Here is a 144,179-nt window from a genome sequence, read left to right as displayed (position 1 = left end):
GTGCTCCCGCTCATTAGGCTCATGTAATATTCACTGCACCCGGTGTCCATCACCTCGGTGCTGAAGCCAAGCCGAGTTGGTGGACAGGGGAGCAGCGCATATTGCATGTGCCTGCACTCTCCGCCCACTGCCCTGTCACTATAGTCACCTTCTGATGATGGCTGCATGCTCCCAGCTCCCCCCTGGTTCTTCCTGTGTCTGTGCCAATAGGACCTGCAGTCACGTGACACCCAGTGTGCAGCACTGCGGTCATGTGATGGAAGGTCCTGAAGCTACAATGAAATGCCTGTATGAGCAGCTCCTGGATGTCAGCACAGACACAGGAAGAGCCGTGGGGGATCTGGGAGCACGGAGCCATCATCGGAAGAGGAGTTAACTGTTTGTTATTTTATCATGTGCTTGCCAGCATGGGGGAATATAGGGGCCGTGTCCATGCCAGCAGGGGGGGGAATATAGAGGTGGGGGGTCGTGTCCATGCCAGCAGGGGGGAATATAGGGACAGGGGGGCCATGTGCATGCCAGCAGGGGGGAATATAGGGACAGCGGGGCCGTGTGAATGCCAGCAGGGGAAAATATAGGGATGGGGGGCTGTGTGTGGGTTGCCCTCCCAGGGCCGTGGGGTACTCGGTACCGGGCTGGTATCAGCGGGATGTGTCACAGCAGTGGTGACCCGGAAAGTGGCCCTCGGCGGCCAAGTAATGGCAAGAAGATGTGAATGGTGGAATGTAGTTAGATGAATAGTTCGTGGCGCCACCTGTGGTGCTCGGCAAGGGAGGTGTTAAGCCAACGCTGCAGACAGATCCTCCGGGACAGATGGTGTGGTGCATCAATGATGTTATAGCCCTCCACAGGCAGGGCTGTTGTCCCAGGGCAGTGTAGATGTGGAGACACTTAGATGGTGTAGTGTCTGGCGCAGGGGATGTAGCAGTGCCAGGCGGGCAGACGCAGGAAGGAATGAAGGACACAAGGGCATGTAGTTCCAAAGCTTTACTCACAGTCTGTAGTGCCCGCTTCTGTGCTGTGTCCTCCGGGTCAGGGACTCAGTCAACCTCCAGGCAAAATGGAATGCTCCCTTCCAACACTCCGCCAACTTATGTGCCTTTTCTGAACGTCTCCTCTATAGTGCCTTTAAGTGTGAAGATTTTCTAGTACTGAGTTACACTGGAGTTCCTCCTGTCAGATGTTCCCAAGAACTCTACTTGTACGGCAGACAGCTGTAGCCTGCTTCGGGGACTCTCTACTCCTGAGTCCCGGCTCTCTATCCGTGTTGCTGTTGTGCCCCAAGTCTTAGATGGGAGTAGTGCATTTACAGCCCACTACTCCACCGGTGTCTGCTGCAGAACCATTAGTGTCCATACAACCTCGGGGACTGGGCCCCGGCCTTGGGCTTAGAACTTCTAGGCAGGGTTCTTCCTCTAACCCACGTTCTCTGTGTTCCCTTTTACTCCTACGTTCCATACTTGTCTTTCCCTTCTATAGAAGCTCAGGCTTCGGTTCAATGTCCTTCTTCTCTCCTTTCCCGTGCCAGCTGGCTCAGATCACTGAGGCAGCTGCAGCACTCCTTCCTCCATTCCTCTTCCAGGGATCCCCACTCCTCTCCGAGTGGCCTCCTCTCTATCAGACTCCCCGTCTGCCTGAACCTAACTAACCTCAATCCTGGAACCGTCCCGCTCTTTTATATGTATTCTCAACTCCACCCACCTCCCAGCACGTTTAGTGTTCCAAGTAGGGAACCACCAAAGGTGATCTGCTTCTCTCTAAGCAAGGAGCCGCAATGTGGTTTTGCTGAACTACTCTATTGTGTGGGGTGCGAGTGTTGGAGCGTGGTCAGGAGCCTCCAACTTACCTGGATGGTGGGGCACCACATCTTAGGAGAAGGTGCAGTACCTCTGTGGGGACTGAGCCTCAGGGGCGCCACATGTGCATGCCAGCAGGGGGGAATATAGGGACGGGGGGCCATGTGCATGCTAGCAGGGGGGAATATAGGGACGTGGAACCGTGGCCATGCCAGCAGGGGAAAATATAGGGACGGGGGGCCATGTGCATGCCAGCAGGGGAAAATATAGAGACGGGGGGTCGAGTGCATGCCAGCAGGGGGGAATATAGGGACGGGGGGCCATGTGCATGTCAGCATCAGCAGGGGGGCATATAGTGACCGGGGGGGACATATCCAGGACTTGATGGGGGGGCTATGTGCCAGCACAAGGGGGCCATGTACCAGGATGGGGGTTATATAGATACCAGGATGAGGGACATATATATGATTTGAAATACGGACACTGGCATTATAAGACACACCTCCATTTAACAAAAAAAATTTTTTCTCATTTTCTTCACCAGATTTGGGGGTGCGTCTTACAATCAGGTGCGTCTTATAAAGCGAAAAATACGGTAAGTCAACAAATTTTTGAAAAGTTGCAGTTGAAAACATTTATAAACTCCAAATGTCTCACATAGATGTGAACTATAAAAACAAACAAACAACAAAACAAAATAGATTTAAAAAATTGCTGTAAATGAAAAGAAGAAAATGGTGCAGACAAAAAAAAGTGCAAAACGCTGAAAACACGAAAAAAAAAAAACAGGTGCAAATACAGTACTGAACCAGACTCCAAGTCCCTGAAAACCATACTATTTTACTGGTCCTTCTTACATCACACTATAATTTAAGGTAAATTTTATGAGTCAATTCTTTCTACATCAGACAGTTTTCTGGAGCCAAGTAGCAATAAATATTTTATTCAGAATATTTAATGTTTTAGAGCATTGGAACAAAATAGTGTATTGACAATACTGCTTATTTCATTAATGGACTAGACCTTAATATGTTCCCCACAGCAGTTAATATCTACTAAGACACTTGGCCAGCGGTGCAAGTATCTTTTGCCAGTGCTAAATGCCAGTGAGAAATGATGACCATCTGACTGATGTATTTTGCCAGTTGACAAGCTGTGGATATTATCACCTACATTATAAATATTCTATGATCTGTGTGAAAGGTTATAAATGGAGCTGCAACATGCCAAAATAAGAGACATTTTTCTTTTACTAAGCAATTAATAGCCTGAACGAAAGAAGAAATGATTGAATGATTATGATGAAATATGACAGGGAAGTTATGTCTAAAGATAGCTTGGAAACACGGTAGACACGGCCGTCATGGTTCAAATAACAAAAATGTGTACTGGAAGTTGAATTTAAGTGTGACACTGGTGCCATTCTGACAGTTATGACACCAAGAAAACACACCAACACATCTTTAGTAAATTATCAGTGTCCATCATATACTTCTAAAGGAGACCGATGATCTATACCAGTCCCTCTCTGAGACTGATAGGGGGCGCTGCAGCCTCTTTACTAGCACAACTAGTACCAGTACAATCTAGTATAAAATTTGATATAAACAAGGGTTTGAGGCTAAATATGAGCGGTTCGTCCGAAAATCAAATTAGCTGAATCTTCCCCAAAAAAGATTTGCAGTGAAATTTTTTTCACAAATTGCATTACTGAAAAACAATTTCCAGTTGCTTGGAAAAATACGTATATAACACTCTGAGGCTCCTAGGTTTATACTGAACCTCTTTTGAGCTCTGTAATGCAAACGCAGCTTTATTAATGTCCAAGTGATCTCAAGCAATCAGGCTAGGTGAAAATGTAAAAGGTAGTAACCAGCAGCCTATTTAACTGTACACTGCAGTTTAAAACTTAAAGGGAACCTGTGACATCCACAATCGCTATTAACCTGTAGATGTGGGGTTAGTCTGCAGGTTATTAGAATTCTAAGGCTAAGTTCACAATTGCGTATGGCTGGTTTGCATATGTCTGGTTTGCATATGGCTGCGTACGTTCTGACTTAAGCTCCACTTACTTCCGCATGTGTCCTGCGTACCTAAACTGTCATGATCCCAGTGCAGGTTTTGACCTGCACGTCAGGGGTTAATGTCTTGAGCTCAGTGCAGGCTTTGACCTGCACACCTGGGGTTAATTATTGTGGCCTCTCTTTGGTTCAGGCAGAGCTTTTTATTGCCCTAAGATAATCCAATCCCTCTCAGTTATAATGTCAGGATCCTGTCAGCGCCGGAGTGCAGCCTCTGCTGAGCAGGGACTCATCCGCTCTGGAGGGGGGCCCGGGGTCAGGTACAGCCGGAAAGTACAGATACACAGGACCTACGGTCATGTGACTGCAAGGGGCCGGGCTTAGCGTCCTGCTTTCAGAGATGGCAGGACACTATACAGAAATACTCAGAGTCAGGCAAAACGGAGGTCATACACAGAGATATCAGTAAAGTACCAGGGATGAGACAGAACGGATAGTTAGGGCCAAGCAGAAGTCAAAACCAAACAGACATAGAAGGTACCAAGCAGAATCCAAAGCAATATCCAGAGAACAGACCGAATCATACACAGAGTGTCAAGCAACCAGAACACAGCACAAACACACTCAGGGGTCACCACACAATGCCAAGGGCGAAAGTATAACTGACAGGGATTGGAGTATCTCAGGGCAATAAAAAGCTCTTCCTGAACCAAAGAGAGGCCACAATAATTAACCCTAGGTGTGCAGGTCAAAGCCTGCACTGAGCTCAAGACATTAACCCCTGATGTGCAGGTCAAAACCTGCACTGGGATCATGACATAAACCTGTGCCAATCTGACCAGTGACGCCTATGTGGCATCATGACTTTAAAGCCCCCCTGTGGGTCGGGTGACCGGGGTCACTATAAGGTCACCCGACCCGCAGATACAGGGGGCTTTGTTCTTCACCACAGGGGGCGTGGCTTTGCACCCACGTGGCTACGATCGCTCTGATTGGCTGTTAAAAGTGAAACAGCCAATCAGAGCGATAGTAATATTTCATCAATGAAAATTGATGAAATATTACAATCCAGCTATGACCGATGCTGCAGTAGCACCGGACATGGCTGGAGACAGTAATGTGACCCCCCACACACCGGCTGGCGGGGCGATTGGCCCCCGCCACTGTCATCATCAGCTCCTCCCGCCTCCCTCCGCTCCCCCCCGCAATCCAATCACCCCCCTCCCACCCCCTGGTGCCTACCGAGTGCCGCTGTCGCTCCCGGTGTCCCGCAGTCCCGGATCATGGGTGCCGCCATATTGGAAAATGGTGGGCGCATGCGCTATGCGCCCGCCCGAATCTGCCGCCTGCAGATTCAATTCATTCATTTTGATCACTCTCACAGTGATCAAAATGAAATGAAAAGTAAATAAAACCCCCCTCTATCACCCCCATAGGTTCGCACATATAATAAAATAAAGAAAATACTTTTATTTTTATTTTTCCATTAGGGTTAGGGCTAGGGTTAGGGCTAGGGTTAAGGTTAGGGTTAGGGCTAGGGTTAGAGCTAGGGTTGGAATTAGGGTTAGGGTTGGAATTGGGATTAGGGTGGAATTAGGGTTAGGGTTGGAATAAGGGTTAGGGTTAGGGTTGGAGTTAGGGTGTAATTAGGGTTAGGGTTACAATTAGGTTTAGGGTTGGAATTAGGGTTAAGATTAGGGTTAGGCTTGTGGTTAGGGTTATAGTTAGGGTTGGGATTAGGGTTAGGGGTGTGTTGGAGTTAGGGTTGTGGTTAGGGGTGTGTTGGGGTTAGAATTGAGGGGTTTCCACTGTTTAGGCACATCAGGGGGTCTCCAAACGCGACATGGTGCCACCATTGATTCCAGCCAATTTTGCGTTCAAAAAGTCAAACGGTGCTCCCTCCCTTCCAAGCCCTGATGTGTGCCCAAACAGTGGTTTACCCCAACATATGGGGTATCAGCGTACTCAGGACAAATTGCACAACAACTGTGGGGTCTAATTTCTCCTGTTACCCTTGGGAAAATAAAAAATTGGCTAAAAAATTATTTTTGCGAAAAAAATGTTTTTTTTTATTTTCACATCTTTGCGTTATAAACTTCTGTGAAGCACTTGGGGGTTCAAAGTGCTCACCAGACATCTAGGTAAGTTCCTTGGAAGGTCTAGTTTCCAAAATGGGGAAATGGGGTCACTTGTGGTGGGTTTCTACTGTTTAGGCACATCAGGGGCTCTGAAAACGTAACGATGACCGCAGCATTCCATCAAAGTCTGCATTTCAAAATGTCACTACTTCCATTCCGAGCCCTGACGTGTGCCCAAACAAGGGTTCCCCCTACATATGGGGTATCAGCGTACTCAGGACAAATTGGACAACAACTTTTGGGGTCCAATTTCTCCTCTTAACCTTGTGAAAATAAAAAATTGCGAGCTAAAAAATCATTTTTTGAAGAAAAAAATGATTTTTTATTATCACAGCTTTGCGTTATAAACTTCTGTGAAGCATTTAGGGGGGTCAAAGTGCTCACCATACATCTAGATAAGTTCCTTGGGGGGTCTAGTTTCCAAAATGGGGTCACTTGTGGGGGGTTTCCACAGTTGAGTCACATCAGGGGCTCTGCAAAAGCAACATGACGCCCACAGACCATTCCATCAAGTCGGCATTTCAAAATCTCACTACTTCCCTTCCAAGCCCTGACGTTTGCCCAAACAGTGGTTCCCCCCCACATATGGGGTACCAGCGTACTCAGGACAAACTGGACAACAACTTTAGGGGTCCAATTTATCCTGTTACCCTTGTGAAAATAAAAAATTGTGGACTAAAAAATAATTTTTTGAGGAAAAAAATATTTTTTATTTTCACGGATCTGCTTTATAAACTTCTGTGAAGCACCTGGGGGTTCAAAGTGCTCACTATGCATCTAGATAAGTTCCTTAGGGGGTCTAGTTTCCAAAATGGTGTCATTTGTGGGGGAGATCCAAAGTTTAGGCACACAGGGGCTCTCCAAACACGACATGGTGTCCACTAACGATGGGAGCTAATTTTCCTTTCAAAAAGTCAAATGGCGCTCCTTCCCTTCTGAGCCCTGCCGTGCGCCCAAACAGTGGTTCCCCCCACATATGGGGTTCCAGCATACTCAGGACAAACTGGACAACAACTTTTTTGGTCCAATTTCTCCTGTTAGCCATGTGAAAATAAAAAATAGCATGCTAAAAATAATTTTTGAGGAGAAAAAATGATTTTTTTATTTTCACTGCTCTGCGTTATAAACTTTTGTGAAGAACTTGGAGGTTCAAAGTGCTCACTACACATCTAGATATGTTCCTTAAGGGGTCTATTTTCCAAAATGGTGTCACTTGTGGGGTTTTTCCACTGTTTAGGCACACAGGGGCTCTCCAAACGCGACATGGTGTCCGAGAACGATTGGAGCTAATTTTCCATTCAAAAAGTCAAACGGTGCTCCTTCCCTTCCGGACCCTGCGGTGCGCCCAAACAGTGGTTTATGATGACATACGAAGTATCGGTGTACTCAGGAGAAATTGCCCCACAAATTTTAGGATCCATTTTATCCTGATGCCCATGTTAAAATGAAAAAATGAGGCTAAAAGAAAATTTTTGTGAAAAAAAAGTACTTTTTTTTACGGATCAATTTGTGAAGTACCTGGGGGTTCAAAGTGATCACTATGAATCTAGATAAGTTCCTTGGGGGGGTCTAGTTTCCAAAATGGGGTCACTTGTGGGGTAGCTCCAATGTTTAGGCACACAGGGACTCTCCAAATGCGACATGGCAACCTCTAAATATTCCAGCATATTTTCCATTCAAAAAGTCAAATGGTGCGCCTTCCGTTCCGAGCCCTGCCGGGCGCCCAAACAGTGGTTTATGACAACATATGAGGTATCGGTGTACTCAGGAGAAATTGCCCAACAAATTTTAGGATCCATTTTATCCTGTTGCCCATGTGAAAATGAAAAAAATTAATGATAAAAGAAAATTTTTGTTGGAAAAATTAAAATGTCCATTTTTTCCTTCCACGTTGCTTTAGCCCCTGTGAAGCACCTGAAGGGTTAATAATCTTCTTGAATGTAGTTTTGTGCACCTTGAGGGGTGAAGTTTCTAGAATGGTGTCACTTTTGGATATTTTCTGCCATGTAGACCCCTCAAAGTGACTTCAAATGTGATGTGGTCCCTAAAAAAATGGTTTTGTAAATTTTGTTGTAAAAATGAGAAATCACTGGTCAAATTTTAACCCTTACAACTTTCTAACAAAAAAAAAATTTTGCTTCCAAAATTGTGTTGATTTAAAGTAGACATGTGGGAAACGTTATTTAGTAACTATTTTATGTCACATAACTCTCTGGTTTAACAGAATAAAAATTCAAAATTTGAAAATTGCGAAATTTTCAAAATTTTTGCCAAATTTCTGATTTTTTCACAAATAAATGCAAAAAATATTGACCTAAATTTACCACTAACATGAATCCCAATATGTCGTGAAAAAACAGTCTCAGAATCGCTAGGATCCGTTGAAGCGTTCCTGAGTTATTACCTCATAAAGGAACACTGGTCAGAATTGCAAAAAATGGCCTGGTCATTAAGGTCAAAATAGGCTTGGTTATGAAGGGGTTAAAATTGGGTATGCAATGACATGCGTTGTATGCGGATGCGTCCGCATGTGGCATTTTGCCTTGCCCACCGACCGCACAGTAATGCAACATGTTGCATTTTGTGCATTCGGCGGGCACGTCAAAACGCCGCATGCGGACGCATCCGCATACAACGCTTGTCCCTGTGTAAACAATGTTAAAGTTAGGTACGCAGGACAACGCAGGGCGTATGCGGAAGTAAGCAGAGAGTAGGCAGAGCATAGGCAGAACATAAGGGAGGACGTACGCAGCCATATGTAGACCAGCCATACGCAAGTGTGGACTTAGCCTAAAGATGTGCGACCACTGCACAGAAAGCGCAGCTGTCTGGACGATATTAACTTTATTCCTCCTGGCAGACTCCAGCTTTCAGTCACAGAGGTGTTGCTGGCTTGACTTCAGTCACTGCTCAGCACATAGTAATTGGAGGCTATAACAACGCCCTGGCACTGATGGACTGGCTCTGCAGTGCATCAGTACAAATCCAGCGGGACACAGTTGGTTGACATGGCCAGCATCGACAGCATCAATTTCACTGTCAGCCTCTTCCCTTCTTTTTTTCCTCCATCCCCTATTATATTCAGCTGTTTTTCCAGGATAAAAATAAGGAGGCTGACATTGGTGATTCCACACATGCCCCTACTTACAAATTTTGTTTCCTCTTCAGAGGACTTAGTAGACCTCACACATCCCTCATCAGCTTCCAATGTTGGATCTCAGTAAGGCTGGTTTCACATTAGCGCTTTTTAAGCGCACGCACGGCCGGGGGTAGCTCCGCCCCCGAGCCGGCTCTCTGCCCGGCATGCCCGCCCCTTGCTTGTAGCGCCGCCTCCTAGCGGACAGCGGCGCCTGCGATCGGCGCACCCTATCTTTAGCATAGGGTGCGCAGATCGTGCGCAGGCCGTGCGCTAGTTGCGCTTTGACCTGCGCTGCGCACTTTTGTCGGTGTGCCGTGAGTGCCAAAATCCGAAAAGTTCGATTTTGACGCGCACGGCGCACCGTCAAAAGTGCGCAGCGCAGGTCAAAGCGCAACTAGCGCACGGCCTGCGCACGATCTGCGCACCCTATGCTAAAGATAGGGTGCGCCGATCGCAGGCGCCGCTGTCCGCTAGGAGGCGGCGCTACAAGCAAGGGGCGGGCACGCCGGGCAGAGAGTCGGCTCGGGGGCGGAGCTACCCCCGGCCGTGCGTGCGCTTAAAAAGCGCTAATGTGAAACCACCCTAAGCTACCCTCCAGTTTGACTGCTGCAGGACGTTGTCCATCACTGCTTTAGGTTGGTCGTACAGATGATACAACATATACTGCCTTGAATTCCAGTGAATTGTAAAGTTACAAACCAATTCCACAAGCTTATATATTTGTGAGAGAAATATTGCACAATTAAATTCAAGGTGTGGAGCATGAGTTATTAAGCCAGAAAGTTGCATTTATTGTCACTTATCACAATTTCAAGTCCCAGTTCACGAGTAGCCATCCAATAGGCAAATTGCCACTTGGTGCTAAGCAGCAACTTGTCTGCTGTATGGCTTTTTTACCCCAAGCTTTCTAGCTGTAAAACCACTTGGCAGTGTTTTACCTGGCATGAGCAAAAAGAATGACGGTGTGTGGAATTAATCATGTGTCCTGTGTTTGCTGAAGATGCAATCATGGCAGTGGAGCAGGATTTGGATGATGTGTAGGAGGTGTGACAAAGTCGCTCATAGCGTACTGGATGGGAGATATGTGTCACTACACTTAATGGCGTCAGTGATGCAAAACCCAAAGTAATTTACAACAACACACTACATGCCGTGAGGTTTAAGTAAAGTTGCATAATGGGCTGGTTTTATGTGGACATTCATAGAGCGGATAAGAGAATGTCCAGCTCATCTCCACCTGCAGAGCCGACAGGACCTGTGTGATGTCACAGTCATATGTTCAGTCACATGAGGGAAGAGTCACATGGTCTGGTGCTTAAATGACTTTGCTTCAGAGGAATGTTTTTTGGTCAGCAAAACTGGAGAGACCATTCTCCAGTGGTTTTTGGGTCGTGTGGAGGAAAGACTGAACCTGTGTTTGCTCCAGAGCGGGATGTACCTATAATGTATGGACTGTGTTGCAGCATTTTGTTTTCTTTGTTGTTGTTCAGTTTTTGCCCGGAGGGCTGTGTTTACTTTCCACTTCTAGTAAGTTTATGCTGCTTTATAATAAACCAACTGAAGACTTAAACAGACAGTGTTCCTGTTTTCTACCTCCGTGTATCGCCAAGTGAGTTGAACAACCACAGAAGATAAAGATATTCGCCACCTGGTGGTGAAAGCAAATGTAGTCTCTAGTTGTGGAAGCTTCACTATCTGTCCCATTTGCTGTGGTGCTTCGCTAACTCTAAAAACATTCACCCAGTAAACCTGAAACACATGTATTGTCCATACCCATAGTTTCTGCTCCAGGTATCTCCAGTGCAATACATTTTGGCTCTCAAAGACAATTTGAGAATGTGACCTGCGTTCTCCTGCATGTCAGAAAGGAGAGTGGGTACTTTGAGAAATAATGGTGTCTGAGTATCTTCTAGTGAGTTCATGCCCTCATTTTTCAAAAGTTAGCAGACTCCACAAAGTGGTACAGCAGCAACTGTTCCATCATCAACTTGATTGGGTTAGAGTTTAGCTGGCAAACCAGCAGATAACTTGGAGCATATGCTTGTTATGTTGACACACTAGCAGGGATATATATTTGACGTTGTGAAGGAAGAGGTGTTATTGGAGTAGGACAAGCAGTAGTGTTGGATGACATTGGCGATGGCGGTGATGATTTCACCAACCAGGCAGGCCCGGATTGGTAATATACCCAACCGGGCATTTTCCCGCTGGGCCGCTGTCATGTGGGCCGCTGGCGGCAGCGCCCGATCACCTGGCCGCTGGCCGCTTGCCAGCTGATGCGGCCACTGGCACTCCATTCTTGTTCTAGCATGAGACCTCACCCCCCACGCACTCCATCCTCACCCCCCCATGCACTCCATCCACGCCCTAGCATGAGACCTCCCCCCCCCGCAGCCACTCACAGCGTCGCTTGCCTGCTTTCTTCTCTGTACACAGGACCTTTGATGAGGTCACAGGAGGGGAGGAATCAGGGGGTGACATGATCAGGAGCCTTTGTCCAGACCCCTGATCATGTGGCCCCTGACTCCGCCCCCTCCTGTGACCTCATCACAGGTCCTGTGTGCACAGCCCTGCCTCTTGGTGTCTGCAGGACTCGGCTGTGCTGGCTGTCATGGTGCTGGATGAGGGAAGTATGTGTGGGGTCAGGAGGGGTTTACAGGATAGATGTAGCAGAGCTGTGTGTGTACAAGGTGTACGGAGAGGAGCCGTGTGTGTACGAGGTGTACGGAGCGGAGCCGTGTGTGTACGAGGTGTACGGAGCACAACCGGATGTGTACGAGGTGTACGGAGTGGAGCCGCATGTGTATACGAGGTGTATGGAGCAGAGCCGCATGGGTACGAGGTGTACATAGCGGAGATGTGTACGGGGTGTACAGAGCGGAGCCGCATGTGTTCAAGGTGTACGGAGAGGAGCTGCGTGTGTACGGGGTGTGCGGAGCCGTGTGTGTATGGGGTGTATGGAGAGGAGCCGTGTGTGTACGAGGTGTACGGAGCACAACCAGATGTGTACGAGGTGTACGGAGTGGAGCCGCATGTGTGTACGAGGTGTATGGAGCGGAGACACGTGTGTATGAGGTGTACGGAGCAGAGCCGTGTGTGTACGAGGTGTACATAGCGGAGATGTGTACGGGGTGTATGGAGCGGAGCTGTGTGTGTATGAGGTGTGCGGAGCCGTGTGTGTACGGGGTGTACGGAGAGGAGCCATGTGTGTATGAGGTGTATGGAGCAGAGCTGCGTGTATGAGGTGTACGGAGCGGAGCCAGATGTGTACGAGGTGTACGGAGAGGAGCCGCGTGTGTATGAGGTGTTCGGAACGGAGCTGCGTGTACGAGGTGTACGGAGAGGAGCCGCGCGTGTATGAGGTGTACGGACCGGAGCCGTGTGTGTACGGAGTGGAGCCATATGTGTACGTGATGAACGGAGCGGAGCCAAGTGTGTACGATGTGTACGGAGCGGAGCCAAGTGTGTACGAAGCATACAAAGTGGGCTTTTCCCATGGACACAGGAGTACATGGCAGAGCCCCGAGGAGCATTTTAAAACTCGCACATGACGTTCCACCGGAAGTGATGTGCTGGAAGCTGACCGGAAATGAGATAATTTCATGAGGAGATTGTGACGGAACTAGGAATGCTTCAGATCCATCACCGTGTCCTCCTCTGACAGCGCAGACAGCGGGATCGCCTTGAAATCGGGGATGCCGGCCATGTGAGCGGATCATGATATGTCCTGCATCGGGAGGCTCAGGTGGGCACTACAATGGGAGCCGGGCTGCTATAGTATCTTTATAGAATATTTCTTTATTTCTTTCTCTCTGTTTCTTTCTTTCTCTGTTCTTTCTTTCTCATTCTCTGTGCTGTCTTGCCCTCATTTTCTTTCTCTCTCTGTTCTTTCTTTCTCTCTCTAATCTTTCTTTTTTCTTTCTCTCTCTCTCTGTTCTTTCTTTCCCCTCTTTCTTTTTCTTTCCTCTCTTTCTTTCTCTCTGTTCTTTCTTTTCTTTACTTCTTTCTTTCTCTCTCTCTGTCTCTCTCTGTTCTTTTTCCCCTCTTTCTTTCTCTCTCTGTTCTTTCTTCTTTCTCTTTCTGTTCTTTCTTTCTCTCTCTCTGTTTTCTTTTTTTTCTCTCTCTGTTTTCTCTCTTCCTTAGTGCCAGTCAGTGTGCCGATAATGCCAGCCACTGTGCCCTCAGTACCGGTCAGTGTGATCAGCAGTGCTAAATGGGTGCGGTTGGGAATGGACATGGGTCTGACTAGTTGTGAAATGGGTGTGGCCGGGGTGTGGCCTAAAATTTGCAGCGGCTCACTGCACGCGCCGCAGTCTTTGTCCCTCTTTCCCTTCTTCAAAAGTTGTGAGGTATGATAGGGGCGGCTATGACCAGGGGGTCTGGTTGCCTATGGATAGCAGTTCTGACAGGAATTCTGTCACTGTGCGTACAAAAGGGGACAGAGCTTTGGGAGGAGTACTGTACCTAAAAAGCAATAAATAGGACTGAGCTGAAATACTAGGCACAGCTCTGACTACATGTTATATAGTTGTGTTAATCTCCTCTCATTTCTTGTAACCTACAAGTGTACAAAGATATTATATAGTAACCATGTGACTAGTGGGCCTGTGTAACTTCAAATGCCAGGGCTGAATTTTAGCCCCAGTCAGGCCCTGCAACCAGTTACTACTTCAGGGTGCGGCCTGACTAACAGAAAGATGAGGAGGACCACTCAAGGTTTTCTCTATTTGTTGGCTAAGTTAAATTTGTTAAATTAGCAAGTGATATCACTTCAGGTGCTGATGGAGAGTCATAGTTCGTGGCTAATTTTCCCCTTGCACAGTCTGCATACTGCCAAAGAATCATTTGGCAGCAATGTGCAAAAGAACACCCACGCAAATGATGTCTGCACATACGACTCGCCATCACCACAAACTAATCTTTCAGGTTCTTTTGAGCCTCCTACACGAACATGTGAGGCATCACCTTCTCCATTGTTGGCTACAGAAAAAGCTTATTTTGCCCCAAAGGATCTGTTATCCACACATCACCTACACTGTGTATAGCTGAGACCAACTCCCTTTTCCTCAGATGACCTCACCTCCTCAGCACAAATATCTGGTTCCCAGGTCTTGTCCTTCACGGAATCTTCATCCCTGATTTGGCTGCCAGTTGCTTCAATGTGGGAAATGGCTTGAGATTCTTGCCCCTCTACCTAATTCCCAACTCAAGATTTGCCTTGGCTCAGAGGGCTACTGCCACTTCCAGTGCTCCTACCACCACAGCTCACAGAGCCAGCAACCCAGCATGGCATTTAATTTGTGTTTTCTATATTCTCTGGTCTCATGTCAAGCAAGAACAAAGGCTAAGTCTTCATCTCTTTAAATAAATCCACTGGAAGTAGTTCTAGAGTAATTTGTTTCTTAGCATTCAGGGTGCTGTGGGTTAGGTGACTATGGGATAGAACCGAAGCAGATGTCATTGATGGAATGGAAATTCTGCTGTGTATAACATTAAAGCCCTAATACAGCATGTGTTTTTGTATTGCTGTGCTGGAGTGTTGCTTCTAAAGTAGTAAGGTTTCTCCTTGTGGAGAGTTACATACCAGCTCTGGCTTGTCAAGGAGGCTTGTTAGGAGGCTTCTTCGTCGTGCAATGCTCCTCTGGGAAATTTAATATGCAAATTGCCTCTTCAGAGGACTTGAACTCCATAGCACCACCTGTTGGTAGTAGCGATCCTAAAAGTCACAATCGACTCTTTAACGAGTCTGCTACAGTAAGGTCCCTGCACGTAGTCTTATACTTACCAGTCGCCATCTTATTCTTTTATCGCTGATGCTCCGGTCGTCTCCAGTAGTTTGTGACCTACCAGATCAAGCCAATGTTTGCTGGAGCGAGCCTGAGTCACTTCCCAATGTACAGTGGCTTTTGAAAGTATTCACACCCTTGGCTTTTTACCGAATTTTGCTAAATTACAACCTGAGTTAAATATTTCTGTAATTCGATTTGTGTGTGATGCAACAGCACTAAATAGTGTAAATTGCTGAACTGAGAAATATATAGGCATATATTAAATTTATGGGATTAAAAAACTTCAAAATTGGTATGTGCATATATGTTCACACCTTTTATATATTTTCACCCCTTTTGCTATGAAGCCCCTAAAAATTTATGGTGCAAGCAATTACCTTCATAAGTCATATGCTTAGTGAAAGAAACTTCACCTGTTTGCAATCTAAGTGTCACATGGTCTGTCAATATATACACACCTTTTCTGAAAGGCGACAACACAATTACACAGGAGGCACCACTAACCAAGCAACACTATGAAGACTAAGGAGTAGTGATGAGCGAGTATGCTCGTTGCTTGGGTTTTCCCGAGAATGCTCTGGAGCAGGGGTCCCCAACCACCGGTCCGCAGCCCAGCACCGGGCCATTGCAGTGCTCTTGTCGGTCTGCGGACACAAGGGGAGCCGGCGGCTGTGTAGCAGCTGATACTCACCCTGCATAGCGTTCCCTGTCGGCGCGGCGGCTTCATCCAGCGCTGAGCGGTCAAGTGTACCGCTCATTTAAGGTCATGAATATGGACGCCACTCCTCTCCCATAGGCGTGGCGTCCATATTCATGGACCTTAATGAGCGGTAGCACTTGACCGCTCCGCACAGGAAGAAGCTGAAGCGCCGTGAGATGCAGGGAGGGAAGTTCAGCGACTGGAGGGAAGTTCAGCGACGTGAGGGTAAGTATGATGGGGGAGGATGGCGGAGCCGAGCGGAGCTATATATATAAGGGAGGGAGAGTGGAAGCGGAGCCATATATACAAGGGAGGGAGAGTGGGAGCCGAGCCATATATACAAGGGAGGGAGAGGGGAAGCAAAGCCATATATACAAGGGAGGGAGAGTGGGAGCGGAGCCATATATACAAGGGAGGGAGATTGAAAGCGAAGCCATATATACAATGAAGGGAGAGTGGGAGCGGAGCCATATATACAAGGGACGGAGAGTGGGAGCAGAGCCATATATACAAGGGAGGGAGAGTGAGAGCGGAGCCATATATACAAGGGAGGGAGAGTGGAAGCGGAGCCATATATACAAGGAAGGGAGAGTGGGAGCGGAGCCATATATACAAGGGAGGAAGACTGGGAGCAGAGCCATATATACAAGGGAGGGAGAGTGAGAGCGGAGCCATATATACAAGGAAGGGAGAGTGGGAGCGGAGCCATATATACAAGGGATGGAGAGTGCAAGCGGAGCCATATATACAAGGGACGGAGAGTGGGAGCAGAGCCATATATACAAGGGAGGGAGAGTGGGAGCGGAGCCATATATGCAAGGGAGGGAGAGTGGAAGCAGAGCCATATATACAAGGGAGGGAGAGTGGAATCGGAGCCATATATACAAGGGAGGGAGAGTGGGAGCGGAGCCATCCATACAGGATGGGAGGGTGGGAGCGGAGCCATGTATACAAAGATGGGACAGGGGAGCCATGCATACAACAGGGGGAGCCACACAGAGCTGGACAGGACGGGGGGAACCACACATACATTTTCTGATGATTTGAAAATAATCAGCATGTACAGTACTCCAGTACAATTTTTCTTAAGTGCTCAATGCTCCATTTCCTTGTAGGTTCCAATCATCATTAGCAGTGATGGTCATCAGTAAAAGTAGCCCAGTGCTCCCACTGAAACAGAGAAACAAGCCAGGTGCTCCCACTCATTCAAAACCTATGGTGAGTTGAGCCACATTATAAATGTTATAATTAAATGATAGGTATGCACCTGTGGCGCCCCCAGGAGTATGGTCGCCACAGTGGCTTTGCCTTCCTCCAGGGGAGGGTAATGCCAGGCTTGGAGGCAATGAAGGGTCTCTCTCACAGTCAATCCATACATGCAACACAGTTCCACTCCAGGCCAGCAGGGGGAACTCTGAACCAGGATTAAGGGGAGGAGTGCTCTCTGAGGGCCAAGAGGAAGGGGTGGTCAGTTAGTCTGCGGAGGGTGAAGTGTGCAGACGTGGAGAGAGAAGCTGGAGGTTGAGCTAGGAAAGGAGAGCTCCCTCACAGTGAGCGCAATAACTGGAGACTGGTCTCCACGGTTGTACGGATACTAACGGTCCTACAGCAGATACCAGAGGAGTAGGAGGCTGTAAATGCCCTACTCCGGTCTAAGACTTGAGGCACAACAGCAGCTTGGATAGAGAGCCAGGACTCAATAGAGGAGTCCCCGAGAGAGGCTACAGCTGTCTACCGTGCAAGTAAGGTTCTTGGGAACATCTGACAGGAGGAACTTCAGAGTAACATAGTACTTGGAGTACTTCATTCAAACGAGCGCTAGGAAGGAGACTACACAGCCCGTCTGCTGAGAGAGAATCCCTAAATTGCTTCCAGGCTAGCCTGCTCCGTTACCATCTGTAATCAGGAACCTGGACTGCAGTTATCAAGTAAAGGTACAGAAATTGCACCCGCTGTGTCTTGTCTGCTTCCTACCTTTCCGGCACTGCTACATCCCTGTACCAACCACATCTACACTGCCCTGGGACTATAGCTTCACTTGTGGGGAGCTTTTACATCTTTGCTGCACCATACCATCAGTCCCAGCGGATCTGTCTGCAGCGTCTGCTTAACACCTCCCTTGCCGAGCACCACTGGTGGCGTCACGAACTATTCCATTCCATTAAGTACATTCCCCCATTACTTGGGCGCCCAGGGCCACGGACTGGGTCACCGCTGCTGTGACACATTCCCCTGACACCGGCCCGGTACCGAGTACCCCACAGCCCTAGAAGGGCGACCCACACTGCTAAACTACAACTGCGTCCATAGCCCCGCCCCCTTATGACCAAAGCCCCGCCCCTTTCACACCTCCATCCCCGCCCTGCCTGGCCATGGAAGAATGGTCTTGCTTGAAGCCGGTCCCTGGTGCAAAAAAGTTTGGGGACCACTGCTCTGGAGATTTCAGAGTGTTTGGAAGTGCTGGGAGATTTAGTTTCTGTCGCCACAGCTGCATGATTTGCGGCTATTTGACAGGCTGAATACATGTGGGGGTTCCCACTGTAAGGTAGCACTTGACATTCAGGTAGGGGATACTCGCTAGACAGCCAAATAACCAGGTCTGGCACGGGTTTCTCATATAACTCCAACAGTCCATGCGGTTTATTAAGCATCATAAACCATGAACAGCAACAGAAAGTTTATATCAACAGCATAGCGTCCATGACAGAGCTCCACTCTGTTAACCCTGTAGTCACACAGGATATGCAATGTCCAATACGCAGGCTCTCTAGCCTCACAGTTATCTCACCCCGTGGCCGGGTTACTTCATGGTTGCTTCACCACACTGCAGACGTCCATTCCCTCCCCTGGGAACTCTCAGGTACTTGCAGCCATTAAACACAGCATCCACACATGCTGCGAGGAAGGCAGCCACATCTTCCTGCACGAGACCTTCCATATGGACCAATCGGGTCCAAGCATTCACTCTCGTGACCTACCCTGGCCACCTTATATGGTCCGTAGCCACGCCCACCGGATCACATGGCTATGACCTCATCACAGGTCCTACAAGCATTCATACACTTTACTATGGCGTTCTAGACACCACCCCAAGGTGGGTTTGTAGGTAGCTGGTTCCACCCGTCTCACCAGCTACCTGGAAAGCTCTCCCTGACACAATGTAATGAAAGCTCAGCAGTACCTCTGCTGATCAACACACATATTCAAGCTTCCATTCCAAGGCCTCCTACCTTGGGATACATAACAATCATTCAGAATCCTGCCACTGATCCTCTCTCCTGGGACACCCACACAGCGCCCCCTAGCGGACACAGTGGTCACTACACCACACCACATATATTCAGGCTGTCATTTAGCCGCAAATCATGCAGCTGCAGAGACGTAAACTAAATCTCCGAGCACTTCCAAATACTCGGAAATCACCAGAGCATTCTCAGGAAAACCCGAGCAACGAGCATACTCGCTCATCACTACTAAGGAGCTCTCCAAACAATTCAGGTACAAAGTTGTTGAGAAGTACAAGTCAGGGTTGGGTTCTAAAAAAATACTCAATCTCTGATGATCCCCTGAAGCACAATCAAATCCATTATCATCAAATGGAAAGAATATGGTACTACAACAAAGCTGCCAAGATAGGGCCGCCCACCAAAACTCTCAGCACAGACAAGGAGGGCATTAATCAGAGAGGCAGCACAGAAATGAAAGGTAACCCTGAAGGAGCTGCAAAGTTTCAAAGCAGAGACCGAAATATCTGTCTATACGGCCACAATAAGCCGTACACATCATAGAGGTGGCCTACATGGAAGAATGGGCAGAAAAAAGCCTATAATAATACAAAAGAAATTGTAAGACTTGTTTTGAGTTTGCCAAAAGACATGTGGGAGACTCCTCAAATGTATGGAAAAAGGTGCTGTGGGTCAGATAAGGCCAAATTTGAACTTTTTGGCCACCAAGGTAAACACCATGCCTGACTCCTAACCAATAAATCTGATCTCTCCAAGGACACCACCCCCACAGCATGATGCTGCCACCACCATGTTTTACTGTGGGGATGTTTTTTGGCAGCAGGGGTAGGGAAAATGATCCGAGTCGAGGTGAAGATGGATAGTGCAAATTACAGGGATATTCTTGAGCAAAACTTGTTTCAGAGTGTCAATGATTTGAAACTTTGATGGAGGTTCACCTTCCAACAAGACAATGACCCAAAGTATACTGCTAAAGCAACACTCAAGTGGTTTAAGGGGGAACGTGTAAATGTTTTAGTGTGGCCTAGCTAAAGCCCAGACCTTAATCTAATGCAGAATCTGTGGTCAGACTTGAAGATTGCTGTACACGATAGGAAACCATCCAACTTGAAGTAGCTGGAGTTTTGCCTTGAGGAATGGGCAAAAATGTCAGTGTGAAGATGTTGAAAACTCATAGACTTATCCAAAGTAACTTGCAGCTGTATTTTCCACAAAAGGAGGCTCTAAAAGTACTGATATTAGGGGGTGAAAAGTTATGCACACTGTACTTTTCAGTAATTTTGTCCTATTTGATGTTTGCTTCACAATAAAAAGAAAACCTAATGTTCACAGTCACAGTTGTAGACATGTTCTTTGCATGAATTGATGCAAACCCCCCCAAAAAACAGTGAAATTCCAGGTTGAGAGGTAGCAAAACATAAAAAGGCTAAGGGGGGTGAATACTTTCGCTTTTTTTTTTACATTATTTGAGTTTGTTTTTCTATCATGCTACCATGTCCATCACCCATGACACATTTTAGTTCAACTTACATTTTTTGACACAAATATAACATTTAGTTTGTATTCAAAATTTTGTTTCCACACTTAGCCAAACCTGGAAAATATGAATTTATGCATTATGCAAATTAAGAATATACTAGTTTGTGTGACAACTATGAATACACATAAAAACAGCTGCTGCAGATCCACGGGTCTTCCGACCAGGAAAGAGGAAAAAAATTGAGCCAAATGAGGTTTATCTGCACTGCTGGTAGGCAATGAAGATCCAAATGGAAATATAATGAAGGATTTTTTATTTCAGGCTTTTTACTAAAACTATATGACTAGGTGCAGGGATCTTATGTTAGTATCACTACTCCAGTGCTACCATGTCCATTTCCCTCCACATGTTTTATTTAATCTTACATTTTTCTAAAGCTTGAAATCAACCAGAAATTCTAGGCATGAAGAACGAAAAGGGTAATTCAATAGCAGTGTGATCCCCATTCCTGTATGCATGGTTCCTTATCCCCGTCCTTGCATGCATAGCTCCCCATCCCTGTCCTTGTATGCATTGTTCCTATAAAAAAAAAATCCTACTTACCTACCCTGCATGCCCTTGCAGCATCTTTTCCGGTGCCAGCAGCTCTTCCGGCCGAACGATCACGTGTCACGCTTATTAATGTTACCTCCACGCCTATGGGAGTGGAGAGAGGTGAATATTCATTACCTTAATGAGTGGGCACCCGTGCTAGCCTGGCCGCTGCCGGAAGCCGGCAGCTGCGGCTGTAACTGTGCATGCTATAAGAGAAATGAATATTCACTGCCAGCGCAGTGAATATTCATTTCTCTTTAGCAGCGGGCACAGGCTTTAGCCACAGCCGCCGGCTCCTGCCTCTGTGACCCGCTGCTCTGCCGCTCCCCCTCCCCCGCCGTCATTCTGGGACAATAAATGTGTATAAGCCAAGGGGGGTGTTTTCAGCACAAAAAAATGCACTGAAAAACTCGGCTTAAACATGAGTAAATACGGTATTTCACCTTTTAATTAAAACTTCTGTGTAAGTTACATAACCCTAAAATTCTACGTTGCGAAGTAGCTTTACAGTATGTAGGTACAGAACCATAATTGACATTGTGGCAGCAGCATGAATAATGATCATGAGGGGTGTACATTGTATGTTTGATAGGTTTGACAATTAAAATAGATATGCAGGTACTCAAAAACTAAAATGTGACCTTTTTTAAAAGATTAAAAAAAAGAAAATAAAATCATGGATGGGAGAAGAAAAGCTAGGAATATTCACGGCTCAAAAGCAAGCACATGCAACAGGTGGTCCCTGTATTCAGGATGTATGTATAAGTCTAATATTGGGCTACTACAACAGCAAAGTGTGCAAAAAAAGTGTTTTTTCTATGGGCACACTTTGTGAAATAGACGGTTGGGTTTACACTTTTGGATTATGAAGATTTTTCTTTAGGATGTAATAAAAAACAAACAAACAAGAAAAACCAGCTTGCTCATTTTACAATCCAGGAAGCATACTTTCTGTGACAGCCTTGGATTCTGGATTTGCTTTCAGTTGCAAAAATAACAGTGAGGGGTTTAATACTGCCCTCCTTTTTGCATTGTGCAAATAATTTAAAAAGAGGATGTTTTTGAGGTGTTGTAACGACGGTATATCTCTGATCAAAAAATTCAATCACACTGAGTGACTTTATAGATGCAGAACCTACCTGTATATCACTTCAATTGAAGGGTTGGTATTCACATACATTACTCCCATTTTCAATGTGCTTGAGCACTGAAAGTAATGCACCACAATCAGGTTAGGTCTTTTTTTGATCCTAAGTGGGATGAGCTGTGCACTCTTACATCCTAACCGAGATTGTGCAAGCATAAAATGGCGCCCTTTGACTGGTCCTCATTTTTGATACTGACTGTAATAGCCCCCCTGTTTAGTTGCACTAGACTATGTGAAGTAATAACTTCAGGGCAATATGGTGACCCACTTCTGTCTGTGTCTTATACCATTAGCCCACTCTCTGAGTCTTCAGCAGTGTAGAAAATGGTGTCAGGATTTTTTTGGGTCCGTGGATTTCAGGAAATTCATCTCAAAATCAATCCCCCTCAATTCGATCTGCTCAGCTCTAATTGCAGCACAATTGACCAACACTAAGGCCACTTCAAACAGTTAAGGCCTTTTTCACACTTCCTTTTTTTGTTTCAGTTGCAGTCCGTGAAAGATGGTGAAAATGGATCCGTTTCTGTGTGACACCAAAGGATGCCACCGGACCGTTGTTTTGGCGGATCCGGTGATGTTGAAAAATTAAAGGAACCGCGTCCTGGAAAAGGAGAGAGAGAGAGAGATTTGTACAGCTTTTCCGGAACGCTATTCGGGGGTTAAAATCCCTGCCACAGTGACTCTGCTGGACATGCGCAATACAAAATAGAGGACCGTCGCTCTGAAAAAACGTTACAGAGTCCGTCTCATCCGCCCAGGAGCCGCTAACATTTTGACAGATCCATCAAAAACGGGTGAGACGGACGACCATCAGTCAAGATCCGCCGCTAATGTAAGTCTATGGGGGAAAAAAACGGATCCGCCAAATTGGTGGATTTTGACTGACGTCAAAAAATGGAAATGTGAAACAGGTCTAACCAATGCCGTCCGAAAGTCAGATCCCCACCAGTCTGATATAGATAGTACATCAATTTTAAAATACATTAATATCCCTACTTAAGAGACGCTCCCTAGGTTTCTATAGAAAAATCAATAACTTACTGATTGATTGACCAATTTACTGAAAGAAAGGAAATGAATCCATATGAGTGCTCTTCCTACCACCTTTATAAAGTTACCAGCCTAGGCTGCTCTCCATGTAAGAAGGCTGTGATTTACCATTTAATATTGCTTTCAAGCATCATTCATTGCAATTTCCAATACACACTAAATACACACTAAATAGCCTCTTTGATAGACGCTGACCAGGCATTGACTTCTCACAGAGAAAGCAGTGGTGAGTTTGCAAAATTACATTTAGAAACATACATTGAAACATTTCAAAAATACTTGATGAGATCCTAGAGGAGGGCCCTAGGCATAACAACTGCAGAAGCGTACCGTCACAGAACACTAGGGTTCTTGTTTTCTGCACAGAGCACTACAGTACTGTTTCACAACTGGCAATCGATTTAGCAGTAATATGTGTTCTGAAGAGATCTGACAGCTCCTATGTGCTATTCTATCTCAATGTAAAAAGAGGTTTAACCTCTTATGTGTATCTATCACCTGTCGGTTGGTGGCTGCCCAAAACAATAGGCAGCCACAATCTAAACCTATGAATAAATAAAAATGAACAAACTGGGACTAAACAGCTTTTTAAAGGCCCTACTCTCAAGTAGAAATCAAGTCCAAACCTCTGTATCAGAGGCGTAGATAGGGTTTTGGTTCAATGGGGACGAAACTTCTGAGTGGGTCCCTAACCAGGTAACCTTGATTACAACTATGGTGGCGCACCCTAATTGTAGGTATAGCGGAACTTCAGCAGATGATAGAGCTGTTTCTAAAAAAAATCTCTATACAATGACCAACACTGATAATACTTCCATATGGTGATCATATAGTGGTAGATACCAGTCCTGTAGAACGTACAAGAGATTACAGTACAGTTGTTAGGTTCTTTAGAAGGACGTAGATCTGGGGATTTATTCTGACAGAATATAGGCTGAACTGGATGGACTAATGTCTTTTTTCGGCCTTGCTAACTATGTTACTATGTATAGATGGTGACTTACTGCTGACGTTCTTTCTGATGGAATCGTTCACTTTTCTCGTTTTTTCCATCTGGTCCAGACCGACACAACAAATTCTCCAGCCAGGATTCGGCTGCAGAGAATGCAACAAAGGCAAATTTGTTCACATTTCCTGCAACGTCCCCATCTATTCCTAATCTGCACAAGCTCCTTATGCTGCTGATACCCCAATACTGAGCCGCTGCTGTATGTGTCCCTATTACTGCACCTGCTGTGTGGTTCTAAGTGTCCTCTAGGTGGTAAAACAAACCTCTAGAACATAGTAATGCCTTGTGCAAGAGCCCTTAGAGAATAATGCCTACATTTTGCCCTCCTAGAAAGTAATAATGCCCGTTGTGCCCCTTTGACAGGCACAATAACCAGAGTTCCCCTATAATAATAAGTGCCCACTTTACATTCAATAATGTTCCGAGTCCCCCCCTGTACTGCTCTCCTCTACACAGTATAATGCTCTCTTATACATAGTAAAATGCCCCCTCACTGTATAGTATCCCTCACACAGTCTACTGACCCCTTATTTGCCCCCAAACTTTGATGACTCTAACACTCTATGATGGTCCACAGACTGTACAAAGGCTCCACATTATAGCCCCCTAAATAGCCTCCATATAGTATAATGACCAGTCTTTGATCACCCTGGAGCTGATCATTGGGTGAGCCTTTTACCACTCTTGCTATTCGTCCATCCATTCGAATGGTAGTCTTCCGTTTTCTTCCACAACTCTGGTTTGGCTTTCCATTTTAAAGGATTGGAGATCATTTTAGCTGAACAGCCTACATTGTCTGCACTCCTGTATAAGGCTATGTGCACACGTAGCAGAAAATTTCTGCTTAAAAACCGGACTCCCTTCCCAGAAACCGCGCGTTTTTTTCTGCGCGTTTTCTGTGCGTTTTTTTTGCGCAAAAAACACGCGGTTTTTATACGTTTTTTTTTTCCACGCGGTTCCAGACTCATAGAAATAGCCAGAAATGCGGAAAAATGCACAAAATTAATGAGCATGCTGCGTTTTTTTACCGCAAAGTGTTTTTTTCGCGGTAAAAAATGCATCAATATGCACAAAAATTGCAAAATGCATAGAAATGAATGGGAAGCTTGTTTTTAGCGTTTTTTATAGCAGATATATTGGCAAATCCGCTAAAAAAACGCTGTGTGTGCACACAGTGTTACCCTTTCCAATCAACCTTTTAATCAAAGTACGCTATTCTTCTGAACAATGACTCGAACGACCCATATTTCTCAGGCTTTCAAGGAGAAATGCATGTACAACGTGTCCTGGCTTCACCCTTAAGGGCCACCTGATTCAGACTTGTCTCATCACCGAATGATTGACCTCACTAATTGAACTCCACACTGCGATTATTTTGAACACACCTCCTTGCAATTAATTATTCTAATACACAGACTGAAAGATATGCAGATCATGAATGCAGAGTCTGGTAGTCTGTTGGTTAGTCATATTTGACAACTATTATTTTGAACACTACTGTAAATCTGGTGCAATTTAATAAGGTCTAAAGTCAGCTGAACACTCTGATTGGCCAACAGTATAATGTCTATGAAAGCCTCCCAACCAATGATGTCAGAAGAGATAAGGATAAGGCAATTCACACACCGGAAGTTTGGCCATTTGTGCACAGTGGAATCAGGAGAGAAAGCTGAAGGCCGAATGAGTGCTTGGCTATCAGTCATCATATGAATACAGCTAGGTCCATTTACATTGCGTAAAGCAGTGTTTAATGGCTGCCTACATCTTTGCCAGTCGGCGGATGCTTAATAGCCTGTTTCGATAAGCTGACCCCACTTCAGATATACACTGAATGATCAACAATATGTCATTCTGTGCACATAAGCTGTCACTGTTCTTGGCAGCTTAGGTCTTGTTTACACTGATCAATATGCTACAGAGAACGATTATCTTTTGTGCAAACCAAAAGATCATTTCACCAGGCAAATGAACACTTTTTTGTTTGTCAAAAGTTTATTAGCATGCTCCTAGGAAGACTTCTTAACTACAGTCGTCACTATGTTAATGCACCTTTACTTTACAGTAATAAAGCAGCATTGATTTAAAAACACCCCTTAGCATTTTTCGTGTATTGCTACCTCACATCCTGGAATTTCACAGCTTTCATTTGAGGGTTTGCATCATTTCATGCCTACAACTGTGAAATTTTTTTTTTTATTGTGAAGCAAACAAACAAGAATTAGGACAAAATAACGGAAAATTTCAGTGTGCATAAACTAATCACCCCCTAAAATCAGTACTTTGTAGAGCCTCCTTTTTCAGCAATTACAGCTGCAAGTCACTTTGGATAAGTCTCTATGAGTTTTCCACATCTTGCGACTAGGATTTTTGCCTATTCCTCAAGGCAAAACTGCTTCCGCTCCTTCAAGTTAGATGGTTTCCTCTGGTGAACAGCAATCCTCAAGTCTTACCACAGATTGTAAATTGGATTAAGGTCTGGGCTTTGACTAGGCCACTCCAAAACATTTACATGTTTCCCCGTAAACCATTCGAGTGCTGCTTTAGCAGTATGCTTTTGATCATTGTCTTAATGGAAGGTGAACCTCTGTCCCAGTCTCAAATCACTGACAGACTGAAACAGTTTTGCTCAAGAATATCCCTATTGAACCATCCATGGACCCTTTGACTTGGACCATTTTCGATCTATCTGCTGCCAAAAACATGCCTACAGCCTGATGCTGCCACCACCATGTTTTACTGTGTGGAAAGGTGTTTTTGGGGTGATGAGCTTTATTGGTTTGGTGCCAGACATAGTGTTTACCTTGGTTGCCAAAAAGGTGGCCAAAACCTGACCACTGCACCTTCCTTCATACATTTGGGGAGTTTATAATATGTCTTTTGGCAATCTCAAAACAAGCCTTAAAATTTTTGTGTGTAAAAGCTTTTTTATGCCCACTCTTCCATAAAGGCCACTTCTATGAAGTGTTCGACTTATTGTGGTCATATGAACAAATACACCAGTCTCTGCTTGGAAACTCTGCAGCCCCTTCATGGTTACCTTTTGTCTCTGTGCTGCCTCTCTGATTTATGACCTCCTTGCTCGGGCTGAGAGTTTTGGTGGGCGACCCTCTCGGCAGGTTTATTGTGGTAGCATGTTCTTTCCGTTTGATGATAATGGACTTGATGTTGCTGGGGGGCAGATCATCAGAGAATGGAATATTTATTATAACCCAACTCTCACATGTACTTCTCAATAACTTTGTCCGTGACTTGTTTGGAGTTCTCCTTGGTATTCATGGTGTTTGGTTAGTGGTGCCTATCGCTTAATGGTGATGTCACCAGCGCCCTTAAGTTATGCTATCACGCCACAGGGGCGTGATAGCATGCTTAGTGGGCCGACTAGTCTAGGGACACCAACACCCCATGGACTAGTCAATTACATATCATAAACAGACTTTAGAACTACATAAACAGATGAAAAAGTGTGTGTGGTATTACACAGACTGTTAAGTAAAGATCTTTGAACAAATTATTAAACAACATGTATGTCAATACCTGGATAAGAATGAAGTGATTAAACAGAGTCAGCATGGGTTTCTAACTAATAAGTCATGTCAGACTAACTTAATTTCCTTCTATGACGGTATCACTGATTGGGTGGATCAAGGAAATGCTGTAGATATAGTATATCTTGACTTCAGCAAAGCATTTGACAAAGTCTCTCATACAATCCTTATTGAAAAAATGACTAAGTATGGAATGGACAAGGCAACTGTTAGGTGGATTCATAACTGGCTTAGTGATCGGACCCAAAGAGTGGTCGTAAATGGCTGCACATCCAGTTGGAAGAATGTCTCAAGTGGGGTACCACAGGGCTCTGTCCTGGGCCCTGTATTGTTCAACATCTTTATCAACGATTTAGATGAAGGAATTGAGGGTAAACTGATTAAATTTGCTGATGACACAAAGCTAGGAGGGATAGCTAATACTAGAGAAGAGAGAGAGAGGATTCAAAAAGATTTAAATAAACTGGAGAAGTGGGCAGCAACTAACAGAATGGTTTTTAACAGGGAGAAATGCAAAGTACTACATCTGGGCAATAAAAATGAAAAAAGCATATATAGAATGGGAGGAATAGGGCTAAGTGACAGCACATGTGAAAAAGACTTGGGTATACTAATAGATCACAGACTGAATATGAGTCAACAGTGTGATGCAGCAGCAAAAAAGGCAAATGCAATTCTAGGATGTATTAACAGAAGCATACAGTCTAGATCACGTGAAGTCATTATTTCCCTCTACTCCTCTTTGGTCAGACCTCATCTGGAATATTGTGTCCAGTTTTGGGCACCACATTTTAAAAAAGACATCAACAAACTGGAGCAAGTTCAGAAAAGAGCGACCAGAATGGTGACCGGTCTGCAAACCCTGTCTTATGAGGAAAGGTTGCAGGATTTGGGAATGTTTAGTTTGCAAAAGAGAAGACTGAGAGGAGACTTAATAGCTGTCTACAAATATCTAAAGGGCTGTCACATTGTAGAAGGATCAACTTTATTCTCATTTGCACAAGGAAAGACTAGAAGCAATGGGATGAAACTGAATGGGAAGAGACACAGATTAGATATTAGAAAAAACTTTTTGACAGTTAGAGTGATCAATGAGTGGAACAGGCTGCCACGAGAAGTGGTGAGTTCTCCTTCAATGGAAGTCTTCAAACAGAGGCTGGACAGACATCTGACTGGGATGATTTAGCGAATCCTGCTTTGAGCAGGGGGTTGGACCAGATGGCCCAGGAGGTCCCTTCCAACTCTACGATTCTATGATTCTATGATTCTATGATACATAGGCAGGCACAACTACTGGTGGTTTTGGGGGCACGGGTGACCTGATAGTTTCCCTTTAAAGAGTAACCATCATTTTGATTTATGAAATAAAACACAGTACACATGAAAATAAGCAACTTTGTAATATATCTTATTAGAGAAATTTGCTTCTTTTTTTCTACTGGACCTTTCACTTTCAATTCAGGGATAAAATCTATATTCAATGCATACACACTTTCCTATTACTGAGAAAAGAGATGACATCTGGTGCTTTTAAAATTCTATGGAGGGAGCATTATAGGCAGACACAAAGAGAGAGAATTTTTCAGTCCTTCAGAAAAATGCTCAAGGTTTGCCATTTAATTCCATTATACTCACTATTCGAGTTGGGAATGTCCAAGCATCCGACGTGCTCGATTCGAGTACTCGAGCATCTCACTGAGGGACGTAGAGGGAGCAGATTTGGAAATAGACCTTCAGAAACTCAAACCTATCCCACGCCATTTTAGACTAACACATAATTATGATCCCACAGGGTTAATGGTTAAAGGCATTGATAGAGTCTTTATTGGGGGGGGATTGGAAATGCCTACAGGCACAAAAAGAGGCAAAATGAATATACAAGCTAAATACTATAGAACCTTTTGGACTGAATGACCATAATAGTTATGTGCCCTTTTTTACCCATATAAGCTACTCCAATAATAAAATCTCCCTTCTTTTTGGGTTAGCATTTTTGAAATATTGTTCCCGAGAAGGTAATTTTTGCTGTTGCCTTCTCGTCCGACTGTTTTTATGCTGCCTGTATGTCTTTTATATTTTTGTGGTTTTACTTTTACTTTTTAATTATTCTGTTTGTTGCTTTTTGTATAGGATTTCCCTCTGCCTCTTGTTCCTCTTACCTGATATTGCTGGAACTTCATACCATTATAGAACTGTTTGCTATTTGATGAACTCCTCACACAACCTGGATATAACACTAATATATAACTGTGGATATAACACTAATGTACATATAACAGTACTTTGTAATCTATGTTTCTGATTTGTCACAACAGGTGCACTAAGCCACTTTATTTATGCTGGACTTTGTTATTTTTAGGTTTTTTTATATTAATTTTTAGGCTGTTGCTGTTAATCATTTAACTAGAGTTGAGCGACTTTTGCTTTTTTAGGGTCGCGTTTCGTTTCGTGAAACCCGACTTTTCCAAAAGTCGGGTCGAGCAAGATCGTCCGATTATAGGGAAAAGTCGGGGTCGTCCCGAAACACGAAACCCAATGTAAGTCAATGGGGAATAAAAGTCGGCAGTGAGAGGAGGACAGGAAACACACCTACAGTGCCCATTTGAATGCCAAAAGCATCAATTCTTCTTACTTAAGCTTGTCAACCTTAATTAACTTCATAATACAAGTTACGCACTGAAAAATGGGGGTTATTTGGCTAAATTTGTGGGGGGGGAGGGCTGGCTGCAGGTTTTCATGTGCCCTGGGCGAAAGAGCGCCCCTTTAACACATACCACAACTCATCATTCTCCGATACGGCAGAGAAATAGCGGTATAGTACAATGAAAAATACCTCACTTTTTACATCTCATGACGAGGCCCATCTATTTCTCCATACAAAATCATTGGTCCCATATAATGTTTGAAACAGTATATGATGAGCTCCACATAATGCTACAGTATATGTTGGTCCCCATGGATGAAGCTCCACTGTCTTATGGGCCCAAATAATGCTCCAAACATAATGGGCCCCATTTCTAATGCTCTAGTGTATAATGGGCCCTGTAAATGCTGCTTCAGTGTCTGATGTCCACCTTTGGAATGTTCCAGTGTATGGTGGGCCCCATCTATCATTCTCCAGAGTATAGTGCTCCCCAAAAATTGCTGTCCCAACATAGAAAACAATCAAATAAGTCTCCTCGCTAGGGAATCCCTGTACTTGTCTGGACAGGTGCTGTAGCTTGCTTAACAGCTCGCCAGCCGTTCTCATGCCCAGTATGGATTGCACGTGATTGCACAAAGGTTAGAAAGGGTACCGTATCCCTGGATAACATGTATGGATAGCGTACACATTCAAAATATATGTCTATACAGCATGAGGCAGGCTCAGACGGTGTTAGGCCCAGTATGGATTGCACGTCATTGCACAAAGGTTAGAAGGGGTACCGTATCCCCGGATAACATGTATGGATAGCGTACACATTCAAAATATATGTCTATACAGCATGAGGCAGGCTCAGACGGTGTTAGGCCCAGTATGGATTGCACGTCATTGCACAAAGGTTAGAAAGGGTACCGTATCCCTGGATAACATGTATGGATAGCGTACACATTCAAAATATATGTCTATACAGCATGTGGCAGGCTCAGACGGTGTTAGGCCCAGTATGGATTGCACGTCATTGCACAAAGGTTAGAAGGGGTACCGTATCCCCGGATAACATGTATGGATAGCGTACACATTCAAAATATATGTCTATACAGCATGAGGCAGGCTCAGACGGTGTTAGGCCCAGTATGGATTGCACGTCATTGCACAAAGGTTAGAAGGGGTACCGTATCCCCGGATAACATGTATGGATAGCGTACACATTCAAAATATATGTCTATACAGCATGAGGGAGGCTCAGACGGTGTTAGGCCCAGTATGGATTGCACGTCATTGCACAAAGGTTAGAAGGGGTACCGTATCCCCGGATAACATGTATGGATAGCGTACACATTCAAAATATATGTCTATACAGCATGAGGCAGGCTCAGACGGTGTTAGGCCCAGTATGGATTGCACGTCATTGCACAAAGGTTAGAAGGGGTACCGTATCCCCGGATAACATGTATGGATAGCGTACACATTCAAAATATATGTCTATACAGCATGAGGCAGGCTCAGACGGTGTTAGGCCCAGTATGGATTGCACGTCATTGCACAAAGGTTAGAAAGGGTACCGTATCCCTGGATAACATGTATGGATAGCGTACACATTCAAAATATATGTCTATACAGCATGAGGCAGGCTCAGACGGTGTTAGGCCCAGTATGGATTGAACGTCATTGCACAAAGGTTAGAAGGGGTACCGTATCCCCGGATAACATGTATGGATAGCGTACACATTCAAAATATATGTCTATACAGCATGAGGCAGGCTCAGATGGTGTTAGGCCCAGTATGGATTGCACGTCATTGCACAAAGGTTAGAAGGGGTACCGTATCCCCGGATAACATGTATGGATAGCGTACACATTCAAAATATATGTCTATACAGCATGAGGCAGGCTCAGACGGTGTTAGGCCCAGTATGGATTGCACGTCATTGCACAAAGGTTAGAAGGGGTACCGTATCCCCGGATAACATGTATGGATAGCGTACACATTCAAAATATATGTCTATACAGCATGAGGCAGGCTCAGACGGTGTTAAGCCCAGTATGGATTGCACGTCATTGCACAAAGGTTAGAAAGGGTACCGTATCCCCGGATAACATGTATGGATAGCGTACACATTCAAAATATATGTCTATACAGCATGAGGCAGGCTCAGACGGTGTTAGGCCCAGTATGGATTGCACGTCATTGCACAAAGGTTAGAAAGGGTACCGTATCCCTGGATAACATGTATGGATAGCGTACACATTCAAAATATATGTCTATACAGCATGAGGCAGGCTCAGACGGTGTTAGGCCCAGTATGGATTGCACGTCATTGCACAAAGGTTAGAAAGGGTACCGTATCCCTGGATAACATGTATGGATAGCGTACACATTCAAAATATATGTCTATACAGCATGAGGCAGGCTCAGACGGTGTTATGCCCAGTATGGATTGCACGTCATTGCACAAAGGTTAGAAGGGGTACCGTATCCCTGGATAACATGTATGGATAGCGTTCACATTCAAAATATATGTCTATACAGCATGAGGCAGGCTCAGACGGTGTTAGGCCCAGTATGGATTGCACGTCATTGCACAAAGGTTAGAAAGGGTACCGTATCCCCGGATAACATGTATGGATAGCGTACACATTCAAAATATATGTCTATACAGCATGAGGCAGGCTCAGACGGTGTTAGGCCCAGTATGGATTGCACGTCATTGCACAAAGGTTAGAAAGGGTACCGTATCCCTGGATAACATGTATGGATAGCGTACACATTCAAAATATATGTCTATACAGCATGAGGCAGGCTCAGACGGTGTTAGGCCCAGTATGGATTGCACGTCATTGCACAAAGGTTAGAAAGGGTACCGTATCCCTGGATAACATGTATGGATAGCGTACACATTCAAAATATATGTCTATACAGCATGAGGCAGGCTCAGACGGTGTTATGCCCAGTATGGATTGCACGTCATTGCACAAAGGTTAGAAGGGGTACCGTATCCCCGGATAACATGTATGGATAGCGTACACATTCAAAATATATGTCTATACATCAGGAGGCAGGCTCAGACCGTGTCAGGCACAGTATGGATTTGACGGCCCAGATTACACAGCGGAGGAGCAGGGAGAGGTAAAGATTGCAAATGCTGGGGCCCTGCCCAAGCAAGGGGGGCCCACTCGTGGGCGTCGGTACTGGCACTGGGCCCCTCATAGTACAGCGGTGTGTCTGACGGCGGGTGTGCACCACCACCGTCAGAGACACTTGATTGCACTATGAGGGACCCTGTGCCAGTGCCCGCGCCCAAGAGTCGGCCTACCCACCTGTCCAGGGCAACGGCACTCGCACGGTGTCGTGCGCTAGGTGGTGACCCCGGCCATGGGGGGGGAGGCAGCACAGTTAGGGAGTTTTAGAAAGTGGCATATGTTGATGTTGGACATTCAACTGATGCAAAAGGCGAAATAGGTGAAGTACCAGGAAGAGGTGGACCAAAGCAAGCCATTTTTCTGTCACCCTATGTGTCATCAGGGGAAGGTGGGACAAAATCCTTGGAAACCCATGCGTGGTTCATTTTAATGAAGGTTAGATCATCCACATTTTGGGTTGACAGACGGGTCCTTTTTTCTGTCAGGATTGATCCAGCTGCACTGAAGACTCTTTCCGATAGCACACTTGCAGCTGGGCAAGCGAGCTCCTGTAAGGCATATTGGGCCAATTCAGGCCAGGTGTCCAGTTTAGCGGCCCAATAGTCAAAGGGGAATGACCTGTGTGGGAGAACATCGATATGGGAGGAAAAGTAGTTTGTAACCATAGTTGACAACTGCTGTCTCCTGTCACTTTCCATCGATGCAGTATTACCAGTTGTGTGAGCGGTATTTGAAAAATCAGTCCACAACATTGTCATGAAACCCCTGTCTCCAACGCCACTTCTGCTGTGTGCACCACGAACACCTCTGCCAAGCTGCCCCCGGCCCGTACGGCTCGTGTGAGAACCATCACCGCTGCTGTGTGCTGGGAATGCCTCAAGCAACCGATTTACCAGAGTTGCTTGTTTATTAGCCAATATTAGGTCAAGGTTCTCCTGTGGCATGATGTTTTGTAATTTACCTTTATAGCGTGGATCCAGGATGCTGGCCAACCAGTAGTCGTCATCGTTCATCATTTTGGCAATGCGGGGGTCCCTTTTTAGGATCCGCAAGGCATAATCTGACATGTGGGCCAATGTTCCCGGTGTCAATGATGCACTGCGAGTGCTGGGTGGAGGAGCACTTTCTGGCAAATCCACATCCCTCCAGTCACGCACAAACCCTGTACCAGACCTTGCCACGCCAACATTTTCACTTGCCCCACGAGATGCATCCTCCTCCCCTAAGTAATCATCCCCATCATCCTCCTCCTCCTCTTCTTCCTCCACCTCGTCCAGGAGAGGTCCCTGAGCAGACAATGGCTGAACGTCATCAAGGATTCCCTCCTCCTCTTCCTCCTCATCAACATTGGCTGCAGACGCCTGCTCCTTAAGGTGCGTCAAAGTTTGCATGAGCAGACGCATAAGTGGGATGCTCATGCTTAGGATGGCGTCGTCTGCGCTTACCAGCCGTGTGCATTCCTCAAAACACTGAAGGACTTTACAAAGGTCTTTCAGCTTCGACCACTGCACGCCTGTCAACTCCATGTCTGCTCTCAAAGTGCCTGGCCGTGTATCCTCCCACAAATGCATTATGGCCTGCCTCTGCTCGCACAGCCGCTCCACCATGTGCAGGGTGGAGTTCCACCTTGTTGCAATGTCGATAATGAGGCGGTGGTTGGGAAGGTGGAGCAATCGCTGCAGCTTCTGCATACGAACGGAGTGTACAGGCGACCGGCGGATGTGCGCGCACAGTCTTCGCACCTTCTGGAGCAGGGCTGTTAACTCCGGATAATTTTTGAGGAAGCACTGCACCACCAGGTTCAAGGTGTGAGCCAAGCAAGGTATGTGGCTGAGTTTTGAAAGGGCTATGGCTGCCACAAAATTACGGCCGTTATCACTAACTACCTTGCCTGCCTCAAGATGTACACTGCCCAGCCATGACTCAGTTTGTCGCTTCAAGTACTCGGCCAGCACCTCGGCGGTGTGTCTGTCGCCCAAACACATCATCTGCAACACAGCCTGCTGACGCTTTCCACTAGCTGCTCGATAAGGGGACACATCGTGTGCAACAGTGCCAGCTGCAGATGGAGTGCTCGTACGACTGCGCTCTGTGGACGAGCTGTCGCTTCTGGAGGAGGAGGAGGAGGAGGAGGGTCGAACGCCTACTGCCAACTGTTTCCTAGACCGTGGGCTAGGCAGCACTGTCCCACCACCGCTGTCCCCTGTGGACCCTGCATCCACCACATTAACCCAGTGCGCAGTGATGGACACGTAACGGCCCTGGCCATGCCGACTGGACCATGCATCAGTTGTGAGGTGCACCTTTCCGCTCACTGACTGCTTGAGTGCATGGACAATGCGGTCTTTCACATGATGGTGGAGGGCTGGGATGGCTTTGCGAGAGAAGAAGTGGCGACTGGGTAGGTCATAGCGTGGTACTGCATAGGCCATGAGTTCGCGGAAAGCTGTGCTTTCCACCAACCGAAAGGGCATCATCTCAAATGATGAGATTAGTTTGGCAATGTGGGCGTTCAAACCCAGTGTACGCGGATGAGAGACTGAGTACTTTCTTGACCTACTCATAGTGTCTGGGAGGGTGAGCTGGACTTGAGAGCTGCATATGGTGGAAGTAGCGGTGGACAGGGCGGACTGAGAGAGGGTTGATGATGGTGATGGAGTTGGTGTTCTTTCTGATGGCCTAGAATCAGTCTTTCGTTGATATAACAGTGGGATTCCCTGACTGCTGTGGCCTTGCAACGACACCTCAACATTTGCTGCTGTGCTAACCGGTGTGCTTACAGTGGGGGAAACAATGTAGCGTTGCTGACTACCTTCGTTGTGATCAGTTGCACATGTGGCACTTGAGGTTTGGTGTTGTGTCCACGCTTGCAAGTGCATGCTGGTTAAATGTCTAAGCATGCAACTGGTATTCAAATTTTTCAGATTTTTCCCTCGGCTAAAGGTCTTTGCGCACTTCTTACAGATAACCTTGGCCTGATCATGAGGATTTTGTTCAAAAAAGTGCCACACTGCACTCTTCCTACTTTGGCAGACATTTTGCGGCCTAGCACGCTGTGATCTTTTGACCCTCTGGACAAGCTGTCCAGCAACTCTTTTGATGTTTGGAACCTGTCTTTGGAGTGCTCCGGGCCTGCCAGATAACAGCTGTTGCGATGTCGATGTCTGCTGTGGATGCTCCTCATCTGAGCTATTGGAAGCAGCACCCTCTTCCCCCAATGGATGCCAATCTGGGTCAACAACTGGGTCATCCATCACCTCCTCTTCTATGTCATGTGCACCTTTCTCTGTGTCACCGTGTATGGTGGTATAGTGTGCGGGAAGGGGCACCTGAGTCTCATCAGTGTCAAAATCTGGCTCTGTACACTGCGAGGACAATGTAGTGCTCTGAGTGAATGTACCAGCAGAATCATCCATCAGCGGCTGTGCATCAGTGCACTCCATGTCAGATTCATCTTGGCCTGGGTAATTCACCATTTGACTTGATAATCCAGGCATGGTATGTGAAAACAGCTCCATGGAGTAATCAGTAGTATGGCCTGCGTCATCCTTCAATCTTGGTTGGGGTGAAGGACACAAGGAAAGGTGTGGTTCATGAACATGAGCCTCCAATGACGACTCAGTGCTTTTACTTTTTACAACTGAAGAAGAGGAGGCGATAGAGCTGGAGGCTGAGTCAGCAATGTAAGACAAAACTTTTTCCTGATGCTCTGCCTTTAAAAGCGGTTTGCCAACTCCTAGAAAACTAAGCGGTCGAGGCCTTATATAGACAGACGATGACGCAGGGTCAGCACCTCCTGCATTCGGTCCTATTTTGCTCTTGCCACTACCATCAGATCCACCACCAACACCATCATTACCAGCTGCCAACCCCCGCCCAATTCCACGGCCTCTTCCACCAGCCTTCCTCATTTTTTGTAGAAATGTAGACAAAATCCAACAAACTATATAGTAATGTAAAACAAGGTACAAGGTGTCTATAGGACAGGGGAGTTTTAGAATTTCTGCACACACTTGTGGACAGTGGACACTTGTGGATTGTGTGCGGCCCACTGATATCTGAGCGCTATGTGACACGCTCGATGGCACAGATACCTGTGACCAAAGTGACGAGAGGATAATGGAGATTTTGAATCTCTGCGTACACTTTTGGACACTGGACACTTGTGGATTGTGTGCGGCCCACTGATATCTGAGCGCTATGTGACACGCTCGATGGCACAGCTGCCTGTGACCAAAGTGACGAGAGGATAATTGAGATTTTGAATCTCTGCGTACACTTTTGGACACTGGACACTTGTGGATTGTGTGCGGCCCACTGATATCTGAGCGCTATGTGACACGCTCGATGGCACAGCTGCCTGTGACCAAAGTGACGAGAGGATAATGGAGATTTTGAATCTCTGCGTACACTTGTGGATAGTGGACACTTGTGGATTGTGTGCGGCCCACTGATATCTGAGCGCTATGTGACACGCTCGATGGCACAGCTGCCTGTGACCAAAGTGACGAGAGGATAATGGAGATTTTGAATCTCTGCGTACACTTTTGGACACTGGACACTTGTGGATTGTGTGCGGCCCACTGATATCTGAGCGCTATGTGACACGCTCGATGGCACAGCTGCCTGTGACCAAAGTGACGAGAGGATAATGGAGATTTTGAATCTCTGCGTACACTTTTGGACACTGGACACTTGTGGATTGTGTGCGGCCCACTGATATCTGAGCGCTATGTGACACGCTCGATGGCACAGCTGCCTGTGACCAAAGTGACGAGAGGATAATGGAGATTTTGAATCTCTGCGTACACTTTTGGACACTGGACACTTGTGGATTGTGTGCGGCCCACTGATATCTGAGCGCTATGTGACACGCTCGATGGCACAGCTGCCTGTGACCAAAGTGACGAGAGGATAATGGAGATTTTGAATCTCTGCGTACACTTTTGGACACTGGACACTTGTGGATTGTGTGCGGCCCACTGATATCTGAGCGCTATGTGACACTCTCGATGGCACAGCTGCCTGTGACCAAAGTGACGAGAGGATAATGGAGATTTTGAATCTCTGCGTACACTTTTGGACACTGGACACTTGTGGATTGTGTGCGGCCCACTGATATCTGAGCGCTATGTGACACGCTCGATGGCACAGCTGCCTGTGACCAAAGTGACGAGAGGATAATGGAGATTTTGAATCTCTGCGTACACTTTTGGACACTGGACACTTGTGGATTGTGTGCGGCCCACTGATATCTGAGCGCTATGTGACACGCTCGATGGCACAGCTGCCTGTGACCAAAGTGACGAGAGGATAATGGAGATTTTGAATCTCTGCGTACACTTTTGGACACTGGACACTTGTGGATTGTGTGCGGCCCACTGATATCTGAGCGCTATGTGACACGCTCGATGGCACAGCTGCCTGTGACCAAAGTGATGAGAGGATAATGGAGATTTTGAATCTCTGCGTACACTTGTGGACAGTGGACACTTGTGGATTGTGTGCGGCCCACTGATATCTGAGCGCTATGTGACACGCTCGATGGCACAGCTGCCTGTGACCAAAGTGACGAGAGGATAATGGAGATTTTGAATCTCTGCGTACACTTTTGGACACTGGACACTTGTGGATTGTGTGCGGCCCACTGATATCTGAGCGCTATGTGACACGCTCGATGGCACAGCTGCCTGTGACCAAAGTGACGAGAGGATAATGGAGATTTTGAATCTCTGCGTACACTTGTGGACACTTGTGGATTGTGTGCGGCCCACTGATATCTGAGCGCTATGTGACACGCTCGATGGCACAGCTGCCTGTGACCAAAGTGACGAGAGGATAATGGAGATTTTGAATCTCTGCGTACACTTGTGGACAGTGGACACTTGTGGATTGTGTGCGGCCCACTGATATCTGAGCGCTATGTGACACGCTCGATGGCACAGCTGCCTGTGACCAAAGTGACGAGAGGATAATGGAGATTTTGAATCTCTGCGTACACTTTTGGACACTGGACACTTGTGGATTGTGTGCGGCCCACTGATATCTGAGCGCTATGTGACACGCTCGATGGCACAGCTGCCTGTGACCAAAGTGACGAGAGGATAATGGAGATTTTGAATCTCTGCGTACACTTTTGGACACTGGACACTTGTGGATTGTGTGCGGCCCACTGATATCTGAGCGCTATGTGACACGCTCGATGGCACAGCTGCCTGTGACCAAAGTGACGAGAGGATAATGGAGATTTTGAATCTCTGCGTACACTTGTGGACAGTGGACACTTGTGGATTGTGTGCGGCCCACTGATATCTGAGCGCTATGTGACATGCTCGATGGCACAGCTGCCTGTGACCAAAGTGACGAGAGGATAATGGAGATTTTGAATCTCTGCGTACACTTTTGGACACTGGACACTTGTGGATTGTGTGCGGCCCACTGATATCTGAGCGCTATGTGACACGCTCGATGGCACAGCTGCCTGTGACCAAAGTGACGAGAGGATAATGGAGATTTTGAATCTCTGCGTACACTTTTGGACACTGGACACTTGTGGATTGTGTGCGGCCCACTGATATCTGAGCGCTATGTGACACGCTCGATGGCACAGCTGCCTGTGACCAAAGTGACGAGAGGATAATGGAGATTTTGAATCTCTGCGTACACTTTTGGACACTGGACACTTGTGGATTGTGTGCGGCCCACTGATATCTGAGCGCTATGTGACACGCTCGATGGCACAGCTGCCTGTGACCAAAGTGACGAGAGGATAATGGAGATTTTGAATCTCTGCGTACACTTTTGGACACTGGACACTTGTGGATTGTGTGCGGCCCACTGATATCTGAGCGCTATGTGACACGCTCGATGGCACAGCTGCCTGTGACCAAAGTGACGAGAGGATAATGGAGATTTTGAATCTCTGCGTACACTTTTGGACACTGGACACTTGTGGATTGTGTGTGGCCCACTGATATCTGAGCGCTATGTGACACGCTCGATGGCACAGCTGCCTGTGACCAAAGTGACGAGAGGATAATGGAGATTTTGAATCTCTGCGTACACTTTTGCACACTGGACACTTGTGGATTGTGTGCGGCCCACTGATATCTGAGCGCTATGTGACACGCTCGATGGCACAGCTGCCTGTGACCAAAGTGACGAGAGGATAATGGAGATTTTGAATCTCTGCGTACACTTTTGGACACTGGACACTTGTGGATTGTGTGCGGCCCACTGATATCTGAACGCTATGTGACACGCTCGATGGCACAGCTGCCTGTGACCAAAGTGACGAGAGGATAATGGAGATTTTGAATCTCTGCGTACACTTTTGGACACTGGACACTTGTGGATTGTGTGCGGCCCACTGATATCTGAGCGCTATGTGACACGCTCGATGGCACAGCTGCCTGTGACCAAAGTGACGAGAGGATAATGGAGATTTTGAATCTCTGCGTACACTTTTGGACACTGGACACTTGTGGATTGTGTGCGGCCCACTGATATCTGAGCGCTATGTGACACGCTCAATGGCACAGCTGCCTGTGACCAAAGTGACGAGAGGATAATGGAGATTTTGAATCTCTGCGTACACTTGTGGACAGTGGACACTTGTGGATTGTGTGCGGCCCACTGATATCTGAGCGCTATGTGACATGCTCGATGGCACAGCTGCCTGTGACCAAAGTGACGAGAGGATAATGGAGATTTTGAATCTCTGCGTACACTTTTGGACACTGGACACTTGTGGATTGTGTGCGGCCCACTGATATCTGAGCGCTATGTGACACGCTCGATGGCACAGCTGCCTGTGACCAAAGTGACGAGAGGATAATGGAGATTTTGAATCTCTGCGTACACTTTTGGACACTGGACACTTGTGGATTGTGTGCGGCCCACTGATATCTGAGCGCTATGTGACACGCTCGATGGCACAGCTGCCTGTGACCAAAGTGACGAGAGGATAATGGAGATTTTGAATCTCTGCGTACACTTTTGGACACTGGACACTTGTGGATTGTGTGCGGCCCACTGATATCTGAGCGCTATGTGACACGCTCGATGGCACAGCTGCCTGTGACCAAAGTGACGAGAGGATAATGGAGATTTTGAATCTCTGCGTACACTTTTGGACACTGGACACTTGTGGATTGTGTGCGGCCCACTGATATCTGAACGCTATGTGACACGCTCGATGGCACAGCTGCCTGTGACCAAAGTGACGAGAGGATAATGGAGATTTTGAATCTCTGCGTACACTTTTGGACACTGGACACTTGTGGATTGTGTGCGGCCCACTGATATCTGAGCGCTATGTGACACGCTCGATGGCACAGCTGCCTGTGACCAAAGTGACGAGAGGATAATGGAGATTTTGAATCTCTGCGTACACTTTTGGACACTGGACACTTGTGGATTGTGTGCGGCCCACTGATATCTGAGCGCTATGTGACACGCTCAATGGCACAGCTGCCTGTGACCAAAGTGACGAGAGGATAATGGAGATTTTGAATCTCTGCGTACACTTGTGGACAGTGGACACTTGTGGATTGTGTGCGGCCCACTGATATCTGAGCGCTATGTGACATGCTCGATGGCACAGCTGCCTGTGACCAAAGTGACGAGAGGATAATGGAGATTTTGAATCTCTGCGTACACTTTTGGACACTGGACACTTGTGGATTGTGTGCGGCCCACTGATATCTGAGCGCTATGTGACACGCTCGATGGCACAGCTGCCTGTGACCAAAGTGACGAGAGGATAATGGAGATTTTGAATCTCTGCGTACACTTGTGGATAGTGGACACTTGTGGATTGTGTGCGGCCCACTGATATCTGAGCGCTATGTGACACGCTCGATGGCACAGCTGCCTGTGACCAAAGTGACGAGAGGATAATGGAGATTTTGAATCTCTGCGTACACTTTTGGACACTGGACACTTGTGGATTGTGTGCGGCCCACTGATATCTGAGCGCTATGTGACACGCTCGATGGCACAGCTGCCTGTGACCAAAGTGACGAGAGGATAATGGAGATTTTGAATCTCTGCGTACACTTTTGGACACTGGACACTTGTGGATTGTGTGCGGCCCACTGATATCTGAGCGCTATGTGACACGCTCGATGGCACAGCTGCCTGTGACCAAAGTGACGAGAGGATAAGGGAGATTGGATTGCTTTTAAAAAAGCAGTTTGCGGAGCAGTGGGTAAACAGCAATGCCAGCGTGTCAGGAAGCCTTAGAAGGCAGCCCAACAACCAACACCACTGATACACCACAATATAGCCTCCCCTTGCACTGCACACACAGTGACTTGTGTGTTGTGCAGGCCAAATCGCTAGCAGCAGAAGCAGTTTTTTTGTCTTCTTCCCTGCCTAACGCTCTCCCTACAGAATCAGCAGCAACCTCTCCCTATACTAAGATCGGCAGAAGTAAGATGGCGGTCGGCGTGCACGCCCTTTTATACCCCCTGTGACGCCCACCAAAGCAAGCCAATCACTTGCATGCCCTTCTGAAAGATGGTGGTGACCCGTGCCTATGTCATCACGTTGCCCACAGTGTCCGTGGATCCTGATTGGCTGAAAAAGAGCGCAAAACAAACTTTTGAAACGCGACTTTGGCGTGTAAGTCGCCGACCTCGTGGCCGACCTCATCCTAGGGTCGGGTTTCGTTTCATGAAACCCGACTTTGCCAAAAGTCGGCGACTTTTGAATTTTTTCGACCCGTTTCGCTCAACTCTACATTTAACTGTTAGATTTTTTATTTAGGGCACTATCTGTGGTACCATGATCACCATAGAGAAGCTCAGTTTTTTAGATTTTAGTTTACACTTATCTATTGGTGGAGAACTTCTTATAAACAAAGACCTTGCCTTGTGAGTTAATTGCACACCTTTATCAATTTTTAATTGTCTGATAGACACTGTTCATTGCACCCACATATTGATTTTTTACTATCTACATCACATGCACATCACTTGATTTACCCATTCACTCTTATTCTGTGACTCAAGAGTATCCTGGATTAAATGAAGCTGGTTGGTTTACGTAAAGTATTTAATGTATATATTAATTTTTGGTTCTACTATGTTGCAGGTATAAGATTCCAATCTGGTCCTTATAGCAGGATAAGGTGATCCTGTTCAGGATCCCTAAATTATGTTTGTACTATATGGGTAATTAGTAGGATCTCCTTCCGTCGGATGCTATGACAGCTGTGATGAAAATTAACTCCGGCGCTTGGACGAGATTCTTGTCTATGGATAGTATGGGCGACGCTACCCTGTATCCAGGAAATGACCTCATGGAATTGTTTGTTTCCCGATCACATGATAGCGTACCATCACAACGGCATCGCATCGGCACCAGGAAGTGTCGTATCTTCCCTTCACTCGGTCACCTGACGTGATTACCTCGTAGCAATGGCAACGCGAAAACCATAAGTGACGTTACACCACTTCCTCTACATTGGCTCATTGCCAGAGCAATGGCGTAAACATTTCTCACAGTATTAGCGGCCATGGTAATAAACAGCAATCAGGTATACAAGGGATATCTGATGAATCTATAAGCCCATTGGCTATCGGTAACTTAAATACCCTATCTGGCCAGTACCCAACCACCTCTGGACGAAGCATTTCAGTGCGAAACGCGACTCGGGTGTGGTGGGTCCCCGGTTACTGTCTCCAGGTAATTATACCTTCCTTTATCCTTGGCTCACGTGGTAGGCACTTGGCTGTGCCACACACTTGAACACCTATCTATATACAGATACTATCTTACTGTTGCAACTTTGCTTTTACATTACATGGTGTCTTGGCGGTAGCTCCCCTAGTGGCCTGTTTGCATTTTTACATACTGAGGAAATCTCCCTTTCCCCTTGAGATGGCATCTCAATTGCGATATTTGCACAATGGAATGTATGCATATTTGACAAGTATTGTACTATTGTACTAACATAACGAATATATGCATACAGCATTCTGGTGATTAATTGTCATTTACTGCTTGTGTTTGCTGAATTTATCTATGCCAAGGAGACCCCTGTTTGCAAGGGTAACTACTTTTCCGGGTGTACCCACCTGTTTTTTTTTTACCAGTGGTTTTCGTTCTCATGTTTTACCTTGTTTTTATTCTATGTTGTTAATAAAATTATCTAGATTTTAATTGGTTATTTGGCTGTGTGTAAAGCTTTTTTTTTCTTGGAGTTCTTCTAATCATTTGCTTTAAGGACACGTATGCATAGATGATAATTTTGGCGTTTCTTTTTAGACGTGTTCATAACTCCGACCATCACACATTCAACATGGAAGGCACTGTTGTGTTGTGCATGTATACATATGTTTGTATGGACATATATATGTCTGACTTACAGTGCCAGCTTGTGGTGCCTTGTCAGAATGTCGTCTTTCTACCAGAAGTACAGTAGATCACAAAAGACATTTTTATACATATTTTATTACACCTTTTCATGGGACAAGGAAGATATGACACTTTGATACAGTGTAAACTTGGTGTTCCCTTTAAAAAAAAGTAGCACACAGCCATAAATGTCTAAACTACTTGCAACAAAAGTGAGCATACCTCTAAGTGAAAATGGCCAAATTGTGCCCAAAATGTCAATATTTTGTGTGACCACCATTATTGTCAAGCACTACCTTATCTCTCTTGGGTATGGAGTTCACTAAAGCTTCACAGGTTGCCACAGGAATCCTCTCCCACTCCTCTATGACAACATTACAGAGCTGGTGGATGTCACAGCCCTTGCGCTCTTCCACCTTCCATTTGAGGATGCCCCATAGATGCTCATTAGGGTTCAGATCTGGAGACGTGCTTGGCCAGTCCTGCACCTTTAACCTCAGTTTCTTTAGCAAGAGGGTGGTCTTGGAGGTGTGTTGGGGTCGTTATATTGTAATACTGCTCTGTGGACGAGTTTACAAGGGGATCATGCTCTACTTCACTGTGTCACAGGACATGTTGGCGTTCATGGTTCCCTCAATGAACTGTAGCACCCCATAGCTGGCAGCACTCCTGCAACCCCAAACCATGACACTCCCAATATCATGAGTGACTGTGTAACTTGTCTTTGTACTCCTCACCATCTGAACCAAATAAGTTTATCTTGGTCTCATCAGACCACAGGACATGGTTTCAGTAAGCCATGTCCTTAATCTGCTTGTCTTCAGCAAACTGTTTGCAGGCATTCTTGTATGGTCTTGCCCTATGTGAAAATGTCCAAATTGTGCCCAATTAGCCATTTTCCTTTCTTGGTGCCATGTGACTCATTAGTGTAACAAGATCTCAGGTGTGAATGGTGAGCAGGTGTGTTACATTTGGTGTCATCGATCTCACACTCTCTTCATACTGGTCACTGTAAATTCAACATCGCACCTCATGGCAAAGATCTCTTTGAGGATCTGAAAACACCAAGGTTATATACCGGTAGCAGTTTTTTCCAGAACTCATAACAGCACACCTGACAGACGGATCCGGCTAGCAAGGACAGGAAACCTATTGAAATAAAAGGCGTTACATCTCCCCGCATTAGTTGGGTTACAGAGCATGAGAGAACCTCTGGGTAATTTATATACACAACCAACACATCATTAAAACACCCAAACTATTGTGCACACACACCCATATGGTGAGAAAAAGGGGGGAAATATATGGGTGCTGTCATGGATTCTGGAAAAAACAGCTAACGATAAGTAACCTTGGTGTTTTCTCTTCATCCATGACAGCACACCCAAGGTTAAGTCAGCAGAGGACAGATTCAGTCTGTAGTGCCTAAAGAAGGTAGATGGTGAGGACCAGGTTGCGGCCTTACAAATCTGATCAATTGATACCTCCGCTTTCTCTGCCCAGGTTGCCAAGGCTCTGGTGGTGTGAGCCTTGATGCCTTCAGGAACCGGAGTATTACTCACAGTGCAAGACAAACTAAAGACCTCCCTGATCCATCTCTGCTACCCTGAAAGGCTACGAACAAGGACTGGTCTTTCCTCCACTGACTGGTCATAGTTATATATTGTAAGTGTCCTTCTGACATCTAACCTATGGAATATTTCCTCCCCTGGATTCCTAGGGTCATTACAAAAGGAGGCCAGAAAAATTTCTTGGCTCCTATGGAATTTAAGGGCTACCTTAATAAGGTAAGCAGGGTCATGTCTTTGTATAACCTTATCCTCATATATCTGTGTACAGGGAGGGCATACAGACAGGGCCTGTATATTTTTCACTCTGCAGGCCTATGATAGAGCCACTAATATAATGGTTTTAAACTTAAGGAACTTGGTTGACAATTCCTGTAGGGGTTCGAATTGGTCTTTAGTTAATGCCCCTAGTACCAGATTTAGGACATATGATGGAATTCTAGGGATTGTGACCAGACCTACCACAGGATTATATGAATCGTGACACCCATTTATTACAATTATATAATGCTCCTAAGGCTGAGACCTGCACCTTAAGGAAACTAGTTGCTAAACTTAGCACCAACCCAACTGCAGGAATTCTAGAATGGATCCTACTGGAACCTTATCCCCTAGAGGCAGTCATGAAAATTCTAGAAATGTTTTCCATGTCCTGCCGTAAATCCTTGTTATTGGTTTTCTACTTTTTAACAGGATGGAGTCTAACTGACTCAGTACTGCCCTTACGAATTCCACATCCCCTCACTCCTCATGGGCACATCTCTCGTGGCAGCCTTACTCTGAGGTAGCTATTACTGTCCTTATTTATACCTTCCATATCTGATGTCTGGCTAATTGGACTGTGTTAGCGGCCATTACATTTACCTAGAACTTTGTCAGCATACTCAGGACATCCATCATTTGGCTTATAGTTTTATCTTTATGGAAAGGAGTCACTAATTACCATATTTTTCAGACTATAAGACGCACTTTTCCCAAAAAAAAATTTGGGAGGAAAATGGGGGGTGCGTCTTATAGTCCAAATGCAGGCTTACTGGGGGGTTACGGCCGTGGTGTAGCAGCGTCACTTCCTCAGGGAACCGGCGGCGGCAGAAGTGTGGCGATGCTGAAACTTGGTGTCGGAGGTGAACAGTGCGGACGGCATCATTGGTTTCCCTGCTGCCATATTCCTGAAGCCGTGGGCTGCCAGAGGACGCGAGATTGAGATCTCAGCTGATCTCTCGCGCTCCATTTTCCTGAGCCTGTGGGCTTCAGGAAAATGGCCGCCGGAGGCCGCACGTGCGCAGATTGAGAGCTCGGCCACCCTCAGCTTCAGGAAAATGGCCATCAGAGGCCGCACATGCGCAGATTGAGTTCTTGGCAGAAAATGGCTGCCGAAAAACCAATTATTCACTCGGCTCTGCTCACCGTGGACACGGGGCTGCAGCATTGCCACATTTCTGCCGCCAGCATTCTGAGGAAGGGACCCTGCTCCATGCAACGCACTATGCTCTGCCTCACTGCCGACACCGGACTCGCAGCATCGCACTGTTGGATTCCCTGGGACTTCACCATTGCCCCACTTCTGCCACCGCCAGCTTCCTGCGGAAGGGACCATGCCTCCTGTGACCCCGCTCTACCACCGCCGGCCCTCAGATAAGATACCTTATATTCAGACAATAAGATGGACCCCCCCATGTTATAAAATTTTTTTTTGCCATTTTCCACCACAAAATTTTGGGTGTGTCTTATGGTCTGATGCACCTTATAGTCCGAATAATACGGTACTGTTTATTCTCTCCTATTGTTTGTCCCTGCACCAATCTTCCTATTTTCTTATTTATGTAATTATTGCCCTGTTTTTGCAAATCATCCCCTACGGTATTTCAGCTTTTTATAACTCTCTTATTATCTTTAAATAAAAATTACTTTAATTTTACCTGTGGCTCTCTTATTATTCCCCATATTTATTTATATATGGGTTGTTGTTATATTACTTAAAGGGAACCTGTCAGCAGGATTGTGCTGAGTAACCTACAGTGACAGGTTGGCACCGTTATACTGTTTAAAACGAAACATTGTTGATCAAAGTCTGTCTTGTGGTTGTTTAATCTTTATTTTCAGTTTTCAATTAATAAGATTCTCACGATTTGGGGCAGCCTGTGGAGGGGGCTTCACATGATGCTCTGCTTACATTGTTCAATGGTACGGCTATTGACAGGTCACAGATCCCTCAGTGAACTCCCCCCCATTTTACATATTGAATACAATATGTATTGGGGGAGGGGAAAAAAAACAAAAAAAAAACACACACATTCAGCAGGCACTGCAGCATAATCGCATCTAAACAGGAAAGGTTTATTCTGGATTTCATGTCAGATAGTGAGAAAAACATGCATATGTGTCTTTACATAGTGCATATAAACATCTAGTTCAACTGTATCTCCAATTAGAAATGTAATAGTTCTTCTGATTAGCTATGTCGCTTACGCCGTACACAAGAAATTGCAGTAGCTTAGGTATCCATAGTTAAAACCACTAACAACTAACTGTCACTATAGGAGTGGTCATAACAATGGATATCTGAGCTACTGCAATGCTCTGCACATGGGGTAAGCGATAGAACAATTGAGAAGAACTACACTACATTTCTAATTGGAGGTATTTGCTATTATTACACCAGCTACATAATGAATAGGCTCTTGGAAATCGAATACTTCTTTTAGCAATTTGAGGTTAAAAGTGTATTCCATCTATTTCAGACAAATTACAATTTCTATGATCCATCTTGGAAGATGAATAAAATAAAAAATCATGTACAGATTGCAGGATCTATTTATATAATTGCCTTGTAATGTTTTCATTTCCTGTTCTGTCCAGATGTCACCGTATCCCAGAATTCCAAGCGGAGGAAGTTCACCGACCGCCATATTGGGACACCCAAGTGATGGGTGTCTCAATATGGAAACTGCTGCTGGTATCAACCTATTACATGGTACCACCAGAGGAACACCGTCGCACACTCGCACTCACGCAGCCCTCTTGTGCCGTACCACCAGCAGAATACAGCCGCACTGCGCCTGCGCGAATTCCACGCAGGTGCAGTGAATAATTCGGCTGATTCCAATGGCAGATGCGTGATGTGTCTAGAGGCAGAGGCTGGTCACATTAAAAGGGTTTTCCCCACGAACAAAAGTTAATTTTAAATATTGTCTGTGTCTGACCGTGTAGGGAGCATACCACATTCTCCTGGGCAGGGGAGGAAGCAAAAGACAATACCCACATTACAGCAGGGGATCACAGAGGATTCATTTTGTGAGGTAAAATATTTCACTGACTGTTTTTAAACAAAATGTACCAGTATCCTCTGCGATCTCCTGCTGTAATGTCAGTATGGTCTTTTGCTTCCTCCCCTGCCCAGGAGCTGTGGTATGCTCTGTACATGGTCAGACACAGGGGTGAGAGACACAGAGCACAGGGGGGAGACAGCTCAAACGGGACAGCACATGAGGGGAGAACACAGCACAGGAAGGAGAGAGACAGCAGACAAGGGAGATAGCACATGGGGTAGAGAGGTCAAAGAAGAGAGCACAGACAGGAGAAGTCAGCACATGGGGAAAGAGAGAGTGGATAGGTGTGTGAGCACATGGGGGGAGAGATTCTCAACGCTGCAAAGCCTGCCCCCATCATGACATTACCGCCCTCCCGATGCGATAGCATCGGGCCTCCATCTAGTATTTATATGATTTCCTTTACGCCTCAATATTGTACCTGCCTTGCAATAACTTGATGATATCTCATATTTAACAGTCATTCTCTCTATACCATTGTTATGCAAGAGTTCGCTGAAAACACAAGGACAATTGTAATGACGGGTTTAGGTGTGACGGTGATAATGTAATGCTGTATGAAAAACACTAACAGTTTACCCAATAATCATGCAGTGTAAACAGGCTGCCGATTACCTGATGAACAAGCAAAACGCTGGTTCTTTGGGGGAAATGATCACTTGACTTGCTTAACCACTTCCTGATATGGCAATTTTCTTTCCTCCCTTTCTTCCAAGAGCCATAAATTTTAATTTCCTGTCCACATAGAGTTGTACTTTTTGAATGACTCCATTCATTTTACAACATAATGTACTGCATAACAAAAAAAAAAAAAAATCCAAGTGCAACAAAAAAAATAAATAAATGCAATTCTCAGTTTTTTTAGCAATTGTTTTTTACAGTGTCGATGTACATTGGGTGGTAAAAACAAACTGGCATCATGATTCTCATCGTCAATACGATTATGACAATAAAATAATTTAAAAAACTTGGAAACTAAATTTAAAAATAAAAAAAAGCTTTGTCACCATTTTTTGAGACTTGTAACATTTTCATTTTTTTGGTTGATGATGCTGTATGAGGACTTCATTTTTGTAGGGTAAGTAAAATAAATTTGATACCATTTTGCATAGATATGACATTTTGATTTAAATTTTTTGAAAACTTTTTCTGTAACTTTTTCCTGTATTTGTTAGTTTCCTCTGGAGACTTGAACATGCAATCATCTGATCACTTGTGTTATATGCTGCAACACCACAGTATTGGCTGGATTTCAATGGAGCATTGTGATGGTAAGCATGGGGGGGGGGGGGGTCTTCAACAGATCCCCAGATGTCATAACAGCCCATTGGCACCCCTTCTTCACGTTGCCGTTGGCCAATGAGCACATATGATGACATGTCCCCATACCGGTGCATGGTTAATGCCAGTCAGATTGACAGTGGCATTTACCACATTAATAGGCGCAGCTCAGCTCCACCAACTGCTGTTGCCGGGAGTTCCTGGCTGTGATACGCAGCCATTATTTGTGAGCCAGCTCCATAAACTGCTCCCAACCTGCGTACATGTTTGGCGGATGTTGTCAAGAGGTTAAAAAAATATAAATCATTGTTCTTTTCAGCACATAGCCTGTCTAAAAAGGCTATTAAATGACCATCAATTGATTCTGTAACTGAACGGCAGTCATTTATGGCCACGAGTCGGTCAGTGTGAACAAGCCCTATGAGTCTTCCAAAGTCTAGCGTAGAAATTGCAATGGTATATAAATAGGGGGGGGAAAAAAAAAAAAAAAAAAAAAAAAAAAAAAAAAAGGATTTCCCAAAACTACATTGAATTCAATGGCAAGCAGGCAGCAGATTCCCTTTATTTCTGAAATTCATTACAGATCTTCAGGTAGTACAGTATTTTTTAATGATGCTTCATAAGGCACTTCTTCTACAAATAGAGTAACTAACCTACGGAATGCTGTGCTGAAAAGCCTCCTAAGACACTACAATAATAAACAGAAATCTAAACCAAACGTGAGGTATGAGGCTTCTTGTGCTGCGCAGTATCAGATTCCCTTTTCCACATTCGTATGTAGCACCGTTTCAGGACAAGCACAGACACTTACAAGTCTTTTACATTTTGTTTATAGCTCTATAAGCTTTTGTCGGGGACAATGGAAAAAAAAAAACATACAGAAAGAAAGGCTTTTTGAGGCGACCAGCATTGACGCAGCCCATCATTAGCTTCTTTGTGCTTTATTAGTCCTTATTGCCCAGTCTTGAACTGTACCACTGGCAAATGCTGCAAAGAAGATGGCTCCAAAAATATTAATGGCAGCTGCGATGGAAAAGACGATTTGCCATTGTTCCACTGTGTTCTGTAAAAATACAACAAGTCAACTAATATATACACATTATAACACTGGCTTAATAACTGGGTTGAGATGACACATTAGAAAAACATGTGAACTATTGGTATTCATATTCCTATCTAACTATACGCTAAAGGTCAAGGATTTCTTTCCACCAAGGTGCACATAATACAAAACCTTTGCTCTCCATGATGCATTACAGCAAATAAATGCCTCTCTGATTACCTTATGTGGGATGCCAGAAGATTACCTTAGATTAAGTCAGCTTTGAGCCATAAATAAAACTTCAGGCCGAAGCCTTTCCTGATATCTAACCCTTTTCTTTGTGTATGTATGCGGTTTAGGTGCACATTTACATTGGCTAATCTTCAAATGTGAGCGTTCCTAGGAATGCTTGTTTCTCTCTCACCCATGACAGCACCACGGAGGGGATCCGCCCTTCAGGGACAGGAACCTACAGATAAAAAGGGCGGTACCTCTCCTCCGCCTTCAGTTGGGTTCCTGTCCCTGACGGAGGGACCCACAGGACGGTACCTTTCGTGTGTCCAGGATCCGGGGCCGGCCTGACCGGTGGTGGCAGCGGGGAGGCCCCTGCCTCGGGAAGGTACGGTGCCCGAAGCCGCCACTGCTGGGGCCGATGCGGGCTGCCGGGTGAGCGGGCGGGAGTGACGCAGGAGCCGCCGCTCCGGAGAGGAAGTCGGGGCTCGTGGGGACCCGGTAAACATGCGGGCGGCGCCGGGTTACAGAGGTGTACCAAGATGGCGGCCGCCCCGGAAGTAGAAGCCGGCTTCCGGGTCCCTAGAACCGGCGCATGCGCAGGAGCGCTCTCCCGGGGACCGCGGTGCAGGATGGGAGCGGTGACGCCAGCCGGGAAATTTTAAGATGGTGGCTGCACAAGCGCTCCAGGCTGGAGGCAATCCTGAAGGGGATAGTGACCAGCAACAGGAGCAGCAAGCCAGGCAGCAGCTGCAGCACCACAATCATCGTCAAAAGGAACACAGTACGGATGGTCGTTCCAGTAGTCACTCCACGCGGCATAGCACGTCAGCTGCAAGGAGCAAATCGCCATCAGGAGAGCAGCCTATTCAGGACCTGACTCCATCTCCCGAATCGATACCTGCAGCCGCATACCTTTGGGTGAGTGATCTTCGTGAATGTTCACCATTGTATTAAAAGTTCCATTTCCCTTACTAGGGAAGGAAGGGGAAAAGAAAAGGGAGTGCCCCACTTGTGCTAGTCCCCTACCTATTTCTTGAGAGAGTGGCTCTACACCTCAGAGCCAGCTGCCACCTTCACCATCTCACTCTGGTGTTGAACTCTGGCTGCCTGGTGTCCGCAGCAGTTTCAGCAGTGGCTTCAAGCCAGCTGGTAACTCCACCAGGTTTCTGCAGTGGCTTCACAAGACGCTATCACCAACACCTGCCTAGACCATGTGACCCCATAGGAAAAGGGAATGGTCAAATGATCAGGGGCCAAAAACTGCTATAACCCCAGTGACCACCGGGGGCAAAAGCCAAAGCAAAGAAAACATCGAGTGCAGGAAAAAAAAAACAAAAAAAAACACGGAGCCATGTACAAAAGAAATCCTCTGTTAGGAAACTCCGGATTTGGCCTCTGACCTAAAAGCTGCGATTAAATTGGAGGTCAGAGTGCCCTTATATCCCTTAAGCATAGGGACAAATCAAAAAAAAAAAAAAAAGAAGAAAGACACAATGGTGATTTCCCAGTCGGATTCCTCGACATCGGGAGAAATCACGTCAAAACCCTCAGATTCCAGTTCCTCATCCTCAGACGAGGAAACAGAGGGGCGTCACTGCTTCCCCCTAGACGAGGTGGACAAACTAGTGAAAGCGGTAACGTCTACCATGGGGGTGCTGGACCCTAGGCCTGATAAAACAGTCCAGGACATAATGTTCGGGGGACTGGGCCAGAAAAGGCACGGAGAGTGTTCCCGCTAAATGAAAATGTGCGGGGTCTAATCAAAAAGAATGGGATAAACCGGACAGGAAAAACACCACGGTCCCTTCCCTTAAAAGGAAATATCCCTGTGAGGAAAGGGGCCCGAAGCTCGATGTAGCTGTCGCAAAGGCCTCAAAAAAAATAAAAAATAAAAATTCGCCCTCCCCTTTGAGGACATGGGCACCCTCAGGGGTCCCCTAGATAAAAAGGCAGATACCTTTCTTAAAGGTGCATGGCAGTTAGCTGGAGGTAACCTCAGGCCAGCCATAGCGGGACGCCAAGGGATAAAATCCTAGACTCTATCCCAGTAATAAGGGGAGCGGCTGCCTTCCTAGCGGACTCATCCGCAGACTCAGTCTGGTTATCGTCCAAAGCAGCAGCACTCTCAAATGCAGCTAAGAGGCCCTTTCGGAATAGAAAGTTTCTTTTGCGGAGACTGCCGAGAGAGCAAAGTGGGCTGACAAGAGAAGAGATAGAGGGTTCCTCCTCGGCAACTTGTCCTGAGACAAAAAGCCCTCTAGGTGACAGTTTGCTCAGGGTGGGGGGAAGGTTAACCCTTTTTTCTCCCAGCCTGGAAAAGAATCTCAAACAACCCATGGATAGTAAACCCCTAATCCAGGAGGGCCTAAGGATAAACTTCTCTCCCTCCCACCTCAAAAGTATGTAATGACTCCGCTAAGATCCAGTATGCAAGAGCAGAAAGCCCTAGGAAACGAAGTCCTAAGTCTGGTAGAAAAAGGAGCCCTCCAGGAGGTTCCCCTGCAGGGAAGGGGCAAGGGGTTTTACTCCCCTCTTTTTCCTGGTGACCAAGCCAGGCGGCAGGTTTCAGACAATTATAAATTTAAAAAAAAAAGAAAAATTTTTAAACTTCAAAATGGAGTCAATCAGGTCCACCACCAATCTCGGTGTTGGATCTCAGCGACGCCTATTATCACGTCCCCATTCACAAAAACTCCAGGAAATATCTCAGGTTAGCTGTCTCGATAAAGGGCGAGATAAGAGAACTCCAGTATAGAGCCTTGCCATTCGGAATATCTGTAGCTCCACGGGCAGAGATGATGGCCCATATAAGGGAGCAAGACATAATAATAATCCCGTATCTGGACTATTTTTTAATAGCAACCGGCTCGGTTCAAAAACGCTGGGAACAGAGGGACAGAGTGATGGGCACTCTGCAAGGCCTGGGCTGGCTCCTGAATCTAAAAAATCAAGATCGGAGCCCAGCAGAGTACAGGAATTCTTGGGTCTAATATTGGACTCAAACATTCAAGAGTGCCGCCACCCAGACCGCAAGAAGGAGAAAATCGCTCAAATTGTAACAAGAGCCATCCAAAATCCCTCCATGACATTAAGAAAAGCGATGTCACGACTAGGTTCTCTCTCCGCCTGCCTGCCAGCAGTCCAATGGGCTCAGTTACACACGAGAGATCTACAGTGGGATGTACTAGCCAACTAGTCTGCAGTAGGGGGACACCTAGAGGGTCGTATTACCCTAAATTCAAAAACTACTCATTCCCTAACCTGGTGGAAAAGCCAAGACAACCCTTCCAAAGGGATCCCCTGGGTAACAAAAATAACACACACAGCTACCACATATGCCAGTCCCACGGGGTGGGGAGCACACATGAACAACGAAGTGGCCCAGGGTACGTGGGGAGTTCAAGAATTAGAAGCCTCCTTGAACCAGTGAGAGCTCTTAGCAGTGGGCTACGCATTAGTACACTTCTTACCCCTGCTCCGGGGTCATCATGTCCGCATATTTCGGACAATCGAGTCACAATAGCATATATAAATCATCAGGGGGGAACCAGGTCCCGAGCCCTAATGGAAACATTCTCCAGAGTCCTCAAATTAGCAGAGGCAAACCTGCTATCTCTGTCACCACTACACATCCGGGGCACGGAGAATCAAAGGGCAGACTTTCTGAGTCGCACCCAATTACGACAAGGGGAATGGGTCCTAAAGCGGTCCGTTTTTCGGCAGATTGTAAAAATGTGGGGGGACCCGGGCATAGATCTGTTTGCCGACATCAGAAACAAAAAGTGGAAACTTTCTGCTCCATAGACCCCAGGGGGAATCCTCTAGCTCTGGACGCCTTCATACTCCCATGGACATGGGGCCTAACATATGCCTTTCCCCCGATCATGCTGATCCCAGCAGTGCTAAGAAAAGTCAGGGAGGATGGGGCAGGAATGATTTTAATAGCCCCCTTCTGGCCCAAAAGAACCTGGTTCTCCTGGCTAAGAATATTCTCTCTAACCGACCCATGGATCCTCCCAGATCTCCTGGACCTGCTATCGCAGGGGCCAGTGTTACACCCTCAGGCAGGGAGATTCCATTTATCAGCATGGAATTTGAGAGGGCACTGATGAGAGACAGAGGAATTTCAGAGAACCTGATAACTACACTAAAAAAAAAAAAAAAAAAAAAAAAAAAAAGAAAAAATTCTTATCCACTTCGGGGGTAAAGGTTCAGGATGAGGTTCACATTGACAAAATCCTAGAATTTCTGCAAAAGGGCCTAGAACAGGGTCTAGCGGTCAACACATTAAAGGTACAAGTAGCGGCCTTGGGCACCTTTATAACCATAATGTGGTAGGTAATCCCTGGGTGACAGATTACTAAGGCCGTATCCAGATCCAGGCCGATAGCTAATCAAAGATTACCATCATGGGATCTAAATCTTGTACTATCCACGCTAACAGGCCCTCCATTCGAACCTATTCACTCAGCATCCCTAAGAATCCTGTCGTTAAAAACAGTGCTTCTTTTGGCGCTAACATCAGCTCGCAGAGTGAGCGATATGCAAGCTTTATCAGTAGGGCCACCTTTCACAAAGATTCTAGATGATAGGGTCATTTTAAAGCCTGACCTGGCATATCTACCCAAAGTGTCATCACACTTCTATAAGTCCCAAGAGGTAGTCCTTCCTTCATTCTGCCCAAATCCTAAAAAGAAGGGAGAAGACAAATTCCACACCTTAGACGTGATGAGGTGCCTAGTGCAGTATCTAGAGGCAACCAAGAAATGTAGGAAGGAAGGCTCTCTCCTTGTGTGTTTTCAGGGACCTCGGAAGGGACTCAAAGCATCTAAGAGTACCCTGGCAAGGTGCATAAGGGATGCGATTGCCCTGGCATATTCATCCAGTGAAAATACCATTCCGGAAGGGTTGAGAGCCCATTCCACAGGAGTGATGGTGACCTCATGGGCTGAAAGATCTGAGGTATCAATAGAACAAATCTGTAAGGCGGCCACCTGGTCATCACCTTCGACCTTTTTTAGGCACTATAGATTAGATCTAGCCTCTACGTCTGACCTGACCTTCGGGAGTAGGGTCCTTCAGGCGGTGGTCCCTCCCTAAGCTACCAATCTCTGTAATTCTCTCCGTGGTGCTGTCATGGGTGAGAGAGAATAGCTTAGTTATTCACCGATAACGGTGTTTCTCGGAACCCATGACAGCACCCGCTTATTCCCCTCCCCTTCACGAGTGTGGTGGGCACGTTTTACTGTTAGTAGAGTGTTTCCGTTTAGACACGGTGCTTCTGATAATAAGCAATATTATAATGTTATGCATATATTTCTGTTGTCTAACTAACCTGGAGACCCTCTGATGCTCTGTAACCAAATGAAGGCGGAGGAGAGGTACCGCCCTTTTTATCTGTAGGTTCCTGTCCCTGAAGGGCGGATCCCCTCCGTGGTGCTGTCATGGGTTCCGAGAAACACCGTTATCGGTGAGTAACTAAGCTATTTTCCATAATTGGCCAGTCTAAACAGCCTACCAAACACCTGATTAATGATCATTCCTTGGGTGAAATGATTTTTAAGTTTGCTTACAAACGATTGTTCCTCGACAGCACATTGTCCCGAGCTTTGCTGCCAAAAACATGGGGTTCTATGTTCAGAGAACGATCTCATTAATGATCATTCTGTGTGAGTGGTAGTGCAGTTGGCCTATTCAAACAGGCTCTTAAAATCAAACGCTTAGCTTCTTCACAGCCAATCGGTGGTCGTTTAATGGCTGCAGGTTGATCAGTGTAAATGCCCCCTTAGAGTTTTTGTTGCGAAAAGGGAATCTGTCACCCTTTTTTTGGACTATGAGATGCCGGGATCGACATCAGGGGCTTATCTACAGCATTCTGTAATGCTGTAGATAAGCGTCCGATGTAACCTGAAAGATAAGAAAAATTGGTTATATTATAACTCATCCTGGCGTCCGGTCCCATCCGATGGGTGTCGCCATCGGTCCGGCGCATCCCATCTTCATACGATGTCGTCCTCTTCTTCCCTTCCTGACGTGGCGCCGGCGCAGGTGCACGGCTCTGCCCTGTTGAGGGCAGAGCAGAGTCCTGCAGTGCGCAGGCGCTGGGAGAGGTCCGGCGCCTGCGCACTGCAGTATTCTGCTCTGCCCTCAACAGGGCAGAGCAGTGCACCTGCGCCAGAGCCACGACAGGAAGGGAAGAAGAGGACGGTATCGTATGAAGATGGGAGGCGCCGGACCGCAACACCCATCAGACCATGACCGGACCGCCCCCCGGTGAGTATAATCCAACTCCTTTTTCTTCTCTTTCAGGTTACATCGGACGCTTATCTACAGCATTACAGAATGCTGTAGATAAGCCCCTGATGTCGATCCCGGCAGCTCATAGTCCAAAAAAAGGGTGACAGATTCCCTTTAAAAGTAATCAACATCACTTCAAAATAGTCCCCTTTAAGGGTATGTGTACACAATTTTCTGATGTGGATTTTCAAGCAGATCCCCCTTCACACCAGGTTTTGTCCATGGATTTTGAACATACCTGAAGGTGTAAGAGGGGGGATAGAAACAAAACTAGAAAAGACAACAACTCTTAACAGACGGAACTGTCCATATGGAAACTAATAAGTGGATTCCACAAGTAGCTCATTTTAAATAAATATTTTCTAATATACTTACTTCATGAGTTAATGATTTGGCAATGACTGGCCCAACCATTCCAGGAATTGTAGCAAATGTGTTTGTGATTCCAAGTAAAAGACCAGCAAAACTGTAAATCAAGAAAAAGGACACAATGTCAAGGTGACAGCCGATATCAGAAATCAGCATCCAACTAAAAAGACATTAAGGCTACCTCTCCACGCTGCGTTCTGGTAGCGCTTTGGACGCAGCGGAAACCCCGCTCTGCACAAAGCGTTGCCCCCTATTGTAGGCGCGGTGATGGATGTGTTCATTGAACACATGCGGAATCACCGCATCCTATCCATACACGGTTATTTATCTTGCAGAGACAAAGCGTCTCCACAAGATAGACATGCTGCGGTCTATAAAGACGCGCCGCATGTCCGTAATTTTGGGTGCGTCACCTTCTTCCCTGCATGCATAGTGGAGAAGGGATTTCATAAGATCCCCTCCACTATGCTGTAACATCTAGACTGCGTTCAATCCGCAGCAAATCCTGATGTAATTCTTAACATGGAAACATACCCTAAAGATTGGGCTTGATTTTTGAAGACTTTATAACAAAAAAGTTAAAGGGAACCTGTTACCTGTTTTGGCCGCAATAAGATGCGGCCACTGCTTTTCAGGGCTTATCTACAGCATTCTATAATGGGATATAAATTTTGATTTACACTGATCCATTTTATGTTTTATTGTTCTCAACGCATTCCACTATGTAATGAATAAAGATTTGCAACTGGAATATTTCATTCAGTGATATCTAGGATGTGGTATTTTAGAGTTCCCTTTATTTTTTGGAGCAGTGTATATACTTATAATACTTATTATTGACATTGAGCCCCTATTTTACACTTTTGTAATACACTTACCAATTGATGCCCGCTTTTGTGTTTTGTATTTTCTGAATTATACTTAGATATAAAATGTATTTTAAACGTCTTTAATAAAGATTATACATTTTATATTCCTGAAGTGTGACATCACTTGTAGGATTATACTTTGGGCACACTCAATTTCTATTGCTTTGTGAATTGCTTATTTTGATCTGCAAGATTCCTAGTTAGAAAACCACATCTAATTTACAGTACTTACGACGGTGCAATGTCTAAGTGATTAATATTGTATCCAGACATGCTGAATCCTCCAAGTGTGGTCGATAGTGTAAGAAATACAACAGCTAAAATGTAATCACAACCCGTGTAACCGGTCGCCAATAGGAAGACCGCAGGACCAATCATTCCTACAAATGAGAAGGCATTGTTGTTAGTCAGGCTTGGGTCATGACAATGCTAGGAAAAAAAAAAACAGTTGCTAATATTTGTGTGCCACATGGTAACTCTTAGTAACAAAGACATGTGAAATCCCATTCTAGACCACAAGTCCAGCATTTTAAAATGCATGAAAAAGCCCCAGCCGTTATTTATATGCAAGAAACGTTTTTGGAGCATGCTAGGAGGAAGGATCATAGTGTATGTGAAACGCATAAGCTATGTGATAGGCGCATTGATGCGACCCTTCTGTCTACAATTCTAACCTTATGTTCTATTAAAAGTTGAGCTTTATGGTGCTGGAGACCACTTTTCAAAGAATACCAATTTGATACTAGGACCAGAGACCCAGCCTGGTGCTTTCTCTCCATGCAGCACAACTCGGACAGTAACAGTTATCACGAGTCTGGGCTGTTTACCCTGTAACTAATATGGCAGCCCCTGTTCCAGGGAAAATAACTAATAGAATATATAATAAGGGGTAAAAATCACAGCTGATTTGAAATACTCAAGCTAAGAAATAATTTGATAGATGCACATCTTTTCCATTTTGGGAAAATATCCCAATTTGTGCTGTGTCTACAGTAGTTAAACCAAGTCAAATGGTTCTCTTTCCTATCTGACCTGTTACCCAATAATATTAAAAAGCGCAGCCTCCAATGCATTTATAGCCCTGATATCAGCAATCTGAAAGGCACAATTGGTAATACGCTGTGGGTGTTAGGCTCCTACCCACTCAGGACCTCTTGTGCAGCCATTATTTTAGAATGGCCCATTAAAGGGTTGTCCCATCTAAAACTACAAGTCTGCAGTCACTCTGTGTGATTGCAGTCTTGTGAATCCTCACATCCCACGCACTATGCGCTGGGAGGATTCTCCAGTGTCAGTGCCGGGAACGGCGGTCACGTTACCGCAAGTATGCAATATGCATACTCCTGGCCACAGTCCGACTAGATGGGCGAGGCCTCGCTCAATGGGCCGGAAACAGTACTAGTCAGAATGTGGCTGGGATTGTACACATCGCATACTTGCAGTATGCGTGATGTGAGGATTCACATGTCTGCCGTGACACAGAGCAACGGCAGACTTGTAGCTTTTGACCAGACAACTCTTAATGACGTCCATGAAAAAAGCGTACTGGCGGAAATTTGGGGTTAAAGGTAGTCAAATGTTACTTATGTTGCTGATATATTAGGGCGGTACAAATAGTTTAAATCAATGAATTCATTTCAGTCCCTGGCTCAGTGGTACTAACAAACTTACTACCCAATGCATACACGTCCATTTCATAAAAAGCTAATAAAATAGTAAAGGCCAAAAGGAAACCCCTCCAAGAATAGGGATAAACTCCACATGCAGTGATTTCCTGAGAGGATGCTCGCCTAGTGCTGCATAGTCACACTGCTAAACAATCACTACATAATCCTAACGTAATCCTCACTTTACTTGAAAAATTGCACAGAACTTACCCAAAGTGTTAAATATCTTGCGGACGACAACTGTTGAGAAATTCCTCCTCTCCCTCAAGAGATCTGCAACATAACCAGTAAGGATCATACAAAGCCAACATCCAAAGTAAGGAAGGGCGGAGAGAAAGCCATTCTGGGAGTAAACAAATAAATACAATTAATTAAACAATTTGCTGTAGACAATTTATCTTAACAACCCAAATCAAAGCAATAATCAGAGCATTACTAAGTATTGCTACAGAACGGTTATGTTGCCCGAGAACAGTAATATGTATCAGATGGTTTAGGAAAACATGATAGACCGCAGACCAAGCATACCAAACATTGTAGAAGCCTCAACGTATGTAATTGTTAAAGCCAAATAAATATTTGTTAGGCCTTGTGGAGACACGGGGTCACCGTGTGCCCTAGTCCGCCAGCTGAAACTGCATGGACCAAAGATCATCCTACTGAATGCCCACACTCCATTTACCGTGGGCTTAATACTACTCAGACAACACAGGGTGAGGGTAAAACAGTGTGGCAATACTTTATTGAACCACAAAACAAGCAAATAACACATGGAACAGTCCCAGCAAAATACCCAAGATGGTGCAAATTACAGAGTCTCACCCTTCCGCTGACTCACAGGGATAAGAGCAGCTGTGATTTCAGAGCTTCCAGGATCGACTACCCCCACCTGTGGTACACATAGAGCGGAGATAACGACAAGCTGAAAAAGATGACAGTCCATTGAAGTAAGAGGCCAAGTGACCAGAGGGTCACAACCTGGCTTCTCCGAACATTTCCCTGGATCCTGGTGACCGGTGGGTCCAAATCCTGACAACTCCAAAAGTATCCATGGTTGAGCCATGGTCAATGGAGCAGATCAGTATTCTTTCATCCTAGGTTGTGGTCCCCCCTAAGCTGGCATTCTACAGAATGTCAAATCTGTGTCCCTCGTGATGGAGGCATGATCTGGCAGCTATCCTGTGTTCCAGGCTATGGTTCTGAAAAGCGTCTCTGGTTCTTTGGATCTCTGGATTTCTTAGCTGTCTGGATGTTTCTTCTTACAAGGGCAAATATCCCCTTTTTATAGTTCACAACGATTGTTCTTCAAACCAGCATCCAAAGGTCAGTGTTTGACCATCTAATCAATTTGTATAGTCTTTACTCCTCTGCTTTGCAAGTCAACAAGCCACAGGACCCACACAATGGTCATTCAACATATTAAGCAAACATTGTTCAATGACCCTGCATCACTGTCTTGCAAAAATAGCAGACAATAAGTTGTAGGAGCTGATAGAAGAGGGAAACATTAGCCATTCAAAATATCAAAAATCAACGTTTAAGTCTCATGACAACAGTGTATGGTTCTTGACCAACTGAACAACAAAATGCATACATTCAAAAGTCAGAATATAGATAACAGTCTATTCTTTCTGGCTTACTGAAAATAAATGCCTGATTAATTAAGATAAAATGCTGTGTTGTCCCAGGTAGAGGATGAGAGAACATTGTTGGCTCCCTCCTTGTTCGGCAAGCTAAAGCGTTTACCGAAGAAGCTGCGTCGGGAACCCGGATACCTGGAGCGCTTCCAACGATCAATTGTTCAGCACCGCAGCTGCATGTGTCGTGGCTGTGTAACAGCCACAGCACATGCATGGACAGCCCAATCAACAGGCTCTCCATGAATGTGTTGTGACTGTCACACAGCCGCGACACATGCAGCTGTAGCGCCAAACAGCTGATCATCTGGAGCACTCCAGGTATCCTGGTATCCAATGCAGCTTCTTCGGTAAGCGTTATAGCTTGCCCAATAAGGAAGGAGCCGACGATGTTCGTTCATCTCTAGTCACAGGCCCCCTTCACACAACCATATAAAACCGGTACCGGAAAAAAACTGTTCCACTGTTAGCATGTTCGATCAGTGTGCCATCAGTGGTTTTCCAGTATGGATAAAAAATAATTAAATTACAAAGCTTACAAATTAAATTCCCACATTACCATTTCAACTTCCTTCATTATAACAGACTCAAAAATTCGATCAGATTGTATTTGCAACCTGGACTCAGGGAGTTGACCGCTTTTGAAAAACTGCTGACTCAGAGGATTAAACCAAGGGGCGTGCTGGGCAAGCTCTACCAGATGCTCCTAGCTCACTCAACCTCCGTTAAACGAGCATTTATACTGAAATGGGAGAGGGACCTCGAGGTTAAATTGCAAGATTGGGAAGTTGAAAGGATATATAAAAATTCACATGGTCCATCTGGCTGTGCAAGGGTGCAAGAAAATTCCTATAAGGCCCTTACGAGGTGGTATGCCACCCCTGACACAAGAAAACTTTGGCAGCCCAACGCTTCCTCTGATTGCTGGAGATGTTTCGTCAAGAGAGAATCATTCTTACACATGTGGTGGCATTCTGATAAAATTCAACCATTCTGGAAGAGGGTGCTTAAAATTTCAACAAGACTTTGTCAGCTTCCAAACCCCCCATCCTTGAAACTGATATTTCTAAACTGGTGAAGTGACATGGTACAATTCAAACATAAAAAGCTCCTCATGTATTTGATATCAGCAGCTAAAATGCTTATCCCCTTACATTGGCTATCACAGAATTGTCCTACCCTGTCAGAGAGGGTACACAAAGTAAACCAACTATATCACATAGAAGAAATAGCTAGCTAGCACGACCTTCAAGCTAGATAAATTTGGTTTGACCTGGGCGCCATGGACACTCTTTAGAGAAAAAGATGAATACCTAGAACTGTTAAACTCTCAGTAAAATTTATTAGTTTGCCCTAAGATCTTCTATACCCGAAGCAACATCAGCCATACTAGCCAGACAAATAGGGCAGAATCACTGTCGAATGGACATTCCCCCTGACTAGAATACCGACCCCATCCCTTGACATCCCCCCTCTCTATACTCTTCCTCTATTTTTCACCCCTACCCGTTCTCTCCAGTTAGTAGTTTATATGCATTTCTACCAGCGAATTGTGTCAGAGATCTCTTCTTTGATTCATGGTTTTAAGTATTAAAACTTGATTAGATACTGTCCGACATGCTATGTAGTAAAGTATTACAAGAAATATTATATAAGATAGTGATACACGTGTAGTGAAGTATGATCAGATTTTCATGAAACTATTAATGTTTGATCTACTCAGCCGCATGTAATGTAATGCTATATCTTTTTTGTTAAAACAATAAAAAGATGTTTAAAACAAACAAAACAAAGCTTCTCCCATACTTTGCAATGTTAAACACATACAGCACACAGACAGATGCCATGGACCCAAAGACTTGTATTTGCTCTTGTTATTCATGCTGCCAGATAAAAACACGGACATGTGAAGATCACCATAGGTTATAATTAGAGATGGGTGAACACGAACAGAAATGTTCGGAGTTCAAATTGGACAGTCATTGTTTGGGCTTGAATGCCAAACACGGACTTTCTGCTGAAGTCTGCTGCAGTGTTCTGTTTCAGTCCGTGTGTAAGCGAGTGTGAGAACCCAGCTCAAGTATCAATTATTTTCAATGGGGTTTGGATTCTGATGGAAGTTCAGGTAGTGTTTTGGTAACCAAACCAAACTTTATAAAAAGATTGTGTCAGGTACCAGAACTCGAATTTCCACCGGTCCACCCATCCCTAGTTATAATAGGTATGTGTGGTATCTGAGAAAAACAGAGCCACACGTACTAGAAACATGTACATGTAAAGGGGACCTTAGGAAGAGTTTCTTTAACTCCTTAAGAAAGTGGTTTTGGACAAACTTATTATACTAGGACATCCTTATATAAATAAACAATCCGATCAAAGAGATTCTAAGTGAGAGTAAAGCCAAAAAAAAGGGCAAAGAAATGGTAACCAGAATAATTGCCTTATGAGCTAGTGATTACAGCATAAATTGCTTAGTTAGAATGACATGTATGGTGGTCAGCCTAGAACAACCCTGACACGCGTTTCATGTGCAGCTTCTTCCAAGGGGTCAGAAAGTAATAAATTTGTATTATACTTTGATTCTATTCTCATCTGGGATCCTATTTTCCTTTTATTTCTCATTGACCACTTGGTTTTATTACGAATATATAGATCTAGTGTAATAAACTTACAGGAACTCATTCCATTATCTAGTTTTGCATGTCTCGGAGCCCAAAATAAAATCAGACCTAAAAAAGATAACTTTCAATTAAATTCCACTAAAAAAAGCTCAAAAGTCTAAAAAATGTGAATAACAATTAGATGAGAGGCTTAGACCGTGCATAGGAGTGCATGATAGTCATAAGCCAGGTCCAATATTGTCTCAATTACAAAAAGGATATATACTATGGAGATAAAACTAATACTACATTTTTCCCTACCTGGCAGCGGAGGTTGGCACCCTATGGAGAGATGAATTGGCGCCCCCACTCCATGTCAAATAAACCTGTCTGACCCTAAAGGAAATCCCTCATCAAGCCATCACCAACATCCATGAAGTGCTTATAGTTTGGAGAACCTAACAATTGACCTGTTTATTCTGCGAGTGTTGGATAAACCAGTTTGTACTCAGACTGCATGCCATCAGGTATTGGATACGTCTGATGGCATGCAGTCTGAGTGACAGGAGATGAACACAGCCCCTCACTTCTAATCCCCTGATGAATCCCTTACGTCATCGGTGAGGGGGGGAAATGCGTCGGTGTGCGGTGTTTTTCACCAAAAAGATAAGTTGCACAGACTAATTTTGGTTGGGAGGTGATTATTTACCACCAGATTTAGGAAAATTCTTTTCAGTGGGTTCTTTACTAGAATGCCTACCATGACCATGTCAGCTCTAAATTGAATATTGAACCTGAATATATTTTTCTGTGCTTTGAAGTGTTTTGATTTATTATGGTGACATACTCTCTTGCCATATTTTGGTTGGTAATACTGTAAAATTCCTTGACTTTTTATGGTGACAGTGGCATGTTACTGTGGTTCTTTATCTGCATTATCTTTAAAGAGAATCTGTCACCCCATTTTTCGAGTATCACCTGCCGGCACAGCCATCAGGGGCTTATCTACAGCATTCTGTAATGCTGTAGATAAGCCCCCGATGTAACCTTAAAGATAAGAAAAAATGAGTTATATTATACTCACTGGGGGGAGGCCCGGGTCCGGTTTTGGTCCGATGGGTGTTGCGGTCCGGTGCCTCCCATCTTCTAACGGTGACGTCCTCTTCTTTGCAGCCTGTGGTGTCTCCAGTGCAGGCACACTGCTCTGCCCTGTTGAAGGCAGAGCAGAAAACCGCAGTGCGCAGGTGCCGGACCTCTCCCAGCGCCTCCGCACTGCAGGACTCTGCTCTGCCTTGAGCGCCGGAGCCGTGACGGGAAGCAAAGAAGAGGACGTCATCGTTAGAAGATGGGAGGCGCCAGACTGCGACACCCATTGGACCAAAACCGGACCCGGACTGCCCCCCGGTGAGTATAATACAACTCATTTTTCTTCTCTTTCAAGTTACATTGGGGTCTTATCTACAGCATTACAGAATGCTGTAGATAAGCTCCTGATGGCTGTGCTGGCAGCTGATACTCGAAAAATGGGGTGACAGATTCCCTTTAACAGTACATGAGGACATGTGATCTGTACACATTGATGGTAAATATGAACTCCACTACTCTATGTCTAGACTTATTTTGATCTAGAAACATGTGTTCACCTTTAACCATTCAGCAGAATTTATACCTGTCCTGGAGGTACACTCTCCTGAAAACCAAAATCAAATTTACAAGCGAGCTCTTTATTACAAACTGTTTTATCCAACACTCACTGAATAAACAGGACAATTGTTAGGCTCTCTATAACCTGTAAGCACTTAAGCACTTTATGGGTGTTGGTGATGGCTTGGTGAGGGAATTTTTTTTAGGGTCAGACGACATGGAGTGGGGGCGCCAACCTCCGCTGCCAGATAGGGAAAAATGTAGTATTATTTCTATCTCCCAAGTATATATCCTTTTTGTAATAGAGGCAATATTGGACCTGGCTTATGACTATTATGCACGACTATACACTCTCTCTGACCCTCATATCAAATTGTTATTAATACATATTTTTTTTTAGACTTTTGAGCTTTTTTAGAGGAATTTAATGAAAAGTTTTCTTTTAGGTCTGATTTATTTTGGTTTTCATATTCATATCAGACCTGCTATACTGTTTTGACTTTTCGAGTCTCTGGACCCCGCTACTAATCAACAGCATTTGTTTTCTTTTCTGGAGTTCCTTTCGGAATGTGCCATTTGACAAGTTCCTTTGCAGCTCCACTGCTATATTGATTGCATTATATTTATTTCTTTGTCCATACTATTTGTCTCCTTGTTTTTGCCTGACTAGCTGGGGTCACTTTGGCATTGGGTCCCCCTGTGTGGCTTTAGCCATCTGACGTTCTCTTTTTGTGTTTCTAACTCATTTGTATTTTTTAATAAAGCTTTCTATTTTATTTTGGCTGCTTACCCCCTGTATCTGTAGGTTTGTTTGCAATTGACTTGTTACTAAAAATCGAAAGGCTTTCAAGTTTTAATAATTACTGCTTGCTTCTGAAGTTACCGACAGCTGCTGCAGTCTATCAGTTGAACCAGTCTCCAAGGCACATAATGTAGGGCTTACAAACATTTTGTATAGCGCTAGTAATAGCTGCACTGAATCTGGATCCATCCAGCCTTGGAGGCCTTGATCTTCTCCAATATTTCAGTGGCAGAGCTACGAGGGGAATTAAAGATTTCTCCTGACCCACTTCTATTTATCACAGGACGCTGAAACTGCACATGTATAATGAGCTAAATCTCAATAGGTTACGTGCCAATTTGCAACTCAGAACTGATAAAGGTCTTGATTTAACAGGTGCTTAAGTAGTGGGAGGTTATAAAGGACCCAGTGGAAACCAGAGCAGTCAAATTCCTTTACTTGAAAGGCTGCACACCAAAGGAAACATTTGATGAAATTAAAGAGGTGCATGGTGATGATTCTCCATCATGTAGTCAAGAACTGGCATTGTCAATTCAAATGTAGTCGAACTGCGGTGCAAGCAGCTCTAATTTCAGACAACCCCAGTCTGCTATTGATGAACACACCATCCACCAAGTGGAGGTCGCCATTTTGGAAAATAGACTGGTAACCATTTGCCACCTAGCCCAAAATGTCAAGATTAGCGTGGGGTCCGTGGAAAAAATCATCCAAGACCATCTTCATATGCATAAGGTATCCGCTCGCTAGGTTCCCCGGCTGCTCACACCTTTATAGAAGCAACGAACGAGTCGAATGCTCTCAGGCTCTATTGATGATGTGCCATGGAAACCAGGGGGACTTTTTCAACAGACTGATCACATAGCATGAAGAATGGGTCTATCAATATGATGCTGAGACTAAAGTCCAATTGATGCAATGAAAGCATCATGACTCACCACCTCCAAAGAAGGCACGTGTCTAATCCTCGGCAGGCAAGGTCATGCTCACAGAATTTTGGGACCAGCACGGAGTAACATTGATTTCCTAGCAAAGGGTACCATGATCACTGGGGCATACTATGCTTCACTGCTGCAGAAACTGCAGGAGGTCATAAAAACCAAGAGACATGGCATGCTCAAAGTTGTCAATCTTCTGCAAGACAATGCACCAGTTCACAACTTGCATGTTGCCCAAATGGAAGCATGCTCCTGTGACTTTGAAATTCTACCGCATCCCCCTTATTCTCCTGACCCCGCACCATTGGACTTGCACCTCTTTCAAACAATGAAGTTAGTTTTGAAGGGCAAACTTTTTCCAGATGAGGAGAGACTCTGATTTCCGAAGTCAAAAAGTGGCTTTTGGAGCAATCTGTTGACTTGTACAAGCGAGGTGATTACAGTTGCTTAAAGAGATGGGAGAAGTGTGTGTCCGTAGGTGGCACCTATGTAGAGAAGGACTAATAACTGTGCCAAGTTTCATTGCTCTCAGTCCACAGGAAGTGGGTCAGGGGAAATCTTTATGAACGCCCCTCGTACCTCTGCTTGCAGCATAAGAGAGCGCAAAGTTAGGGCAAGCAGCACAACCATTCCTCTAGACTGAACATTCAATCAGGGACATACCACCCTTTGTCAAGTAGAAAACAGTGAGGCAGAGGAATGGTACGCTCCTGTCCAAAAATCCGGTTAAACATGTACAAAGCCATAAATGTGGATTAAAACTGCTATTTGGGCATAAATCTCATACAGCACCATTGTCAAGCAAGTGTATTACTGTGCCCATGGATTAGTTTTGTTTGGGGTTGTAGCATTATCAGTTACATGGTGTATATGGAATATGGCTATACAATAAATCAGGTTGTTTTACTAATTATCTGCGCTCCAGTATTGCCTTATCTTCGGTTTCTTCACTAGCCCAATGTGAAGTAAAAGGCCCACAAAGATTATCATCTTTGCTGCTTCAATGGGGGTTCACCTGTGAGACCTAACAGTGATGATATGGGGTTTTGGGTGCATCACCGCAGGGCATAAAAATTAGTCCAGGTCATCATTTTGCATTCTGAAAGCCATATGTTTTACTTGTTCCATTAAGGCAGCTGTAGGATTTTTTTTTTTGTATAAGGGTATGTTCCCACGACCACTGTTTGTTCCGTCTTTCATGCAGGTTAATTTCCGCACCTCAGCTCACTTACCTTTTTTATGTGTTTTTGTCTTAATAAAGTTGGTTGAAACATAGGCAGGAAAGCAAGCAGGTAGTTACCCAAAGCAAAGCATTCAGTAAAGTAGATAGATAGAATACATAGAGATCATGCAGCTACTTAATATCACAACCCCCTGACATATTATAAACTTGCACCCTTTAGTGCCTTTCATGTGGCACTAAAGGGTGTTTAGCCATGGTTATCCTAATAAATAATAATTAAAAAAATGATGTGGGGTCCCCTCTATTTTCTGATAACTAGCCAAGATTAAGCAGACAGCTGTGGTTGATATTATTAGGATGGGAAGGTCCATGGCTATTGAGACCTTCCTAGCCTAAAAATACCAACCCGGAGACACCCCAGAAGTGGAGCATCACTTTAGATGCGCCAATTGTGTCGCTTTGCTTCTGCTTTTCCGGATTACCCTGGTGCGCCTCTTCATTGCCAACACACCGGAGCTTGATACCAGCTGTGTAGTGTCAGCTGGCATCAAGCTCTGGTGTTAGCAATGAAGAAGCGTCCATCAGACACCCCCCATTACTAACCCAGTAAATATAAAGATAACAAAGACTCACACACACAAAAATAATGTTAAAAAACACTCCATCCCCCCTTCTCACCAATTTGTTTATAAAGAAAAAAAGAAAAAGCCATGCAGGTCTGAAGTAGTTAACAAATGGAAACATGAAAGACATAAAAAGATAAAAAAAAAAATACGAACATGATCCAGTCCCTCGTTTACCAATTTATGCAAAGTTCTCAGCTCAGAGTTCCTCGATTACTTAGGTCAAAGCCTATGGAGACTCAGAACAAGGCTCCATAGTCATTGAGCAGCAGCCAGTCACAGATGACGCGAGACTTGGTCATTCTGATGAGCCGCTCATCAGAATCACCGGGTCTCATATGAGCTGTGAGTGGCTGCTGCTCAAAGCCTATAGAGCCTTGATCTGATGTTCAACAGGCTTTGATCCAGGTAATTGAGAAACACCGTGGGAACTTTTAGTTTCTAATAAATTGGTGGACGAGTGACGGTCTCTTGTTTTTCTTTCCCTATTTCTCTTTTTATGTCTTGCAGTTTGTCATTTGAGGACTACATCGGACCTGCATGGCTTTTATCCATTTTTAATAAATTGGTGAAACACAGAAAGAGTCAGGGAGTGTTTCTTCAAATAAAATATGTGTGTTATTTATCTTTATACTTACTGGAGTAGTAATGGGGGTGTCTGATGGATGCCTCTCCATTACTAGCTCCAGGGCTTGATGCCAGCTAACACTACACAGCTGATATCAACCCCATAAACCATTACCCTGATTGCCACTGCACCAAGGTCATCAGGAAGAGCCAAGGTGAAGCACCAGAAATTACGCATCTAATTTGATGCGCCACTTCTAGGGTGGTTGCTTGCTGGTATTTTTTGGCTGGTAAGGGCCCAATAACCATGGACCTTCCCAGCCTGATAATATAAGTCTGCAGCTGTCTGCTTTACCTTGGTTGGTTATTAAAAATAAGGGGGACCCCATGTCATTTTTAAAAATTATTTCTTAGGTTAAACAAAGCTAAAAACTACATGAAAGGCACTAAAGGGTGCAAGTGTATATGTAGGAGGGGATAGGACATTACTTTACTGAACGCTTTGCTTTGGCCAACTTCCTGTTTGCTCTGCTGCCTGTACCTATGATATATCTTTGTTTATTTTAGGTTATCTTTTTTAGGTTTATTTACACAGCATAAACGAACTTACAATGCATCTAATGCGAGTCAATGAGGAAATTTTGCACAGAAGACTCGGCATCTCCGCAAGAGAATTTGACATGCTGCGGCTCAGAAACCCACACATTAGGCGAGTTTACTCAGCTTTAAAAAGAAGCACAGTGGGCATGGGATTTCTATAAATTCCATCCACTGTTTGTACTGTACAGCGCAGCGTTTTGTCAGTATCGAAAATATGCTGCATCCAGAACGGTAGTAAGCATGCAGCCTAAGTCTTATTTTTTTTCTTATTTTGTCCAAAAATAAAGCAATTTATTTTTACTTTTAACTTCTGTTGTTGCTATTAGGACTCTTGAAAACTGATGTTATTATGTTTGGTAGGTTATTCAGTAATAATTCTGTATTGCAATGTATTTTTTATCCTTCTATCAGTGACGCGCAGACTATCAAACCATGACTCTTGTAGGGCCTAATAAGCTTCGGTATTTTGTTGGCCTGGAAGCCATTGTTACACCTCTGTTTGCCATGACAACCCTCCAACTACAAGCCAGTGCTTTATGTTTATGTTATTGAGTATAAAACACTGAACACTTCGATGCCACCGTCAATACTGACAGAGGCACCTAAGGGGTTGAATGGGCTGCGTCCATGCCATGAAATTGCTGTAAGTGAAAGGCAACTCATGTTCAAAGGGGTTCAACAAGAAATGTAATAAAATAAAAAGTAAGTAACACATTTAAATATTAAACACTTTTTTAAATACCTTTATTTAGAAAAAACGTATTTGCTGCACTCTGTCAGGATTTTAAACACGGAAACTGTCACGACATGCATTAGGATGAGCTGTGTGAGGCACAAGACAGACTGTCAGGCTGACTGAGATAGATGTTTACTCTCAGGCAGCTAAAGAAGAGAGTGTTTCTATTCTCCTTCAGTCTCCATCACTCAGTGTCCAGTCAGGCTGACTGAGATGGATGCTTATCTGGCAGATAAAGAAAGAGGTTTCTCTTCTCCTTCACTCTCCTCTGCTCAGTGTCCTGTCAGGTAGACTGAGACTGATGCTAATTCTCAGCCAGATAAAGAAAGGGGTTTCTCTTCTCCTTCAGTCTCCTCCGCTCAGTGTCCTGTCAGGTAGACTGAGACTGATGCTAATTCTCAGTCAGCTAAAGAAAGGTGTTTCTCTTCTACTTCGTTCAGTGTCCTGTCAAGTTGACTGAGATCGATGTTTACTCTCAGGCAGCTAAAGAAGAGTGTTTCTATTCTCCTTCAGTCTCCATCACTCAGTGTCCAGTCAGGCTGACTGAGATGGATGCTTATCTGGCAGATAAAGAAAGAGGTTTCTCTTCTCCTTCACTCTCCTCTGCTCAGTGTCCTGTCAGGTAGACTGAGAATGATGCTAATTCTCAGCCAGCTAAAGAAAGGTGTTTCTCTTCGCCTTCAGTCTCCTCCGCTCAGTGTCCTGTCAGGCTGACTGAGATAGATGTTTACTCTCAGGCAGCTAAAGAAGAGTGTTTCTATTCTCCTGCAGTCTCCATCACTCAGTGTCCAGTCAGGTTGACTGAGATGGATGATTATCTGGCAGCTAAAGAAAGGGGTTTCTCTTCTCCTTTAGTTTCCACCACTCAGTGTCCAGTCAGGTTGATTAAACAGAGTAATACGAGTTTACGATATCTGTCAGGATGCTGCTATGACCTGACCAATGTCTTGTGCTTCTCGCAGCTCATCCTCCTACCACGTGTCCTCAAATACAGGACGGAATGTGATTGATGGTAGCTGCCACCCTGGAATCCTGACAGAGTGCAGTAGATAAAGCAGACTTTTTTGCCATACAAAAGGTATTTAGAAAAATGTGTATTTCTTTATTTAAAGGGAACCGGTCACCACCCAGGGCATTTTTCAGTTAAAGAGCCACCATCAGCAGCACCAAAGCTGCATTCTGTGAAGGTGGCTCTTCTTTTTCTGACCTCTAGTAACGCTGAAATATCGAATTTTATAACTGGCTCCTCATACCTGTAATGTGTCCCACAGGTATGGTGTGCCCCCCTGTATCAGCCGCCTACCCTCCGCCCATCATGCCTGTCCGGTGTCTCGGTGCCGCCCACCATCTGTCCATCATGATGCCCCAGTGCGTCGCTGCATCCTCCTGATTTGAATGCTGGCGCCTGCGCTGGGCCAAGAGTTCTCGGGCATGCGCAGTGCGCGCTACCCGAGAACCGACATCAGGCTATTACGCCTGCGTGTTGTGGAGGCCTCAGATTCCGCCCCGCAGTGTGTTATGATGTATTCACACTGCGGGGCTGGGGCCTCTGCAACACGCAGGCGCAATAGCCTGATGTCGGTTCCTGGGCAGCGCGCACTGCGCATGCCCGAGAACTCTTGTCACGGAGCAGGTGCCGGCATTCAAAAACAGGTGGAGGCACCGACTCAAAGGGGCATCATGATGGACAGATGGTGGGCGGCGCCAAGACACCGGACAGGCATGATGGACGGATGGTAGGCGGCTGATACAGGGGGACACAACATACCTATGGGACACATTACAGGTATGATGAGCTATTTATAAAAGTCGATATTTCAGCGTAACTAGGGGTCAGAAAAAAGAAAAGCCACCTTCACAGAATGTAGCCTTAGTGCTGCTGAAGGTGGCTCTTTAACTGAAAAACGCCCTGGGGGGGGTGACAGGTTCCCTTTAAGTACATTTCTTAGAGAACCCCTTTAAGGACCACGCTGCTTCACAGAGAACCTATGGCACAGCACAGAAAGGGGTTAAATGTAATTTTATAAAGCCATGAAAACAGGCAGCTTTATTAATGTGCATGATATGATCTATATAGCATACCATAATCCCTGCTATTCTGCAGGCCTAGTTACATAAATACAGAGCCATCTGCAGATAGATATACGTTTCATGTTTTGTTAGGTTACAATTGTTAATATGAAGCATGCAAAAATTCTTCATGCAATATGTACAAAACAGGAAAGTAAAATTATTCATTTTATTAAAGTAATTTGAGACCGCCTTATGACTATATCAATATATGCCTTCCTGTAATAAAATCCAAGTAACATTTCTGCCTGAAACGTCCTGGACAAGAATAACAAAGACATTTATACTTTAGGGAACATCTGTTAATGAATTATTAGTCTGCTCTCTAAAGTGAAAAGTTTAGCAGTGTACTACCCTCGACTTACCTCTTGTTGATTAAAACGTAAAATTTCCTTCATGTAGGTAGGTAATAAAGTCAGGAGAGTGTAGAAGGACCAATTGTAAGAAAAATGAGCTACAATTATAGCCCACAGGGGCAATGATTTCAGCATAGCACAAACCGGTACATCTGTGTCCCTAGAGAGCTAGAAAACAAAAGTCAGAGAGACAGATTTCAATATTACTAAATTTGATAATTAGCTTCAGAATTTAGCTAGACCAGGCACCATAGGCATGATTTAACACAAATTCGTGAGGCCCACTTACAACAATGTTGTCTCTGACTAGCTTAAAGGGAATCTGTCACCGCGCCAGGGCGTTTTTAAGTAAAAGACCCACCTTCAGCAGCACTAAGGCTGCACTCTGTGAAGGTGAATCTTCTGTTTCTGACCCCTAGTAACACTGAAATATTGACTTATAAATAGGTCCCCATACCTGTATTGCGTCCCAGAGGTATGTTGTGTCCCCCTGTATCAGGCGCCTCCCATCCGTCCATCATACCCGTCTTGCGTCTGGGTGCCGCCTCCCAGCCGACCATCATGCCCGTGTCTTGCATCTGGGCGCTGCCTCCCATCATGCCCCTGTCTTGCGTCTGGGCGCCGCCTTCCATCTGTTAATCATCCTCCTGTGCTCCGCCTCCTCCTGTGCTGTATGCCAGTGCCTGCGCTCTGACAACAGTTCTCAGGTATGCGCAGTGCGCGCTGCCCGAGGACTGTTGTCACAGCGCAGGCGCCGGCATACAACACAGGAGGAGGCGGTGGCGCACAGGGGCATGATGGATGGCTTGGAGGCGGCACCCAGACACAACAGGGGCATGATGGATGGCTTGGAGGAGACGCACAGACGCAAGACAAAGGCATGATGAATGGCTTGGAGGCGGCGCCCAGACACAACAGGGGCATGATGGACGGATGGGAGGTGCCTGATACAGGGGGACACAACATACCTCTGGGACGCAGGTATGGGGACCAATTTATAGAAGTCAATATTTCGGCGTTACTAGGGTTCAGAAACACAAGAGCCACCTTCACAGAGTGCAGCCCTAGTGCTGCTGAAGGTGATTTTTTTTACTTAAAAACGCCCTGGGGGGGGGGGGTGTAGGGAGACAGGTTCCCTTTAATCTTCGCCCCCAAAAAAACAAACAAAACACCAGCACAGAAAATGTACGGAAGACCCTAAACCTACTTACCTCATGTTTGAGGGATGACAAAATATAGTCTTTCTCAGAGTCCGATATTGAGCGATGGGTTTGAGGATTGTCACTGACTATGCTTAACCACAATATAAACCATAAAACACCTAGAGCCCCTGTTCGCAGAGGGAAAAACAGAGTTAATACATGTGTAGTCAGCTCAAAGCTGGGATTTCTGTGTCCCGGGTCTTAACACATCGGGGGGCAATAATGACATCAGCGGCCAATCAGCAACTATCAGCTTCACAAAGGAGCAAAATACTTTTAACAAGGTTAGAGGCGGTAACCCATAGCAATAAACCGCCATAATAGTGAATGGTTCCACTCAATAAGCATATAGAAACAAAGATGAAAAAAAAAGAGTGATCGAATCCAAGCTATATTTAGAAAATTATCACAATCTTTATTATTACAAACACGGACAATATTTATAAATAACAAAATTGCAAATAACAAATGGACACCAAAAGTCAGCAAGGACAAGCAAGAGGAGATTCAAAGAGCCCAATGCACCAATATCCTAAGCCAGGCTAGTATCTAAATAGCACAAATATCATATGTGGCCCGCACCAATGCCCATATTGGTTATAAATAAAACCATAATAGGTTTGGAGAAAAGTTCCCTCAGGGCTGGCTGGTCAATATGAAATAGGGCAGTCCATGCCAGTGGCGGCAAGCCATTCCGTAAAGTGCATAAATTGCGTCATAAAAGGCGCAAAAGTTGTGAGGAGGAAAGGCTTAACCCCAGATTGTAGGGCGATCAGCTGTAGACATTACTGAGACGCTAAGGGAAAGTCCCTAGGATGCTAATATTGTTCATATAATACTGTATAATTTTGATTCATTGGGGTACATATAAATCAGTAGGCAGTGCTGAAAGAACAAACTCCGCTACTAATATCTAAGTGGGCTGCGGCCAATGCGTTAAACGAAACCTGTCAGTGGATTCATGCTGCCTGAACCGGACACTTATTTGAGCCGCGTATATTTTACACAGCGGCGTTTCACGGAAGGCATACTTTGAAAACCTGGACGGATATTATGCATTTTGGAAAACTAGTCAGAGTCAGTTTAGAAGACTAATTCGCAATGTATGTTTTCTCTGAAATGCTGCTGCAAGGTGTTGCTCGTGGTTCGGGCAGCATGAATCAACTGATAGAATATGTGTGATCTTAAAGGGAGCCTAAGTATTTAGAAGAAAGTACCAGAAACAGAAATATTTAATAACAATATGGGAGATTTAATAAAGACAATGCATGAAATGAGTTTATATGTCATGGTGTGTGGCTACTCCTTCCAGACCATGCCATTTTCTTTTTTTTGCGCTTTCATTTTTTCCCCCTCTTTTCTTCCAAGGGCAATACTTTTTTTATTTATTCGCCTACATCGCCGTGTGAAATTTTGTTTTTTGCAGGAAGAATTTTCCTTTTGAAAGACATCATTCATTCTATGATGCGAAGGCCAAGAAAAAAATCCAAGTGTAGCAAAATAGTGAAAAAAAAAAAAGCGCAATTCCGCAATTGTTTTTGTATACACATCGTAAAAAAAGACCTGGAATTGTGATTCTACAGGTAAGTATGATTACGGCGATAGCAAATGTGCATATATATGTATATATTATTGTGTTGTCATTTTCCAAAAGCCATATGTTTTCAATTTTTGGGTAATGGAGCTGTGTGAGGGCCTGTTTTTTTTGGGCCTGAGTGGATTTTTTTACCTTTCTTTTTACACCATTGTGGTGACTAAAGAAATGTAATTCTGGAGTTTTGATTTTTTTTTTTTCTTGCTGTGCCATTTCCTGATTGGGTTAATTCATTTTATACACTGCTCAAAAAATAAAGGGAACACTAACATACAACAACCTAGATATCGCTGAATGAAATATTCCAGTTACAAGTCTTTATTACATAGTGACATGCGTTGAGAACAATAAAACATAAAAATGATCAATGTAAATCAAAATTAATATCCTGTGGCGGTCTGGATTTGGAATTGTACTCAATATCAAAGTGGAAAATTAAATTACAGGCTGATCCAACTTCAGTGGAAATGCCGCTGGTGGATGGAATGAGACATGAAGTCCCAGATGCGCTTGATTGGATTCAGGTCTGGGGAACAGGCAGGCCAGTCCATTGCCTTCATCATGTGTGAACTGCTGACATACTTCAGCCACGTGAAGCCTAGCATAGTCATGCATCAGAAGAAACCCAGGGCAGCCCTCCAATGAAATACCTCCCTACACCACAACAGCAGGAGAAACGGATTCACAATCAGTGTTGCTTCATAACTGGACAGATTGATTTTTATAGAAGTGTGTCTGACTTGAACTAGTTACATCCTGTTGTTTAAGAGTTCCCTTTATTTTTTATGAGCAGCATATTTTGAGAGATTGGACTTTTACAAAATGTAGCAATACCCCATATTTGTATGCCTTAATTTTTAATTATGTAAATAAAAAGGGGGTTATTTAAACTTTGGTATGTTTGTTTTTTTACATTTTTTCTTTTAGTTTTATTTTGTTAGTCTCCTTCGGGGACTTAAACCAGCGAAAGTCAACGAGCCGGCATATGACGTACCAGTATATCATATGTCACTAAGGGGTTAAACAGTAATCGTGGTTTTAATTTCCATTTCATAAAACTTTGTAATGTATCAGAGAAAGCTGCTTCTTTCTCCTCCTCAACTGATCATTCATTCTCAATTACCTGGTAAAAATCGGTATTCAGTCAGGGGCTTGCTTTTTGTGGTATAAGTTTATATTGGTACCATATTTGATACATAACATTTTTGATCACTTTTTATTAATTTTTATTTTCTTTTTACGAGAACTAATTAAAGCACCACTCCAGGGTTTAGTTTTTTTTTTTATTTCAGTACTGGAGTCATGCTATTAGACCGGGGTCACACTGGCGAGGAATACGGCCGAGTGAGAGGCGCTAAAAGCACGCATTACACACGGACCAATGATTCTCTATGGGGTCTCTCGCACCAGCCGTATATTTCTCATCCGTATTCTACGCTCCGTGCCAATCGCAGCATGCCACGATTGTCAGTGTACTACGGCCGTAGTACGCCAATGCAAGTCTATGGGTGCGCAAAAAATACGTATTACACACGGACCACACATGTGACTTGCGAGAAATACGCACCAGGTGTCTTTTAGCAAAGCCGGCAATTCAGTGCGCTATACAGTAAACTCACACTGACAGGTTTAATAAAGAAAGAAAGAATAGATATAGACACATATTATATATATATATATATATATATATATATATATATATATACATACACATACACATACATATATACACACATTCTATGTGTCTATATCTATTCTTTCATTTCTTTATTAAAACTGTCATAGGGCTCCATTATATGTCCATTTTGCAAGCCTGCGAGAAAATCTCGCCATACAGATGCCATACGGATTACATACGGATGCTGACATGCGCAAAATACGCGACCACACCTTGATTACGGATGACCTACGGAGCACTATTTAGAGGTCTGTCATCCGTATTACGCATGTAAAATACTGACCGTATTTTGCGCAGGTTAGTGTGACTCCGGTCTTAATCTAAGTTCCTTGACCATAGTGTAATAACTTACCAACCGTTTTCTTCGACTCTTCCCTGGGCGACACTCCGGTCGTGTGGCGCCATCTTCTAATCGCAACTTCTGACGGATCGGAAGTCAGAAGTAACGGTAACAAGCTCTTACTGTTCTGGTTCACACTGAAGTTGTGACTTCCAGATTGCCCAGCAAACACTGGAGCGATCTGGAAGATCGCAAACTGCAGAAGACGCAGAAAACATGAAAAGCGAGTAATTATATTACTAGAGGCAGGGAACTTAGATTAGTAACACTACTCCAGTGCTGCAGTAAAAAAAGGCTGAAGTGTTGATTTAACTAATAAAAACAATTTGTGAATTGGGACTTTTTTTTTTTTTTTTTTTTTTACTTGACCCGTTTTGGGACTTGAACATTTACTGGTCTAATACACTACAATACTTACGTAGTGCAGTATACTAAACATTTCCGTTTTACACTGTCAGGAGGCCTGTTAGACCCGGTTTATATCAGTGCCTAACAGTGTTGCTGGCCGACTGACACTATTTGGTAGCCTCAGGTTGACAAAGCAACTATGGGCATGAGGGCTGATGGAGTGAAAACAGGGATCCACCATCACTTCAACCACCTAGATGCCGCAGTCACTATTAGGGTGTGTGCAGACGCTGCGGAATCCGCTGCGGATTAATCCGCACGGATTTTGCAAAAACCGCAGGTCAAAAGACCTGCGGATTATCTGCGGTTTTGCCTGCGGTTTGGTCCTGCGGATTCACCATCTCCACAATGGTGGAGACAGGAACCCGCTGCGGATTCCGCAGAAAGAAGTGACATGTCACTTCTTTCTGCGGTTTCAAAACCGCAGCATATCTGCGCGGATTTTTCCGCAACGTCTACACAGCGGTTTTTTTTTTACCATTCATTTGAATGGTACTGTACACCGCAGCTAAAACTGCTGCGGGTCCGCAGCGGCCAAAACCGCTGCGGAAACGCAGCGGAATCCGTAGCGTGTGCACATACCCTTAGCTGTGACATCTAAAGGGTTAAATGTCCTTGATCGGTGCGAACACAAATCGGATCTGTTGCAGCAAGGTGTCAGAAATTATAGCTGAAACCCGCTGCTGATAATGACGCTTTCTTCTCCAGAGCCAGATTAATCACCAAGTCATGTATGGCTGATCAAGGGAACATTTTTAAGAATAAAAAAATATCACTATTACAGTATTTAAACATGGATGCTTTACTACGTTCTTTACACCGTCATTATTGATGCATTATTTACCAAAAATGTAGAAGACATAAATCCAGCCAATGTAATAGCAGATTAAACCAGACAGAGGCAGCGATACCACTGTGCCAAGCTGAGCTCCTACAAAACAAGAAAAACGCAGTTATAACAAGGAGGGCTTACTTGTAGCCAGTCACTGAATGTGCGGTTTCAATTTAGGAAAAATACACGTTTGTGCAGTGCTATATATTTACCATGCATTTCTATTAACCACAGTCTAATCAACCAATCGTAGATCATTTTCATTCAATAAACAGCAAGTTGCGGCACACAATAGTTCGCTGCTTTAATGACTATTCCTTTTCTTCTACTCACCCGCATAAGAAAGACTTAAAAGTCTGCTACGCTCAAGAGGTGGTGCCCAGGAGGACCACATTGCGTGCATGGCTGGGAAGGTAACACCCTGCAAAGACGTTAGAAATATATGATTTCTTCACGGAGCACATCGATTTTGTTTTTTAAAAGGTGATACAAATTTGATTTTAGCTCTTTGAGACAAGAAAAAACTGCTAAGATAAACCTTGGCATTAATCCTTAACACTCCATGATGTATACACATTTGTCATAAGCGCTGGTAAATTAACTCTACATGACAGGTCATTGCGACCAGGCAGGTACTGCCCATGCACCGGCGCAATCAGCTGCAAGAACTGACAAACACAGTCAAGATCCAATGCACATAGAAGGGTGCAAGGAGAGGATTAGATACACGGCTCAGCACAGTATCACACAGAATGGGATTAGATACACGGCTCAGCATACAGTATCACACAGGATGGGATTAGATACATGGCTCAGCATACAGTATCACACAGTAGAGTATTAGATACACGGCTCAGCAGTCAGTATTTCACAGGAGAGGATTAGATACACGGATCAGCACAGTATCACACAGGATGGGATTAGATACACAGCTCACCACAGTATCACACATTACTTGGCTCAGCACAATATCACACAGGATGGGATTAGATACACGGCTCAGCAGTAAGTATCACACAGTAGAGTATTAGATGCACAGCTCAGCAGTCAGTATCACACAGGATATGACTAGATACACAGCTCAGCACAATATCACACAGAATGGGATTAGATACACGGCTCAGCATACAGTATCACACAGGATGGGATTAGATACACGGCTCAGCATACAGTATCACACAGGATGGGATTAGATACATGGCTCAACATACAGTATCACACAGTGTATTAGATACACGGCTCAGCAGTCAGTATTTCACAGGAGAGGATTAGATACACGGATCAGCACAGTATCACACAGGATGGGATTAGATACACAGCTCACCACAGTATCACACATTACCTGGCTCAGCACAATATCACACAGGATGGGATTAGATACACGGCTCAGCAGTAAGTATCACACAGGATAGGATTAGATACACAGCTCAGCAGTCAGCATCACACAGGATAGGATTAAGGCCCCTTCACACATAGCGATATCGCTAGCGATATCGCTAAAGCATCACCGATCTGGCTACATGTGACATGTACCTGCGACATGGATCCCCGCTGGATATCGCCGATCGCGCGAGATCGTCCTGGTCCATTTCTCGTCATCGGCTTCCTGCTGTCGCCGACGAGCGACTCCATGGACGCGGGCGGAATTCGTCACCAGAGCTGCAGTCTGACAGGTAAGTAACGACCTGCCAACCGCTGCTACGTCGCTGGCGAGATCTGCCTGTTTGGCAGCTCACTAGCGACCATTTAGCGATGCACCAGCAATCCTGACCGGGTCGTATCGTGGTCGGCATCACTGGTGCATCGCTAAATGTAACGGTACCTTAAGATACACAGCTCAGCAGACAATATCACACCGAAGAGGACTAGATACACGGCTCAGCAGACACTATCACTCAGAAGAGGATTAGATACTCAGCTCAGCATACAGTATCACACATGAAATGATTAGATACATGGCTCAGCAGACAGTATCACACAGGATAGGATTAGATACACAGCTCAGCAGTCAGTATCACAGGATGGGATTAGATACACTGCTCAGCATACAGTATCACACATGGGAGGATTAGCTACACGGCTCAACAGGCTGTATCACACAGGAGAGGATTAGATACACAGCTCAGCACAGTATCACACAGGATGGGATTAGATACACGGCTCAGCACAGTATTACATGATGGGATTAGATACACAGCTCAGCACAGTATCACACAGGATGGAATTAGATACACGGCTCAGCACAGTATCACAGAGAGGATTGGATACACGGCTCAACAGAAAGTATCACACAGGAGAGGATTACATACACGGCTCAGCAGTCAGTATCACCCAGGATGGGATTAGATACACGGCTCCGCATACAGTATCACACAGAATGGGATTAGATACACGGCTCAGCAGTCAGTATCACACAGGATGGGATTAGATACACGTCTCCGCATACAGTATCACACAGGATGGGATTAGATACACGGCTCAGCATACAGTATCACACAGTAGAGTATTAGATACACGGCTCAGCAGTCAGTATCTCACAGGAGAGGATTAGATACACGGATCAGCACAGTATCACACAGGATGGGATTAGATACACGGCTCAGCATACAGTATCACACAGGATGGGATTAGATACACGGCTCAGCATACAGTATCACACAGGATGGGATTAGATACACGGCTCAGCATACAGTATCACACAGGATGGGATTAGATACATGGCTCAGCATACAGTATCACACAGGATGGGATTAGATACACGGCTCAGCATACAGTATCACACAGTAGAGTATTAGATACACGGCTCAGCAGTCAGTATTTCACAGGAGAGGATTAGATACACGGATCAGCACAGTATCACACAGGATGGGATTAGATACACAGCTCACCACAGTATCACACATTACTTGGCTCAGCACAATATCACACAGGATGGGATTAGATACACGGCTCAGCAGTAAGTATCACACAGGATAGGATTAAGGCCCCTTCACACATAGCGAGATCGCTAGCGATATCGCTAAAGCATCACCGATTTTGTGACGCAACAGCGATCTGGCTACATGTGACATGTACCTGCGACTCGGCTCCCTGCTGGATATCGCCGATCGCGCGAGATCGTCCTGGTCCATTTCTCGTCATCGGCTTCCTGCTGGCGCCGACGAGCGACTCCATGGACGCGGGCGGAATTCGTCACCAGAGCTGCAGTCTGACAGGTAAGTAACGACCTGCCAACCGCTGCTACGTCGCTGGCGAGATCTGCCTGTTTGGCAGCTCACTAGCGACCACTTAGCGACGCACCAGCGATCCTGACCGGGTCGTATCGTGGTCGGCATCGCTGGTGCATCGCTAAATGTAACGGTACCTTAAGATACACAGCTCAGCAGACAATATCACACAGAAGAGGACTAGATACACGGCTCAGCAGACACTATCACTCAGAAGAGGATTAGAAGAGGATTAGATACATAGCTCAGCATACAGTATCACACATGAAATGATTAGATACATGGCTCAGCAGTCAGTATCACACAGGATAGGATTAGATACACAGCTCAGTAGTCAGTATCACACAGGATGGGATTAGAAACACGGCTCAGCAGTCAGTATCACACAGGATGGGATTAGAAACACAGCTCAGCAGTCAGTATCACAGGATGGGATTAGATACACTGCTCAGCATACAGTATCACACATGGGAGGATTAGATACACGGCTCAACAGGCTGTATCATACAGGAGAGGATTAGTTACACAGCTCAGCACAGTATCACACAGGATGGGATTAGATACACGGCTCAGCACAGTATTACATGATGGGATTAGATACACAGTTCAGCACAGTATCACACAGGATGGAATTAGATACACAGCTCAGCACAGTATCACACAGGATAGGATTAGATACTCGGCTCAGCACAGTATCACACAGGATGGGATTAGATACACGGCTCAGCACAGTATCACAGAGAGGATTGGATACACGGCTCAACAGAAAGTATCACACAGGAAAGGATTACATACACGGCTCAGCAGTCAGTATCACACAGGATAGAATTAGATACTCGGCTCAGCACAGTATCACCCAGGATGGGATTAGATACACGGCTCCGCATACAGTATCACACAGGATGGGATTAGATACACGGCTCCGCATACAGTATCACACAGGATGGGAATAGATACACGGCTCAGCACAGTATCACAGGATGGGATTAGATACACAGCTCACCACAGTATCACACATTAGATACTCGGCTCAGCACAATATCACACAGGATGGGATTAGATAAACGGCTCAGCAGTAAGTATTACACAGGATAGGATTAAGGCCTCTTCACACATAGCGAGATCACTAGCGATATCGCTAAAGCATCACCGATTTTGTGACGCAACAGCGATATCGGTAGCAATCTCGCTACAAGTGACATGTACCTGCGACATGTCTCCCCACTGGATATCGCTGATCGCACGAGATCGTCCTGGTCCATTTCTCGTCATCGGCTTCCTGCTGGCGCCGACGAGCGACTCCATGGACGCGGGAGGAAGTAGTCACCAGAGCTGCTGTGTGACAGGTAAGTAACGACTGCCAACCGTTGCTACGTCGCTGGTGAGATCTGCCTGTTTGGCAGCTCACTAGCAACCATTTAGCGACAGTATCACACAGAAGAGGATTAGAAGAGGATTAGATACACAGCTCAGCATACAGTGTCACACATGGGAGGATTAGATACACGGCTCAGCAGGCTGTATCACACAGGAGAGAATTAGATACACAGCTCAGCACAGGGTCACACAGGATAGGATTAGATACACAGCTCAGCACAGTATTACATGATGGGATTAGATACACGGCTCAGCAGTAAGTATCACACAGGAGAGGATTGGATACACGGCTCAACAGAAAGTATCACAGGATAGGATTAGATACACGGCTCCGCAGACTATCACACAGGAGAGGATTAGATACATGGCTCAGCAGTCAGTATCACACATGGGAGGATTAGATACACCGCTCAGCAGGCTGTATCACACAGGAGAGGATTAGATACACAGCTCAGCATACAGTAACACACAGGATAGGATTAGATACACGGCTCAGCAGAGTATCACACAGGATGGGATTAGATACAGTGTCTCTTAAGTCCACGTTACACTAAACGATGCACCAGTGTTTCCGACAACGATACGACCTTGTCAGGATCGCTGGTGCATCGCTACATGATCACTGGTGAGCTGCCAAATAGGCAGCTTCACCAGCGAGGACGCGCCGGGAGCTGCCAGCACACAGGTTTCTAAGGTACACATTGGGTAACTAAGTGACGCGCATCGTTAAGTAACCTAGAGCACTGGGAGCGTAGCTGATCGTTGCTCTCCCGCTGCCACACGCAGCGATGCGCGCTGGCCAGCGGAAAAAGCAATGATCAAAAAACGGCCGTGCACGATCAGTGGTACCCGGCAGGGGGGCCGGTCGCTGATCCCCATCACACACAGCGATCTCGCTGGTGAGATCACTGTGGCGTCACAAAATCAGCGATCTCGCTAGCGAGATTGCTGTGTGTGACGGGGCCTTTACACTCCTGCAAAGCAAAATGGCAGCGCCCAGTGGCTGCAAAAATAATAAAAAAAAATCTTAAATAATCATTTTTAATATAAAAAAAAAATTATGGCACCTTCCCTTTAAAGGAGTTTTCTTAGTTGAAAAGTCTACAGTTAGTGACCCTGTGTGACTGCTGAATTGTGATAGTGTGCAATGCAGTGCAAGTGGGAGGTCACAAGACCATATGACATTTGCTTACTTTGGGTCATGTGCTGACTAGTCTCATCTCATCCAGCTTGTCAGCGTCCTATAGACAGAAGCAGTTCACAGTCTAGATGGCACTTGACTGCTCATGACAGTCACATACATGCGGCCTAGTGACCTCCCACAGTGTGCAATGTGAACAGAGTCTTCACCAACGCGAACACAAGGTTGGACGTTGGACCGTCCATGCATTCAAAGCAAAGCTCTTACACTGGTTAGAAAACGTCACTTGCTTCAAGTTTTCTGGTGTAGATCAAAAGTTCCTCCTGGAAAAAAAAAAAAAAAAAAAAAAAACACAAGAAAGTCTTACCTCTCCAAGCCCTTCCAATGCTCGAACAGCTATAAGGTATCCAGCACCTAAATCCGCAGCCAATGGTGTAAGGAGAGTGAAGACTGCAGTGCCCAGAATGCCGAATCCCAGTAACAGTTTGCCACCAATTCTGCCGGCCAAGTATCCACCAGGGATTTGAGTGAGAATGTATCCATAGAAGAAGGAACCAAGTATCCAGCCTTGGGTATCTGCATCCCAGTCATACTTCTTGCCCTTTAAGGTATTGAAATAATCAAGTAAGCATTGACGTTAACAAAGTTGTTTTTTTTAGAAATCATGCCAGAAAAAACAAACAAAAACAAAACAAACACTCTTCTGAGCACCGAGTCAACTTTCTCTATAAAGCCAGAGCTGTCAATCAAACAGGGGAGGGGGTGGAGATTGGGGAGGAGCTAGCAGGCAGGTGTACTTATATGATTGACCCCACCATGAAGCAGAGTGCTTGCGCTTTGTCAGCACAGAATGACTATTCTAACGGAGACCCATTCATTTATACCCTACTGCATCATCAGTCTGTGTGACTAGATGTTCTTTTGCATCTCTACTGGTTGAACGATAACTACACCATGAGGCATTTAGCTCGGTGGTTATGGTGAAGAATACCTATACACAACGTATTAAGCTAAACCTCAGATCATACGACTAGAGTTGAGCGAAACGGGTCGAACAATTTCAAAAGTCGCCGACTTTTGGCAAAGTTGGGTTTCATGAAACGAAACCCGACCCTAGGATGAGGTCGGCCACGAGGTCTGCGACTTACGTGCCAAAGTCGCTTTTCAAAAGTTTGTTTAGCGCTCTTTTTCAGCCAATCAGGATCCACGGACACTGTGGGCAACGTGATGACATAGGCACGGGTCACCACCATCTTTCAGAAGGGCATGCAAGTGATTGGCTTGCTTTGGTGGGCGTCACAGGGGTTATAAAAGGGCGTGCACGCCGACCGCCATCTTACTTCTGCTGATCTTAGCATAGGGAGAGGTTGCTGATTCTGTAGGGAGAGCGTTAGGCAGGGAAGAAGACAAAAAAACTGCTTCTGCTGCTAGCGATTTTGCCTGTACAACACACCAGTCACTGTGTGTGCAGTGCAAGGGGAGGCTATATTGTGGTGGATCAGCGGTGTTGGTTGTTAGGCTGCCTTCCAAGGCTTCCTGACAGCTGCATTGCTGTTTCCCCACTGCTCTGCAAACTGCTTTTTTAAAAGCAATCCCAATTTTTTTTTTGTCCTGCTAAGGTACTGAGCGTGCATTTTTTCACACCATACAGCGGTGTACGCTCCTCACACAGTACCGTGTAACGGCTGTTATCACAGCCACAGTGAAGCTGTGTGTCACTGTGGAAGGATAAGTGGAGGACTTGTTCCGTTCTTACAGACCTACACTCTAGGGAGATTCCTATTCTGTCCAATTCTACAATTCACTTTTTTCACACCTGTGCCATCGAGCCTGTGACATAGCGCTCTGATATTCAGTGGGCCTTACACAATCCAAAAGTGTCCAGTGTCCACAAGTGTCTGCAGAAACTCAAAATCTCCCTTATCCTGTAGTCACTTTTTTCACACCTGTGCCATCGAGCCTGTGACATAGCGCTGTGATATTCAGTGGGCCTCACACAATCCAAGTGTCCAGTGTCCACAAGTGTCTGCAGATATTCAAAATCTCCCTTATCCTGTAGTCACTTTTTTCACACCTGTGCCATCGAGCCTGTGACATAGCGCTCTGATATTCAGTGGGCCTCACACAATCCAAAAGTGTCCAGTGTCCACAAGTGTCTGCAGAAATTCAAAATCTCCCTTATCCTGTAGTCACTTTTTTCACACCTGTGCCATCGAGCCTGTGACATAGCGCTCTGATATTCAGTGGGCCTCACACAATCCAAGTGTCCACAAGTGTCTGCAGAAATTCAAAATCTCCCTTATCCTGTAGTCACATTTTTCACACCTGTGCCATCGAGCCTGTGACATAGCGCTGTGATATTCAGTGGGCCTCACACAATCCAAGAGTCCAGTGTCCACAAGTGTCTGCAGAAATTCAAAATCTCCCTTATCCTGTAGTCACTTTTTTCACACCTGTGCCATCGAGCCTGTGACATAGCGCTGTGATATTCAGTGGGCCTCACACAATCCAAGTGTCCAGTGTCCACAAGTGTCTGCAGATATTCAAAATCTCCCATGTCCTATAGACACCTTGTACCTTGTTTTACATTACTATATAGTTTGTTGGATTTTGTCTACATTTCTACCAAAAATGAGGAAGGCTGGTGGAAGAGGCCGTGGAATTGGGCGGGGGTTGGCAGCTGGTAATGATGGTGTTGGTGGTGGATCTGATGGTACTGGCAAAAGCAAAATAGGACCGAATGCAGGAGGTGTTGAGCCTGCGTCATCGTCTGGCTCCATAAGGCTTCGAAGGCTTAGTTTTCTAGGAGTTGGCAAACCGCTTTTAACGCCAGAGCATCAGGAAAAAGTTTTGTCTTACATTGCTGACTCAGCCTCCAGCTCTATCGCCTCCTCTTCTGAAGTTGTAAAAAGTAAAAGCACTGAGTCGTCATTGGAGGCTCATGTTCATGAACCACACCTTTCCTTGTGTCCTTCACCCCAACCAAGATTGAAGGATGATGCAGGCCATACTACTGATTACTCTATGGAGCTGTTTTCACATACCATGCCTGGATTATCAAGTGAAATGGTGAATTACCCAGGCCAAGATGAATCTGACATGGAGTGCACTGATGCACAGCCGCTGATAGATGATTCTGCTGGTACATTCACTCAGAGCACTACATTGTCCTCGCAGTGTACAGAGCCAGATTCTGACCCTGATGAGACTCAGGTGCCCCTTCCCGCACACTATACCACCATACACGGTGACACAGAGGAAGGTGCACATGACATAGAAGAGGAGGTGATGGATGACCCAGTTGATGACCCAGATTGGCATCCATTGGGGGAAGAGGGTGCTGCTTCCAATAGCTCAGATAAGGAGCATCCACAGCAGACATCGACATCGCAACAGCTGTTATCTGGCAGGCCCGGAGCACTCCAAAGACAGGTTCCAAACATCAAAAGAGTTGCTGGACAGCTTGTCCAGAGGGTCAAAAGATCACAGCGTGCTAGGCCGCAAAATGTCTGCCAAAGTAGGAAGAGTGCAGTGTGGCACTTTTTTGAACAAAATCCTCATGATCAGGCCAAGGTTATCTGTAAGAAGTGCGCAAAGACCTTTAGCCGAGGGAAAAATCTGAAAAATTTGAATACCAGTTGCATGCTTAGACATTTAACCAGCATGCACTTGCAAGCGTGGACACAACACCAAACCTCAAGTGCCACATGTGCAACTGATCACAACGAAGGTAGTCAGCAACGCTACATTGTTTCCCCCACTGTAAGCCCACCGGTTAGCACAGCAGCAAATGTTGAGGTGTCGTTGCAAGGCCACAGCAGTCAGGGAATCCCACTGTTATATCAACGAAAGACTGAATCTAGGCCATCAGAAAGAACACCAACTCCATCACCATCATCAACCCTCTCTCAGTCCGCCCTGTCCACCGCTACTTCCACCATATGCAGCTCTCAAGTCCAGCTCACCCTCCCAGACACTATGAGCAGGTCAAGAAAGTACTCAGTCTCTCATCCGCGTACACTGGGTTTGAACGCCCACATTGCCAAACTAATCTAGTTTGAGATGATGCCCTATCGGTTGGTGGAAAGCGCAGCTTTCCGCGAACTCATGGCCTATGCAGTACCACGCTATGACCTACCCAGTCACCACTTCTTCTCTCGCAAAGCCATCCCAGCCCTCCACCATCATGTGAAAGACCGCATTGTCCATGCACTCAAGCAGTCAGTGAGTGGAAAGGTGCACCTCACAACTGATGCATGGTCCAGTCGGCATGGCCAGGGCCGTTACGTGTCCATCACTGCGCACTGGGTTAATGTGGTGGATGCAGGGTCCACAGGGGACAGCGGTGGTGGGACAGTGCTGCCTAGCCCACGGTATAGGAAACAGTTGGCTGTAGGCGTTCCACCCTCCTCCTCCTCCTCCTCCAGAAGCGAAAGCTCGTCCACAGAGCGCAGTCGTACGAGCACTCCATCTGCAGCTGCCACTGTTGCACACAAGGTGTCCCCCTATCGAGCAGCTAGTGGAAAGCGTCAGCAGGCTGTGTTGCAGATGATGTGTTTGGGCGACAGACACACCGCCGAGGTGCTGGCCGAGTACTTGAAGTGACAAACTGAGTCATGGCTGGGCAGTGTACATCTTGAGGCAGGCAAGGTAGTTAGTGATAACGGCCGTAATTTTGTGGCAGCCATAGCCCTTTCAAAACTCAGCCACATACCTTGCTTGGCTCACACCTTGAACCTGGTGGTGCAGTGCTTCCTCAAAAATTATCCGGAGTTAACAGCCCTGCTCCATAAGGTGCGAAGACTGTGCGCGCACATCCGCCGGTCGCCTGTACACTCCGTTCGTATGCAGAAGCTGCAGCGATTGCTCCACCTTCCCAACCACCGCCTCATTATCGACATTGCAACAAGGTGGAACTCCACCCTGCACATGGTGGAGCGGCTGTGCGAGCAGAGGCAGGCCATAATGCATTTGTGGGAGGATACACGGCCAGGTACTTTGAGAGCAGACATGGAGTTGACAGGTGTGCAGTGGTCGAAGCTGAAAGACCTCTGTAAAGTCCTTCAGTGTTTTGAGGAATGCACACGGCTGGTAAGCGCAGACGACACCATCCTAAGCATGAGCATCCCACTTATGCGTCTGCTCATGCAAACTTTGACGCACCTTAAGGAGCAGGCGTCTGCAGCCAACGTTGACGAGGAGGAAGAGGTGGAGGGAATCCTTGATGACATTCAGCCATTGTCTGCTCAGGGACCTCTCCTGGACGAGTTGGAGGAAGAAGAGGAGGAGGAGGATGATGATGGGGATGATTACTTAGGGGAGGAGGATGCATCTCGTGGGGCAAGTGAAAATGTTGGCGTGGCAAGGTCTGGTACAGGGTTTGTGCGTGACTGGAGGGATGTGGATTTGCCAGAAAGTGCTCCTCCAACCAGCACTCGCAGTGCATCATTGACACCGGGAACATTGGCCCACATGTCAGATTATGCCTTGCGGATCCTAAAAAGGGACCCCCGCATTGCCAAAATGATGAACAATGACGACTACTGGTTGGCCAGCATCCTGGATCCACGCTATAAAGGCAAATTACAAAACATCATGCCACAGGAGAACCTTGACCTAATATTGGCTAATAAACAAGCAACTCTGGTAAATCGGTTGCTTGAGGCATTCCCAGCACACAGCAGCGGTGATGGTTCTCACACGAGCCGTACGGGCCGGGGGCAGCTTGGCAGAGGTGTTCATGGTGCACACAGCAGAAGTGGCGTTGGAGACAGGGGTTTCATGACAATGTTGTGGACTGATTTTTCAAGTACCGCTCACACAACTGGTAATACAGCATCGATGGAAAGTGACAGGAGACAGCAGTTGTCAACTATGGTTACAAACTACTTTTCCTCCCATATCGATGTTCTCCCACACAGGTCATTCCCCTTTGACTATTGGGCCGCTAAACTGGACACCTGGCCTGAATTGGCACAATATGCCTTACAGGAGCTCGTTTGCCCAGCTGCAAGTGTGCTATCGGACAGAGTCTTCAGTGCAGCTGGATCAATCCTGACAGAAAAAAGGACCCGTCTGTCAACCCAAAATGTGGATGATCTAACCTTCATTAAAATGAACCATGCATGGGTTTCCAAGGATTTTGTCCCACCTTCCCCTGATGACACATAGGGTGACAGAAAAATGGCTTGCTTTGGTCCACCTCTTCCTGGGACTTGACCTATTTCGCCTTTTGCATCAGCTGAATGTCCAACATCAACATATGCCACTTTCTAAAACTCCCCCCCATGGCCGGGGTCACCACCTAGCGCACGACACCGTGCGAGTGCCGTTGCCCTGGACAGGTGGGTAGGCCGACTCTTGGGCGCGGGCACTGGCACAGGGTCCCTCATAGTGCAATCAAGTGTCTCTGACGGTGGTGGTGCACACCCGCCGTCAGACACACCGCCGTACTGAGGGGCCCAGTGCCAGTACCGACGCCCACGAGTGGGCCCCCCTTGCTTGGGCAGGGCCCCAGCATTTGCAATCTTTACCTCTCCCTGCTCCTCCGCTGTGCAGTCTGGGCCGTCAAATCCATACTGTGCCTGACACCGTCTGAGCCTGCCTCCTGATGTATAGACATATCTTTTGAATGTGTATGCTATCCATACATGTTATCCGGGGATACGGTACCCTTTCTCGCCTTTGTGCAATCACGTGCAAGCCATACTGGGCCTAACACCGTCTGAGCCTGCCTCCTGATGTATAGACATATCTTTTGAATGTATACGCTATCCATACATGTTATCCGGGGATACGGTACCCTTTCTCACCTTTGTGCAATCACGTGTAATCCATACTGGGACTGAGAACGGCTGGCAAGCTGTTAAGCAAGCTACAGCACCTGTGGTTTGCACACGTAAGTTTTTCATTTTTTCAGGAATGTCGGTTAGGCCTAATTCCGGAACTGCGGTTGACCTGCACTTACTGGGAAATCATCGTTCGCGAGAAATAATTGTAATCAGTGATCCCCATCACTAATGTTGTTCAGCGGGTTATCTGCACCTGTAAGCGACAGACGCTGGCCTTTTCAGTGTAGCGCACATGCAGCCACGGACATGTAAGGGCATGACACACCAGTTATTGGCCAATCTCATGTGCCAGAGCCTCACGTGTCCCTCTAGTAAGCCGGACTCGGACCGCGGGGCATGACGGAGTCTCGTTCGTTAACGGAATTAAGCTTGCAGTGTGTGCATCTGTTCTGTAGCTGGCATGGTTGAGGTTGCCCGTGTTGAGTCAAATTACGCCGTAGGCTCCACTCCTGGTGGTGCCCTTCTGGACATTCCTTTAAGGTTCAGCTTTGCAACCATACTGCCCACGTAAAACAAACACTTTGCCTTCATGAACGCTGTTTGGAGGGTCATGACTCGTGGGAATAACGCCTCCCAATCAGTTAACCTGCTAGAGAGATCCTTCGTTGCTCCCAAGCATGACATCACACTCCCTAGGAGGAAGGTAATGCCACTGTGGCGACCGTACTCCTGGGGGCGACACAAGTGCACTGATGCCCAGCCACTGCTCGATGAATCTGCTGGTACATTGACCCAGACCACTACATTCCCCTCGCACGCTACACGGCCTGAATCTGACCCTGATGAAACTCAGGTTACCCTTCCCATATACAGTTCCATCTTACACGGTGACAAAGAGGAAGCTGCAGATGAAAGTGCAGGTTCGGCCCACCCGCCATCAGACACACCACCGTACTATCATGGGCCCTGTGCCAGTGCCGTCGCCAACGAGTGGGCCCCCCCTGCTTGCTCAGGATCACAGCACTTGCAAGGTTGAAATACTGTGCAGTGAGATGGAAGATGGGGACGACGAGGAGTCCAGACTAGTACAGGGATTCCCTAGCGAGGAGACTTATTTCATTGTTTTCAATGTTGGGATAGCAATTTTTGGGGAGCACTATACTCTGGAGAATGATAGATGGGGCCCACCATACACTGGAACATTCCAAAGGTGGACATCAGACACTGGAGCAGCATTTACAGGGCCCATTATACACTAGAGCATTAGAAATGGGGCCCATTATGTTTGGAGCATTATTTGGGCCCATAAGACAGTGGAGCTTCATCCATGGGGACCATCATATACTGTAGCATTATGTGGAGCGCATCATATACTGTTTCAAACATTATATGGGACCAATGATTCTGTATGGAGAAATAGATGGGCCTCGTCATGAGATGTAAAAAGTGTAGTATTTTTCATTGTACTATACCGCTATTTCTCTGCCGTATCGGAGCATGATGAGTAGTGGTATGTGTTGAAGGGGCGCTCTTTCGCCCAGGGCACATGAAAACCTGGAGCCAGCCCTACCCCTCCCACAACTTTAGCCAAATAACCCCCATTTTTCAGTGCGTAACTTGTATTATGAAGTTAATTAAGGTTGACCAGCTTAAGTAAGAAGAATTGATGCTTTTGGCATTCAAATGAGCACTGTAGGTGTGTTTCCTGTCCTCCTCTCACTGCCGACTTTTATTCCCCATTGACTTATATTGGGTTTCGTGTTTCGGGACGACCCTGACTTTTCCCTATAATCGGCCGATCTTGCTCGACCCGACTTTTGGAAAAGTCGGGTTTCACGAAACGAAACTCGACCATAAAAAAACAAAAGTCGCTCAACTCTACATACGACCTATAATAAAAGGGATCTGAAAGTCCATCATCTGACCACTGGAAGTGGAGAGATTGGAGGAGCGAGAGTATATATATATATATATATATATATATATATATATATATATATATATATATATATATATATATATATATATATATACACACACACACACACACATACACACACACACACATACACACACACACACATACACAGTTGTGGCCAAAAGTATTGACACCCCTGCAATTCTGTCAGACAATACTCCGTTTCTTCCTGAAAATGATTGCAAACACAAATTCTTTGGTATTATTATCTTCATTTAATTTGTCTTAAACGAAAAAAAACACAAGAGAATGAAGCAAGAAGCAAAACATTGATCATTTCACACAAAACTCCAAAAATGGGCCAGACAAAAGTATTGGCACCCTCAGCCTAATACTTGGTTGCACAACCTTTAGCTAAAATAACTGCGACCAACCGCTTCCGGTAACCATCAATGAGTTTCTTACAATGCTCTGCTGGAATTTTAGACCATTCTTCTTTGGCAAACTGCTCCAGGTCCCTGATATTTGAAGGGTGCCTTCTCCAAATTGCCATTTTTAGATCTTTCCACAGGTGTTCTATGGGATTCAGGTCTGGACTCATTGCTGGCCACCTTAGAAGTCTCCAGTGCTTTCTCTCAAACCATTTTCTAGTGCTTTTTGAAGTGTGTTTTGGGTCATTGTCCTGCTCGAAGACCCATGACCTCTGAGGGAGACCCAGCTTTCTCACACTGGGCCCTACATTATGCTGCAAAATTTGTTGGTAGTCTTCTGACTTCATAATGCCATGCACACGGTCAAGCAGTCCAGTGCCAGAGGCAGCAAAGCAACCCGAAAACATCAGAGAACCTCCGCCATGTTTGACTGTAGGGTGTGTGTTTTTTTCTTTGAATGCCTCTTTTTTTCTCCTGTAAACTCTATGTTGATGACTTTGCCCAAAAAGCTCTACTTTTGTCTCATCTGACCAGAGAACATTCTTCCAAAACGTTTTAGGCTTTTTCAGGTAAGTTTTGGCAAACTCCAGCCTGGCTTTTTTATGTCTCGGGGTAAGAAGTGGGGTCTTCCTGGGTCTCCTACCATACAGTCCCTTTTCAATCAGACGCTGACGGATAGTACGGGTTGACACTGTTGTACCCTCGGACTGCAGGGCAGCTTGAACTTGTTTGGATGTTAGTCGAGGTTCTTTATCCAACATCAGCACAATCTTGCGTTGAAATCTCTTGTCAATTTTTCTTTTCCGTCCACATCTAGGGAGGTTAGCCACAGTGCCATGGGCTTTAAACTTCTTGATGACACTGCGCACGGTAGACACAGGAACATTCAGGTCTTTGGAGATGGACTTGTAGCCTTGAGATTGCTCATGCTTCCTCACAATTTGGTTTCTGCAGTCCTCAGACAGTTCTTTGGTCTTCTTTCTTTTCTCCATGCTCAATGTGGTACACACAAGGACACAGGACAGAGGTTGAGTCAACTTTAATCCATGTCAACTGGCTGCAAGTGTGATTTAGTTATTGCCAACACCTGTTAGGTGCCACAGGTAAGTTACAAGTGCTGCTAGTTATACAAATTAGAGAAGCATCACATGATTTTTCGAACAGTGCCAATACTTTTGTCCACCCTCTTTTTAATGTTTGGTGTGGAATTGTGTTTTTTCATTTAAGACAAATTAAATGAAGATAATAATAACAAAGAATTTGTGTTTGCAATAATTTTCAGTAAGAAACTGAGTATTATCTGACAAAATTGCAGAGGTGTCAATACTTTTTGCCACAACTGTACATACAAGAAAGTGCAAGTTATATGCGTCAATCCTATATAATTTTAAAGTGCAGGTCTGATACCTAGACAGCCCTTTATAAATACCTACCTTAAGCACTTACCCACTTTTGTAATTACATTATTAAATTCCCTACACTTCTCCCTATCCTGCATATTCTTATTTAACATCCCAGAAATGTCACAGGAGGCTGGGGCTGCACTCGCTTCTCTGCAGTGTCGTCAAGAGAGCCATGCTGTGGTCACTTACCACTGCATCTGTCACCAGTGACCCTTAATGACAACCAGGTTCAGTAGAGGGAATCGAGAAGTGACCACATCTTCAGTCGCAGCCGTCACAGTCACTGCTTCTAACACTGTAGTCTCTTTCCCTGAATAGTCATCAGGGATAAAGGCAGTGCGGGTGACATCAGCGCCGACCCTAATGACGATTCGTTTGAGGGTGGTATCATGTGCTCTTATACATGACTCTCTGTTTTTAAAAGTTAAGATATGCAAATTGCCTCTTCAGAGAGAAAGAGGACTTGAGCTGTATAGCGCCACCTGTTGGTAGTAGCGATCCTAAAAGTTGAGAGGTATGCCCTTCTGTGACTCCGCTTATGAGCCATGATCCCACAACTTTTCATGGTCTGGGGAAAGGTCACAATTAGGACTTTTGCAATGGAGGTTCCATGGTTTCCATGTACCCACCTTAGAGGACCTAATTTGTTTTGAATGAGGGCATTACTTATTTTGATTGGGGCACCTTTAGTTTTTTTTTTTTTCAGGGGGAGGTGTTACTTTAAGGGGACACTCAGGGTTGTTTATTACTTGAGGGGGGCACTTGGGACACTAACATTCTAAGCATATGGGACATGATTACTGTCATGTATACGGGCCTTATTACTATTATTTAAAGACTGGGTTAATAATAATAATAATAGTATTTATATAGAGTCAAAACATGAAATAAAATGATAATTATCCCAATCTTTAAATAATAGTAATAAGGCCCGCTTACATGACAGTAATAATGTCCCATATGCTTGGAATGTTATAAAAATGTCCAAAGTGCTCCCTTCAGGTAATGAACCGTGGCTTCTCTGTTCCATGTTGTAGGTGCAGGCAGGGTGGGGAGTTTGTATTGGCCGGCAATAGTTGGGGACGGTGCTGGACGTATGAGAAGTAAAATGGGTATTCTAATATAAGCAGATTTATAAGACATATGTCATGTTGATGAGTGACAGAAGAAAGTGAATGATTCCAATTAGAAATAATGTCACTGCCCTGTTTATAACTGTACAGTAATCTCTTATATGGTTAGTTGGACTGGGATCTACGGTACTTCTAATACTATATGGTCACTGTTTGGGGGTGAGCGTGATCTTTTTTAATAGTGTGTTTTTTTTATTTTTTTTTACAGTTTGGTTCTATTTAGTCATTATGTAGTGGTAGGTGTACAGTTAATATTGGTCTGTGTACAGTGTGTGTTTATTAGTAGTCATTTTAGTAATGGTCTATGTATAGAGTGTTTTAATATGTAGGTAATGCTTATTCCTGGCTTAGCAGCAACATTCGTATACAACAAATATGTATATATTCTCCTTTAAGTGGCGGGAAGATCGTATGGGGTAGGCATGTATTATGGAGCTTGGGCCTCTCATCTTTTAGGCTGTGTGCCCACCAGGGCTGTGGAGTCGGTAAGCCACAGTTGCGACTCCGACTCCTGGATTTTATCAGGCTCCGACTCCTTCATAAATGGCAAAATCATAACGACAAATTTACTGTTGTAAAATATTAAACATCGTGCTTATTCAGTTTCTCACCATCATATAAGTAATCAGACCACTTAGCGCAAAAACTACATTTATTAGAATACAATTAGAATATAGCAAATAACTTTTATAAACTTTTCTAAACTGTAAGTAAATATGCAATAAACACTTTTATGCAGTTAATAAGAAGAAATCTATAAATTTGTCCTCAGAAAAAGTATTGCCTCTGTCAGATCCTCCTTCATGGATGCCCTCAAATCTGATCTAATTATTTTGAGAGCAGAGAACAACCTCTCTACACTAACTTGTGTTGGTGGCAAAGCAGTAACCACTCGGGCAACATCTCTGACAATGTCAGGATACAGAGGAATCGCTTGTTGCACTGTTATTTTTGATGAACGGTCAAATTTCTCAATTTCTTTTAGTGCACATGAAAAATTCTGCTGAAATGTACTGGCTGTGTTCCTTGATGGGGATGACTCTTCTTCTATGCGGGAACGCTTTGCACGGTCCTTGTGATCCAAATATTTTTCGAAATTAAATTCTTCATCAGTTGATGATGAGGGTGAAGATGTGGCAGGACGACCAAATTCTTCTTGTTCCTCCTGACTGTTCTGCAACCCTTTCATCCTTACTGCTATTTCAAACAGAGCTTCTTTTCCTTTACTTAGCTGTTGATCATCTAGAAGAATCCGATGCATTGGGTCTACATATACAGCTGCCAAAAGATTGTTATTTTGTAATAGTAGCTCCTCTTTCCGTTTCATTGATGTAGCAATGCCACTTGCAATTAACCCTCCTCTTTGGGACAGGCGAAACATCAGGTTCTTCCACTCTTTTAAGAAAATACCTGGAGTTAAGTCCTCTGCTTGTAATTTTTTAGTCACTGTAAATGGGTGCTCTAGCAATTTTTCCAGCTCAGTCACCTGATTCCACCGACTTTCATTTAGCGTCAGTTGAGGGTTAGCCATGTCTACAAGAAAGGTTTTCAGTTCAACCAAGCGCTGAATCATTAAGTAAGTACTGCCCCATCGTGTGGCTTGATCAATAATTGCCCCTTTTCCAGCACGTCTCTTCAAAATTGAGTCAACTTTAGGGGTTCTGGCAACAGTAGCCAATTTTCTCACCTTGCCAATCAGTGCAGCAGCATGTCCTTCTTGCAGACTGTCTCTTATAGCCAGCTGTAGCGTATGCACAACACAGCGCATGTGATGAAAGAAAGAACATATTGACACAGTTTCAACAAGATCATCTAAACTATCATGTTGCTGTTCATCTGAAGCATCTTCAGTTTGCTCCTCAGTTACAATACTGTGTTCCTCTATTTCAAACATTTCTGTGTCTGTGGACCCAGAATGTTCTTCTAGCTGCTGGTCACCATCATTACTCTCATTCATTAGCTTAATAGTACTTATCATATTTGAAGCATTGTCAGTTACGACAGAAAGAACTTGCTCTTTTTTAAGTTCATAGTCTTACAGAACCTTTTCCACCAAGACCTGGAGAAACTCACTGGTGTGATGAGCTTTGGTGTCTTTTACTGCCAATGTCTTGGTAACTATTTCATTTTTGTCACAAACAAATCGGACATTGATGGCAAAATAGTTCACTCTGTGACGTGTGCAGGCATCCATTTTAAGAAAAAGAAAGCGTCCCTTGAGAGTTTTTTTAAGTTCTTCCTTTTGTTTAAAAGCTTCTTCGATTACTAATTTTCTAATACTCTCTCTCTCTCCAGAGAAACACCAAGCTTGCGGGCCATTTCCCCATTCAGACACATAAAAGCTGGTCGTGAAAATAATGAAATAGGCACACTATCCTTTACAACAAGCTCTATGATCTGTTTTTTAAATGTATCTACTGTCATTGTCACAGTAACTTTGTCACTGACAAAATATCTTGCAACTGATGGCTGCAAAGTTCTCTGCTCCTTTGTTTGGCTGGAAGAGCTGGGCACTGGTTTGGATGCAGTCTTTCTCATCCACTGCTTTCAGTACTTCTGGATGAAAGCGCTGTAAATGTCTCTTTAGATTAGAAGCTCTGGTAGGAGCATTTTTATCTTTGCCTGAATATGCACTCATCTTGGCTTCACAGCATTTGTTTTCGTCTGGATCATTTGTCATACACTGACAGACATAATGTTTTCTATCTTGAGTGATGGTGAAATGTTCAAATACAGCTGATTTAATGTGATGCTTATTTGACATTCTCAGGTTTTTAATTCTGCATTCACAATCCAAATGACAATTGTTTTTCCTAAAAACAATTGTACAAAATTATTGCCAGGTCGTACAACTGATATAGTGGTCAGTAATACTGTTATTATTCCTCATGTACTCACAGTTAACTGATGCAAAGTTTGTTGAAAGGATAATACTTCTTACAGTCTTCCTCTTCTGAGTAGCAGGCAGCTGTGAGATGCTTGGAAGACGCACACCTAGTATGATCTAGTCTAGAGGAGGAGCTTTACTACTAAGAATTTGCAACACATTTTCACTTTCAGTTTCATACATTGTAAGTAGGGGGGTTGGGGCAGCATGAGGTTAACCAAGTATAAGATTAGATAAGGGCAGTGGAGAACAGTGACACACAAGAAGTAAGAAATGTCTCTATCTCCAGCAGAACTGCTTATCACTGTTGTTCATAGTTTGATAGAACATATATATTTGAGTAACATTTATAAAATTCATATGAAAGTTCAATTATGAAATATTAATACATTTTTTTTAAAGCTGGAGTCGGAGTCGGTACATTTCTACCGACTCCAACCAAAACTAACTCCGACTCCACGACTCCGACTCCACAGCCCTGGTGCCCACGTTGAGTTTTTTAAGCATTTCCGCAGCGTTTGTGCTGGCTCCTTTTGGAAGTGCATTGAGCAGCAAGATGGTGTGCTGGTAAAAGGGGAAAAAAAAAAAAATCTTTTAAATCTTCTGCCTGAGCGAGTGTGAACGAGCTGAGTGTGACCTGAGCGTAAGTGCGAACTGTGGTAAGTGTGTGACTTGAGATTCAGTGAAGAGGTGTTTGGAAAACCTATAACAAATACCTGTGTGAGTTGCTGAATTGTAGGTTGCCGAGTGCTTTCTACCTATTCAATTTTTGGGGGGCTTGTTTAACCTATTTTTTTTTTCTCTCTAATCTTTAATCTCTTATTTTACTATCTGTGTTTTTAAGGGTTAACTATATTGCATTTAAATCTTGAGGTGTAACTATATTCACAAGGGGTTAATTATGGGTGGGAGCTCATACAGTAATTAAGGGTTTATAAGGGGCAGCTGGTTGGGGCTTAACTCCTTTTGGAAGTGCATTGAGCAGCAAGGTGGTGTGCTGGTAAAAGGGGAAAAAGAAAAAAAAATCTTTTAAATCTTCTGCCTGAGCGAGTGTGAACGAGCTGAGTGTGACCTGAGCGTAATTGCGAACTGTGGTAAGTGTGTGACTTGAGATTCAGTGACTTTGGATTCAGGGAGTTTCAAAGGGAGTTATTACTGAATTACTGTTATATTTTATTAATACTTTTTATTTTATTTTTGCTTATCTTTCCTGTCTGGTGCAATCCCCATTAGGATGTGCTCCACTATTGCCAATGCCATCCAGTGCACGTCTTGCCGCATGTATGAAATCCTTGAACAGCCGGTCGAGGGTGCATACTGCTGTGCGAGATGTGAGCACGTTGTGCATTTGGAAGCCCAGATACTGGATCTAAATGTGCAGCTGGCAACACAGATCCATAGACAATATGAAAAGGAGTCTTCTGCTCACAGAGCAGACGCTCAATGGGATAGATGAGGGGGGGGATGCTAGGTTGGAGCTGCAGGACAATGAAGCAGCTAGCTGGGTGACAGTTAGAAGGCGGGGTAGAGGGAAGAGCACCAGGGAGGCTAGTCCTGATCTGGCACACCCCAATAAGTTTGCTAAGTTGGCAGATGAGGGGAGTGTTAGTGCAGGAGTAGCACTGCTGCAGCAAGGCATGTCCTCTGAAAGCCGGAGGAGTGTGTGCTCCAGTAAGGGGGGAAATAGGAGAGCAGGGAGGGCCAGACAGGTTCTGGTAGTGGGAGACTCAATTATTAGGGGAACAGATAGGGCAATCTGTCACAAAGACAGGGATCGTCGAACGGTGTGCTGCCTACCTGGCGCTCGAGTCCGACACATCGCTGATCAGGTTGACAGATTACTGGGAGGGGCTGGTGAGGATCCAGCGGTCATGGTGCACATTGGCACAAATGACAAAGTTAGAGGTAGGTGGAAGGTCCTTAAAGATGATTTCAGGGAATTAGGCTGTAAGCTTAAAGCAAGGACCTCCAAGGTGGTATTTTCGGAAATACTTCCTGCACCACGTGCCACGCTAGAGAGTCAACGGGAGATTAGGGAGGTTAATAAGTGGCTCAGGAATTGGTGTAGGAAGGAGGGGTTTGGGTTCCTGCAGAACTGGGCCGCCTTCTTAGTTGGCTACAGGCGGGCTGCACCTCAATGGGGAGGGTGCAGCTGTGCTGGGGGAGAAAATGGCTAGAAGGTTGGAGGAGTGTTTAAACTAGGCACGGGGGGGTGGGGAGGGTATTCCTTTTATAGGAGGGGAAGACAGTGCAGATAGAGACCTGGGCACAAATAATGAGATTGGGGGTGGAGGTGGCATGGGGGGGTGGGGTTAGAACAGTTAAGAATTTAAGAAAGAATAGAGGTACAGAGAGATACATAATGTGCATGTATACTAATGCCAGAAGCCTCGCCAACAAGATGGAGGAATTGGAGTTAATGTTGTTGGAGCATAATTATGACATGGTGGGGATATCTGAGACATGGCTGGACGAGAGCCATGACTGGGCGGTTAATTTACAGGGCTATAGTCTGTTCAGAAATGACCGTACTAATAAACGAGGGGGAGGCGTGTGTTTATATGTAAAATCATCCTTAAAACCCATCCTTCATGATAATATATATGAATCTAATGAAAATGTAGAGTCCCTGTGGGTAGAGATAAGGGGAGGGGGGAAAAATAATAAATTACTGATAGGGGTTTGTTATAAGTCTCCAAAAATAATGGAAGCAATAGAGAATATCCTCATAAAGCAAATAAATGAAGCAGCGACTCAAGGAGAAGTCATTATTATGGGGGACTTCAACTACCCTGAAAGATATTGGGGAACCGAAACCTGCAGTTCCAGCAAAGGTAATAGGTTTCTGACAACGATGAGAGACAATTACCTTTCACAACTGGTTCAGGACCCAACAAGAGGGGGGCACTGCTAGACCTAATATTAACCAACAGGCCAGACCGCATATCAAATGTAAGGGTTGGGGGTCACTTGGGTAATAGTGATCACAAACTAATAAGTTTTCATGTATCCTTTAAGATGTGTAGTAGAGGGGTTACAAGGACACTAAACTTCAGGAAAGCAAATTTCCAACGGATGAGAGATGATCTTGGTGCAATTAACTGGGACGATATCCTGAGACATAAAAATACACAAAGAAAATGGGAGACGTTTATTAGCATCCTGAATAGGACCTGTGCACAATATATACCATATGGGAATAAACATGCTAGAAATAGGAGGAAACCACTATGGTTAAACAGAGCTGTAAGGGGCACAATAAGAGATAAAAATAAAGCATTTAGAGAATTAAAGCAAGTAGGTAGTGATGAGGCATTAACTAAATACAGAAGATTAAATAAATTCTGTAAAAAGCAAATCAAAACAGCAAAGATTGAGACAGAGAGACACATTGCCAGAGAAAGTAAAAATAATCCCAAAATATTCTTTAACTACATAAATAGTAAGAAGCTAAAAAATGATAATGTTGGCCCCCTTAAAAATAGTCTGGGTGAAATGGTGGAGGAGGATGAGGAAAAAGCCAATATGCTAAATGACTTTTTTTCAACAGTGTTTACACAAGAAAATCCCATGACGGATAACATGATAAGGGATAAAAATTGTCCATTAAATGTCACCTGCCTAACCCAGCACGAAGTACGGCGGCGTCTAAAAATCACTAAAATTGACAAATCCCCGGGCCCGGATGGGATACACCCCCGAGTACTGCAGGAATTAAGCACAGTCATAGATAGACCATTATTTTTAATCTTTAAAGATTCCATAATAACAGGGTCTGTACCACAGGACTGGCGTATAGCAAATGTGGTGCCAATATTCAAAAAGGGGACAAAAACTGAACTTGGAAATTATAGGCCAGTAAGTTTAACCTCAACTGTGGGTAAAATCCTGGAGGGTTTTCCAAGAGATACTATACTGGAGTATCTGGAGAATAAACTTATGACACAATATCAACATGGGTTTACAAGTGACCGTTCCTGACTAATCTGATAAGCTTTTATGAAGCGGTAAGTTCCGGACTGGACCAAGGGAATGCAGTGGACGTGGTGTATATGGACTTTTCAAAAGCTTTTGATATGGTGCCACACAAAAGGTTGATACATAAAATGAGAACAATGGGGATAGGGGAAAATACGTGTAGGTGGGTTAAGAGCTGGCTCAGGGATAGAACAAAGGGTGGTTATTAATGGAGCACACTCGGACTGGGTCACGGTTAGCAGTGGGGTACCACAGGGGTCAGTTTTGGGCCCGCTTCTTAACATATTTATTAATGACCTTGTAAGGGTCTTAGAGAGTAGAATTTCAATATTTGCAGATGATACTAAACTCTGCAGGGTAATCAATTCAGAGGAGGACAATTTTATATTACAGGAGGATTTATGTAAACTAGAAGCTTGGGCTGATAAATGGCAAATGAGCTTTAATGGGGATAAATGTAAGGTCATGCACTTGGGTAGAATGAACAAGATGTATAATTATGTGCTTAATTGTAAAAAACACTGGGCAAAACTGTCACCGAAAAAGACCTGGGTGTATGGGTGGACGACAAACTCACATTTAGTGGCCAGTGTCAGGCAGCTGCTGCAAAGGCAAATAAAATAATGGGATGCATTAAAAGAGGCATAGATGCTCAGGAGGAGAACATAATTTTACCTCTATATAAGTCACTAGTGCGACCAACCACACTTAGAATACTGTGTACAGTTCTGGTCTCCGGTGTATAAGAAAGACATAGCTGAACTGGAGCGGGTGCAGAGAAGAGCGACCAAGGTTATTAGGGAACTGGGGGTCTGCAATACCAAGACAGGTTATTACACTTGGGGTTATTTAGTTTGGAGAATCGAAGGCTTATGGGTGATCTTATTACAATGTACAAAGACCTATCTAATGATCTTTTTACTCTTAGACCTGTGACGGGGACAAGGGGGCATCCTCTACGTCTGGAGGAAAGAAGGTTTAAGCATACTAACGGACGCAGATTCTTTACTGTAAGAGCAGTGAGACTATGGAACTCTCTGCCATATGATGTTGTAATGAGCGATTCCCTACTAAAATTTAAGAAGGGACTGGATGCCTTTCTTGAAAAAGTATAATATTACAGGGTATATACACTAGTTTCCTTAGTGTTGCGTTGATCCAGGGAGCTAGTCTGATTGCCATATGTGGAGTCGGGAAGGAATTTTTTTCCCCAATGTGAAGCTTACTGTTTGCCACATGGGTTTTTTTTTGCCTTCCTCTGGATCAACATGTTAGGGCAAGTTAGGATAGGATGGGTTGAACAAGATGGACTTAAAGTCTCCCTTCAACCTTAATTACTATGTTACTATGTTAAAAGAAGCTTCATATTCAATTTAATGCATTTTTGGCTTCTTGTGCCAATGCATGTGTTCTTAAACGCTCAGGAAACACTTAGCGGTTAAAAACGCAGCATGCTCATTAATTTTCGCATTGCTCCGTGTTTTTAGCCATTTCCAATGTTCCCAGAAAACACGCGGAAACAAACGCGTCAAAACGCGCCCTTTTTGGGCAAAAAACGCACAAGAAACGCGTGGAAATAAAACGCGCGTTTTCTGGGAAGGAGATAGCCTCAAACCCCAGAATCACTCCTGCTTCAGACATGTGTCTTAAATCAATATCATCATAACCAAACAGTCCAGAATAAAAGTTACCAGGTTATTTATTTTTTTTATTTTTTACAGAAAAAGAGAACATTGTAAAAACAGCATAATTGCTGACTTTTTATTAATTCCACCCAATTTGGAATCACTCCCCATTTTCAGTACATTATGTGATAAAATTTTACAATGTCATTTAAAATGGCAAATACCCTCAAGTGACGGTTAGTGGGAAAATAAAGTTATAACTCTTGGAAAGGAGAGGAGGAAAAAAATAAACAAAATAAAAATGGTTGAGTCTGAAAGGGTTGAAGTCATAAAGCACAATTCAGAAATGATGCACAGATTCCTTTTTCATTGACAAGAGACTAAAAGTACACTGTAATAATGGAAGTTTCCTTACCGTGGAGTTATGCGGCTTGCTGGGCACAGCTGAACGGTCAGGGCACACGTTGGCACTTTGGTTTACTTGTTCACTCGATGTTGAATTGACCATATCCACCAGAGCTACGCTTAAGTTGACCCGTAGTGCGTACAACATGAAGAAGCCCAGTAACGCCAACACTGCCAAGTTGTAACGAGCAGAACAACATGCAGGCACTGCAACACAAGACATCTTTGGTGTGAGCGGACATGGAGAATAAAACGTAGAAGAGTGTGTGTAACAGGAACAGCAGGGTAAGGCTAATGATGACATTCACCGCTCTGTTTGCTTAGCAGACTAATAGGTTTTTATGTGTACAGAGAGCATGCAAGGCAGCCATAAACACGGATGTGACTGACGGCTGGAGACACACTATATGCAAGAGGAAATGGTGGACTCACAGACACGGCAGTGACAACCCCTACAGGGGACACACCACATGTACAGTTGTGGCCAAAAGTATTGACACCCCTGCAATTCTGTCAGATAATACTCAGTTTCTTCCTGAAAATGATTGCAAACACAAATTCTTTGGTATTATTATCTTCATTTAATTTGTCTTAAATGAAAAAACACAAAAAGGATTGTCCTAAAGCCAAATTGGATATAATTCCACACCAAACATAAAAAAAAGAGGGTGGACAAAAGTATTGGCACTGTTCGAAAAATCATGTGATGCTTCTCTAATTTGTGTAATTAACAGCACCTGTAACTTACCTGTGGCACCTAACAGGTGTTGGCAATAAGTAAATCACACTTGCAGCCAGTTGACGTGGATTAAAGTTGACTCAACCTCTGTCCTGTGTCCTTGTGTGTACCACATTGAGCATGGAGAAAAGAAAGAAGACCAAAGAACTGTCTGAGGACTTGAGAAACCAAATTGTGAGGAAGCATGAGCAATCTCAAGGCTACAAGTCCATCTCCAAAGACCTGAATGTTCCTGTGTCTACCGTGCGCAGTGTCATCAAGAAGTTTAAAGCCCATGGCACTGTGGCTATCCTCCCTAGATGTGGACGGAAAAGAAAAATTGACAAGAGATTTCAATGCAAGATTGTGCGGATGTTGGATAAAGAACCTCGACTAACATCCAAACAAGTTCAAGTTGCCCTGCAGTCCGAGGGCACAACAGTGTCAACCCGTACTATCCGTCGGCGTCTGAATGAAAAGGGACTGTATGGTAGGAGACCCAGGAAGACCCCATTTCTTACCCCGAGACATAAAAAAAGCCAGGCTGGAGTTTGCCAAAACTTACCTGAAAAAGCCTAAAACGTTTTGGAAGAATGTTCTCTGGTCAGATGAGACAAAAGTAGAGCTTTTTGGGGAAAGGCATCAACAGAGTTTACAGGAGAAAAAAAGAGGCATTCAAAGAAAAGAAGACGGTCCCTACAGTCAAACATGGCTGAGGTTCCCTGATGTTTTGGGGTTGCTTTGCTGCCTCTGGCACTGGACTGCTTGACCGTGTGCATGGCATTATGAAGACTACCAACAAATTTTGCAGCATAATGTAGGGCCCAGTGTGAGAAAGCTGGGTCTCCCTCAGAGGTCATGGGTCTTAAAGCAGGACAATGACCCAAAACATATTTCAAAAAGCACTAGAAAATGTTTTGAGAGAAAGCACTGGAGACTTCTAAGGTGGCCAGCAATGAGTCCAGACCTGAATCCCATAGAACACCTGTGGAGAGATCTAAAAATGGCAGTTTGGAGAAGGCACCCTTCAAATATCAGGGACCTGGAGCAGTTTGCCAAAGAAGAATGGTCTAAAATTCCAGCAGAGCATTGTAAGAAACTCATTGATGGTTACCAGAAGCGGTTGGTCGCAGTTATTTTGGCTAAAGGTTGTTCAACTGAGTATTAGGCTGAGGGTGCCAATACTTTTGTCTGGCCCATTTTTGGAGTTTTGTGTGAAATGAACAATGTTTTGCTTTTTGCTTCATTCTCTTTTGTGTTTTTTCATTTAATACAAATTAAATGAAGATAATAATACTAAAGAATTTGTGTTTGCAATCATTTTCAGGAAGAAACTGAGTATTATCTGACAGAATTGCAGGGGTGTCAATACTTTTGGACACAACTGTATCAGCCATGATAGAAACTACAGTACTCAGAATATTACTGTAGAAGATTAGTCCAGCCACTTGGGAATATAGTACAGGCCCTCCAGTCAGGATTCTCTACGGTAATTTACATGTGTAAACATTTTTCTGTGGTGTCCCGTGTTCTGGCGGTGAGCACGTGAATCCATATTTTATAAGCTGTTTATAAAGGGACAGCAATAAGAGGCAACAGTTTACCGGGAAACCCAATGAGGTCTGTCCATACATATCAAGTCCCCTGTATGGATTTATAATATACGCAATACATTGGCTACCTGTAAGCGTGCTGCATATTGTGCTATCAATTCAATATGCTGAGTATGTCTAAAAAAAAGTCATTCGTTAGTAATGGATTTCGTGCCTTTTTTGGGGAAAAAAAAAAAAAAGAAGAAGATGGAGCAAAAAGATCTGCAGGACTCTGTCCCGGCAGCCACATTAGTAGTCTGTGGCTGCCAAACCAGAAGCCTGTGAAACTTCTCCGACATGCCTCTTCTCATTGGTAGGCTCAGTACGACGTCATCATTGTGACGCACACATTACGTCATTCCGGGTCCACTAATCACAAGGGTCCCCGAGAATGCCGGCAAGAAAAAGGAGGTTCACAGGGCTCTGGTTCAGTGGCCATGGACTACTGACCATGTGGCCGCTGGGACAGGCTCGTATATTTTTGTCGAGTATTCAGGGGTAGGCATACATTTTTAACATAGTTATTAAGGTTGAAGGGAGACTTTAAGTCCATCTAGTTCATCCCATATCCTATCCTAACAAGCCACAAACACTAAACATTTCGATCAGGCTCATTTTGAAAACCGGTCATTAAAAATATACATTTTCATATAATCTGAATGATTTCTGTATATTCATAGTAAACTCAGCATAAATGTCAGCATTTTACACATAGAAAATAAGCAGGCATGGTAATAAATGCTGTTCAAAAAGTAACAGTAAGAATACTAGTACTGACAAGAGTAAGGACATTCAGAAAAATGAGCTGCAAACATAAAGCCATAAAGCCTGCATGGTCCATCGAGGCTGCCCATAATCACTACGAGGACACAGGAGCCAATGGAGTCGCAGCCATGAGCGGAGCCATCTGCTGGATTTGCCTGTGCATTTTGCTATATACTACCATACTGAGAAGCGGTCACAACTAAATCATAATAATTTTGTAATAAAAAACAATTATCACAGAATAAAATAATTTTGTCTTACTTTTTTGTTCTCGCAGACGATCATATGGGCACAGCATCTGCTAACTGAATACTTTACTGGTTTCACTGCACTAGTTCATGATTAGCAATGGGCTGGACGTTGCAGAGGAACCGAGAAGCTAATTAAAAAGGGAAACCTGCAGGTCTGGTTTATCTTAAAAGGATAATGATATGACAATTACAGTTTAAAGAACATGTGAGACAAACTGACTTTTTTTCTATATGTGAATGATTGCTCAAACTAAGTCCCGCCACTCGGGGCTTCATGGCAGGACCATTCATTTAAACATATCTTCCTATCTGCTTGTTGTCCCTCTACCTCCAGGGTTAAAAAGGTGATCAGCAACGTCTCATTTTTCCAATAAAACTTACAAAACAACTTTGAAGTTGGTCTGAGGGGCCATGTGTATTCCCAGAAGTGACACCATTTTAAAAACGGCACCCCTCAAAGTGCTCGAAACCACATTCAAAAAGTTTATTACCCCTTCAGGTATCACAGGAATTAAAGCAATGTGGAAGGAAAAGAATGAAAATTTTACTTTTTCCCCACAAAAATGTTGTTTTAGCCCCAAATTTTTCACTTTTGCAAAGGTAACAGAAGAAAATGGGCCATACAATTTGTTGAGTGATTTCTCCTGAGTACACCAAGAGCCCACATGTGGTAAAAAAAAAAAAAAAAAAAAAAAAAACAAACTACTGTCTGGGCGCACGGCAGGGCTTGGAAGTGATGGAGCACCATTTGATTTTTAAAACACAAAATTGGCTGGATTAGATGGCGCACGCCATGTCAAGTTGGCAGAGCCCCTGATGTGCCTAAACAGTGGAAACCCACCACAGGTGACGTCATTTTGGAAACTACACTCACGGAATATATTTAGAGGTATGGGGAGCACCTTGAACCCACAGGTGCTTCATAGAATTTTATAACGTTGAGCTATGAAAATTAAACTATACATTTTTCCCACAAAAATGTTGTTTTGGCCTCATATTATTCATTTTCACAAGAGTAACAGGAAAAAATGGACTGCACTACTGTTTGGTTGCACAGACAGGCTCGGAAGGGAAGGAGCGTCATTTGAATTTTGGAGCGCCATTTTGGGTGGAATAGACTGCAGACGCCATGTCACATTTCAACAGCCCCTAACAAGCCAAAACAGCAGAAACCCCCACAAAATACCCTATTTTTGACACTAAACCTTGAGGAATTCACCTACAATTTTTAAACCTCAGGCGGTTGACTAAATTGTATAACACTGGGCAGAGTAAATGGAAAATTACCACTTATTCCACTAGACTGTTGCTTTGGTCCCAAGTTTTTAATTTTCAGGACTAGTAGGTGAAAACAAACTTTACAATTTGTTATGCAATTTCTCCTGAGTGCGCCAAAACCTCATATGGGGTCGAAAACTACTTTTGAGGCACAGTGCAGAGCTCAGAAGTGAAGGAGCAGCATATTATAGTGCACATTTTGATGTCATGATTTGTGGGTGCCGTGTCACATTGGTAGATTCCCTGGGATAGCTAATACTAGAGAAGAGAGAGAGAGGATTCAAAAAGATTTAAATAAACTGGAGAAGTGGGCAGCAACTAACAGAATGGTTTTTAACAGGGAGAAATGCAAAGTACTACATCTGGGCAATAAAAATGAAAAAAGCATATATAGAATGGGAGGAATAGGGCTAAGTGACAGCACATGTGAAAAAGACTTGGGTATACTAATAGATCACAGACTGAATATGAGTCAACAGTGTGATGCAGCAGCAAAAAAGGCAAATGCAATTCTAGGATGTATTAACAGAAGCATACAGTCTAGATCACGTGAAGTAATTATTTCCCTCTACTCCTCTTTGGTCAGACCTCATCTGGAATATTGTGTCCAATTTTGGGTACCACATTTTAAAAAAGACATCAACAAACTGGAGCAAGTTCAGAAAAGAGCGACCAGAATGGTGACCGGTCTGCAAACCCTGTCTTATGAGGAAAGGTTGCAGGATTTGGGAATGTTTAGTTTGCAAAAGAGAAGACTGAGAGGAGACTTAATAGCTGTCTACAAATATCTAAAGGGCTGTCACATTGTAGAAGGATCAACTTTATTCTCATTTGCACAAGGAAAGACTAGAAGCAATGGGATGAAGCTGAATGGGAGGAGACACAGATTAGATATTAGAAAAAACTTTTTGACAGTTAGAGTAATCAATGAGTGGAACAGGCTGCCACGAGAAGTGGTGAGTTCTCCTTCAATGGAAGTCTTCAAACAGAGGCTGGACAGACATCTAACTGGGATGATTTAGCGAATCCTGCTTTGAGCAGGGGGTTGGACCAGATGGCCCAGGAGGTCCCTTCCAACTCTACGATTCTATGATTCTATGAGGTGTCAGAACAGAAGAACCCCCATAAGTGACCCCATTTTTCAAACTACACCTTTAAATATTCATTTAAATATATTATATATAATCTAAGGGTGAAGTGATAATATTGACATCACAGCTGCGTCACAGAATTTTATACCATTGAGCGGTGAAGAAAAAATAATTCCATTTTTACCACAAAATCTTGTTTTAGCCCCAGATTTTACAATTTCACACAGGGAAATAGGTAAAACTGGCACTAAAATTTGTCACACAATTTCTGCTGAACATGACAATACCATGTAGCTGTACAGTACTGCTTAGCCACATTTCGAGACTCGGAAGGGAAGAAGTGCCATTTGTTTCTTGGAGAACAAATTTTTGCAGAATACTTTGCAGACTCCATATACAGAGGTCCCAAGTGCCAAAAGGGCAGAATCCATCTCAAGTTGCCATATTTTGAAAATTATTCCCCTCTAGGAATTTATCTACAGGTGTAGTGACAACGTTGACTCCATGGGCATCTTCCAGAAACAGGCAGCAATGGAGGTTTCTGAGTGAAAATTGCAAATCTGCTGTTGTAATGCCTATACATTGTAGTGACCATATACAGAGCCCAGCTTGTGCTTCTGGAGAAATGGACCTCAAAATAAGCGGGCTGTATTTGCTACAGAAATGGCAAACATGTTGACGCTAAATGTGGTTTAGGCACACTGGGGTTCAGAAGGGAAGGGGGCACTAGCATTTGGGAATGCAGAAATCACTGGATTTCTTTTTGGGGTGAGGAGCCTTTGTACCACCAGTAAGTTGATACATTGACAGATGATGGACCTGAGTGGGGGCTTTTTTGTGAATTGAGTTGAAGTTTTTACTGGGAACATTTTTCAATTTAGATCACATTTATCCACCGCTCTATGCTGACCAGTTACTTTGAGATTTCCATCCAGAATAGCGTTGTTCGCGTACAGGTCCTGCGCATGGAAAATTGCCTCTTGCGTGTGCGCGGTATGCTTTGCCCAACCGCGGGCAAAGCCGAAAAGCATTAGTGCACATGCACTGGAAGTACTATGTCCCGGTAGTATTTTGCTGTGTTCAGGCGCATGCACACTAATGCTTTTCGGCAAAACATACTGTGAACGCACAGGAGACAATTTGAATGCGCACAACGCTATTCACATAACGGAATTAGTACAGCACGCCGAGGAGGGGTGGACAGAAAACACCCATCGGACCGGACCGAGGATATTTACATACAGCACGGCAGAAATATAAAAGGTTTTTATGGGGGATTCATGATGGGGAGTCAGGGGGTTTCACAAGTAGTTGGGGAATGTATAGCTCACACTCCATTAGATGATATTTTTAGTTGATAGGCCAAAAAACTGTTATATATATATATATATATATATATATATATATATATATACACACACATACATACATACATATATACACACACACACACACACACACACACATAAGAAAAAAAGAGGAAACAGCACAGTACCTCACTTCGGGTGCACGGCCCCAGACAAAAAGTCCTATTTTCAGCCACAACGTCCAATATTCATTCCAAATAAAGGCAGCACTCCATAGTTAGTTTTTCAAGTGGTAGTGAGTTTATTGGACCCACATATCAAGGCAACGTTTCAGCTCAATTGAGCCTTTCTCAAGCCTGAAAGCTGAAAGTCTGAACTTCAACTGCATCTGAATTGTTTTGTTTAAAATTCATTGTGGTAATGTCTAGAACCAAAATTAGAAAAATGTTGTCTCTGTCCAAATATATATGGACCTAACTGTATGTCATGCTATTGGCGCCAACATGCCTTTGCATAAGGTGAGGGTGACCTCACAATAACGTGATGTGAACTGGGCCTCATATTAACATCCTAGAAAGAGGTCTTGTGTCCAACATCAGAAAGCTGAACCAGAAACAGCTTACATGACATTGCTCTGTACAAATGGTACCCAGTGCATAATCAAAGGTTTTCATTGGCAACATAGTTATTCAAGGGGTTGTCCAGGTTTGGCACGAAAGTTGGCAGACACTATGTGATGGTGTTAGCAGTCATGTGGTAAAAGAATGCAATATGCATACTCCTGGCTACATGCAGACTAGACGTGCAGCTTTGCTCAACTGAATTAAGCGTGGCTGCGCACGTCTACTCGGAATGTGTCCGGGAGGATGAATGTTGCATACTTGAGGTCACATGATCACCTGCTCCCAGCATCGGCACCAGAAGAATCCCAACAGCGTGCACGGTGCGCGATGGGAGGATTCACATCTCAGTAGTCATATAGAATGACTGCTGACTTTCGGGCCAAATGTGGACAGCCCCTTTAAAACTGACGTCTTATCAGATGTTGCTCTATGCAAGGGCTGTTTGTTATAGGAGCAACTCTAACATAAATGGTAAAAATACTGTGCTGTCTGACTAGGGGTCCCGTTACACTTAGCGACGCACCAGCAATCCCGATAACGATACGACCCGGTCAGGATCGCTGGTGCGTCGCTAAATGGTCAAAAGTGGGCTGTCAAACAGGCAGATCTTTCCAGCGACGCAGCAGCGATACAGCGATCCGTCGGGGGGGGGGGGGGGTCGCTGTTACCTGTCACACTGCAGCGATTCTGACGACTTCCGCAGGCGTCCACACAGGATGCATGCCAGCCAGCGGGACACCAACGGCGAAAAAATGGCCCAGGCCATTCGAGCACGGTCAGCTATATCCAGCAGGGGGGGCGGTCGTAGGTACGTGTCACACAATGCGAAATCGCTGGCAAGATCGCTGTTGCGTCACAGAATCGGTGACGCTTTAGGCCTGTTTCACACTTACATTGTCGGCGGTCAGCTGAAATCCGCCAAAGGTTAAAAACAACTGATCCGACTCTGTTAAGTGATGTACGGATGTAATCGGACCACGTTGTAGTATGGATCCGCTTGGGAGAGAGAGAGAGATTGAAGGGATGAAATAATCGACCAGACACATAATGGCCAGCAAATACAAGGAAACAGTGTAAACCAGGATAAACGCTGGATACGGTGTTTGGTTGTACCCTAAATGTGTCAATCACATTTTGATAGAGTTATCACCTGCTCTACAAAATCACAGGATTCATTTTTACTTTACTTGGATTACGAGAAATTGCAGTCCCTTAATTGTATTTGCTTATGACGCAGGAAGCCAGTGATGTCTGTGAGACATTGCAGGCAGTAATGAGATTATAATGAATGTGTCATTCTATACCATAGGAGAATGTAGGAATCACATGATTCTTATACACATCACTGAAAATTCTCCATTGACGTATGTATAATACCCATGTTTGTACAGTCCTCAAAAGAAATGAAAGAAAACACTAGACTTATACATCGGATATCAATGAACAAAAGTTGAAATTCTTTACTGATGTAAATTGTGTGATTTTTTAACAACAAAATACTGATAAAAAAATCAACACGAAAATCAAAAGTAAAATACTGAAATCGCAGGAGGATCCAATGTGTGTGAATTTAATTCAGAGAACTCAATATACAAATTGTCTCTTCAGAAAGAAAAGGACTGGGACTCTAGCGCCACCTATTGGAGGCAGCGATCCTAAAAGTCAATATTTAACTCTTCAAAGAGAGCCTGTGAGGTCCTCGTGCCCCCAGAACTACCAGAAATTGCGTCTGCATATGTATATAACCTAACAGTCCGTGCATTACATTACATACATAAACAGATCTTTAGAAAAAGTATTTCTAAAGTCTGTTTAGGATATGGAAATGAGGCCTTTGGCTAGTCCATGGTGGCGTTAGGGTATGTGCACACGTCGCGGATTTGACTGAATCCGCAGGTAAAATGACCTGCGTTTTACTGCAGATTTCCCCTGCAGATTTCTATAATGGAGCAGGTGTAACAACGCTGTGGATTTCGCACAAAGAATTGACATGCTGCAGAAAATAAATGCAGGAAATCTGGTGGAATTTACTCCAGCATGTGCACAGCGGATTTCGTTTTCCATAGGTTTACATGGTACTGTACACCGCATGGAAAACTGCTGCGGATCCGCAGGGCCAAATCCACAACGTGTGCACATACCCTTAGCGTCCCCAGACTAGTTGGCCCACTTACGAGCGCCGGCGTCATTGCTAGTGCTATACTTACCTTGCGCGGCTTCTTTTCCTCGCTGCGTTCAACCACTGAAGCTGGGTTTACGCGTGTCAGCTTCAGAGAGGCGCACTGTGCATGATCGGAAGTGCAGAAAACTCATATGCAGTCCGCCTCTCTGTCGCTTGTAAGATGTTAACACAACCATAGGGGCGTGATAACATTTAAATGGGGCGACTAGTCTGCGGACACTAAACGCCTCCTGGACTAGTCAAAGCCCTCATTTACATATCATAAACAGACTTTAGAAATACTTTTTCTAAAGATCTGTTTATTTACATAATATAATAAAGGGACTGTAAGGCTGTGTGCCCACGTTGCTTTTTTTTAAGCATTTCCGCGCGTTTTTGCCGCCACGGAAATGCTTAAAAAACGCTAGCAAAATGCATTCCCATGCAATCCTATGGGATTCCGCATTTGCTGCGGATTTTTCCTCTGCATGTCCATTACTTTTTGCGGAATCGCGGCAATTCCGCCGCCATAGGATTGTATTGAACCGCTCACTTTACGCACGTGGCTATGCCTACCATGCGTAAAGTGAGCGCTTCATGTGCGGATGGTACCCAGGGTCTGGAGGAGACTCTCCTCTATGCCCTGGGTACCATATTCCTGTAAAAAATAGAGTTTAAATAAAAAATAGGGATATACTTACCCTCTGTCGGCCCCCGGAGTGCTCCCGGCCCCCAGCAAGTTCCGATCCCATGGATGCATTGACCAAAAGACCTCTGATAACGTCGTGGTCGCGTGACCGCCACATCAGAAGTCATTGGCGCAATGAATCCCTGGGAAAGTAACTTGCTGGCAGCGCCGCTGGGGGTCGGGAGGACTCCGGGGGCCGACAGAAGAGGAGCATATCCCTATTTTTTATTTTTAATATTCTTTTACTATTGATACTGCATAGGCAGCATCAATAGTTGGTCACACTTGTCAAGCACTATGCTTGACTAGTGTGACCAACCTGTCAATCACTTTTCCAATCGCTTGGAAAAGCGCTAGCATTCAGGAAGCTCAAAACGCTTGCAAAACATGCGAATTCCGCATGTGTTTTACCCATGGAGGGGAGTTGCGGAAATGCTGCGGACAATTCCGCAGCATTTCTGCAACGTGGGTACATACCCTGCCTTAGGCTATTTACATACGCAGACAACTGCTGATGGTGCTGAGGGCTCGGGAGACCTTACAAGTTATCCTTAAAAAGGCTTGCTAAGTGACTTAGAATAAAAGCCATACCAGAATCTCAATTTCAAGAAACGGTGCTCCCTCCCTTCCAAGCCCGGACGTGTGCCCAAACAGTGGTTTACCCCAACATATGGGGTATCAGCGTATTCAGGAAAAATTGCATAACAACTTTGGGGGTCTAATTTCTCCTGTTACCCTTGTAAAAATAAAAACATTGGGGGCTAAAAAATTATTTTTGTGGAAAAAAAATGATTTTTTTATTTTCACGGCTCTGCCTTATAAACTTCTATGAAGCACTCAGGCTGTGTGCACATGCTGCGGATTAATCCGCACGGATTTTGCAAAAACCGCAGATAATCCGCAGGTCCAAAGACCTGCGGATTATCTGCGGTTTTGCCTGCGGTTTGGTCCTGCGGATTCACTATCTCCACAATGGTGGAGATAGGAACCCGCAGCGGTTTCCGCAGAAAGAATTGACATGCAATTCTTTCTGCGGATTCAAAACCGCAGCAAATCCGTGCGGTTTTTTCCGCAGCGTCGGCACAGCGTTTTTTGTTTTTCCATTCAAATGAATGGTACTGTACACCGCAGCTAAAACTGCTGCGTGTCCGCAGCGGCCAAAACCGCTGCGGAAACGCAGCGGAATCCGCAGCGTGTGCACACAGCCTCAGAGGTTCAAAGTGCTCACCACACATCTAGATAAGTTCCTTGGGGGGTCTAGTTTCCAAAATGGGGTCACTTGTGGGGGAGCTCCAATGTTTAGGCACACAGGGGCTCTCCAAACACGACATGGTGTCCGCTAACGATTGGAGCTAATTTTCCATTCAAAAAGTCAAATGGCGCTCCTTTCCTTCTGAGCCCCGCGGTGCGCCCAAACAGTGGTCCCCCACATACGAGGTTTCAGCGTACTCAGGACAAATTGGAAAACAACCTTTGGGGTCCACTTTCTCCTTTTACCCTTTGGGAAAATAAAAAAAAAAATTGTTGCTAAAAGTTTTTGTGACTAAAAAGTTAAATGTTCATTTTTTTCTTCGATGTTGCTTCTGCTGCTGTGGAACACCTGAAGGGTTAATAATCTTCTTGAATGTGGTTTTGAGTAGCTTGAGGGGAGCAGTTTTTAGAATGGTGTCACTTTTGGGTATTTTCAGCCACATAGACCTGACTTCAAATGTGAGGTGGTCCCTAAAAAAAAAAAAAAAAAAAAAAAAAAAAAGGTTTTGCAAATTTTGTTGCAAAAATGAGAAATCGCTGATCAACTTTTAACCCTTATAACTTCCTAACAAAAAAAAAAATGTTGTTTCCAAAATTGTGCTGATGTAAAGCACACATGTGGAAAATGTTATTTATTAACTATTGTGTGTCACATAACTCTCTGGTTTAACAGAATAAAAATTCAAAATGTGAAAATTGCAAGATTTTCAATATTTTCGCCAAATTTCAGATTTTTTCACAAATAAACGCAAAAATTATTGACCTAAATTTACCACTAACATGAAGCCCAATATGTCACGAAAAAACAAACTCAGAATTGTTAAGATCCGTTGAAGCGTTCCTGAGTTATTACTAGGGACACTAGTCAGAATTGCAAAAAAAATGGCCAGGTCATTAAGGTCAAAATAGGCTGGGTCATTAAGGGGTTAAAGAGTAACTAAACTTTTTGCGGGCAGTTTATATACCTGCAGATCAGTGGGGTTCGGAAATCCCATCGACTGCTCAAAAGATGGCAGAGAAGTGTGCAGCTTGGGTGCAGAAGTGCACACGGCGTGGAGTACGGATGAAATAGAAAGACGATGGCATATTAAATGCCAGTCTTGCTTAATTTTTCTCTTTAATAGAGATTTAACGTGAATTGGCAAACTTCAGAACATATATGGAGTTTAATAGTTATTTTTATAGAGCCATTTATATTTGTGTAAAGTAATCTCGCCTTAAAGAGGTTCACCACTACTCTGACACCCCCATCACAATTGCTACATTCCCCCTCTGAAACTTGATGGCTACAGTATACATTTTTGCATACCTTAATTATCATGATTACTGACAAAGCAGATTGGCAACATAACATGCCCAAGTAAAATTAGTGTTTTTTTTGCTAATTACAGCTAAAGATAGAAGTGTACAGATCCTCCCTGCTGCTTGGAACAGACCTTATTTGCCTTGGGTTGTTTATACACTAAATCCTTCTTGTGCAAGAGAACACTTTGCTCCATGTTCTCAAGTGCTTGAGGATTTTACGCTAGCCCAAGAAGACGAAACTGCAAGGATATGATGTCAAGTACGTAATTCACAAGATTGCTGCAGCCGATCATTAGCTAAGGTCAATGACTAATTGCATGAGCATGTATGTAATGTGGTCTCTGTAAGACCGGAATTAGGCCGAGATCACACATGCGAGGAATACGGCCGAGTCTCGCATGTTAATGCTGCCGGCACTCAGGAGGGGAGCGTGCAGCTGCATGTATTGCTATGCGGCCGCACGCACCGATCCGAGTGCCGGCGGCAGTGCGAGACTCGGCCGTATTCTTCGCATGTGTGATTCCGGCCTTAAAGGGTTTATATCAAGCGTGTAAGTTATCCCCTATGAATAGGATAGAGAGCAACTTCCTGTTCACCGGGGGTCCAACTGCTGGATCCCCCACAGATCTCCAGAATGAGGATCTAAAGAGCCCCTTGTGATTGGGACAACATGGAGCATGCACTCCTCATTCTTTATGGGACAGCTGATGAAAGCAGACGGGATAACTTCCAAAATTGACACAAATAATTACAAGTTATTTTTTGGACTATTTCCTGTTTTTAGGCAGCTTTCAGTTGTTATCAACATGGTTGTGAAAATTACAAAAAAAAAGTAAAAGCAATGCTATACGTTTTCACATGTGGCCAGATTGCTGTAGATATGGATTTTCAGTTTGGATTTGTGCACGGAAAACTCACAGCCGATTACATTTACAGCTTTTCAGATGAGGTATGAACAAACAGCTTTTTAGTCTTTTAATTTTTAACACGGAAAGTAACCTTCAGTAAAACTTAAAATGCACAGCAAGCTAATTTCTGCTGCTAATCTTCTCGCTCGTGCTCAATCACATCAGGGATTTTTATTTTTAAATAAAAAGGTCCAAGTTTCACCAGTGTTCTCGATCAGAGTTTGGTCAGTGTGTCAATTTTTAAAAACGGAGATTGGTCAGCACATCATAGGTTTTTCTTGAATGATAGTGATGAGCGAACGTGCTTGGGTGTTATCGGAGTATGTCGGGCATGCTCGTATATTATGTTAGAGTCCCTGCGGCTGCATGATTTGTGGCTGTTAGGCTGGGTTCACATAGCGTTAATGCACCCATACACTACTATAGACGAGCGCATAATCGGCATGCGTTAGCAATGTGCCGTCATTCTGACGGACCCGCGGACGCTGTCTGCAGCGTCTGATGGTCTGTCACTGCTAGCGCAGACAGAGAAGCTGCGCTAGCGTGATCGGTAAACGCGATGACAACATGACAGTAGCGTTAATGCAGTCCATCAACATTATGCATTAACGCTATGTGAACCTGGCCTTAGGCTTCTTTTACATTTACTGTGTTTTTGCGGCGCCCAATAGATTTCTATGGGGCCCCAAAATCGGCCCGCAAAAATTCCACAGTGCGCCGTATGGTCGTATTTGCGGCCGTGAAAAAAGATCGAGCCGACTTGATCTTTTTCACGGCGTACGGATACGGCCCTCATTGAAAATCAATGGGGGTCGCAAAAACAAACGGAGGTTTGTTTTTGCGGTGCACAGTCACTTCCGAGTTTTGCAGAACTAAATTTTTTTTCCCCAAAACTACATCAATAGTATTGGAAAACTGAAAAACGGCAATCCACAAGTTTTTTTGCGGTCAGTTAATGGGGCAGGCCGGGAAAATTGCGGTGATACGGCCCGCAAAAAACTCAGCAAGTGTAAAAGAACCCATAGACAGCCGCAACACATGCAGAGATTCCCTAACAAACAGGCAATCCCCGCATGTGTTGCGTCTAACAGCCACATAACATGCAGCCGCAGGGACTAGAACATATTATCCAAGCACGCCAAAGATAAATAGAGATGGAGTTGGCGGGACGAATGTAGACCACAACACACCATCATGATGCAACGTTTCGGGGCCATGCCCCTTCCTCCGGTGACCTAACTCTACCTGGCTTAGGGAATGTTCACTTGGAATTTTTTTAATATGGATTGTAAAGCAGAACTGCTTCAAAATATATGTCAAAGAATTACAAAAAGAATGGGGAAGTGGCTTTTGATGTGGATTCGTTTCAAAATTCAAGTAAAACAGCTGAGGCTATGTTCATTCGCAGCATTTTTTTTCTACAGCGAAAAAACAGCTTTCTTGATTTTGCTGTGTTTTGGGTTCTTTTTGGTACCGATTACATGTGTGATGTGTCTATAGTACATGTTTAATAAAACTGACTATCAACCAAAAATGGAGCAAAAATTGCTGCAACACCTGTTTTGTTGTGGTTAGCAGCATTTTTGCAGTTTCACATTGCTTTCTATGGGTGAAGAAATCCTGCAGAAAAGCTGAAAGAAGTGACATTCTACAGATTTTAAAAACGCTGCAGCGCTCAAATTCCGTCTGGAAATAACAACAAGCGTGTGCATGAGATTTCCGATATCGTGCAGCTTTTGCTGGTACTGAAAAAAAAAAAATGCAGCTTTTCTGCAGAAAAAAAAAAGCAACAAAAAAATGCTGCATGTGAACATAGCCTTTACTGTGAACTTACCCTTGAGAAGGACCTGTCACTATTGATGAGCGAGTATACTCGTTGCTCGGGTTTTCCCGTGCATGCTCGGATGGTCTCCGAGTATATTGTAGTGTTCGGAGATTTAGTTTCTGTCCCCACAGCTGCATGATTTGTGGCTGCTAGACAGCCTGAATACATGTGGCAATTGCCTGTTTATTAGGAAATCCCCACATGTATTCCAGGCTGTCTAGCAGCCACAAATCATGCAGCTGCGTCGACAAACTAAATCTCCGAGCACGCTAAAATACTCGGAGATCACTTGAGCAACATACTCGCTCATCACTACCTGTCACCACTCTCGACCTGCCTGTTTAAGTAGATGCTTGCATTCTAAATAAAACACTAATTCTGACCCATCTTTACTTCGAATCCTGGATTGTGGGTCGGATTCTCTCTTGATGCAATTCAGTAACAGGAGAAAAGCTCCGTAATACCGCGGCCTATGGAATATGCTACATGTTTTCACATAGGATTTGTACAGAAGGGACATAAGGAGGCGAATAGATACTTTTACTGCTTGGCACAATATCCATGGATCTTTAAACTGAGGTTTGAAGGAATAAGCACAAAATTCCATATTCTAATAGAATCTGCCCATGTAAAGCCATAATGAGGCCAACCATGAATAATCCGCAGCCCATCCCTCCAATACACAGGAAGGGCTACATTGCTGATTACTGATAATGGCGAGCACAGTCAGCTCCTCATACGGGCGATCAGCTGCCGCGCGGCCTCATGGATGATAATGGCAACTGTTCAGCCGCAAAATCAAGTAATTGTGCAACATTTGCTTTTTAGACCACTGACCACATTGTGTCTTACTGTAAAAAGACCCCATCATTGCACGCAATAAGATTCTTATGGTGGTCTATGCAGGTTCTGGAGGAAGAGTAGACATGAGCACCTCCACGTCATCAAGGGCCGCCCCGCTGTTATGGTACGCAACTCAATACCAAGACCCAAACTGCACGAGTAAAGGGTCTAGATGAAAACGGGTCCGGCATACGGTATGGTCCCAGGTTAGGGAAGGAATATAAAAACTCTGCACTCGCCTCCTGGATCACTGCCGCTCCTCTGCACTGGTGGTCAGGTTTCCCTCCGGTCTCCTCTTAAAGACAATGTCACATGACGGCCGTAGCCAATCAGCGGTTCTCATCCCTTGACACTGACCATGCCAGGAGACCAGCAGGTGACCCAAAAGCCAAAGTGCCAATGTGGAGAATCCAGGGAGCTACCGAATGAGGAAGCAATTACATAATGTGACAGGAGCAAACAACATGCAAATCAGCAACTTATAGCCATTGTGTACATATGACTTTGGCTTTTGGGTCACCTGCTGGTCTCCTGGCATGGTCAGTGTCATGGGATGAGAACCGCTGATTGGCTACGGCCGTCATGTGACATTGTCTTTAAGAGGCCATTGTGCACTGGCGGACAGAAGACGGCACTGTATATATATATATACACACACACACATATATATATATAGGCCCTTTACAGGTCAGTAGCTCATCATACTGAAGACATCACCCGCAGGTGGGCCCCTGACATGTTGGGCCCCTGATACATACACACTGCATATCTATGTACACACAAGTCACGTGTCCCAGTCAGCTGATCCCTGGCCTCTGACAGGCGCAGGCTGCACAGTCCTCAGCGCCGGCTCTCACCTCGGGCAGGAGGGCTGCGCTGGATGCTGCCGGTCCCCTCATCGTCTTCTCCTAGCAGAGGGCTCCTGTCCTCGTCACTGTCGCTTCCCCACGTCCTCATGGTGCGGAGCGGCCGGCAGCTGGGTGCAGTCCACAGCTCAGCCGGGTCCCGTGCTCAGGAACCCCATGTCTGAGTCAGAAGCCAGCAAACACCGGAGACGCCTCCTCCTCGTGCTGCTGACCCCTCCTTCCGGGCCACTTCCTCAGGCGGGCGGTGCAGGCTGAGCCGTGCTGTACTGAGGAGACTAGAGAGCTGCGTGTGACTCTCGCCGCATCCTCCTCACAGGGCAACGCCTTTCTCACCTCACGGGACTATAGTGTAGCGCCTGGGGAAGATTATTAACGGTCACAGCCCCCATAGGAGGCACAGTGCCCACACTAGAGTGAGCCCAGCACCGACACCGCTGTGACACTAGAGTGAGCCCAGCACCGACACCGCTGTGACCCCCGTGCTGACACCAATGTGATTCCGTACTGACACTGCGATCCCCTCGCCGACACCACTGCGATCCCTTCGCCGACACCACTGCGATCCCCGCTCCGACACCACTGCGATCCCCGACACCACTGCGATCCCCGCCCCGACACCACTGCGATCTCCGCCCCGACACCACTGCGATCCCCTCGCCGACACCACTGCGATCCCTGCTCCGACACCACTGCGATCCCCGCTCCGACACCACTGCGATCCCCGACACCACTGCGATCCCCGCCCCGACACCACTGCGATCTCCGCCCCGACACCACTGCGATCCCCGCCCCGACACCACTGCGATCCCCGCCCCGACACCACTGCGATCCCCGCCCCGACACCACTGCGATCCCCTCGCCGACACCACTGCGATCCCCTCGCCGACACCACTGCGACCCCCGCCCCGACACCACTGCGACCCCCGCCCCGACACCACTGCGACCCCCGCCCCGACACCACTGCGACCCCCGCCCCGACACCACTGCGACCCCCGCCCCGACACCACTGCGATCCCCGACACCACTGCGATCCCCGACACCACTGCGATCCCCGCCCCGACACCACTGCGATCCCCGCCCCGACACCACTGCCATGGTGTGACGATATTTGTTCCCGGTATGTGGTATTATTCAGTCACTATGAGGTGGTAATATATGATCTGGTCATGGTGTGGCAGTATTTGTTCCTTGTATGTGCTATTATTCGATCACTGTGGTGGTAATATGTGGTCTGACCATGGTGTGGCTTTTTTTGTCCCGTGTGGTGTTATTTGGTTGCTATGTGGTGGTAATATGTGGTCTGGTCATGATGTGGTGGTATTTGTTCCTTGTATGTAGTATTTTTGGTCACTGTGGTGGCAATATGTGGTCTGGTCATGTTGTTGCGATATTTGTTCCTTGCATGTGGTATTATTCGGTTATTATATGGTGGTAATATGTGGTCTGGACATGGTGTAGTGGTTTTTGTTCCTTGTATGTGCTATTATTTCATCACTATATGGTGGTAATATGTGGTCTGGTAATGGTGCCGTGATATTATTGGTCATTTTAAAAATTGAAAAACACATAAAAATATACCTAAATTGTATTGGATATTTTAACAAATGTTTAATAAGTTAGAGTAGAGTAGGGCCCGGCCAAAAGTGTCTACCTTGTCGTGGTGGTGTATTAAAAAATCTTTTGGCCAAAACGAAAGCTGCTGACTATATGTGTGATCTGGTGATGGGAACTGTTAAAGGGGTTGTCCGGGCTTTTCACATAATCTCAGTGCATATCTGGGCTGCCGAATGATGACAATAAGTAATTTACCTTCTGTCACCAGTTTGCAAGGTTTTCTAGATATCCGTCTCTTGCTTTTGAGCAGAACGTCCAAGGGGGGGGTGTTCTGGCATTGAAATAAGAACTGGTCGTTTCCTCCTACTCTACTAAAAACCTGCCCTCTATAGCAACAACCCCACCCTCCATAGCTACAGGCCCTCCCCGTCCACATGAACAAGCCCTCCTCACACAGTAACAAATCCTCCCCCTCTAGCAGCCTCAGTGCAGAGAGCAGGACCACCCAGCTGCTCCTCCCCCAGACACACACGGAACAGTGATCTATGGAAAATTAACTCTAGTGAGGAGGGAAAATCGTAGTAGAGTAGGAGGAAACTACAGATCTCAACGTATTCATCTAGGGGTGCAGTGATGTCAGCGCGGTCTATGCCCCGGAAGTCTTCACATGCAGGACACACTTCCAGGGCATAGACCGCGATGGAAAATACCAGCGCTTGCGCAGTAGCGATTATATGTGATAGGTTCCTGCCACTGCACAGCAGGAATCCAGAGCCTTGCACCCAGCGGTCTCCCTTTCTTCTTCGGCCGCAGTGGAGCCTGCTCAGCAGATTCGTCGGTCCCGGCGCTCTGCCCAGGCCAACTCCGTGGGTTTGCTTGCTGCTGCCACCTCTGGCACAGCTATGACAATGCATGCTGCTCAGCAGCGAGAGTCTCCAGGGACTAAGTCCTCATGTCGGGCCACTGAGCATGCCCGTGGAGTGATCTCCCATTGGAGATTGAGAGTCACGTGCTCAGGTCCTGCTCGTGTTCAGATTGGCCCATCCGAGAAGCCAGGAAGCTCCAGGACGCCCGTGGCTATAAAAGGTTCGCATGGCCGCTCGCCCATGCGCTAGTATAGACTGTATTTACTGACTATGTGGAGTGAGTGATGTATGCACGTATGAATGTCTCTGGTGAATGACTCATTAAGAAACCCCTACCCTTGGTACGCATGTGTTGTGCAGCCTAGCCTGCTAGCGCCCAGGCTTAGGCGTAGGTAGGTCTGAGGTTGAGTCAGGCATCTGGCCTCACCAGGGACTCCGCACGCCTCAGTGCACGTGCTCCATAGCCAGCGTCTATAGCGGCGCTCGCGGCAGAGACACCGCGCGTTTAGTGGGCCTAGAAGGACTCTAACCCCGTGTCCTTGGGGTAGAATTCTGTGGCCGTACACTGTGCGCTCTTTTGGCCGAGCTCTGTGAGTTAACAATAATAATAATAATAATAAATTTTATTTTTATAGCGCCGACATATTCCGCAGCACTTTACATTTCAGAGGGGATTTGTACAGACAATAGACATTACAGCATAACAATAATCACATACAGTAGATTATAACAAATACCAAGAGGAGTGAGGGCCCTGCTCGCAAGCTTACAGTCTATGAGGAAAGAGGTAGACACAAAAGGTGGGTGGTAACAGTTGCCCTGATTGTATGGACCAGCCATAATGTTAAGTGTGTAACAGTACAGACACAGAGGGCTAATGGATGCATAAAGCATGTGGGAACATGATGCTGGGAACCTGGTTATGGTAAAACTTTTGGCTCTGCCACACAGGGATAGGTTAGGTTAATGTGTTGAGGCGATAGGCCAGTCTGAATAAATGCGTTTTCAGGACACGCTTAAAATTGTGGTGATTGGGGACTAATCGTATTGACCTGGGAAGTGCATTCCAAAGAATTGGCGCGGCACGTGTAAAGTCTTGGAGACGGGAGTGGGAGGTTCTGACTATTGAGGATACTAACCTCAGGTCATCAGCAGAACGGAGGGCGCGGGTAGGGTGGTATACAGGCTCCGGCATCTACTTTCAGTGGTGGTGCGGCTCTGTGCAGTAACAGAGTTCGCCCTGTTCACATTGGGTGACGTAACCTACGTGTGACTGGTTTCACACCGCTTAATTCTTCCGCCATTACTTAGCAGCAGTGTACCACCTCTGCACGGTGGACCCCGGGCTGCGAACGCACCTACTATTTTATAATTTGGTGCGTTCCACCAGCCCTAAAAATATGCTTCGCCCACAGTTGGGCAAAGCATACTGCGCAGGCGCTGGGGGCCTTTACATTGTACAAGCGCGGAAACCAACGGTGTCTGTGGTATTCACAGATGAAGATTACGCAAAGCAAGCTGAGTAGGTGGGGGGAGAAGACTCCTAAGCTACGCCTATCGGAGCGGACTGCGGCGATTTGCATGCATCCACAACAAGCTAAAAAAGGTATTTATGCCTCAAAGGTGTAGGGTCGGGGGGAGTCAAAGGCCCGACTAGATTCCTTATGGGACGCACAATTTAGTGATATCTTTACATGATATCACTCAATATAGGTGACAGATTCCCTTTAAGATCATATTTATCCAGCGCTCTACACTGAGAACTTATTTTAGGGTTTTCATCTAAATCTCCGAGTTACGTGATTCAGATGAAACCCCCAAGGGATCCATTCACTATAATGAGGCAGCAGAGTTACTTTGGACTCCGTCTAGCCTCTGTTCAGCGCGGTGTCCTTCTTTTCAAGGGTGCAGAAAACTGTGGCTGACTGGATTTTTATGCAATCCTAAAAAGACAGATACCTCCGCATCACATGTCCTGTGCATCCAGTGTCTCCATGTGTCAGGTACATGGTATAAGGTATCTTGTGCCAGGGGTTCTGTCTGAATCACGAATTTCAGAGATTTATAAGGAAGCTCCGCTGTAAGCGCTCAGCGCAGAGCTCAGGATAAATGTGCGCCGTGCCTTACTGCGATCTTTGGGAGGCAAAATGAACAAAACAGCAGGTGAAGAATTGGTTTTATTTTTTACGCCGTTCCTCGTGCGGTCTAAGTGATATGACAACTTTATTCATTGGGTCAGTGTGATTACAGCGATACCAGATTTATATTGAGTTTTTATGTTTGGCCGCTGTCACACACTGAAAGACGCTTTTTATTTGCAAAAACTAGTTTTTGGATCACCATATTTTGAGAGTTGTAATTTTTCCATATTTCGGCCGACAGTCATGTGAGGGCTTGTTTTTTGCCGGCCGAGTTGATGCTTTTATTGGCAGCATTTTCAGACACATAAAATGTATTGATCGCTTTCTATTCCGATTTTTGTGAGACAGAATGAACAAAAAACAGCAATTCAGGATTTTTTTTATGTGGTTCCCCGTGTGGAAAAATTCATAAGGCAGTTTTATTCTTCGGGTCAGTACGATGACAGCGATAACTCATTTATATAATTTTTTCATGTTTTGGAGCGTTTATACAATAAAAACTATTTTATAGAGAAAATAATTATTTTTGCATCGCTTTATTCTGAGACTTATAACTCTTTTTATTTTTCCACTGATGGAGATGTGTGATGGCTTGTTTTTTGCTAGACAAGATGGTGTTTTCAGCAGTTTAATTACCATATATACTCTCATATAAGCCAAGATTTTCAGCCCATTTTTTGGGGCTGAAAGTCCCCCTCTCGGCTTATATGTGAGTCATATACCAGAGGGTCGATGGGGAAGGGGGAGCGGGGGTGTCAGGTCATACTTACCCCCCCCCCGCTGCGGTCACTGCAGCCCCCCTGCTTCTCCTGGTCTCAGGCTCCTTCCTTCAGCGGTCACGTGGTACCGCTCCTTAAAGTCATGAATATGCGCATATTTTTTACTTTAATGAGCGGTACCACGTGACCGCTGAAGGAAGGAGCCTGAGACCGGGAGAAGCAGGGGGGCTTCAGAGATCGCGCCAGGAGGGGGTAAGTATATGCTATATTCACCTGTCCCCGCTCCATCGTTGCGTGCTCCTCTGTCCTCTCCTCCATGTCCTTTGTCTGTGATGTTCAGGTCAGAGGGCGCAGTGACGTAGTTAGTGCGCGCCGCACCCTCTGCCTGAACATCACTGACAAAGGGACCCGGCAGACAGAGCGACGCGCAGCCATGGAGTGGGGATCGGTAAATATCGCCAGTGCCGGGATCCTGAGAAAGTGCTGACACTGGCACCTGTCCCCGCCTGCTCAGGACACCGGCATCGGGCCCCCAGCGAAGAGAGGTGAGTGTCATTTTTTTTATTTGCAGCAGCAACATATGGGGGCATATTCTATGGAGCATCTTATGGGGCATAATTATGGAGCATCATATGGGGGCATAATTATGGAGCAGCATATGGAGGCATAACCTATAGAGCAGCATACGGGGGCATAACCTATGGGGGGTAATTATGGAGCAGCATATGGGGGCATAATCTATGGAGCATCTTATGGGGCATAATCTATGGAGCATTTTATGGGGCATAGTTAAGAAGCAGCATATGGGGGAATAATCTATGGAGCAGCATACGGGGGCATAATCCTCCATATTATGACCCGTTCCCATCCCACCTCATCCCTAACCTCGCCACAATCTTCATCCCTACTCTAACACACCTCTTCAACCTCTCACAAATGGTGTGTTCCCCTCAACCTTCAAACATGCCTCGATCACACCTATCCTCAAAAAGACCTCCCTTGACCCATCCTTTGTGTCTAGCTATCGCCCAATATCTCTTCTCCCTTATGCCTCAAAACTACTGGAACAGCATGTCCATCTTGAACTGTCCTCCCACCTCTCCTCCTGCTCCCTCATCGCCGCTTACAATCAGGCTTCCAACTGCAACACTCAACTGAAACTGCCCTTACTAAAGTCACCAATGACCTACTAACCGCCAAGTGCAAGCAACACTACTCTGTCCTCCTTCTCCTAGACCTGTCTACTGCCTTCGACACTGTGGACCATTCCCTCCTGCTACAGATTCTCTCATCTCTTGGCATCACTGGTTTGGCCCTATCCTGGATCTCATCATATCTAACAGACCGAACATTCAGTGTCTCCCTCTCCCACACCACCTCCTCACCTCTCCCCCTGTTTGTCAGTATTCCTCAAGGCTCAGTTCTAGGACCCCTACTCTTCTCCATCTATGCCTTCCTTCGGCCTGGGACAGCTCATAGAATCCCACGGGTTGCAGTATCATCTCTATGCCGATGAGACGCAGATCTACCTATCTGGACCTGACCTCACCTCCTTACCAAAATCCCACAATATCTGTCTGCTATTTCAGCTTTCTTCTCTGCTCGCTTTCTAAAACTGAACATGGACAAAACAGAATTCATAATCTTTCCCCCATCCAGCTCTACCCCTCCACCAGACCTATCCATCAATGGGAATGGCTGCTTACTTTCCCCAGTCCCACATGCTCAGTGTCTCGGGGTGATCCTTGACTCTGCCCTCTCTTTTAAACCACATATCCAAACCCTTGCCTCCTCCTGCCGTCTCAAACTCAAAAATATTTCCCGGATCCGTGCATTCCTTGACCATGATACCACAAAAACACTAGTGCACTCCCTTATCATCTCCCGCCTCGACTACTGCAACCTCTTACTCTCTGGTCTCCCCTCTAGCACTCTGGCACCACTCCAATCCATCCTGCACTCTGCTGCCCGACTAATCCACCTGTCTCCCCGTTATTCCCCAGCCTCTCCTCTCTGCCAAGCCCTTCATTGGCTTCCTATCGTCCAGAGGCTCCAGTTCAAAACCCTAACTGTGACATACAAAGCCATCCACATTCTGTCTCCTCCATACATCTGTGACATGGTCTCCCGGTACTTACCCACACGCAACCTTCGATCCTCTCAAGATCTCCTTCTCTACTCCCCTCTTATCTCTTCTTCCTACAACCGCATACAAGACTTCTCCAGTGCTTCCCCCATACTCTGGGACTCTCTACCCCAACACATCAGACTCTTGCCTACCATGGAAACCTGTTAAATATTAATAATCCGTTAATTTCTTATAAGACCCAGTTCTGTAGAATGCTTTAGCTTACATGACATAGGCTATTTTTAAGCTTGGCTCATGGTAGAAAGACAGCTCCATATATGTAGAGACCACGTGCTTTAGGAGACGTATATAATTCATGGCTAACTGTAGAGGGTGCTGTCTTCTTCCCTCACCATCATGAGAGACAGACGCAAGATGACATGACATAACAGCTGGACGGCGATGTGAGAAGCCGAACTGAGACACAGCAGCCATTTGCTATTCAGGATCTCGGAGAGAAGAAGAATACATGTTGCTTTTGCCATGTGGGATCTCAGAACATGATCTAATGGACAATTTCTCTTTCACCTATTTTTATTCACCTGTTTTTCTGTAATAACCTTTCTTTGATGGAAGTAAGCAAATAAACCACTATATTTTTATCTGGTAACTAGTCCTGAGTATTTTACAGGATATGCATTATTTTACATTGGAGAGCCAGCCAGATCTGAATTTTTGTACTTTTTTGCGGATTTCCCTCAACTTGCACACACGGGGGATTGGACTTTGCTAACGTCAAATCATATGTGCAAGTTATCGGGAATTCCACTACTTACAAGAATCACATAGAACCTAGAAGTAAGAAGTACCAGATAGATTGAGAAGTACTACAAGTGCCAAAAGTACCAGACGTAAGCCAGACGTGTGAAGACAGGAACCCAGCGTTGTCCATCAAAGGAGCTGAGACATTTCAAGGTAAGATAAAATGGATGTCATTAATTGTCTTGCTAAGCAGAGTAAATTGAAATTTAAGTCTGTAGACAATTCTAATTCAGAAGTTTTATGGTTAAGTTTATATGCCGAGTGTGAACTCGAGAATCAGAGGTTAGATTCTAAGTTTTTCAATAGAGAAAGAGAGAGATTAAAAAATATTCTACAGATGGTAGATATATTTCATAGATCTGTGTCAGAGAAATCTAAAAATGATTGTGTAGAGGATAGTGATATTCCCGAGATTCACTGTAATGTGGAGAAACAGTTACAAGTAGTAGCAGCTATTGAAGGTGACCTTGCAGACGTGGAACAAGATGGAGAAGTAGGAGGAGACTTCAGAACTGACGTAGAGGACGTACAAGGGAAAGACGTACCACTAAAAATAGAAGACTCACAGGCCCAAATCCGAAGTAGCGTGAGGAAGAATTTGATAAAAATATGCCAAATAATTCCTGCTTATGACAACAAAATAGATGTTTATAGAAACTCTGAGATCTTTGAAAGTTGTACTGATAACTTTGATTTATCTAACGAGGAGAAGAATCAGTTGTTCAAAATGTGGATCCCTGTAAATTTTGCTAGGAGATTGTCTTTAAAGTTATCTGGTGAGACACATGAGAATTTAACTGATAAGGACAGATTAAAAATTCTCATTTTTTGTTCATCAAATGAAAATCATCCAGATATTGATATTCTTCAAAAATTAAGGATTGGTCGGAAGGAATGTATTTTTACGTTCATGTCCATATATGAACGTTTGTATAGAATGCTGAGTGAGAATGTCAAAACACCGTCCCTCATAAGGAGTTTTGTAAGCAAATTTTGGTTTCTAAATCCTGCATCTCGTGTTATTGCGTCACAAAAAGATTCTTTGTTTGAATGTGCGCAATTTCTTGATTTTGCCAGAAAACACGAGAATCGTGAGAGGAAAGTAAATTGTGCTAATTTTGTAAAGACAGGCAGAGTAAAATCTTATCAGAAGCCTGTATTAGCAAAGCCTTCTAAAATGAGATTTCCCCAAAATCAAATCTACGAAGAAAGAAAAAGAAAATCACATGTTTGTTATAAACCATATGGAATGATGCAAAAGAACACCGAAAAGACACAAATTGAATTAAGAAAAATGATGAGTTCTGATTTTCTTTCTATAGCAAAGATGGCCGAATTTAACAGACAGAAACAGGTGGTGAGTGACATCATGGCCTGTAAACTGAATACTCTGCTCCAAGAATCTATCAGCTTTAAAATGGCAAGAACCTTTCAGGATATTTTTTGCAGAGAAATAAGTATGGGTGTAGGAATTGGTTAGAAAAAGTAATATATATTGTGTAACAGTGTTATACAATTAGTGAGTTATATGTAATTATTTTATAGAGTATAATCCTGTAGTTTTATGGTTTGTGGATATATACATAGTCATACAGTATATATATAGAGTGTTTGTAGAAGTAGAAATAGTAGAACTGTATTTTTTAATGAAAATTAAAATCTACATCAGTAATAATATTTAGAATTATATGATATTAACCTTATTTTTTATGTTTCCTTAGAATTTTCATTTCAAAGCAGGACTTAATCAAGGAAAATTCTCTTCCAAGGATTTATGCCTTTATTTACACAGGATGTTGCAATATTGCATGATTTTATATATCTAACCCTTAAAAGGAAATAACCAATTGCTTTTTAAAATGTTCTGGGTGTGTGCTTTTTTACTGCATGGTTTGAATGACAACCACAGCAGGGGAATTTGAACCTTGTTCTAAAAATACAAGCATACCAGTATGCTATGTCCCTGTTCCTTAGGAAAAGAATTTTAAAGGGGGTCTCAACTTTTGCAAAGCAATGGAATTTTTTTTCCAGGCCTAAATGTCAAGTATAGCTATACATATATTTATGTCATGTGTATTTAGGGAATATTCAAAGAAATATTAAGAGACTAAATTGAAATAGTTTACAATGCATTGATAATTAGGATAATTTGGGTTAAAATACGTGTATTCATCACACCTTCATATGTGTGGTTTAAACTTAATATGTGACACAGTCTGAGTGACAGTGACTGAGTGTATGAGCAGCTGCTGAGCGAGTAATGTGATACGTCTGTGAGACCTCAGGATCCTGAATGCATGAGAGAAAGAAAAAAAAAAACCCCAAAGCTTTTATCTTTAGGAAATTATTAGAATATTAAGATACATAATGAAATATTATCTATACAAACATATATTTCTATATTTCTATAGTAATTATTATTTCTTGATTTAGTTAATTGTGGATAAGTGCAATCGCACAACAAAATAGAAAATAGTTTAGGAAGAAAATCTATTCTTTCCTTATCAGCTTTAGCTCTTTTAAACAGGCACCAGCACAGAGCCTGGTATTCACCAGCTGCATCTGGGAATAGTGGACCTTCCTTCTCTGTCCAAGTGTGTTAATCTTAAACTATTAAATTAATTTTTCCAAAGGATAATTTTATGATATTCAAATTAATTTTGATGGTTACACATCTTCAGACAAATAATGGTATAAGCAAGTATAAATTCACATAATTTATACATTAATTATTTTTAATTTTGGTTTTGATAAATGAATTATTTCATGAAACAATATTTTTTGGTATTAAGGGGGAAATATGTTTTTTATCCTGACTACATAATCACATTTGATTAATACCTCTTCTTCACACATTTTAATAGGAAAAAAAAATATTAATAAGGTACAATGGTATAAGTATTGGGTATAATAATAAGTATTATAAAGAGTCATTTCTTTACACTAAGAGGAATTACATGCAAAGTTGCATGATTTGAATATTTTGATAACACAAGTTTATGACAATTATGAAATAATCCAGATCATGGAAATATTAAGGGTATATGTTACTGAAGACATAACTACACTGCATCAACATAAAGGCCTTATTCTTATTCTTATTTTTCATTCTTATTTTTCATTATTTTTAATTCTTTCAACAATATTTAGTAAAGTAATATCTGCTGAGAATATTGCTTCATTAAATATAGCAATTATATGGTTCTATTACTAAGGAAAATGTTTCACTTCTGAGTTATATGCAACAATTCTTTTATTCATTCATTCGCTCACTCATATATTCTTATTTTGGTTCATGGCTATACATTCCTACATATTATTAGTATAATGAATATATTCCTTATTAATAAAGATGATAACACTGGTTACATAAAACACAGTGACACCTATGGGTTGAAAAAGGTAATTACACCTATGACATAAAAAAAATGTTCTATCACATAAAAAAAATGGATAATAATGTATTATCACTTATTATTGGTTTATTATTTCAAATATTGAAATCCATATACAGTACAAATTCTGATAATAATTATATGGATATTACTGATTGCTATGGTACGCTGTGATATTATGGGATAGGGAAATTACCAGATTTGGTATAGAATAGGGAATGAAGACTTCAAGCAAGATACTGAAATTATGTTAATAAAGACTTTTCACATTTCTAAACTTCATTGATTTTTATCAGTTGCAAGAAGAAGAATGCCGCGATCCAGAAATCCCAGAAGGTAACAAAGCTATGATTACTGAGTAATAGACTGTGTTAATTACAAATGCAGTATCCACCACTGACAGTCACAAGTGCAGTATCCACCACTGACAGTCACAATTAAAGTGTCTAACCTGACAACCAGAGGACGATGATCCTATGATGCTGAGATGAACGGTGTTATCACGTTCTTATCAAGTTCCAGAGGTTTTCAATCACCTGAAAAGCTTCGATGAAAGCTGGTGAACAATGAAGGTAATTGTCAGGAAGCTACAACCCTGACATATGTCCTGTGCATTAGGACAAGGACTGGTTATGGTGCTATGTTTAGCAAGGAAGAGTCATTTTAACCCTTGCTTTGCTGACCAAAGACGTCACACCTGTTCAAAGACCAGTACCGATGGAGGATTCCAGAATATCCAAGGCGAGCCAATGTAAGCCCAGGTTTTTAAAGATAACACTGCACAGATATTAAAGCTGCATAGACTTTGTTTTCGTATTAACATTTGAAATTATGGACTTTGATTTGATACACAACACATCTATATGCTATAAGAAAACTGTATTTTTAAAAGAACCAAGAAGAAGACAGAAGACATCAAAATGAAGACCAGATGACACCAGATGATGATGACTGGACCTGAGATGCTTCAATTTAGACTTAGGGAAGTATAATTATACATATTTTATATGAATATTGTTCACGACTTACCATAACATGAATTCACATCAATTATGTCATTGAGTACTTATAACGGTAATCTGATATTATTATTATTATTATTATTATTGATATTAAATTATTTTGTCAAAAAAGAAGAAAAGAAGAAAGAAGATCGTTATATTTGAGGGTTCCAATTAATGTCTGTCTCCCTCAAAAGGGGGAATTGTTAAATATTAATAATCCGTTAATTTCTTATAAGACCCAGTTCTGTAGAATGCTTTAGCTTACATGACATAGGCTATTTTTAAGCTTGGCTCATGGTAGAAAGACAGCTCCATATATGTAGAGACCACGTGCTTTAGGAGACGTATATAATTCATGGCTAACTGTAGAGGGTGCTGTCTTCTTCCCTCACCATCATGAGAGACAGACGCAAGATGACATGACATAACAGCTGGACGGCGATGTGAGAAGCCGAACTGAGACACAGCAGCCATTTGCTATTCAGGATCTCGGAGAGAAGAAGAATACATGTTGCTTTTGCCATGTGGGATCTCAGAACATGATCTAATGGACAATTTCTCTTTCACCTATTTTTATTCACCTGTTTTTCTGTAATAACCTTTCTTTGATGGAAGTAAGCAAATAAACCACTATATTTTTATCTGGTAACTAGTCCTGAGTATTTTACAGGATATGCATTATTTTACAAAACCTTCAAAAAGAACCTGAAGACCCACCTCGTCTGACAAGCCTACAACCCGCAGTGATCATCAGTCTAGTGAACCGCCGCACGACCAGCTCTACCCTTTCCTAGTGTATCCTCGCCCATCCCCTGTAGACTGTGAGCCCTTGCAGGCAGGGTTCTCTCTCCTTCTGTACTTGTGTGTGTCTTGAATTGCTCATGATAATTGTACTTGTCTATATTCGCCCCTCTTCACATGTAAAGCGCCATGGAATAAAAGGCGCTATAAAAATGTATAATAATAATAATAATCTATGGAGCAGCATATGGGGGCATAATCTATGGAGCATCTTATGAAACATCTTATGGGGCATAATCTATGGAGCATTTTATGGGGCAGCATATGGGGCATAATCTATGGAATATCTTATGGGGCCATAACCTTTATGGGGCAGCATATGGGACATATTATTCTAAGGAGCATCTTATGCTGGCATTATTAACCTTTGTGCAGCATTATATGGGTGTATTTTGTATAGAGAATCTTATTCAATACGGATATTCAAAAACATTTAACCTACTGATGTCTCAATTAATTTTACTTTTATTGGTATCTATTTTTATTTTTGAAATTTACCAGGAGCTGCTGCATTTTCCACCCTAGTCTTATACGCGAGTCAATAAGTTTTCCCAGTTTTTTTGTGGCAAATTTAGTGGGGTTGGCTTATACATGAGTATATACAGTATATTTATCTTTTTGATTGCATTTTATTCCACTTTTGTTTGGCGGTAGGTTGATAAAGCATTGTTTTTTGCCTTTCTTTTTCATGGTGTTCACTAGTGAGACCGTTTCATAGGTCACGTGGTGGTGGATGCAGCAATACCAAATATATGAACTATTATTGTTTATATTTTTTTTCCTAAAAATATTTATGGGTAGAATATATTTTATTTTTTTTTTTTTTTTTTAGATTTTTACAAATTTTTTTCAACTTTTTTTTAGCTTTTTTATGTTGTCCCACTATGGGACTATCATTTTATGAAGGCTGATCGCTCGTATAGCATGGGGATGCAGCAGCATTTCTATGCTATGCAAACTGTCAGCGCTGCACTGACAGAAAAAGTTGCTGATTATGCTCTGAGCATGATCTAGCAACTTTGCTAGCTCTGGTGACCTGGATGTCATCATGACGACATCAGGTCACCATGGCAACGATCGTGACCTCGCGTGACTTCGCGAGGTCTCCAATCCAAGGGCAGAAGGGCTGTCATTCCTCTGCTGTCTCCCGAAATGCTGCAATCGAGATCGATCGCAGCATTTAGGGGGTTAGAGTGTCAGGAGCTGTGCGGGACTGCTCTAGGCACTGAGTGCCGGGTGTCAGCTGTCAGAATCAGCTGACACCCAGTGGCGATGTCATGCACAGAGCCTTTGTCGCACAATATTGCCGGGACGTATCCATACGTCCCAGTTCAATAATACCCAGGTTTACAGGGATGTATGTGTAAGGGGTTACAAAGACTGATATACGCCTCTACCCCCTTAGGGTCTGTGCACACGTTGCGGATTCTGCTGCGGATCTGCAGCGGATTTGGCCCTGCAGATCTGCAGCAGATTCTGCTGCGTTGTATAGTACCATTCTATTCTATGTAAATCCAAAAACGCTGTGCACATGCTGCAGATTTTTCAGCGCAGATTTGCTGCGGATTTGAATCCGCAGCTTGTCAATTCTTTGTGCGGAATCCTCAGCGTTTTTACACCTGCTCAATTATAGATATCTGCAGAAAATCCACAGTAAATCTGCACAAAATACGCAGGTAAAACACAGGTCATTTTACCTGCGGATTTAGCAAAATCCGCACGGAAAAATCCGCAGCAGAATCCGTAACATGTGCACATACCCTTAGGCCATGTGCACACGGTGCGGATTCTGCTGCGGATCCTCAGCGTTTCTGGCCCTGCGGGTCCACAGCAGATTTAGGTGCGTTGTACAGTACCATTATTTTCAATGGTAAACTGGAAAACGCTGTGCACATGCTGCAGATTTTTCCACGCGGATTTGCTGCAGGTTACAATCCGCAGCATGTCAAATCTTTTTGCGGTTCTGCAGTGTTTCTGCATGCATTGACTTCCATTGTGTCATGCAATTCCGCAGCAAAACTGCAGAGATAAAAATATCTGCGGTTTTTGCTGCGGAATGAGGTTAAAAAACGCTGCAGAAGGAAGTGATGTCGGGAGGAGAGGAAGTGTGTGGGCGGAGTGTAGGGTAGGGAAGAAGGAAGTCACCATCTTAACATTATGGAAGGCTACCTTCGCTTGGGGATCGATGTGGGCCGTCTCATTGATTTGGTATGTATGTATGTGTGTGCGTCAGTCTGTATGTGTCTGTGTGCGTCAGTCTGTGTGCGTCAGTCCCCATGCGACGGTAGGCCCACAATTGTGCTCAGTTGCTGTATGGGGCTGCTGCTCTCATCCGGCTATAGGATGGGAGAGTAGACCCTGTGGCGACCGAGCACAATTGTAAAGTAAAAAAAAAAAAAACACATGCAATATACATACAATACATGTAACATACATACAATACATGACATACAACATAGAATACATACTCACCACATACAGCACATCTTCAACACCGAAGCCCTCAATCACCTATGGAAAAAAATAAAAAAGCACCAAAATACTCCCTGTGCGCAGAAATCCACTAATAGAGTGTCCTGCAGCGATCTCGTCTGTCCTCCGGTGATACAGTAAGCTCCTGCACTGTATCGCGGAGGTTCCCGGTGTTTTTGCGCTCCGATACCTCGCTTTACGGTACTAGAGCTGCGTGGGAACTTTCCCACACAGCAGTGCTGTAAAGCGAGAGTACTGGAGTCAATGAACTCCGGTAAACTCTTGCGCATACGCAGTAACACACTGCAGGAGCTTAGCTCCTGTCAGTGTGTTTCTGCAGCCATAGATAAAGGTCACATCTCCTGATGTGACTGTTCTCCATGGCAGATCGTCGTGGGACACTCGTTTATGGACTGCGTCGGAACAGATGGTATAAATTTGTTTTGTTTTTTTTCCCTTTTTTTCTAGGAGAACGAGGGCGTCGCACTGGAATGCCAGAAAAATAATTGTTAGTCAAAAAGTGTGTCTTTATTTCATTAAAAAAAAATTTTTGTCTGATTTATTTCAAATTTTATTTTTTAGATTATGGATCGGTGTCTTATTGACGCCTCTCCATTATTAATTTGGTTAATGTCTCCTTACAATCAAAGGTGGCATTAACCCCATTATTACCCCACATCCCACCGCTGCACGGGAGTGGGAAGAGAGGGGCTACATGCCGGAATTGGCGCATCTTATAGATGCGCCATTTCTGGGGTGGCTGCGGGCTGGTATTTGTAGCTGGGGGGGGGCCAGTATCCATGACCCCTTCCTAGGCTATGAATATCAGCCCACAGCTGTCTGCATAGCCTTTCTTGCCCTAAAATATAGGGGGACACCACGTCATTTTTTTTTTTTTGGGGGGGGGTGTCCCCCTATTTTTATAGCCAGAAAGGCTACGCAGACAGCTGCGGGCTGATATTCATAGCCTGCGAAGGGGCCATGCATATTAACCCCTTCCCAGGCTACAAGTATTAACCCGCAGCTGTCTGCTTAGCCTTTCTGGCTATAAATTATAGGGGGACACCACTTTTTTTTGGTGGTCCTCCATTTTGTACACCCAGAAAGGCTGCGCAGACAATAGAGCCTGGGAAGATATATGTCTATATTGACCCTTCCCAGGCAACACATAATTGGGGACCCCGGCCGTAGTTGTGACTACGTTTGGGATATTGATTATGGTAGGGATTGTGATAGGGTAGGGATTGTGATAACGGTAGGGATTAGAGTAGGGATTAGGTTAGGGATTAGGGTAGGGATTGTGATAACGGTAGGGATTAGGGTAGAGATTGTGATAATGGTAGGGATTTTGAAAAAGGTAGGGATTATTGTAGGGATTAGAGTAGGGATTATGATAACGGTAGAGATTGTGATAATGGTAGGGATTGTGATAGCGGTAGGGATTAGGGTAGGGATTGTGATAACGGTAGGGATTAGGGTAGAGATTGTGATAACTGTAGGGATTATTGTAGGGATTAGGGTAGGGATTGTGATAACGGTAGGGATTGTGACAATGGTAGGGATTAGGGTAAAGGGTTAGGGGTAGGGTTGGGATTTTTTTTTTTTGTTTGTGTTATGCTATTCACTGTGGTTATGTTATGGTATTTATTTTTTTTTTAAATCTTGTATCTAATGAGATGAATCTATACATTGTAGATATGTGATTTTCCACCCATATGGGACCCCTCTGACGAGGCCTACAAGGACCGTTATTACCGCGACCGCTGCTGGTCAAAGTTTTACGCCAGCTGTATCCTGAATGGGAATCTTTTAACAATGCAACACAGTTGCAAATTGGTAATTCTAATGTTCTTAACACTTTTTCAATTTTTTGGCATAAATATGATAATTTATGTTTTTTTTTGTTTTCTCTTTTAGAGAAAGATGTAAAGCAAAGGTGGAGGTCCGTGAGGGACAGATTCAACAAAAGTGGATCGTCTCCCACCCAACACTCCTTCCTTTTTATGAAGAACTTCAATTTTTGATAACTGGCAGGACATTGCGGAGGTAAATAATTATTATTTAAAAAAAAATATTTTAAAGACATCTATCTTCTATTTGTAAAGGTGGTATACCACAATCGGCTGCGTATTGAACACTGCATACAACTGCAGCGTTAAATTTGTATTGCCCAGATAGAACAGCATAGTGGAGGAGATGTGATGAAATTCCCTCTCCACTATGTGTACAAACATTGGAGGTGGCAGACCTACGTCCCCAGACATGTGACACGTCTTTTGTCACCACAGCATGTCACTTGTCTTGCGTTTGCACTCTGTCTCCGCAAGATAAGTATCACAGTATATTGAGATCATGCGTTGATTCTGCATGATCATGATTCCGTGTTATCAAAATGTGCAGCTGAGCATTCTTTTTGCTGCCTCAAAATCGTAGCTACTATGAAGCATGTAAACATAGCCTAATTTTTTTCTTTTTATCTCAAATAGCACTCAAGGCAACATTGTACCTCCGGCAGAGGAAGATTCGGAAGAAGCATCAGGACCTTCAACTGGAGCTGCCGGGACATCTTCTTGAGCTGTTGAAGATGCTGGTGGTGCCCCATTGTCAGCAGATGCTGGTGCATCATCGTCTGCCGCTGCTGAAGATTCAGTTGGAGCCGAAACAGTTGTTAGAGGAAGGGCTGACAGTCCGTTGTCAGGAGAGCCAAAAAAAAAAACCGAGGATAAAACAGTAAAAGCGGCACACGAGACACTAGCCTTGATGAAAAAGTCTACCACAGAAGACGAGTTTGACTTATTTGCCTTGCAAATAGCTAACAAGGCTTGCTCTCTGACCCTGGATCGCCAGTCCATTTTCACTAGCCTTGTCCAAATGTTGCTTACAGCTTTGCAGGATCCGACTTCAATTTTGCCTTATGATGACATTTTGATGTCTGTTTTCGGATTATTCCGAAAAAAAACCAAGGACAACCACAAAACCAACATGAATTTCAACCCAGTCGCCCATACAGCAGTGAACTGCTTGGACCCGCACCGAATCAAAGTCACAGTACAGATGCTGCAACAAACTATGGCTACTACCCGCAGTACCATAATTTGAATTAAATAATTAATTTTGTGGTTGACCTTTTGGTTGTTGGTCCCAAATGTTTAATATGTGGCCATCTGTTATCTTTCAAATTGAAAAATGAATGGCAGTGGTTGTCATTAAGTTTATTGTTTCTATAATAAATTTTGCTTTTCAAATTTACTTTGTGTTCTTTCTAAAAATTATAATAAGGGGGC

The 144,179-nt window shown here is 44.5% G+C and overlaps 1 protein-coding gene and 1 long non-coding RNA gene across 4 annotated transcripts; one reads left to right on the top strand and one right to left on the bottom strand.

Annotated features, from left to right (window-relative positions):
* Positions 1–51,512: 51,512 nt before the first annotated feature.
* On the bottom strand, positions 51,513–125,429 carry SLC17A5 (solute carrier family 17 member 5). 3 transcript variants are annotated; one of them, XM_073569327.1, is made up of 11 exons: positions 125,045–125,429; positions 107,592–107,788; positions 87,378–87,611; positions 81,599–81,686; positions 81,278–81,364; positions 76,423–76,541; positions 75,221–75,379; positions 61,669–61,801; positions 60,024–60,171; positions 58,929–59,019; positions 51,513–52,043 (listed from the first exon to the last, which is right to left on the bottom strand). In XM_073569327.1, exons 1-11 carry the CDS (start codon positions 125,142–125,144, stop codon positions 51,906–51,908), a joined length of 1,494 nt encoding a protein of 497 aa, XP_073425428.1. In that variant the 5' UTR covers positions 125,145–125,429; the 3' UTR covers positions 51,513–51,905. The 3 variants fall into 3 exon arrangements, with proteins under 3 accessions (XP_073425428.1, XP_073425430.1, XP_073425429.1); XM_073569329.1 differs by lacking the exon at positions 125,045–125,429 and adding an exon at positions 124,427–124,528; XM_073569328.1 differs by lacking the exon at positions 125,045–125,429 and adding an exon at positions 110,918–110,969.
* A 17,106-nt stretch (positions 125,430–142,535) lies between these two features.
* LOC141084526 (uncharacterized) lies at positions 142,536–144,144 on the top strand. Its single transcript, XR_012231021.1, has 3 exons — positions 142,536–142,731; positions 142,813–142,941; positions 143,382–144,144. It is a non-coding gene; the product is annotated as an uncharacterized lncRNA (long non-coding RNA).
* Positions 144,145–144,179: the final 35 nt, after the last annotated feature.

The sequence above is a fragment of the Dendrobates tinctorius genome, unplaced genomic scaffold (genome assembly GCF_039654945.1).
Source record: "Dendrobates tinctorius isolate UK_male_01 unplaced genomic scaffold, ASM3965494v1 ptg000024l, whole genome shotgun sequence".
NCBI lineage: Eukaryota > Metazoa > Chordata > Amphibia > Anura > Dendrobatidae > Dendrobates > Dendrobates tinctorius.
This window is presented reverse-complemented; position numbering and strand designations above follow the sequence as displayed.

Bases quoted from the DNA above. Each gene is read 5' to 3' on its own strand.
- SLC17A5 (XM_073569327.1), bottom strand. From the start codon at position 125,144: ATGAGGACGTGGGGAAGCGACAGTGACGAGGACAGGAGCCCTCTGCTA. The intron at 87,612-107,591 runs GTAAGGAAACTT...AATACCTTAAAG, and splicing joins GCAAGCCGCATAACTCCACG to GGCAAGAAGTATGACTGGGA. The intron at 76,542-81,277 runs GTAAATAATGCA...CTCTGCGAACAG, and splicing joins TTATGTCTTCTACATTTTTG to GGGCTCTAGGTGTTTTATGG.